Source organism: Panthera tigris, chromosome C1 (genome assembly GCF_018350195.1).
Source record: "Panthera tigris isolate Pti1 chromosome C1, P.tigris_Pti1_mat1.1, whole genome shotgun sequence".
NCBI lineage: Eukaryota > Metazoa > Chordata > Mammalia > Carnivora > Felidae > Panthera > Panthera tigris.
In genome coordinates, this window is record NC_056667.1 from 75097192 (window position 1) to 75221874 (window position 124683).

At 41.0% G+C, this 124683-nt stretch overlaps 1 protein-coding gene, 1 long non-coding RNA gene and 1 pseudogene across 16 annotated transcripts; 1 reads left to right on the forward strand and 2 right to left on the reverse strand.

Moving 5' to 3' along the window:
* The first annotated feature begins 19140 nt into the window (after positions 1–19140).
* LRRC8B (leucine rich repeat containing 8 VRAC subunit B) lies at positions 19141–110451 on the forward strand. 15 transcript variants are annotated; one of them, XR_006221674.1, is made up of 14 exons: positions 55441–55635; positions 58447–58531; positions 60114–60168; positions 66210–66290; positions 68675–68750; positions 69865–69970; positions 71198–73362; positions 82569–82698; positions 90195–90305; positions 96759–96851; positions 99018–99113; positions 99354–99487; positions 105356–105442; positions 110273–110451. XR_006221674.1 is itself a non-coding variant. In XM_042997804.1 (10 exons), exons 7-9 carry the CDS (start codon positions 71224–71226, stop codon positions 88912–88914), a joined length of 2355 nt encoding a protein of 784 aa, XP_042853738.1. In that variant the 5' UTR covers positions 55441–55635; positions 58447–58531; positions 60114–60168; positions 66210–66290; positions 68675–68750; positions 69865–69970; positions 71198–71223; the 3' UTR covers positions 88915–88954; positions 90195–90267. The 15 variants fall into 15 exon arrangements, 11 of the variants coding, with proteins under 11 accessions (XP_042853737.1, XP_042853738.1, XP_042853741.1 ...); XR_006221676.1 differs by lacking the exon at positions 99354–99487; XR_006221677.1 differs by lacking the exon at positions 90195–90305.
* Positions 62814–83268, reverse strand: LOC122241506. The gene is made up of 3 exons (XR_006221679.1): positions 83179–83268; positions 80092–80199; positions 62814–63185 (listed from the first exon to the last, which is right to left on the reverse strand). It is a non-coding gene; the product is annotated as an uncharacterized LOC122241506 (long non-coding RNA).
* Positions 110452–113355: 2904 nt separating the features above from the next.
* On the reverse strand, positions 113356–114419 carry LOC102949239 (annotated as a pseudogene).
* Positions 114420–124683: the final 10264 nt, after the last annotated feature.

Sequence of the window (124683 nt, forward strand, 5' to 3'; positions counted from 1 at the left end):
CTGGGAATCAGTGTAGATGGTAACTTGTTTACTTTTGCCAAGGATGAGGGCTCGGGTTAAGGCATACAGTTCAGCTCGTTGTGCCGACCATCCTTCCGGCAAAGCCTTGGCTTCTAGAACTTTGGAAGTTGTGGTTAGCATGTATCCTGCTCTTCCACTGTCCTCTTGTAAATAGCTGCTCCCATTGCTGAACAGGGTGATCTCCTGGCTTGTTATAGGCTGGTCTTGGAGGTCCAGGTGGCTGGTGTGGACTTCATCCACTACTTTGGAACAGTCATGGTCGGGTTCTCCCTCCTCCATGGGAAGGAAGGTGGCCGGGTTTAGTGTTCTTACTGTTTCAAGAGTGACCCTTGGGTTTTCATAGATAAGGCCTTAGTATTGTGTCAGCGAAGAATTGGAGAGGAAATGATGTCCTTGGGTGCCCACGAGGGACATGACCGCGTGTGGGACCTTAACATTAAGTGTTTGTCCCGGCGTGAGTTTGTCTGCCTCCTTGATGAGCAGGACTGTGGCTGCCAGCGCTCTGAGGCACAGTGGCCATCCTGAAGCCACAGGATCAAGTTTTTTTTGACAGGTAGGCCACTGGCCATTGCCAAGGCCCCATGCTTTGAGTGAGCATTCCAAGGGCTATTTTGTCCTTTTCATGTACGAAGAGCTTAAAGGGCCTTTCTATGTCAGGCAAACCCAGGGCTGGGGCTCGTCCCAGAGCCAACTTTATTTCTGTGAAAGCGGCCCTTGCCTCCTTAGTCCATGCAAGGGCTCCCGGTCTGGCCCTCCCAACAGGTCATAGAGGGGCATCACTATGGCTGAGAATCTGGGAACCCAAATGCGACAGAACCCTGTGGCCCCTAAAACTTCACACAAGCCTTGTTTTGTTTGGGGCTGTGGCAGTGTGGTGATAACTTTCTTCCTTTCCGGTCCTAGTTCTCTTTTTCCTTTTGTGAGGAGGAAGCCTAAGTATCAGACCTGCTGCTAACAAATCTGTGCCTTTTTCCAAGAGGCCCGGTACCCCGAGTAGGACAGGAGCTGCAGAAGGGCCTTGGTACTTTTCATACAGTCTTCTTGGGTGTCGCTGGCAAGGAGAAGGTCATCTACATATTGGAGGAGGACACACCCTGTGGTTTCCCTCAGAAAGTCGGTGAGGTCTGTAGCTAGTGCTTCCCCAAAAAGAGTGGGCGAGTTCTTGAAACCTTGGGGAAGTCATGTCCAGGTCAGCTGCATCTGGTGCCCTGTAATGGGCTCAGTCCATTCAAAGGCAAACAATGGTTGACTTTGAGGAGCCAGGCGGAGGCAGAAGAAAGCAGCCTTTAGGTCGAGGCATGTAAACCATCTGGCTGACCCCAGAATTTGGCTGAGGAGAGTATATGGGTTTGGAACCACCGGGTGTAAGGAAACAATCACTTTGTTAATGGGCCTCAAATCCTATACTGGTCGGTATCCTCCTCCTGGCTTCTTGACTGGCAAGAGTGGGGTATTCCAAGCCCATTGGCATTCAATTAGAATACCTGCTTCTCTGAGCTTGGTCAGATGCTCTTGTATACCCATTCTAGCCTCGAGTGGAAGGGGTTACTGCCTTGTCTCTGAGGTTGGGCTCCAGGGATCAGGTCAACAATGATGGGGGCCCGACTCCAAGCTAGTCCAGGTGGGTTATCTTCAGCCCATATGGAGGGGAATGTAAGACTGAATGCTGACGGGCTACAGGGTAAGGCCTGGGCACAGAACAGTCTCCATTCTTCTTCCCTTGGCAGGGTAATCACCAAGACCAGGGTTTCCTTCTGCCTTGGGTTTAATTGGAGGCTAGTATGTCCAGTGGGTTCAAAGGTTATCTGGGCCCCAAGTTTGGAGAGCAGATCCAGGCCCAAGAGAGGAATCAGGCAGTCATGTAAGTAGAGGAACTCATGCCAGACCCCCAAGTTCATATTGTGGCCCCTAAGTTCATATTGTCGAGCTTGACAGAAGGGCTGCTGCATTGCCCATGTCCCAGTAGTCCCAAGTATGGTTGCCGTCTTTTGGCTTAAGGGTGCCCACCAGGAAGTAACATGGAGTATTCAGCCCCAATGTCAACCATTAAAGTTATTGTTCAGCTCCCTACCTTCATTTCGACTGTGGGCTCATGGGGGCAAAGAGAGAAAGAGCCCGGTCCCCCTCAGTCCAATTCTACCCCAGCCAGACCAACAAGGTTCTCACCTCGAGGTTCCTCCTGATATCGGCTGGGTTTTGAGGGCCCCTTCCAATTTGGACATTCATTCTTCCAGTGTCCCTTCTCTTTGCAGTATGCACATTGCTCCCTTGCTAAGGGGACTCTGGGCTTTCCCCCCTTTGGGTAGTTGGGGTCTTCCCGTCTTTGCAGCGTCTGTTTCTTTTAGTGCTGCTGCGAGAAGGGTGGCCTTCTTTTTTAGTCTGTGACTTCTCTGTTCATGAAACTATTGGCGACCTCAATCAGCTGAGTGATATTCATCCCAGCAAAGCCCTCCAACTTCTGGAGTTTTCTTCTGATAACTGGGGCAGCCTGTGCCACAAAAGAGGTATTTACCATCTGTTGACTTTCTGGTGCTTCAGGCTCAAACTGGGTATATACATGGTATGCTTCACATAATCTTTCATAGTAATCTCCAAGAGACTCCCCAGGGTGCTGCGTGACTGACGATATTTTAGTCATGTTCATGGGCTTTTTGGCTCCAGCTCAGACTCCCTGAAGGAGGGCTTCCTGGTGTCATCAGATGTGGGCCTGTCCTTCTTCTGTGGTGAAATCCCATGTTGGGCGTTCTTCAGGCATGGCAGCTTGAGCCTAGACAGCAGGGTCATTAATCCCTGGAGGTGAGTGATCTTCTAGGTACTGTCGTGTTTCTCTCATTCTTCTTCTTTTTCTTCTGTATTAAACAGAGTACGGAGTAACTGTTGACAATCTTCCCAAGTCAGTCAGTGGGTCTGGAAGAGGGACTCCATCAGGTTGACCATTGCTTGTGGCTTTTCAGAGTATGATGGAGTGTTGTGTTTCCAACTGAGGAGGTCAGTTGTAGAGAAAGGTTGATAATACATCATGGAATGGCTGGGCTGGACTATTCCATCCTCATTCTGTCTTTCAGGCTCTCTCGTCTCCTTTACAGGCATTTGGAGAGTGTTATGTCTGAGTCTGGGGCTCAGTCTGGCTGCTGGCCCCTGTGGGGAGGGTTCTCCAGTCCGAGAGGGCTGGGGAGATGGGCGGCACCAATTACAGCACCTACTTTGGCCACGCCAGAGACAGATGGGGGAGGAGTTTCAGGAGCAGCGGGGAGGAGTTTCAGGGGCAGTGGGGAGGGAGCTTGGCAAGTCATAAAGAGGTGGAAAGACAATATCTTCCTCCACATCTCCTTTAAATCTTAGAGGAGCAGTGGGTTGCTTCTTTGGCTCCCTGGATGAGCCTCTGGATAAAGTGGCTGAAACCTTTGCCTGGCTCTGTTTGCTAATGATGAATTGCACCCGAGGCAGGGGATTTCGGGCAATTTCAAGCCAGGAGTCGATGTATGGAAATTGATCAGGGTGGCCTGGGTTCCCAGTGACTATTAGCCAAACCTGCTGCACCATTTGACCATCTAATGTCCCTTCTGGGGGCCATCTTACATAGAATATGGGCCATTCTAGTTCCCAAAAGGTCCTTAACTTCCTGGGTGTCATTTTCATCCTGTAATCGCCTGAAAATCCCTTTTTAAAATTTTGAGCATGACTTCTAAAATCGTAAGCTTACTCTGTTTTGATCCCATTATTAATTTCTTTGTCATGTTCAGTGTGGCAAAGACAGACAAAGGGAGGGTATCCTCTCGGATGAAAGGACCAATCAGATACTCCTCTGGTCGCATTCCCGAGGGAAATTTTAGGTGAGGTTTGGCCGTAGTGGACTCAGCTTTGTGACTTGAGATCAGAATCTGATCGGATACCGGCCTAGACCTTATACTCTCATTATGACAGAGGAGAGCCCATTCAGACTCTGTAGACTTTTGGTGACCTTAAAGGTGCCCGTCCATGGAGCCACAAACTCAACTTCGACTGGCAAGCCTGGCTGAGCCACACATTCACACACACACACACACACACACACACACACACACACCAGAGTCTATTACATTCCCTCCTACAAAATTTTCTACCTGTGAGACCTATTAAGGCCTCCAGGGATTGATCAGGTCCCCCTTCCACCCTTTTGGGTGGGCCTGACTTCTTTGGGGCCCCAGCCTTACCGGCTCCAATGTCGGGTCCAGGTCTTCACCTACCAGGTCTCTTTTAGTCCAGTGGGAACACGGAGCAGGGCCAGCCTGAGGCAACCGAGAAGGAGACTGCCAAAATTCAGGCAGGGCGTGCCTTCTCCCTTGCGATCCCTCGCTCAGTCACTGCTTCGCTGTTCTCCCAAACAGGTGGCAACAATGGGCCAGAGTGGTTGGGTTTCCCGGTCAGGGAACCAAGTATGTTATGGAACCAGGCTGGAATGCTGGCGGAAAAACCAAGCAGCACTCACAGATCTTGGTGGATTGGAGATTTATTTTACACCGGAGAGCTCAGAGGAGACTGTTTCTCCAAAGGTCTGAGCCCAGAATGCAAGTGGGGAGGGTAATTTATAGTCATCAGCTTCCATATCTGTGGGGGTTTTTGCGTGCACAGCAAACAAAGGAAGAAGAACCCGGAGGAAGGGTCTCTAAGCTAGAGACCAGAGTCTGTTTTAGCCCCATTGGCCATCTTTGGCATACTTTATTCACTTCTCCAACAATTTCTATTTTGTCCACTTCTTGAACTCTTCTTTACCACTGTTGAACTGCACTCTGAATCTCTTTACTAGGACATCCCTAGATGCAATGCATATTGGCTGGTATAGGGTTACAGCATCTCCCTCAAGAGATGCTTGGGGACTTATGTACCCCCATGTCACCACTTCTTTAAATGTTTTCTTCTAAGAGGACTCCCTCAACAAACCACCTACAGGAATGCCCATCTTAGGCCTTGCTTCTGAAATACTAGCCTAAGCAATTATTATTATTATTATCATTAATGCAAATAGATCTTAGGCCTTTCACTAGCAACCAAAGATATTTCAAGCACTCAGCTAAAGACAATGCTAATCTATACTGGATCAAAGAGGCCCTTTCTTGGTTCCACTTCTGGCATGACAGCATGCAGCTCAGGGTCACTCCTCAGCATAACTAATGAAATTATTTTTAAAATAACAATTTAAAAAATGCTTAACTCCATGGGCATATAAAAATGGAAATGGTCCTATGGGCATACAGCAAATGAGGAAACATTTACTCAAGACTATTTACTGAAACTCCATAAAGCTTCAAGAGCCTGTGGTATTTGAACCAAACTCCATACCCTCCCTCCTTATTTCCAGTTCCTGAGACGAGAACTCCACTCTGGACTAGTACGGACAAGAACACAAGGCTCTGAATTCCCCCAGCTTCTAATTGGAAGGCCATTTCCCTGGGAGGGATAAGACACCAGTATTAACTACTAACTACTGGTTGCTACTTCTAACTAGTTGCTGAGGCAAAGTTCTGGGCAAATGCAGCCAAGAGGAGGAGACTCCATCCTTCCACCCAGCTCCCACTCATGGGATAAAGTCTCTATCTTGGATACAGTAGAACACTGAGGTCCCAGGTGCCCTTGCCTCAACTCATAGGGCAGGGGGTACCATGCCACAGGAGACAAGCCAGGGACACTGGGGTTGTTGCCCCTACATCCACTGAGTTCTCAATTCTTTAAGCTGGGGTTTCCCTTAGGGAGAAGTGAGATATTGTTTCTTCTCTCAGCATCAGAGGTGTGGTTCAAAAATTTTGCTGGGGAGGAAAAGCAGGCCATAGAACCAAAAGCTCAAGATCTCTCCCTAAAGAAACCAATTTCATTTGCAACAGGATATGAAGTTCAAGCCTAAGGGTGCTTTCAAAAACAGTAGAGGTTTTGGTGAAAGACAATTGGGGGGAGATTGAGAGATTCGTGAAAGATACAGGCTACACAGTGAACCAAAGAGTTGCTGGAGAAAAATAAACAAATAGTTGGAAGAGATTTCCTCAAGTCTGAATAAACCTCAAACACTGATGTCAGGAACTATCCCTTCAAAGGAGCCCACATTTGATTACATTAGTGTGTGAGGCAATGTATTCCCCTGAGCATTATTACAAACAATGCAGCAATCAACCAGCAATTAGTGGAGCTACATGGGCAGGTAACCAGACAGAGAGCCTCCCAATACTACTGTCCTCCCAGAGTGACTGTGAGCATATCCAAGGATGGACCCATGTCAAACATCAGAGGCTTCATTGTGTGTGTGTGTGTGTGTGTGTGTGCTCGTGCGTGCGTGCGTGCATGGATGTGTGTGTGTGTGTGTGTGTGTGTAACAGGGTGGAGGGGAGAGGTGGGGAAGAGACTTCATTAAAGTAATCTAACCAGTCTCTAATCAAGTCAACCAGCCAACAACAACAAATCCCAGAGGAGGGGAGAGGTGAAGCCAGTATGCAAAGTTGCTATAATACATGATCTAAAATATTCTGTTTCCAAAAAGTATGAGACATACAAAATAAACAGGAAAACATAGATGAAAAGATGCTCAACATCACCCATCAGCAGGGAAATGCAAATCAAAACCACAAGGAGATACTACCTCACACTTGTCAGAATGGCTAAAGTTAACAACACAAGAAACAACAGGTGTTTGTGAGGATGTAAAGAAAGGAGAATACGTTCTTCTTAATGTTTATTTGCTTTTGAGAGAGAGAGTACAAGCAGAGGAGGGTCAGAAAGAGGTGGGGGGGACAGAGGATCTGAAGCAGGCTCTGTGCTGACAGCAAAGAGCCCAATGTGGGGCTCGAACTCACAAACCATGAGATCATGACCTGAACCAAAGTCCTCAACCAACTAAGGACTGAGGTGCCCCAAAAGGAGAATACTTTTGCACTGCTGGTGGAAATGCAAACTGGTGCAGCCACTCTGGAAAACAGAATGGAATTTCCTCAAAAAGTTAAGAATAGAACTACCCTATGACCCAGCAATTACACTACTAAGTATTTATCCAAAGAATACAAAAATGCTGATTCAAATGGGTACATGCACCCCAATATCTATAGCAGCACTATAAACAATAGCCAAATTATGGAAAGAGTCCAAATTTCCATTGACTGATGAATGAATAAAGAAGATGTGCTATGGGGCACCTGGGTGGCTCAGTTGGTTAAGCGTCCGACTTCGGCTCAGGGCATGGTCTCGCGGTTCATGAGTTCAAGCCCCGCGTCGGGCTCTGTGCTGACAGCTCAGAGCCTGGAGCCTGTTTCAGATTCTGTGTCTCCCTCTCTCTCTCTGACCCTCCCCTGTTCATGCTCTGTCTCTCTCTGTCTCAAAAATAAATAAACGTTAAAAAAAAAAAAAAGAAGAAGATGTGCTACACACACACACACACACACACACACACACTGGAATATTACTCAACAATCACAAAGAATGAAATCTTGCCATTTGCAACAACATGTATGGAACTAGAGTGTATTATGCTAAGTGAAATAAGTCAGTCAGAGAAAGACAAATATATAATTTCACTCATATGTGGAATTTAAGAAACAAAACACACGAATATTGGGGAAGGGAAGAAAAAATAAAATAAAAACAGAGAGAGAGGCAAACCATAAGACATTGTTTATATAGAAACAAACTGAGGGTCACTGGAGGGGAGGTAGGTGAAAGAATGGGCAAAATGGGTGATGGGCATTAGGGAGGGCATGTGGAGATGAGCACTGCATGTCATATGTAAGTGATGAATCACGAAATTCTACTCTTGAAACCAATACTACACTATATGTTAACTAACTTGAATTTTAAATAATAAAAAGAAGAGAGAGACCAGATGTCAGATTTACCACAAAGACCTGAAAGAAGCCATTATAAATATGTTTAAAGAACTAAAGGGAACCATGCTTTTAGAAAGAAAGTATGACGACAATGTAACATCATGTAGAAAACATTAATGAAGAGATAGAAATTATGAAAAGAACCAAATGGAAATTCTGAAGTTGAAAAATGCAATAACTGAAATTTTAAAATTCACTAGACACACTGAATAGAAAATTTGAACTGGCAGAAGAAAGAAGTAGAGAACTCAAAAATAATCAATAGAAATTACACAGTCCAAAGAACAGAGAGAAAAAAAGGATGAATAAAAATGAACAGAGCTTCAGAGAAATGTAGGATAGTATTAAGCACACCAAAATATATGTTATGGCAGTACTGGAAGGAGAACAGAGACAGAATGAAGCAGAAAAAATTGAAAAATTAATGGCTGAAAACTTCCCAAATTTACTGAAAAATACAAATCTACACATCTGGGGAGTACAAAAAGCTGTAAGAAAGATAAACTCAAAGAGATCTATAAATAGATACATCAGAGTAGAAAGGCCAAAGAAAACCTTGAGAACAGCAAGAGAAAAAGGATTACTCACTTATAAGGAAATTCTTAATTAAGAGTCAACTTCTTGTCAGAAACAATGGATGTCTGAAGGCAATGGTATAACATATTCAAAGTCCTCAAATTTAAAAAACTGTCAACCAAGAATCCTATATCTAGCAAAACTGTTATTCAAAAATGAAGGTGAAACGAAAGACATTTGGATGAATGAAAACCAAGAGAACCTATTGCTAGCAGATCTGCCTTACAAGAAGTACTAAAGCAAATTCAACAGGTTGAAAGCAAGTAACACCAGAAAGTAATCTGAATCCACATACAACAGAAGCAAAGAACACTGGTAAAGGTCATTATGCAACTATCAGAGGATAAATGCTTAGTTCTTATCCATTATTCTCTTAACTGATTTAAAGAGCATAAAGCAATATGTCTGTAATTGTATTGTTGGGCCTGTAACTTTCAGAAACGTAATGTATTTGCCCATAACAAGGAGGACAAGGAGGTGGGGGGAACAAAGCTGTATTGGTCTACAAATTGACTCAAAATATTACCTTGAGTACACAGGAACAAATATAGAAAACCTAAAATGATAAATAAGATGGTTAATATAACAGAAGCTATAAATTATATACTTGTTCTTTCTTCTCTCAGCTTCTTTAAAAGCCATAAATGTAATAATTATAACAATTTATTATTGGGTTTATAACATGTATATGTTATATATATGTATATATACATATATATATGTATATATGTATATATACATAAAGTATATTATTATATAATGATACCACAACAACATAGCAAAGAGAACAGAACTATATGGGAATGATGCTTCTACATCTCGCTGGAATTGTTAATATAATTCTGAGCTGTTTTTAATATATTAAGATGTATATGGTAAGCCGTAAAGCAATTACTAAGGAAATAACTATATAGCAATAAAATCGTTAAAGAAATTAAAATGCAACATTAGGAAGCGTTCAGTTAATGCAAAAGTAAGCAGTAAAGGAGAAATAAATAAACAAGACTTGAGGCATATGGAAAACAACATGGCAAGTGTATCCAACTATATTAATAACAAATGTGAATTGACCAAATAATTCCATTGAAGGCAGAGATTGTCAGACTGGGTTTAAATAAAAAACAAAAAACAACAGGACTCAACTACATACTGTCTACAGGAGATACAGTTTGTTGCCAAATTATGAATAGATTGAAAGTAAAAGGATGAAAAAAAGATACATCATGCAAATAACAATAAACCTGGAGGGACATTTTAGAATGGTGAAACTATTAATCCATCAGGAAGATATAACAATTATAAACATATATGCACCTAACAACAATATCAAAGATATGAAATTAAAACTGACAAAAATGAAGGGGCACCTGGATGTCTCAGCTGGTTAAGCGTCCAACTTCAGCTCAAGTCACGATCTCATAGTTTATGAGTTCAAGCCCCGCATCAGGCTCTGTGCTGACAGCTCAGAGCCTGGAGCCTTCTTCAGTTTCTGGGTCTCCCTCTCTCTCTTGTCCCTCCCCCACTTGTGCTCTCTCTCTCTCTCAAAAGTACGCAAATAAACGCTAAAAAAATAATAAAATAAAACTGACAAAAATAAAGAGAGAAATATATATACATAAAACATTCCATATCATTTTTTAAGCCCTATCCAGCATTTATTATAAGTCCAAATGCAAAGTTTGGGGAGTACTTGATACAGAATTCATTCTTTTATACATTTTATTTAAAAAAATGAACACACCGGATAGTTTGCAAACTAGAAGGTAAAAAGTTTAAATTCAATCAAACCAAAATAACTGAATTGCTTTTTTTTTCTTCTTAATCAGTAATTTTGGCATTATACAAACACAACTTCAGTTTATTCTTTAGTTGAAAACAAAACAAAACAAAACAGAAATCACTTGACAGGCTTAGCTCTCTAGGAGATCTTTATATGGCAAAGTACAGGTTTAAAAAAATCCAAGAAAGCCTGAAATTTTATCCTATGGTTATTGCAACTGGATGTATTTAGAGGACATTGATTTTGTTTAATAGCAATTATATTGAGGTTCACCACAAAATTCACCTTTTTAAGGTGTCGTTTAGTATTATGCAGAGTTGTGTAATCATTATCACTATCTAGTATTTGTACATTTCATCACCCCAAAATAAACCCTGTACCCATTAGCAGTTGTTTTCCGACCCTTCTCCCGAACCCCTGACACACTACTTTAGTGTGTATGGATTTGCCTATTCTGGATATTTCATATAAATGGAATCATGTGATATGTGGTCTTTTGTGACTGGCTCCTTTCACTGGGCGTGTTTCTGAGGTTCAACTATGTTGTAGCACATATCAATACTTCATTACTTTTTATGGCTAAGAAATATTCAATTATATGGATACACCATAATTTCTTTATCCATTCATCAGATGATGGATATTTTGGGCTCTTTCTACCTTTTGGTTATTATGAATAATATAGCTATGAACATCCATGTATAGGTTTTTGTGTGGTGATATGTTTTCAATTATCTTGAGGATATTCCTAGGAGTAGAATTGCTAGTTATTCTATGCTCAACATTTTGAGAAGCTTTCAGGCTGTCTTCCAAGGTTTGCATACCATTTTACAATCCCATCAGCAATGTTATAAGGGTTCCAATATCTCCACATCCTCACTGAGACTTGTCACTCTTTTTATTTGAATCATCCTAATGCATTCAAAGTAGTATCTCCTTGTGGTTTTGATTTGCATTTTTCTAATGACTAATGATGTTGAGTATCTTTTCATTTGCTTATTGTCCATTCGTGTATTTTTTTTGAGAAATGTCAGTTCAAATATTTTGCTCATTTTAAAATTGGGTTTCTTGTATTTTTTACAAGTCCCTTATCAGATATATGATTTATAAATATTTTCTACCATTCTCTGGGTTGTCTTTTTGCTTTCTCAACATTGATATTTTAATTACTGCTGTCCCTCTCTTTTTATTTACAATGAATGAGAAAGAATACAAAATTCGTACAAATGTATAGATACAAATGCTCTGAAGAAAGGTCAGAAACAGAAAGCAAAGAAGTTAGAGTGCTAATCATATCATATCATCCTTAGTGCCATAACACCAAATATGTACTTGAAACAGCAAAATATGTCTATCTGCCATATCCTAAGTCTAAAATCCAGGACTTCTGAACTCAAATCAGTATCTGCTTCAAAAACTTATCAACTGAATCCTTGCACTATGAATATATCCAGTGGAGAGCACTCATGGCATTTGAATACTTTGTGTAAGTAGTGTTAAAAAATGCGAAAAGTCTTAGGAAACAGTTACCACCATTTCTGTTTCCCACACATCTGGGAACATAAGACACAAGGGCATTTCTTCCACATTAATTAGCAGTTTATTGAGTGCCCACTATCCCCAGGTACCATGTTAGGCCTCGGGATACCAAAGAAGAAACAATATATTTCCTCTTTCAAGGAATTTAGAGAACAGTGAAGAAGCTTGGCCCAATCTCCCAGTAACCACTTCTTCCATCAATCAAGGAAAGCATTTACTAACTACTCACTTCATCTCTAACCACACAGATATATGTAGAAAAACACATAGACTAGCTGTCTTATTTGAAAACAATAGATTCAGGGCATTAGGGATAATCTACTCAAGACCTCTCATTTTGTGCACGGAAACTCTTAGCTCAAAACGGGTAAGTGACTTGCCAAAGATCATGATAAGAGGTAAATTAATACGTTTCTGGAACTATTCTACCATATTATTCATTTAAACCTTACCACAACCCATTTTTCAAGTAGAAAACTAAGGAACAGAGAAATTAAGTAATAACAAAACTCAAACAGCTCATAAGGGCAAAGCCAACCAACATTTGAATCCAAGTAGCCTTGCTACAGAATCCATGCTTTTAGTCACTATGTTAAATTTAGGTAGCTATTTGTAAAAGTAGTCATGATTTGCTGACTCATGTTTTTACATGAGTCATATATCTTATATGCTGTCTTTTATGCTAATCATCATAGTTTCTGGCATCTCCAAACCCAATCCTCTGGTCAAAAATTATCAAAGAAATCTCAAGATATTATTAAATTTCAACACCGCAAGACACTCAAGTTAGAAAAAAATGGCCCAATGCCAGTGTGGATGTATATGTTATCAAGAAAGAGGAACTGAAGACATCCACAGCCATGAGAATATAAGTGATCTTGTAATAAGCAATTTTTAGCTAACTTCAACAAATGTTGCTACTTGTACAGTATTCACTTGTCTTGTCAAATCATCCCCATGTATTCCTTTGCACTTCTCAATCCCAGTCTTTAAATTTGTTGATTCTTCAGTCTAGTAAGAACATGTTAAACTGTGGGACATGAAGGAAACAGAGCTAGGGGTTAAATCCTGAGATAACCCTGAAATATACAGGACAGACAATATGTGCATTTCAGAAATCTCAGATTGCATATTATTGCATCTCTTCATTTATCATTTGACAAATATTTATTCTGTGCCTACCACGTGCAAAACACTGTACCAGTTTCTGGGGATACACTAGTACATGTGATGGATGGGGCCCTCATCCTCCTGAGGTCCACAGTGTCACAGTCTTCCTTCAGAGGATGTTAGGGATCTGCCTTTAAGCCATTGTCATCTTTCAACCCACTGGGCCTCTGAATGGTGGCTGGGCTGCAGGAAGTTTAGCAGAGTAACTCAGCAAGGCTAGGAACTGTTAATAGATGATAGCACTATTAGGTATACAGAGTATAGAGGTAAAAAGCATATTGTTTAGAAATGACTATAATACATTGGGTGATTTGCATGAACTCTAAAGTAGTTTACGAATAGAAACTATTTGCATTATGATTGTTATTTACTCAGAATGCACACATCTTTTTGTCCTAGAAGACCCTGAAGAGCAAAAGATTATATCTGTTTATCCAATTGATAAATAAGTCCAGGAATTTTGTTCGACAGTCAAGTTCATTCAAAGATAAAGATAAAATTGTAAAATTTCCACCCACCTATATACCTGTTTTCATCCTTCAGGATGCTCCCCTCTCATTTCTACTTGAATTCAAGCTGTGTGTAACTCTTCCACCTACACAGGCCTTTGTCAGCTGCTAGAAGCTATTCTACTCACTAAAACAACAGGTTTCCTTTGAAGCCCTGAGTGCTTTAAGTCACTCATCAGTCTTAATTTCTCTGAGAAGTTTTTCCTACTTTAACCCGCCTTCCCCTCTATCAGTGTAAGCCCTACTACCTTGGCCCCTTGGTTTTGTAATGAAAAAAGAACATCCGGTTTATTATTTTGCTGTCCTTTTTCATAAGGTAGCCAAGTTATATTCGGCTACTATACGGGATAATTGAGTCATAGGTTCTGAGCCAGGTCAAAATCCTGTGTTAGGAGGGTCTACCGGGCCCTGTGGTTTGCTCACATATCTGGCTACATACTCACCTCTATTTTTTTGTTTGTTTTAAAAACTTTACATTTCTAAAGTGTCCTTTTGCTTTTACATGCTCTGAAAACTATTATAGTTTGGTGGAGAGAGTGAATTGGATGCAAAGAGGTTTGCCAAGATATGTCAGCAGAAGACTAAGTAGGTAATTGGAAAGTGTGTTTGCATTTAGATATGCAGGATTCAGGAGACAAAGCCAAAGAGAAGGGTGTTGTGGGGACAGACTGGAGTTTGGTTAGTTAGTCCTCATTGATTTATTACACTCAGCCTAAGATTCTCTGGAGGAAGGCCTAGAGAATGTGGATCTCAGGAAGAAAAAAGTCACATCCATCATATGGACCAGTGTATCCCCAGAAGCAGGTACACTATTTTGCATAGAATAAATGTTTGTTGGATGATAAATGAGTGAGTGAAATGAAGTATGAGACTTCTTTTCTTATATAGTCCAGGATAGATATATTAAACACCTTGTAAAATAGAAACTCCTCCCTAGACTGTTAGGGGTGTGACCTAGGTCACATGGCCATAAGAGCCACCAATAGAACACGAGACTCCAAGTCCTGTGTTCTTTCTGGCACATATTTCTTTCTTCTCCAGCTCTAAAATGTTCTGAATCCTGTTCTTTTATAAGTAATTTTTTTTTATCATTGATAAACCACAGAACTATATTAGTCCCTACCCTTAAAGTTGCAGTACTCAATGTATATTATAATTAACAGATGACCTAATATTAGGCCAAGAAATGCACATGCCTGCATGCATACACACACACGTACACACAGCTGCTGAGGGGTAAATAAGGGGAGAAATCAGGGTGTGGCTGCTGTTAGACTTGGGTTACTCCCCACCAAATAAATGGAAGGGCTTACTATGGGGAACCTTAGAAACCAGCCACTTTAACACTACCAGGATACCTCTTGTTCAGATTCCAACATGGTTCATGGATCACATATTGAATCGTTGTAGGGATCCTAGCAAGCACTGTCTCAGTCACTAGCAGAATTCATCAGAGCTTTTGAAGACCACTTTGCAGGAGCTGAGGAGTACCAGCTCTGCTTTAATTCTAGGCTTCCAGCCTGGCTTCATTTGCAAATATTTTCTTAGAAGTCACCTCCTTTTTATGGATAAGAAAGGGACAAAGTCAATAACTGGCTGGCTGCTCTATGGTGGATTCCAATATGTGACCCAGATGACAGTATATATTCTTTAAATGGGATGCATGAGAAACTTTCAAAGAAATATTTGGACAACTTCCCAGAAGACAGATCAGCTGGGGATGCCGGGCATCCTGCTGCAGGAATTGGTGTTTTTCCTTCAGAGAAGAAGCTAGGAGGTCACCTTCATGGCACCTTTCTCATAAGGAAGGGGTGGCAGAGGGGGCAATCAGCATGGTGGGTGGAAAACAAAGTAACTGGTCATGAATATTCTAGACTGGGACCGTGATAAGGGATCAACTCACACTGAAGTGCACAGCAGCCTTGCACAATTGCAGTTTGGATTTCTAGATCAAGCTACTTTATTCTAAACACAGGTGCAATGTCCTACTCATCCTGTCCTCAGAATCCCTACCACTGAGCTCATCCTCAGGGGTTATTCTCAGAATTTTCCCCAGGCCCAAGGAAAACTCATGTGAAAGCTCTGAAACCAGTAGATTGAAAAGGTCAGGAAAACATGGTGAAGTGTTGGCCAAAAATAAAAATTCTTGATCAATGACAACGTGCTCAACCATATATAGCTGAGCCAGGGGGATTCTGACAAACTTTCTGAGAATGCAAAACTGTGAATGACTTCTAATTTCTGTTCTTTTCTTCTGAACTGACATCTCGGTAGAACTAAAAAACTTGAACTATGATGCTGAGACAATATTTAAAAGTAATAATCCAGTTTAGAATTTTAAAGCTAGCCGAACTTCCTGAGACCCATGTTCAGTGTGATTCTCCCTCAACCCTACATGGCCCACCAACCCTCCTCTTTAAGATGCTGTATACTATCTGGATATACCTTCCACACTTTAGTACATATCTTTAAGAAAATGACTAATTATATTTATCTTGATATCCCTCCTCACCTCTGTCAAATCCCCAGTGCTTTCTTTTTTACACTCTAGACATTCAATGTTTAATTAATTTAGAGAAAGAGGATTTTTCATTATCATAAATAATTTTTAGAATACAGAATTGGAAAAGAACTGTTAATATTGGATAATATTCTTTCTTCCATTAATCATAAAAATTTTCTCAAGACTCAGAGAAATGAAACTCTTATCAAGGCAGCCACATGGAGCATAGCTTACGCTGATGTTACTCAGAGATTTTTTTTTTTTTTTTTTTTCAGAGAATCAGCCGTGAAGTGACCTGCCAATATTTTAGACCTCGATTAATCTGGCTGTGGAAATAGTGACTGTCTTTTAATTTTTTTTTTATCAAAATAACTTAGAGTGTCCCTTAGAGAATTTCAGATACTCCTATAATCCTGTAAGGACTGAACTATTCTAAGACTCCACAGGTCCTGTTTTCAAAGAGATTACAATGTAGTGGTAAAAGTGGGTATAGGCATAAAAAGCCAAACAGTATTTGTGTTTCTCATTATAAAGCCTACCCTGGGATGCCAATAGTTTCCAGTTACTAAATACTTTCTCTTCTTTATGGTCTCATAGAATGTACATAGCATTAAAGTTCTCTGAAAACAGCATTAGAAGTTATTCATCTTTCTTCTAGCTGTAATGCAAGCAGGAGCTTATATGAAGCATCACAGGAGGAAGAAGAAACAAAAGAAACATTCATTGATTGCTACAGTTTCAGAAAAGGATTTCTAGAAGCAATATCACAAATTCGGAAGCCCATTATTCAGTAATAAATGTTGTCATCATGGACGGTGGCTTTGTTCATGAGAATTAGATTAAAATAAACATATTTATAAGCTACATATAAGAGATTAATCCAGGGTTAATGCAGTCTTAATACACTTGATCACTTTAACTTCTTGCTAATGGTACCTTGGGTTACCAAGCATGAGGTCACTTTTTTATTCATCCTATCATTGGAATTGGAATCTTAACACATCATCTAGTTTACAATCTTTTATTTTATACCTGAAGAGACTGACTCCCAAGGATGTTAAGCAATTACTCCCAGTCCACACAGGTAGTGATATTGCTGTAATAGAAGATGGATTATTTGTCCATGGATTTGCACGGGAAGAGAATATTCCTTTCCAAACATTCAAAGAAACACATGGAAAATTAGACATTTTCAATATTTTATTTTGAGAGTGTGCATGGGTGTGCGAACACAAGAGGTTGTGCGTGAGAGTGGGGGAGGGGCAGAGGGAGGAAGAGAGAATCCCAAGCAGGCTCAGTGGTGTTAGTGCAAGAGCCCAACGTGGGGCTCAATCCCACTAACTGTGAGATCACGGCCTGAGCCAAAATCAAGAGACGGATGCTTAACCACCTGAGCCACCCAGGTGCCACAGACATTTTCAATTTTTATCTCATGGTTTTATCATCAGTATCGCTTACAGCACTCACTTTTTTCCTTGTTTCATATTTAATTCTGTATATTTTTTTAATCTTCTTCTGAAGATAGTAAGCTGTTTGAGCAGCAAACCTAAACCTAATTGGCTTAATTGATCTGTACATACACAGTATCTCACCCATAGACTCAATAAAATGAATGACCAAATGCAGGAATGCTCTTTCAACCTTTCCTCCAAGACCCAAGAAGAAACACGGCTGCCAACCCAGAATGGAATGGACAAGGAAAGAATAGCACAGTGCCCGAAAGACAGCCCTCTTAATCCCTTTCAGAGTAATTCGAATTGTAGTCCTAACCTGAACAGTCTGTGGAACACGACGTGCTCTCCTAGAACTCGGTTGTGCCATTTCTTCATTCTTACTTACCCAAACCCATCAGATATGCCCCCAGATGCTGAGTCTTTTACAGTCTTCATTTTATTCCTTTGGGAGGTCCCTCTACAAACATTTTTTTTTTTTTTTAATGGGAATGTGATTGCCATGGCAACTCAGGGATATAAATGCTGCCTAATGTAATTGAATCATTGTGTTGAAGAGGTTAGTTTGTGCAAATGGACTGAGATGAATCTGGGGTGGGGATGAGAGTGGGGGCTGAGTGAAGATGACAACGTTATCACGTCCCTCGGATTCCTGGGTTTGGATTTTTTGTTTGTCCTGTAAGGCACATTGTCACTTTTCAAACGCGGGGCCCCAATGCAGAGGGACCCGAGTAGGGCAGTAGATGGGGTGGTCCTGCGGTTTATTAGCGGCAAGACGCTGGTGATGAGTAAAGTGCGGCCCCTCCACCCAGTTCCCTCTTCGCCCCCAGGATAAGGACCTATGAGAGAGGGGGATGGTATTGGAGTCCCAGAATCCTAATTTAAGCCGCTTGGTTTGGCACAGGGGCTCGGGCCTGTGGCCTAAGCCCTCAGAGTAAAGAAAAGTAAAGGGACTTGTGTGTGTCAGAGATAGGTTCCACGTGGTCCACCTGAGCCTTCCCTCAGGGCCCGACACATTATGTAAATAACAAGTTACTCAGGGTGCCCACGTGAAAAGGCAGGGCGGCGGGGGGGGGGGGGCGCTACATAAATACTGTACTTCCAAAGTCTTGCACGGCTCGCCCCGCAGACGGCCCTAAGCCCCTGTCCCTCGCGTGTCTGGAAAAGAGTCCCCGCTCTGTCCAGCCCCCCGCGAGTCGTGTAGCTGGGGGAGGGGCGGGGTGCTGCTGCCGGCCGGCCGGAGGCAGTGGCCAGCGGCCCGGGGCGGCCACATGGCGCGCTCCGGGCGACGGCAGCCGCGCTTTGTTTCCACCGGCGAGCGGCGAGCCACCGGCCCCCGCGGTCCCGAAGCCCGGCACACGCTCGGGCCAAGGCTGCTGCACATTTCACGGCAGGGGCAGCTCCCGGAGCGGCCGCTGCCTCTTCCCCCTCGCCACCTCTTCCCCCTCCGCCTCGGCCACCACTGCCGCCGCGCAGCGCCGCGGCCGCCGCCTCCGCCTCCCGCCTCCCGCCTCCGCCCAGTCCCCTCCTCCTCCACACGCGAACTTAGTCAGCGGTTCGCGCCGCCGCGCGCCGATTGGCCGGCGGAACGCGCCGCGTCACAATGGAGCCGCTCGGAGGCGGCGAGCCCGGCAGCGCTGGGGCTTCCCGCTGAGCCCGCAGCAGCCGTCAGCCGAGAAAGTGCCGGCGCGGGGCCGCCGCCGGCGCGCCCGGAGCGGCGCGGGGCGCACGCGGCGCGGAGCGCGGGCGCCGGGGGCCGGGGTCGCGCAGGTAGGTCGGAGCGGGGCGCCCCCCGCTCCCGGAGGAGGAGCCGAGCCCACCCCGCTGGTGGAGGCGGAGGACGGGGGCGAGGGGACGCAGCAGGTGGGGTTGTCGAGCAGGTGCGGTTACCTGCCCGCGCCTCACCTGCGAGCCGGGCCTGCAGGCAGGTGGCGCGGCCACACACCAGTGGCCGCTCCGCTGCTCCCATGTTTCCGGGAAAAAGGGAGCGAACCCCCCGAGACAACCTCTCCCGGGTGCCGGGGTCATTCGGGGCAAGAGGAGTGGGCGGCCACGACGAGGCGGTCCCCTCTCCACCGCGGCGGTGTCGGCGCCGCACCTGAGTGTGAGTCCTCGGGGTGGTGCGGGAACAGGGTTCTGGTTTCCCAGGCTGGAGTGAACAGACCTCTCCCGAGGGCGTCCTGAGTGAGCACCCCGCGTCAGGTCGCTCTCCTTTGCCCCCTTGCCCTGGCGCTGTTTTTTGACAAACTCGTTGGATACTCATTGTTCGCCTACAGTTTGATGCTGGTGTTGGTGTCCGTTTGCTTGAAGGGGGCGGGGGTGGGGGTGGGGGCAACCTCTACCCATGTGGAAAAGCCAAGAGTTTCCTTTTTCTAGGCTACAGTGGAGCAGGTGCTGAGAGGTCAGACGCAGGAGGCTCGGTGTTCGCTCATTACTCTGTGTTCCCAGCTGACTTCCCAAAGTCCATAGGTTGCCTTGAGTCAGATGACATTTGTGGAAGACTTTTCTTTGTGATAGCAAGTCTCTCTCTGCAGCTCCCTTTCCCTTCCCAAGAAAAAGACAAACCTAAATTTAAAACAAAAACCTATGCCCGAACTTTCTTGAATACATTTGCCTTGCCTAAAAACTGTTTGTAAAGCTCTGTGAGAAGATAACAGTATGATGATTTTAAATGGCAAATATGTAGCCAGCTTGAAATAGTCAATTTGTTCCCTGCTTTCTAGGAGAAGATTAAATGGCATGTCTCTTAAACCTAAGTGTAGGGTGGAAGCACACGAGAGAAGTCACACTGCAGTAGAATTATTTAACGATTCCAGTACCCTCCATGTGTTCAGGTGTCACCTCCTGAGAACCCAGAATGCTCCTTTGAGTTGTGGGTGCCAAGGTGACTTTCTTTTTCCCCTGGCTTTCCTAGTCAGCAGCTCCACTCTTGAAGAGAATGTAAAATGACAGCTAATCCCCCAAGTAATTGGGCCTATGTGATCTAAGAATGTAAGCCCTAACATGTCTGATATTACTTTCAGTTCAGGTAATAAACGGGGCAAAGTTTGTCACTGATTGTACAGTTGAGTCATGGCACTTTTCTTATACCTACTCTCCCCTTAAAATGTTTTTATTATAGCAGAAAACAAATTAAAATGTACATGTTAGAATTAAATTTACTAAACTTGTCAAAAAATTTACTAAAATTACCAAAACTTGTTTTGTTTTTCTTCAACTGGAAAGGTGTTCCAACATGTCCAGCCTCACATGTATATTTTCACATTTGGAGTGATTTCATTTGACTACTTGTCAAGATTTGTTTTTCTAAGATGGTTCCCCACTGCTTCTAAGGATTCTTAGAGTGAAAGCACCAATATTAATTAAAATGGAAAGGGCCCTAATCAACGTAACTTGGAACAGATACCAGATCCTCCAAGTTTTTTTTTTTTTTTTAATAGACTTTATTTTTTAGAGCAGTTTTAGGTTCATAGCAAAATTGAGAGTAAAGTGCAGAGGTTTCCCTTAAACTCCCTTCCCCCCACTCATGCATAGCCTGCTACATTGTGGACATCCCCCACCAGAGGTACATTTGTTATAATCAGTGAGGCTACACTGACACATCATTATCACCCAAAGTCCATAGTTTACATTAGTGTTCAGTAACATGTATCCACCACTATAATATCAGACTATGATACTGTGTCACAACAGCACTGCCCTAAAAATCCTCTGTGCCCCACCTATTCATCCCTCCCTCCTCTGCTAACAACCACTGACATTTTTACTGTCTCTGGAGGTTTTTTTTGCCTTTTCCAGAATGTCATAATTGGAATCATACAGTCTGTAGCCATTTCAGATTGGCTTCTTGCACTTAGTATTATGGATTTAAGCATCCTCCAGATCTTTTCATGGCTTGACAGCTCATTTCTTTTTAGCACTAAATAGTAGTACACTATCCCTCTAGGGGTTTTTTATTTATTTATTTATTTTAATGTTTATTTTTTGAGGCAGGGGGAGGGGCAGAGAGAGGGAGAGAGAGGATCCAAAGCAGGCTCTGGGCAATCAGCTGTCAGTAGAGCCTGATGCAGGGCCCGAACTAACAAACCACGAAATCGAGACCTGAGCCAAAGTCCGATGTCTAACTGACTGAGCCACCCAGACACCCCCCTCCAAGTTTTTTTAGACTGGGTGGGTATTTTCTTGCCGTGGCCTGAAACTTGTGATACTATGTTTTATCCTCTCAAAGTTGAAAAGGGCAAATATTTTAATATTTAAAAGGTTCTTGGGGTACCTGCCTGGCTCAATTGGTAGAGCATGCAACTCTTGATCTCAGGGTTGCGAGTTCAAGCCCCACATTGGGTGTGGAGCCTATTTAAAACAAAACAAAACAAAACAAAAACATAAAAATATTAAATATTCTTGCTTTAGCCAAAATCTTTATTTGTAAACAACTTTAAAATTTTTTTCAAATTCTTATTAATGGTATCTGAGTATTTTTATGTGCCTTTCTAATTTTTTTTTACCACCCATATCAAAAATAGCCAGTTTAATCTAATCCTTGATTTTCATTTGGTGTCTCTCAAGTTGAATTTCCAAATTTTACTTTTGTTTCTCCTTTCTACCACCCGTCTAGCATACACTGATATTATCAGAAATGAATGCATGCTGAACCTGTCATGTTACTCCAGACTTGGTGGAATGTTTTGCGTTGCCTTCTGCAAAGCATGTCCCTCCCTGTTTCCCCACTTAGAGAATCCCGAATGCTGCGAAGCAATTCAGACCTGTGACCACTCAAAAGGAATTTGGGAGATCAAGTTATATCATAGAATTTTTTCGAGCAGTTGTAAAATGCATTCTAATTTCTGTTGTGTGCGTTTTCCTATTCTTGCCTTTTTTTTAATTGTTATTGGCTACTTTCATTTTATTTCCCATCTATATTTTCTTTTTTTTTCTTTATTTTTTTTAACGTTTATTTATTTTTGAGACAGAGAGAGACAGAGCATGAACAGGGCAGGAGCAGAGAGAGAGGGAGACACAGAATCTGAAACAGGCTCCAGGCTCTGAGCTGTCAGCACAGAGCCCGACGCGGGGCTCAAACTCACGGACCGTGAGATCATGACCTGAGCCGAAGTCGGACGCTCAACCAACTGAGCCACCCAGGCGCCCCTCTTTTTTTTTTTTTTTTTTTTTTTGTTAATGTTTGTTTATTTTTGAGAGAGACAGAGCACAAATGGGGGAGGGGCAGAGAGACAGGGAGACAAAGAATCTGAAGCAGGCTCCAGGCTCTGAGCTGTCAGCACAGACTTGACTTGGGGCTCAAACTCATGAACTGTGAGATCATGACCTGAGCTGAAGTCGGATGCTTAACCGACTGAGCCATCCAGGTGCCACGTCCCATCTATATTCTCTAAACTTCCTACATATCTTTATAACGAGTTAGGGTTTTTTTTTTTTCTTTCTGATGTTTAATATAATGACTTTGGCCGACATAACCACTTATTTTTCTTTTCTAAATCATGAAGATTGATCTTAAATAAAATGAAGCCTAACTCCAATCATTGAATCTATCTGCTGAGTTCTTACCACTGCTCTTCACTTAGAAACTGAGCAAAGAGTAATAGCAAACTCCCTATTCTATGAGGTCCTCACATTTAGGATTCTACTCAATTGCAACACAAGTTAAATTCATTTCTTCAATGCTGTTGTGAACCTGTGTAAAAGAAATGAATAAAAATGAGTTGTCAGAGTTTCATCCTTGACCTTTCCTTTTGCCTTTTTGGCCTTTCTGCTGTCTTTGATATGGGTCATATGATTCTGCTTATCCCTTTCCAGACTGTGTATCTTCGAGCTTCATCTCCTGCTTCTTCAGTTTCAGAGTTGCTTGTATTCTTTCTTCTTGTCTGTCTCATCCTGTGGCCATGTCCAGGGCTCCATTCTACACTGCTTACTCCTTAGCCGACAGCATCTTTCTCAGAAGCTACCAGCTGCACAGCCTCTATTTCTCTTCTATTTCTAGCTCTGTGCAGGTGACTGAGCACTCCCTCCGCCCGTCTCTAAAGGAGACTAAATTCTATATTATTGAGTAGCATATTCCTTTTGATCATTTCTCAGTTGTGTAGATTTGAGAGCGTATTTGAACCTTATTTCTTTTCTTCTGTCAAATTCCCTCTCAGCATTTTTACACTGCCCCCCCCTTCTCAAATCTATTGCAAATTATAAGTAGGAATTCTTCAACTTCTACCTAAGAGCATGGACTTTGCAGACTGAGGGGCCTGATGAACCAGTTGCTGGATTAGATTAACTACCAGTTACAGAGACTGAAAAGAGCAGTTGTTTAAACAAAATGTTTCTCTTTAAAAACATTTTAAACAAACACAGAACTTTATGAAGAGACAATTCAGGGCTGGTATAATGTTTTTACAGTTGCCTGAGACATAGGCTGGTTCCACCTTGTAGATCTAGCATACATCAGGAGAGGCCCTCAACCTCATGGTCCTAGATGAAACCTCAGCCATCATGTGCAGATTCCAAGTAGCAGAAAGGAGGAAAGAAGGAAGGTAGGAAAACAGGGGAAAGGCAAGAGACGATGGTCTCTTACAGAAATTTCCTGGAAGCTGTCATTCACTTCTTGTTACAGCTTACTGGCCAGAACTCAGTGACATGACCTCACCAATCTGGAACAGAGACTGGAGAATATCATCCTTATTCCTGACAACCTTGTGCCCCACTAAAATGGAGGAGGTTCGAGGTGCCTGGGTAGCTCATTCGGTTAAGCATCCGACTTCAACTCAGGTCATGATCTTGTGGTTCATGGGTTAGAGCCCTGTGTCAGGCTCTCAGAACTTGGAGCCTGCTTCGGATTCCATGTTTCCCTCTCTCTCTCTGCCCCTCCCTTGCTTGTGCTCTGTCTCTGTCTCTCAAAAATAAATAAACGTTAAAATTTTTTTTTTTAATGTGGGAGGTTCACATCCTTAGGAAGAAGGAGGGAAGGAACATTACGGTAGCCAAACATCACAGTTATTCTACATCTCTTTTTTTCTTGGCTATTACCCATTTTGTAGGATTCTTAGAATTAAAGGAAATACTAGTGTTAAAGCATCTAATACAGTATCTGGCATAAAACAAGCATTCAGTAAATGATAGTTCATAATTCTCCTTATTCCTTTGGAGTCATGAACTGTCTAGTTTCCCTGTGACCACATCATTGGCATCCAAATCCTATTTTTTTTAAAATATGTAAGTATTTGCCCCAGTTGGTAGTATCAGACCACACTCTCTTACCTTGTCATGGGAGGGTGCAATGCATTATTATTTAGTGTCAGCATTTACTTCTTAGCTTAGCCCATGGCTTAGATTGAAAACATAGCTCTTGTAATCAAATAGACCTGGATGTGAATCCTGTCTCTGCCACTTACTCTGTATGCAACCTTAGCCTCTTGCACCTTCAATTTCCTCATCCGGGGGTAAGAATCAGATAGGAGGATTAGAGTGCCTATGGGGCACCTGGGTGGCTCAGTTGGTTAAGCGTCCGACTTTGGCTCAGGTCATGATCTCGTGGTCTGTGAGTTTGAGCCACGGGTCGGGCTCTGTGCTGACAGCTCAGAGCCTGGAGCTTATTTCAGATTCTGTGTCTTCCTCTCTCTCTGACCCTTCCCTGTTCATGCTCTGTCTCTCTCTGTCTCAAAAATAAATAAACGTTAAAAAAAAAAAATTAGAGTGCCTAAAAAACTGCCTGATAAAGTAAGTCTAACTTTTTAAAAAATTTGACCTAATCTGGGGAACCTTTCTGAAAATGAACTCTTATTCGTTATTTAAAAACATAAACCAGTTTAAAATTGTTCATCTTCCTACATATCCAAATAAGTGTTGTTAAATTGTTACTCAGACTTTTTGAGAACTGTCTCCAAAATCAGTTTAAATCCAAATAGCAAAGTCTTTCCTGTATTTTTTTTATCAAAAACAGAATAGCTCAGCCTTAAGCTTCTTCAACTTTGATTTGAATGATTTTTGGCTGATCTGCTCTCAGAGGCTGAAACGTATCCACCAATGAGTTCATTTCATAGTATTTTTTTTTTCAGCAACTATTTAACAAACAGCTTCTGTGTGCCAGACACTGTGCCGTGTTCTGGGGACAGAAGGTAAGAAAAATGGACATGGCCTCTGCCCCCATAGAGGGGTTACTGGGGGGGGACAGATGAATCTATTGCTACAATTAAATTTTTAAAAATTGCCACTACAGAAGCCATTAAGGAGAAGTACAGGTGCTATACGGAAGCACATGTTCTATGGTCAGAGGTTGAATGGTGACTTTAGGAAGAAAAAAATTGGCCAGGGATCTGAAGTAAAGAGATGGTGTGGGAGTGTGGTTGGAAATGAGTGCAGACATGAGATGATGATCTGTCACCATCCCCTAGGCGTGGGTCATAATGTGTCACAGGTTTCCAACACCACTCCAAAGAAGGCATTTCATAATGCGTGGAGCCATCTTTCAAATAAGCACGTATAATATATAATTTCTCAATGTGATACCCTGAAAGGGGCTACATAATTCAGAAATAATTTAGTTCTTCTATAATTTATTCATGCTATGTTGGCAAACTTTAAATACAGATACTTTTTTGGATACACCAAGCAGATGCATCTGAGAAAGTTGGCTATAAAGGAGGATCTTTTCAGAGAGGGTCAGAGGGTTGATCTGCATCACCCTTAGCAAGTGGAATTTAAAGCCATTTGGCTGAATGGGGGCGATTAGAAAGACTTGGCAGAGGACTAGTTAGCCCATGAAGCAGCAGTGGAAAATGACCACAGGATGGGAGGCATGGGCAGAGTGTTCCAGAGAGCTGGCTAGACTGCTGTACCTAGGGTGGCCTATCTCTGGACCAGTAGGCAACCCCAACATCCAGTACCTCCAAGGCTTTTAGGTTTATGTACACGACAACCCAGCTCAGCACATTGGCAGTGGGGGCACCACTTTTCCTTGCCCTCCAGCTGAGCTAATTGGGGATTCTTTAGGGGAAATGTTGCCTTTCCAATCCCACTGACAACCTTGGAGGGTGAGCAGGGAGGCTCTGCTTCCGTGTAGTGTGTTATGGCATGACCGAGCCTTGGGGGCAGAGCCACCTGCCGTTGTACTGCACATTGTTTCTCACTCTGAGTGGATAAATATAAGATGAATTCTGCTCATCTAAAGATTTTTAAAGCTCATCTCTCTAGGCAAAACTAAATGAGTTTGTTCCTGGCCCCATTTCAATGCCGAAATAGGCAGTCCTCACTGAGGAATGACTTGTCTTCCAAAAGCATTTGAGTCATGATGCAGTTTCTCAGACGCCAGTGTTGTGCACAGTGGTCAGGTTTGCAGGCTTCCCTGAGAGAGGGTATGCTACGCCAGTGCTGCCCTAAGGGGCCACATGCCTTTCACCTTCACCCTCCCAGGAATACCCTTGGAACTGGGACTTCCTCTCACTCCACACTTGCCCTCGTATTTGGAATTCCTCCCTCAGTGGCCCACCAACCACGCTCCTACCTCAGGGACTTCTCAATTGCTGTTCTCTGTCTGGAAATGTTCTTCCCTTATGATTTGTCTGAATACTTATGATTTGTATGAATACTTCTCCTCAATGAAAGGTCAGCTCCAATGGGACTTCAGAGATACTTTCCCTGGCCCCCTCAGATCGAGTACCCATGCCCCCCACACCTACCCCATAATAGTCTTTCAGATCTTGGTTTATTGTTTGCTTGCTTATTTGTCTTCTACTCCCCTCACCCCCAAAAGAATACAAGTTCTGTTGAAAGTATGGGTCTTGTCTCCCTTGTTTACTGGCTCTTGAGCCTAGTATACAGTAAGCTTTCCAAACTGCTGCATGTGATATGGGGCAAAATATTTTACCCCTTTGAGCATAGATTGGGGATAATAGTGCCTGTGCTGCCTGCCTCATAGAACAAATGAGGGACCTGAGTCAGTGTACTGAAGATACTTTCTTTTCCCCCAAAACTTGTTATCTGTCTTTAGAGTCCATATTTTTGTAAATAGCAATACTATTTACCCAATTACATAACCCGCAGAAACCTAGAGGTCATTCTGGGCTTCTCCTTGCCTCATTCCCTTCAACTGCTCTTTGTACCATTTGTAGTCAGTTTGTCCAAGGGACACGTACGTCTTTCAGGTTTTTCCCATTTGTACCTTCTTCCACGGCCCCCTTATTGCCTTGAGTCTTTTCCAGGACAACTGCTAATTGTCTTCCAACTGGTAGTTCAGTTTCTAGTCTTCTGTATCCTCCACCCCGCAAATTTGTTGTCCACTCTGCAGGAAAGTAATCATTCTGAAAGGCAAATCTCACACCATGACTGCCCAATTTAATAACCCTTTAATGACTTGCTTTGCCACAGGATCAAGTCCAAGTGCCTTGGTGAACCATATAATAAAGTCTTCCTTTGTCTGCTTCCATAGCTTTCCAGCTTCACCTCTGGCTACCCTGTCATTTCTAAATCACCAATGCATGCACCATGGACGGTGTGCACAGTCACACTCCCATACCAGCCATCCCAAACTATTTGCAGTGTAGGGAGGAAGGCATGAGGTAGCCAGATGGCTGTACTCCGTGTCTTTGTTCCTTCCCTTTACCTGGGGTGCTGGTATCCTCTTGTCAAACACTTGCCCATCTTTCAAGGATCAGTTCAAGCATACCTGTTCTGAAAGACCATTCCAGACACTCTCCGTCTGCCTGCCACTCATGAGAGCTCCACATTCCCCTCCTCTCTGCTGCCTCTGAGTCTTGTACACCTGTTATGATACTTAAGCCAGAGAATACTTATGTCACCTTCCAGGTGCTCCTTTATAAGGATTATTTTGCTTATTTCCTGGGCTAGACATCACACTTGGCATGTAAATGGATGTCCGGAAAAGAGTTAGGAATAAAACTCCACGTGCTTATTACTTAGTCCTAGGATTTGTTTGGGTAGCATACTTTTGACTAGTATTTGACCCAAATTTGAAAGATCTCCTTGAAGGTATTGTATATATACCTATTGTATATACATATATATACATATATGTATATACATATATACATATTGTATATATGCTGTTAATAGGTATCAGTTTAATGGCCAGAATATTTTGCCAATGAGCTAGTGTTTATTGAATATTTACTATTCAGAGTTAACGGATTTGGTAATTTGCAGTGGATGCTTGAGACAGATTTTGCACTTTCTGAAATAATCCTGGTTTTGTCTTTCTATTAGAAGTCAAAATTTTAGTCAACACAAGCTCTTGGCTTAGAGGCAGTTTAGAGTAGTGTCTCTGAATGTATTTTTTCTGGTACCCCTAAGAGGATTTTGAAAAACTATGTGCTTTCCTCATACACTTTAAAACTTTAAGTTAATATCTAAAATTTTTTTATCACTTTTAAATTTTTTTAATTAAAGAAAAAATTTTTTAATGTTTTACTTATTTTTGAGAGACAGAGAGAGATAGAGCATGAGCAGGGGAGGGGCAGAGAGAGAAGGAGATAGAAATCTGAAGCAGGCTCCAGGCTCTGAGCTGTCAGCACAGAGCCCAGCATGGAACTTGAACTCACAGACCGCGAGATCGTGACTTGAGGTGAAGTCGGATGCTTAACCGACTGAGCCACCCAGGCACCCTATCATAATTTTAAATAGTTGTGAAAGATGACATTTCTGATATTATAAGTATTGATTTCTTTAAAAAAATATTCTTTGTAATGTACCTAATGGAAGCTAAATTAAATGCCAATGTGATTTCATATCTACTATAACATCCATTTAAAAAACATACCAACAAGCTCTTCCAGGTGTCAGGAATTTTACATAGTTGTTTCCCTCATGGAACTCATTTCATTTCTCTTTTCCTATATAACCTAATCACAATTAAAATTCTTATGTTGGAAATCTTCCACTGATTACTTTTCAAACTCTTGTGACGCACACATACACATACTATATATCTTTTGTTGTTGTTGTTCTTTTTTAAATGTTTCTTTATTTTTGAGAGAAGGTTGGGGGAAGGTTGGAAAGAGAGTATCCTAAGCAGGCTCCACACAGCGTAGAGCCCGATGCAGGGCTCCATCTCACGAACCGTGAGATCATGACCTGAGCTGAAATCAAGAGTTGGAAGCTTGGGGTGCCTGCGTGGCTCAGTCAGTTGAGTGTCTGACTCTTAATTTCAGCTCAGGTTATGATCCCAGAGTTGTGGGATCCATGGGAGCATTGGGCTCCATGCTGAGTGTGGAGCCTGCTTGGGATTCTCTCTCTCCCTTTCTCTGCCCCTCTGCCCTGCTTGTACTCACTCACTGTCTCTTAAAATAAACAAACATTTAAAAACAGGATTCAGACACTCAACTGACTTAGCCACCCAGGTGCCTTTATATATCTTTTTTTTTTTTTTTTTAAGTTCTTGTGGCAATAGGCTCTGTTTAATATAATTTGTTTCGGATTGAATTGTTATATTTTTACTAGTACACAATTGATCAGAACAAGTAGAATGTTGATGACTCAGTTTTAGGTATAGGTAAAATTTGGGGAAAATTATCTCTCAATGAGATGCATGGTTTTAAAAATAGTTTATACATAAATATTACTTATTGTCAGAGTAAGATAACCTGTATAATCAAATCAAGTATTTCTTTTTTTGATGTGGTATTTAAGAAATATTACTACATAAATAAGTATATTGGGGTGAAGGCAGTATAATTCTACTCTATTTTTTAAACTCCTGAGTTACATGCCAAAAGTTATCCAGTGATTGGTCACAAAAAAATGATTTTTGGTTTGTCTATTCTATTGCATTCAGTTTCTACTGTCTATTGATTAGGTCTTGGTCTTGCATTTGAAGCAAAGAAATGGGAACTTTCCCTTAACTCCAAAAGGACTTGTTTTTCAGTCATGAAAGTCCTTCACTTTCATAGTATCTGTAATCTTACAGGTAGTTCCACATCTGCTTGGGTCCTACAGATTTTTACATCCCACAGGAATGGACTGTAAGCAGACTCCTGGAAAGTGAAATATTTGCCTTTCTTTTAGAATGTGGGAAAAGATAAATGTGAAAAGGAAAAAAAGGAGATGGCTGGAAAGAATCAAGAGGACATCTGGTGTTTTGAAGCACATACTTTTAGACAAGGATTAATTGATGATCTAGAAATAGAATCTACCAGAGTACCCCTCTCTCCAAAAATAAGGACTCCCAAACCTCATGCCCTCTTTAAAGATCAACTGGGTGCTACAGGAAACTTTTCATTCAAATTAAAGGGTCCCTAATAGGCCAATCTAAAGATTTCCTTGTGGTGGGCAGGAACATTCAATAGGGAAACAGAATGGTTAGAGCACATTACTGCTTTCTATATATCTGATGGAAGCTAATTTGATACCAAAGTGACTTAATCTCCATCATTCATTCTAAGAATACACAAACTCTCCCAGAACATAATTTTTTAGACCCATTGTTAGACTAAAAAGTAGAAATTACAAAAAATCATGAGACACTTGGCTGGTAGTGAGCTGGGTCAGTGGGTGCCTCAATCCTAAGAATAAGTCTCAATCTCTTTGTGGAGAAAAAGTGGTTTTCAGAGTTTTATCAAGCATGTAAATTTCTTCCCAGGAGGAGGTTGTGAATTATAGCATGCAAAAAATATTGGTCCCAGGCTACATTTGGGACATTTTTTTTTTTTCCTTTACAGGGTATCCCCTGCTCTCTTACCCAAAAGCTTATAGCAGATCTCTGCTGAAGCACTTTACAGGAACCCCCACCACATTACTTATTATATATATGTGTGTACCTCACTTTTCACACACTAAAGCATTTATTCTCCTGCTGACTTGCAGTAGGTGGGGCAGATATCATCTGCATATTATAAATGTAGAAACGGAGTTCGTTAGAGAATAGTCACTTGTCTAAACAAATCCCACAAGTTAGTGGCATATCTCGTACCTGATGAGGCAGCTTTTTCCACAAATATAGCGCCTGGCTCCTTTTCCCAGATGTGTTACTTTATAAAAAGCTCTAAGGATTGGAAGACTTGCCTTAACGATGAAGTAAAATAGATATGCTTGCAACATACTTGGTAGAGTGCATGGCTCTTAGCAGGCCCCCAGACTTAAAAAAGAGAAAAAGAATATATTTGAGGTTTTTTTCTGACATACTTTATTTTATGGATTAAAAAAATAATAATTCATTTGGGTTTTTTTTGTTTTTTTTTTTTTTTTTTTCTGAGCACTTAATAGTTGCTAGGCATTGTGCCAGGCACTGGGAATAAATCCAACAGTGAAAAGAGAAAAAACCCTTTTTCATGGAGCATACATCCTAGAGGAGGGAGTATAGATAATAAGCAGATGCAAGATAAAATGTCATGTGCTAAATGCTATGAGAAAAATAAAGCAATTGTAAAGGGCAAAGGGGTGGTTGGTGTGGGGTTTAGATAGGGTGATCCCTGGGTGGGGACTTGAGAAGACCTGAACATTGTGCTCACCTGAGTCTGAGTTCAAAGCCTTGACTTCATTTGGGTGGGTTGACTCAAGTCATGGTATTCTAGAGTCACGTGGAAAAGACCTTACAGAGTATCTATTGGTTTTTAATTTTATGTTATAGATATCCTTGAGGCTCTTTCCCAGAATAATACACACACACTCATGCATAACATTTTAACATGCCTTGAGATCATCCTTAGATTCCCCTCAAGTTCATATCCCTGGTCTACTTTAGTCCTTTCTTTTTTTACTAATAAGACATTTAGACTAAGAAAAGCAAAGTAAAAATTGTCCACAGTGTCACAGTTAGTGGCTGAGTCAAGGACCTAAGATTCCCACAAAGTTGCATGTTGCTTTTTCCACTAAAATCTGTGTTGCTAGAGTGTTAAATTTTCTAAAACAATCATAGTCTATAAAACATCTCCTGCCCTTTTTTTTTGTATATGCACCATTTTTTTTTACATAGAGTAAAACCTATGTACTAAAAAACCTTTGTAGTAAAACAAGTAATTTATGTAGCTAGTGTGGCTTCTTTTCTTATTTCCTGACCAGTAACAACATAAATAACATCTTAAGTATCTCAAATGTGTCCTAGGAAGGACTCAAACTGGCAGCAGGAAAGGAAAAAGATCTTAGAATAGGAAGTTTTCTTACAGATGAAACTTTGGCTCATCATGGCTTTAAAGAGCATATAGGCACAGATAATGCCTTTGAAGGTCTCTGAACCTGCAGAAAGCAGGAGGGCTGCATATGGGAAAGGCCTTGTGCCAATTTCAACAGGGGCAGTGCGTCCCTAAGATGAAACAACAGTCACCCCTACTCCCCACCCAGTGATTTCCTTTTGGGACATTTTATACAAAAACTTGGAAGATACACTTGTCACTTTCAGGAAAGTATTCATTGTATCAACTTATCTTCTCAGCCACACTTCCTTAACAGATGTCTCAACTTTTAGTATTACAAAATAACCAAAAGATTTTAATAGTAATCATCCGCTCTGTGAAATGAGCACATGATTTCCAAAATTGGAGACTGATAAAAACTTTGATTTGCACATAAGATTTTCTAATAAAATGTATCTGATTTTAAAACCTCAGAAGCCTAGCAAGTCTATCTCCTGTAAATATTGGTACTTATTAAATTGTTAGGCTGTTTTCTACTGTGACTCTCTTAAAGACAAAACCTACTTTTTTTCAGTTAGCTTGCCCATTAATATTGTACTGACAGCCCAGATAGAAGAAACTTGAGCCTTTTCTCTCTTAATCAGTGAAAGGCCCTTTCCCCCTTTTTCCCATCCCCACCCCCATTTTTGGGTATGCCTAGCCTACTTTTCCATCTGTGTGCCTTGTTACTATGGTGATAGGCACCATAGAAATAGAGAACAAAGCAGATGTAATAAGCATCTCCTACATGGTTTACAATGCTAAAAAGGGATCTAGGTTTTTTCAGACATGGCTTGTTCTTTATTGGTGGCAGAACTGGACCAGCTCAATTGGGGCGGGGGGGATATCTGGGGTTACAGCTGATTTAGGCTCCCATATTCCTGTTGTTCTGTACTTCACCAGACCTTCCATGAGTCTTCAATACTTCACCAGACCTTCTTTGAGTCTTCAAAGTGCAGGAAGAGAAATGGAAGCCTGCAGAGAAGATGCAGTACAGAAATTAGTGCAGTATAGAAATTAGTGCCACAGACTCAATCCACTGCAAAAGACAAATATTTCTGCCAAAGCGTATTACATGAGAGGGAATCTTGAGCTGGTTTTAAGGTTAACCAGTCATTAATCCTATTGCTTGATTTTTTATTGTTCAACTGAATATTTCAGTAGAGAAGATCTGCCAGTTTAGATTTTCCTCCCTTCAAAGTACTTAGTTTTTGTTTTTTTTTATTTTAAATTACCATCTAGATTACTACCAACAGCTTGCAGTGTTTGATCCCATCCATTGACTTTCTTTAAAATAAGTGGTTAAACTACTAATGTGTGCTTATTGTGTGCTTGCTTTAGAATTACAATTAAATATGTTCTAGATATTGTATAAATGAATGTTTCCCTTAAGATCTTGGAGAAGATGCCCATAGGTATTTTTTACATTTTTTAAAAGTAACCTATGTGCCTCAAACTCACAACCATGAGGATCAAGAGTCACACACTGTACGACTGAGCCAGCCAGGTGCCTCCCCATAGGTATTTTTTAACCTTCTACATGGAAGTTTATTCTTTTACATATTACATCTTAAGTATCATATTCTTAGATGCCTTAATGAATTACCCAAAGATTAAATAAAATATTCCAGTTACTCAATTCCATCTTCTGGACAATTATTTTTATTTTTTATTCTTTTAATGTTTAAGAGAGAGAGCATGAACAGGGGAGGGGCAGAGAGCGGGAGAGAATGAATTCTAAGTAGGCTCTGCACTGTTAGCATGGAGCCTGATGCAGGGCTTGATCCTACGAGCTGTGAGATCATGACCTGAGCCAAAATCAAGAGTCGGATGCTTAACACAGGCCTCCTGGACAATTATTTTTAAGTTTATTGTTATTTTTTAAGTTTTTCTTTTCTAGCATTTTTATATTTAAGGGACATGTACAGGGTAAAATCATTTAGCACAGTGTTTTACATATAGAGTCCCTGGACATGAACACATTTTTGGAGCTAAGGAAGTTCAGTGTTCACCGTACCTACGGCACTGTGGCCTGAAGTTCCTTCTAGCTGCAACTTCTTATTTCTTTGGCTGTGTGACTCCTTTTTTTTTTTTTTTTCTCCCTTATGGACCTGTATTTTTCCTATTTTGTCACCTGCCATAAGGGCTTTTGTGCTGATGTGAAAATATGCTGAGAGGCACCTCAGGCTCTATGAGTTTCTTAAATACCTACACAGTGTACCCCTCCCCACCAAAGCCAGCTTTCCCCCTTTGTGGAATTGAAGACATCCCTGGAGTGGGAGTTGGGACACTCAGTGCTGACTCTGGCTCAGCCTCTGCCTGGGGTCGGCTTGAAGATGCACTTTTAACCCTGTAAAGAGCACACAGCTTAGTCATGACACAGCTTAATCAGGAGGAGACACAAGGGTTTGAAACCAAAGGTGACATCAGATTTGTTTAGAGAAGTAATGCCAGCAGCTGTATGGAGGATGTGTTAGAGAGATCATCTTGGGAGACCAAGTAGAGCAGTAGAATGGAAGAGAGGAGACTAATAGCAAAGAAATTTGAGAAAGAAGTCATAAGATTAAATGGTCCCATTTCCTTTTGTCACAAGGATCCTTTGGCAATTACTTAAGACAAGTTGTGGTTACTGAAGTTTTACTAGTTTGACTTACTACTCCTAATGTTTCAACCATTTTTCATAGAAGGAATGGATTAAGTTCTCTCCTGATTACTTACTGGGTCCCCCAAATCCTCAAATTTCAGATTACTGGTGAACATACATTATATTAGCAGAACTTTAAAAATCATAACCTCTGCTATAGGATCACTTGTGCCCCCCACACCCAAATTCATATGTTGAAATCTAACCCCCACAAGGGGATGGTGTTAGGAAGTGGGGCCTTTGGGAGGTGATGAGGCCATGAGGGTGGAGCCCTCATAAGAGAATCCAGAGAGCTGCCTTGCCACTCCTATCATGAGGACATGGTGGAGAGGTCATGATAGAGAACATATTTGTCTGTGAACCAAGAGTGAGTTCTTACCATGCACCGAATCTTCTGGCATCTTGATATTGGACTTCTCAGCCTCTAGAAGTGTGAGAAATCAATGTTTGTTGACGAAGCCCCTCCCACCCCCATCTATGGTAGTTTGTGATAGCAGCCCCAATGGACTAAGATAGCTTCCAAACATGGATATCCTGTGACTGGAAATGAGACTTGGGAGAAGGAAGTAACATTTGTTCTGTGGGAAGAATCATGACTCTGGGCACAGGAGAGGTCCTCTGACACCAGGCGATCATTCCGCGCGGGACACCTCCTCGTCTTCCAGAGGGCCAGAAAAACCTGGGCACACTAGGTGTGTTTCATGGCCTGGGGAGAACAGAGCTTGTCTTTGTAAGGAGTTTACTCCTTTGTGGGAGACTGTTCTCTGATACCTCTGAGGCAGAGGGAGTTTCCATTGCTTTTGATGGTATCATCAATGTGAAGGTAGAAAGTAGGCCAGGTAGAGTGATTTCTATTTTGGCAATTAAGAAGCTGGCATTCTGACAGATTGTGTAGCTTGGCTACAGTCCAGGCAGATGGTGGGCAGGATTCGAGTTCACTCTGCTCAGTCGTTTTGCTCAGACTCTTACTACTACACTTAGTACCGAATGAAGGAGTGCATGAACGAATGCACGTTTCATCTTTTGTTCGGGCCACTGGGGTAAGCTGCTTTTCCTTTCACAGGTCTCTTGGAAGATTACTCCCATTCATGCTAGTTTTGCTTCTAAGAGTTTACCAGTTGTGCAGACTTAGGTAAATCACAACTGCCTCAGTTGCCTCATCTGTGCAGTAAAGATCATCTCACGGAGTCGTTGGAAGCATTAAATAATTGACATAAAGGGTTTAGAAGAAGATTTAGCATATGATTGTGTTCTGATGAGCACCAGCTTCCGTGACTCTTATAATAAACTGCACACATTCAACTGCTTCAGCCTCACATCGGTTCCTTAGGGCCAATGTATTCCCACACTGGGCTTGCTTTGTCTTACATGCCTCGGAGGAACTAGCAGGGCGAGTTCTGCCTGATTCTTTGGATAATTTATAATTTGTCATTTCAGTTAACTAGGCCTAAATGGACTTTTTCCTGGTCATTTTTAAAGTGCAGTCATATTGCTTAATGCTGACAAATTAGGCTTGTATAATTATGGATTGAAGAGGCACACTGTAGACAAATTAGGAGAAAGTAGAGCTGTCCCAGGACCAGATCAGAAAAGCCTCTGAGTTTTTGTTATAGCCTGAGACTTCTTCAATCTTAACATTCTCCAAAATTCAATCTTGAATTATTCAGCAAATGGACAAGCCAAAAAACAAAAAAAACAAAAAACTATGGTCTCACATTTTTAATGGCTATTTGGAAATAGGTAGACTTTTTAACCTTGAGAAATCTTTCATGCAAATTGATCATCATAGTAAAACAAGTTACTCGAAGTAACACGAGTCTAGATGTTATAAAAATCTTTGTTAGAGGTCCTAAAATTCCTCTGTAGGGTTGTTTTTTTTTTTTTTCCTCTTGTGCATGAAGGTAACGGAATCAGTGATTGGTAGTTTCCTATATGCGAGAAAGTTTATTCTAATAATCTTGTTTTTGGAAAATAGACCATCATTTGAATAATCTCTTGGAGTGTGTGTGTTTATGGAGAGTGAGATGTAAGGATACACAAGGGTTACCTGATATGTGCAGGGGGAGAAGGAGGAGGAGAAGAAAATTCTTGTGTTCTGGTTTCCCCTTTTGATTCTTGTGTTTTTCCTCTCTAGTGAAGTCCTCAGAGATATTACACATGGTGAAGTCTTATAAAAACTTCTCTTTAAATAAAATGTTTCCTTTCCTAATGCGATTCTGCTTTGGTGCCCTTGTCGTCCATGTGCTAGGAATTTTGAAATGCCCGCTGCGTAATTCTGTGATCTTAACCTAATAATTTCATTTGGATTTACCAGGTTTAGCAGCTGTTGTTTTCACTGACTATTGCTAAATTGCATTAATGTCTCAAATTGAAAAACTCTTTTTTTTTCCTACCTTGGCCCAAATTATTTAGTTTTATAAAATCTAAGCCTTTTCCCCAACCATTGTAATTTTCATGTATTTGCAAGAAAACTTACAATATTAAAATTCCAATGGACGGCTCAGCTAGGCTGCACATCTCTCCCAGGACACTAGTGCAGCTTGTAGTGTGGTGTGTAGAACAGTGTTTTCTTGATAAAGCCATCTATCCTCTTTTCTTCTGGGAGAACACAAGACCTCAGTTCCATTGTAATTTAAGTAGTCTTTGGTGTGATATGATAAATGCTTGCAGTTTGATATTAATGGTTATTCTTTGGCAAAGCAGACTACAAAATTGAGAAGCCAGAGGCTTTGAAAATGTCCTCGGAGAGCATAAGCTTAGAATGACAACAACTTTGTTGGATAATTCTGCAGTTTTGTTTGGAGGGAATCAGATGGTGAATTTTGCCTTTCCATTTAATTATTTCATGTAACAGGATTTTTTTTTAATAGTTGACAATATATCTTGCTTCCTTTGCAATCTGTTTCTAGGGCTCCTTCAGTTTTTGTGGTTTAATTGCAAGGCAGTGGTTTCTGAAGTCTCAGAAAGAAAAGATATGCTCTTATATTCCTCCCAGGGTTAATTTTGTTGGTTCTGAATCCCATCTGATCTCTATGCTATCATATTCTCACTTTCCCTGTTTGGAGTGTAAATTTTCCTCCTGCATTCAGGATGTGAAGCAATAGTTTTCCTTGTTGTTGGGTCATATGGCCAAACATTTCTGTATCTACAGGTAATGATATGTATCAACAACATGCTCTATCAATTACAAAGGTATTTTTTACATGTGTAATAGCATCTGATTCTGACAATCTGGTGAGGGAAAAGGGGAGATTGGCTGCAGTTAATTCCTATTGTATGGATGGGCTCTGAAAACTCACTCAAACCCAAAATAACACACAAACAGAAGGGCAAGGACAAGGACTCGGGCCTTTTAACACCATGTCCAGTGTTATTTCTGCCCTGTCATACTGTGCCAACATACCCTGGTCTGTGCATGACACATTTCTCATGTAAGGAATTTGGTCAATATACTATGTAAAATTGTTGGGCCACATTTTCACACCCTTTATAAAACCAAAATATTATTCTTTAGTTCTTTCCCTACTAAGCATTTATTATTGCTCTATATGTGTAGTGAGAGAAGCTTCCTGCTTCCCAGGCTAAGGACATTGTAAGTGGACCATTTAATAAGGAACAACAGGATAGCAGTAAGAGCGATGTCCCAAGGTGACATGACTAAGTGACAAGTTCAGTGGAAGCAATGTAGGAGGTGAGACCTGAGCTGAGCCTTGCAGAATGACATAGAATTTAGAAAGATGGGTGGGGAGGAAATGTCTGAGCAGAGGTGTGCAGGAAAGAATGCATGTAATTCTGAAATAATTGTGGATGAAAGGGTATGTCCAGGATGCCTCAAGATAATCCTGAGCGTGAGTGTGACATGAATTGAGAATTGTTGAAGCTGGGTGAAGGATACGTGGAGCTTCCATATACTATTATTTATACTTTTGTGTGTGTTTGGAATTGTGCTCCTGGAATAAAAGGGTTTGTTCAAAGGCATAGTGTGAAATGTTGTTGGAAAGGAGGTGGGGATGAGATTTGGTTAAGAGAGGGTGTTGGAGACTGTACCCTGTAGAGCCTGGGTGAGTACTGGTAGACACTGGTTCATTGACTGGACTAGAGTCTTACTTACCGTGAGGCTAAGGCAGAGTTGGAGTGCAGTCTGGCATCCTTATCAAAGATGGAAGGATGGCCACAACCGCACTTACATCCGGGTAGGCCCCACCACATCTGATGTGGCATATTGCGTTCTGGGAAGCACATTTAAAGAGGACTTTTTACAAACCCAAGTTTCCATGGTGGGTCGTCTCAGGCGCAGAAAAGCATCTCACATCTTCTTGGGAATCTTCCTGGCAGAACACTTCATTAACTTAAGGTTGTCTACCTGGTTAGGGACTTACTTTCCCTTCTGCCAAGTCCCTCTCCTCCTTCCCAAACTCTGTCTCTTGTGGGCCTAAGAATGGGCAGTTGAAGGGAAATAAAATCGTTACCATGATTCCCAGGTAATATGAAGGGACTTGTGTGTGACAGAAACTAACTTAATCTCCTGGAAACAGACTTTAACAGCCAAGTGGGTTATACACAGTGGCTCTGAACCATTTGGAAATCCAGACACTTTAGTTAGCTTTCTGAAGCAAAGTTCCTCCTTCCTCCTGTTTAAAATATTACTCTACTGCTGAGGAAAAAGAGGAAGGACATATCATAGAAATTTGGATAGTTGGTAGTATTAAGGAATTGTTAATTATTTGGATGTGATTCACTGGCATGCTAGAGTGGACAAGAGCTGATTGTTGTATTTTCAGGAACTTTCCAAGCCAACTGTTAAACACATCCATTAAATAATTAAATTATACAAACTTAAAGTATTAAAATAAAAGTGATACTCAAAACTGATCACTTCCTAATTATTTTACTATAATTTGCTGTTATCCATGCTCCTAAGGTTACTTATGTGTCAGGTGTCTGCATAGTGGAAGTACTATATAACGGTGGCTACACATTTCTTCTCAGTCCCACGTTCAGCGCCATCATGTTAGTAGGTTGAAATTGGCCATGGTGGAAACAGTTTTGCCATGCAAGTTAGCAAAGACTGTAAATCAGGACCTTTTTTCCCTCCTCAGAGAACTGGTTGTTGAATATCTACCTGCACACCATTGGGTATGGTTATAGTATTTTGGTTCTGTGTTTTAAAGATTTTTAAAGACTTTAAACCTTTTAGAGATATGTTCTAAAATAGGTCAGATAAAATATGATATCTAGAATTTATTTTAGGTAATCCAGTGGGGCTGGGTATTTTGATTGTTGTATCAGAGTGATGGGCACATGGGCTTCCTTACACTCCTCTCTTTCTTTTATGTATGTTTAAAATTTCCCATAACAAAAAGTTAACCATTAAGGAATGCTACAATGAATATAAATAAGTTGCCTATACCCAGTAGATAGTCTGGTACCTGTCGGTACTTCAAACTTTGATGCCAACATCTCTTTAATAAAGTATTATACTCTATAGAGCCCTATTTGTAACCGGTTCACATAGACCATTGACTTTTTTTTGTTTAATGTTTATTTATTTTTGAGAGACAGAGAGAGACAGAGCACAAGCGGGAGAAGAGCAGAGAGAGAGGAAGACCCAGAATCCGAAGCAGGCTCCAGGCTCTGAGCTGTCAGCACAGGGCCCAATACAGGGCTCAAACTCACCAACCGTGAGATTATGACCTGAGTTGAAGTCAGAAGCTTAACCCACTGAGCCACCCAAGCACCCTTACACCATTGACTTTAAATGTCTGTTTCTTGTTAAATAAAATCAAGAGATCACTATGTGCAGTTTGCCATACCCATAAGGATGGAGGAATCCAGAAGAACCCTCCCTAGGACACTGAAAAGCTCTCTCTTCAAAGTGGGAGAAAAATGCATTTGTTGGATTGCAATCCTGTTTGCAGAACCAGTTGTACAAATAGGGAAAAAATGAATCAAGTTATTGCTCAGAGGGCTACTTGAGATTACATGACAGCTGTGTACCCTTTAGATTTATTTTCAGTCTAGCTGATTTGAGTCATTGCTCAAGAAAGGAGTGCTGTCAAGTGAATTGTCTTCTGTGCAGATGACAAGAGCCTTTCTAAACATTGCCTTGCTGATACAAGTGATGTGTTTAGAATTGTTGGCCTATGAATTAAATTAGATCCAATCCAGTGGCTTAAGAAGCAGAGTGTAGGTTATGTACTGACTGCATTTCACGAAGAGTACACAAACACGGTATTTTTTCCTAACACATATCTAGACACCAAATGGAAAATGTATAGCACAAATTACATAGAATAGATCTCTCTTTCCCTATGTTTGAAGTCCCTTTCATTTCATTCTTTTTTCATTTTCATTCTTTGTTTATTTTTGAGAGAGAAAGACAGAATGCAAGCAGGGGAGGGGCAGAGAGAGAGGGAGGCACAGAATCTGAAGCAAGCTCCATGCCGTCAGCACAGAGCCCGATGTGGGACTCACACCCATGAACTGCGAAATCATGATCCGGGCTGAAGTTGGGCACATAACTGACTGAGCCACTGAGGCGCCCCCCCCCCCCCATTTCATTCTTAATAGGAACTTAGATTATGGTGATAGTTTCTTCTTGTCTTTGTGTAATAATTCATCCTAACTAAATCCAGTTGCCCAGAAAAAAAAAAAAAAAATTATGTTGAATAAGGGAATGCAAGTAGTCACTTTGTCCCATCATCAGCATGTTGAGGATATTATTTGGCTTTATAATGGGGACAGGAAAGGACAGTAAGAACCTTGAGAATGTAGTCTATAATATCTATTTTGTAATTTTAACTTATGTGAGTCTCTGGTCTGTGTAGAAATACAAACTTAGACTGTTCTGTAGGTTTAACCACAAAAAAAAAAAGAAAATCAAAGTGTCAAGCAATGAAAACAACAGATGTCAAACTCAGGTAACCTGGGTCAGAATACCAGAAGGAAACCTAGACTGAAACAGGAATCGAGAGCAGGAAACCAGAAGTGAGAGTTGCACGGGTAGAACAAGAATCAGGACTCACCCTCCTAAGACGGAGCTAGACAGAGGAATCCCCGGAGAACCTGGGAGAAACTGAGACCTGGCTGCAATTTTCCCCATGTTAATTCCTTTGCAACCATAACGTTCCGTGCCCTGCGTGGTCCCATCACAGTATAGGTCCTGAAAGAATTTCTTCAGAGTCTATAAATGGAAACCATGGTTCAAGATTAAGTTGAAGCATGCAGATGAGACATGATTACTAAGGAAAAACACATGTTAAATTCTTGAAGTATCACGATCACAGGACTATGACTGATTCACTCAGCTATTATTTATTAAGCTCTACTATCTGTGCTAAGTGCTGGGCATACATCGGTGCACCCTACAGGTAAAAGCCCTGTGTTCTCAGAGCTTACTGCCTAGTGGGTAGATCCAGACAATAGACTAAATAATTATATAGCACATCAAACAGAGATAAATTAGAGAAAAACAAACAGGAAATATTCTCCAGAATTAGATTCCCCAAGGATACATTTTCCAACTCTATCAAAGCTAGCAAAGAGAAGATTGAGAGTTATAAAAATACAAAACACAGCACATCTGAAATTCCTTCATGTTACTATTAATTCTGTTGATAAACCAAATGTATTCACTGTTTTACAACCAGTAAGTTTAAAGCACAAATGAGAGTTGAAGTACCATGGGAGAGGTAGCAGCTTTTTTTTTTTTTTAAACTAAAGTAAAATGAAATAGATACACTTACATATTTTGTGAGAGAGTTAGTAGTTCATCATCAGGAAGACAATGGAACGCCTCCAACAATGAGGCTTTGATGGTGCCCAGCCTCTTTATGTCCTTCATCTCACCTTCATCAGCTTTCCTACTGGGTTCACTCTTGAGAGCAATACTGAGTCAAAACTTAGCTATGCCAAACCCTTTATAAAGGTATGAAACCCTAGGTTAACAAATTACCCTTGATTTAAAGCTAAAGAGCAAAATTCGCGAGATTGCTCACTGGTCTTCCAGTGAATGTTGGCATATTAACTAACACTTTATGATAAAGCCTTTTAGCAGTCGAGCTTTATTCTTCTTTCTTTTCCCCATCTCTCCCAACAGCCAGTACTTACCAGGTTTTCCCTCATAATGCTACTTAAATTGCCTCATCCCTGGTCATTTTCACTGACACTCTCCTATTTGGGTCTTTGCTACTTAATTATTAAATTACTACTGTAGGGGGAGCCTGGGTGGCTCAGTCGGTTGAGTGTCCAACTTCAGCTCAGGTCATGATCTCCCGGTCTGTGAGTTCGACGCCGCCTTGGGCTCTGTGCTAACAGCTCAGAGCCTGGAGCCTGCTTCGGATTCTGTGTCTCCCACTCTCTCTGCCCCTCCCCCGCTCATGCTCTGTCTGTCTCTCTCTCTCTCTCTCTCTCTCTCTCTGTCAAAAATAAATAAACATTAAAAAAAATTTTTTTTAATTACTACTGTAGGATCCTACCTGGTTCTCTTGCCTTCATTCCGTCTCTCTTCTCCTGCCCCATTTATCTCCCATGCCCCACCAGGTTAGTCTTCCTGAAACATGGCTGGCATTCTGTTTTAGAATCTCTCATGGTTCTCTTTTGTGAGTCGAGTGAAGCCATCCTCTTCATTCTGGAATCTTAACACTAAAAGTCTCACTAGGTCACTTATTTGTGAAGTCATCTCCCTCTGACTAGGAATAGTCTCTCCTCAGGGGACCTGCTACCTCATTGCTCTTCTTATCTCAAGACCTTTCTGTTCTTGCTCTACTGTGACTAGAGTGCTTTCTGATCCAGCTCCTGCATATCCCTACAGGCCCAGGCTGCTTTCTTTAGTCCCTGAACTATGACTTTGTTGACCTTTGTACGAGGCAAAGCTTTGTACAAGCTTTGGATGGTGAGAAGAACACGATGTTTGGTATCAGTTATGGGATCAAGCTCTTGTTCACAAAATGTGGCTTAGGCTGCTTGTTTTTTCCTCTCTGGGCTGCTATAAAGCCAAGCAAATGATTTGAATGACTTATGGGGAAAAAATGCTCCCTAAACTTTAAAGCATTATGCAGCTGTATCTCATTTCAATCATACAGTTTCAACTGTATTGTTTAATTCTTGATAATATATTTTCTTGTTGCCTGATCACTTAGTGTATATTTCCCATCTTCCTAACTTTTATGCGTGTTTTAAGGGTAGATATAAGATGAAATACAAAATAAAATGAATTCTCATTGACAGAATTATTATTCCTTTTTGTCTTGTTCGTCTCACACCATAGCAAATGTTTAGTAAAATTTCCCGTGTCGGGAGAATCCGCTGAATAAAAGTGTAAAGTTCCAGGTGCTAAAGGAAAGAATAGTATTTGATACAGGGAATGAGAGAGTAACAGGAAGAAAACAAGGTGACCCGAGAGAAAGAGCCCATCTAGGGAACTGGCCTGCCTCAATACTGACTTCTTTCATGGGCCCACTGACAAACTCAGGATTCAACTCCCAGGCAGTCTCTGCAACCTTTTCATACCACAACAGTAGAATTGCCTCACTTTCTTTTTTTCCCACTTTCTAAAGTTTTTATTTAAATTCCAGTTAACATACAGTGTAATATTAGTTTCAAGTGTACAGTATAGTGAGTCATCAATTCTGTACATCACCCAGTGTTCATCACAACAAGTGCACTCCTTAATTTCCATCACCTATTTAACCAATCCCCCCAACCACCTCCCTTCTTGTAACCATCAATTTGTTCTCTATAGTTAAGAGTGGCTTTCTTGGTTTGCCTTTCTCTTTTTTCCCCCTATGACTGTTAGTTTTATTTCTTCAGTTCCACGTACGAGTGAAATCATATGGTATTTGTCTTTCTCAGACTGGCTTATTTCACTTAGCATATAGTCTCTAGCTCTATTCACGGTTCCAAATGGCAAGATTTAATTCTTTTTCATGAATCTGTAAAAAACCTGTCCATCAGTTGATGGACACTTGGGCTGTTTCCATAATTTTGCTATTGTAGATAATGCCGCTCTAAGTATTGAGGTGCATGGATCCCTTTGAATTAGTATTTCTATATTCTTTGGGTAAATACCTAATAGTTAGAGTTGCCTCACTTTCTTAAGAATAACAGTTCTTGCACAGAGTAGGCTGTCAAATGTTTATTGAGTTCACCGTGCACATAATTTTCCTACTGTTATGCATGTATACACACACAGTATGTTTATATGCCCACATATACATGCCAGTGGATTTGTCTGTTACTGCTTGTAATTATCCACATTTTTCTTTCCTTTTAAATTTCATTCTGACATGTAGCAGGAGTGTGTCTGCTTTGTCTGCAGAGTAGCACTGGTACATTTGAAAGGTGTTTGTGTGGTGATGGGGGTGCCTGATCACTTGATAAAGTCATAGGTATTTCCAGGAACTACCTGATGTATTTAAATCGCTAAAAAGTGTCCATAATAATATTGCATTATAATATTATAATTTACTCAAATCCTACTTAAAATTAATAAGAATAAATAATAATCAGCAAACCAGGATTCATTTTTGCATGGCTATCTTCTAACCCATCTCCCACAGGCAATTTCCTAAGAACAAGAGATACGGTAGTGGTGCGAGGAGTTATGATTCTGCTTAGTGTCCACCACTCGAAGAAAAATACAAACTGTGACAACTCTTGTTGGAAAACACTATCCTTGGACAATAAGAAGAACCATTAGATACTTATAACTCTTACTATGTCTGGGTCACTGAGTCTTAGTACTCATTTAAAAAACAAACTGATCAAGGGGTGCCTGGGTGGCTCAGTCTGTTGAACACCTGACTCTTGATTTTGACAGGTTGTGATCCCAGGGTCGTGAGATTGAGTTCCGTGTCAGGCTCCACGCTGAGAATGGAACTTGCCTGAGATTCTCTCTCTCTCCCTACCTCTCTCCCTTCCTCACATGCTCTCTCTCTTTCTAAATTAAAAAATGTTTTAAACTAAAAAGAAAATGAATCAAACAGTAAAATATAGTCCCTATTTTCAGGGAATTCCTAATTTACAGTAGGATAAAGGGAACGATAGTGACCCCAGCAAAACAATTAGAAGTGCGATTTGCTTGTCACATTAGAACCAAATGGCACATTTCTCCAAAGCAAGTCATTAAGGATTTGTGATTGTTTTGTTTCAGAGTAGATTTAGTGACATGGAAAATGCTAGCTTAACTGTGTTCTCCACTCACCAGGCGGGCTGAGTGAGTGCTCACATTTCAGATGATCTAGCCTGGCTACAGGACAAGACATTTGCATAGCAGTTTGGGAAAATTGCCAAACAACAAAATGAAGACTTATGCTTTTGAAATTCCTCTTATTACTGCTTTAATTAAATTGAAGTTTCCAGAGGGATGGACTTTTAAATGAAATTTTAATAGTGCCTCAGCTAATTCCAGTATATTCTTTCATTTTACTCGGCTTTCACAATGTGATCATACTTGGTTTCACTTCCTGGTTTGTCCACACCAGTCTGTTGTTGCTGGGAAATATTTAAATAAAGCGTTTATGGGAGAAGCATATTGTTTTGCAATGGATGAAAGCATTTGGGTTTGATTTTGATTTAGTTCATGTAGTAGTTTTTTAGAACTAAGATTTCTGACGCCTGAACTGGTAAATTGGTTGCCCAAAGAAAACTGTAGAAAAAAAAAAAAAAAAAGAAAAAAGAAAAACCTTTGGTGCTGAAGTTAATTAAGTTACCTTGTGGTGAAGTCGTCTACAGAACTGTTTGATTAGGCACCAGTTGAGAAACAAATGAAATGTTGGCCCATAATTAGAGTAATTGTAACTTGATTTTAAGCAGAGGCTTGATTGCGTGGTGAGTGACATAATGCCTAAGGATTTTTCCAGAAGAAGAGCCTGGTATATTCTTAAACTGATGGCCTGCTTATGGCATGTTAAACATGGCCACTGGTCCATCTGGCACCATTTTGTGTTGTGTTTTTAAAAAGGCTGTGTGTTACAGCATTGCATCAAGTGGTGGGCTATTAATTCTAAAAGTGATATTTTTACCCCAAAACTTCTGATTTCATCAAAGTATTCAGGTACTGTCTAGTGTAAAACAAAACAAAACAAAAAACTAATCAAATCAATTTCTCTTTTGAAAACACCAATTAAGCAGAAAAGGCTGCTCCCTCAAAATCTAATTGTTCTGTCCAGGTGTACCATTTGACTGGCTAATCTGAAAATTTAATTTTTTTAAGCATAACTATTTTTCTGCTTGAGATTTTAGTTTTGCAGCTCATTTATGTTTAATGAGGTGATCTGATATATACCTTAATATAGAATTAGGGCTCCTGCTCTTGTTGTCAAACCCCCTGCAATGAATTCTCCTGATGCTTTCAGATTAATTTCTCTAATATATACTAACATGCCCTTAAATGTATTTTTTCCATCATTCCCCTATTCAGACACCATCAATGGTTCCCTACTGGTTATATGATCAAATGCAAATTACTTTCTGCTCTCATAAAAATATTTTGTTATTAATTCTAAAAGTAAAATTAAACTAATAAAAGTGACCCTAAAACAATAATTTCTCAGGCCTGAGCTGTGTCTTGAAAAGTTCTTAGCCTGACATTGGAGACTTTCTTTACTATTTGACCCTAATCTACTTATGTCTGTTATTTCTGTCTCAAAAATTCTATTCCATCTGTATATGTCTCTTCACTAACTCCTAAAATTCACCTCAGAATCCTCCTACCTTCTTTATTTGTTCCTTCATTCCTCCATATAAAATATGTGCTCTATTATTCTTACCCCTTCTACCTCTTACCCCGAAGGATAAGATTTATGCATACATAAATCCTATGCATCTTTCGTGATCCACTCATAACTCCTCTGCCGTAAGTATTATTCCTTTGGTGTATATTACCCTAAGATGCCACTAAGATGCCCTAAGATGTAATCCAGTTGAGCTTTCTTGTATTCATGCTTTATTTCACTAAAGCATGAGCTCCTCTCAAAGGTCAGGTCTGTGTTCGACACCCTTCTATTCCCTTCAACATTTGGGCTGATGCTTTGCACCTTTGTCGAAAATAGGTCACGATTGTTGAGGACACCTAGTGTAAGAGTGGATGCAGGATAGGGCATCCTATCACACTCTCTGTTAAGGTCCCATCTCTGGCCATGACACAAGTTGGTGGTATATAGGGTCCTCTTTACTTCTACATCTGTTCAGCTAGCAGCAGCTAAGTTGCTGGCTTCCTTGAATGGGTAAGACTTTCCACAATCAAAACAGATGGTGTTGTCAAATATAAACGGAAAAATATTATTTCTTGTGGGTGGTAAGGGGGGAAAAAAAGGACACGGGAAAAAAAACACACCATTAGCTTTCTTGGCACAGTCTTTCTGCCTTTCAAGTTTGGTTGCTAAGAAATGACCGAAGATTCATTTGCTGTGTACAAAGGAGAAACTTAGGTCACTAACCCGGAGATTATGCTTCTTGTGCAGCTGAATTTGTCACTGAGCCAGACAAAGCCCCACCCTGATTTAGAAGTCATGTGTTAAACTTCCAGATGGGGAATGTGACTTCTGTCTCCTGAGAAGCCATCAAAACTCTAAAATTCCCAGGTTCCTCTCCTTTGCTAACATCAAATGAAGCCTCAGAATCCTGCTGGCCTCTGAAGCCCAAAGCCAAACCTGTGTGCAGAAACTCCGCCTGTCACCTTTGCAATGTGGGGCATTCTCCCTGATTCCTAGTAGTTATTTGTGGGTTCCTTTAGAAGCCTGACCTTGCTTTATCACTTCAGTATGCCCTGAGCTGCCTGAAATTATACTTAATGCCATGGCTGAGCTAAACCTCTCTTCTCTGCCAATAGGTCTTGAATCTGCTAAATGTCTCAGGGGCTTCTGCATGTCAAGTGGAATTTGGAGAATTGAAGATGATGCGGTTGTAGGAAGTTGTTGTGGTCTTTGCTCCAAGCAAGGAGGTCTAATTTTAACTCTTTTCTCCGTTCACTTAATGTTTAATAGCAGCTTCTGCCTGTACGAATACAGGGCCATACAGTGATGAGCATGATACATGTAGGCCAGACCTCATAGACCTTATAGTTTAGTGGGAGAGAAATAAACTTTTTATTTTGAACAATTTTATTTGAACAATTGCATGAAGATGTGTGACCAGCACTATGAAAGCAAGGGAGAGAAAACTAAAAGAGCTCGTTGTGACAGGCCTGGTCAGAGTGGGCAGGGAAGGCTTCCCTTAGGAAGAAAGTCTGTAAGTCATTGACTCAGGAAGTCCGTGGCTTAATGACTGCTATTTGGCCTTGAAGGTGAATTTGACCTTCTAAGTGTGCTGCTTTGCACTCTTCCAAATTGCAACTATTTTGAATAGGAATTAGCCCTCCTGTGACACTGTTCTTAGGCAGTGCTGTGCTACCAGTGGTACCATATGTATTTGGTCTTTGCTCCTGGCACAGAGCTAAAACCCTTGAAATTTCCTGATAGGAGCGCCTTTTGTTACTCATAATGAGCCCTTCTTAGCCATACCTGAGTTTATGCTAATGAGGTGACTCTGGGTCCCTGGAGAATTTCAGGTTGGGGGCTGGTCACCAGGGGAACCAGCCTTGTGATTAGAGGGTTGGAACTTTTTTTTTTAACGTTTTGTTTTTTGTTTTTTGTTTTTTTTTTGAGAGGGAGAGGGAGACAGAGCACGAGCAGGGGAGGGGCAGAGAGAGAGGGAGACACAGAATCTGAAGCAGGCTCCAGGCTCTGAGCTGTCAGCACAGAGCCCGATGTGGGGCTCGAACTCCAGAGCGACAAGGTCATGACCTGAGCCAAAGTCGTACACTGACTGAGCCACCCTGGAGCCCCAAGGATTGGAACTTTAAATCCGACCTTGGGGGAGCAGGGAGGGGAGAGGGGTTGGAGATGTTTCATTGCCAGTGACCAGTGATTTACACAGGTCAACCATGTCTATGTAACGAAACGTCCATAAACACCCCTAAATGACAGGGTTTGGGGAGCTTCCCGATTGGTGCTTGGGAGGGTGGCACTTCAGATTGGACATAGAAGCTCCACACCCACCACCTCCCCTTCCCCCACCGAGACTACCACCAAATACCATGCAGTGTGCATCTCTTCCATTTGATGTTCCTGAGTTGTATCCTTTAGTAATAAACCTACTGCTCTGTGTTTTCCTGATTTCTGTGAGTCTTTCAAATGAATTGCCAAACTTAAGGAGCAGGTTACGGGAACCCTTGGATCTATTACAAAGTCAGACAGAAGTGTGGGTTGTCTGGGTCCTGGGACTTGTGACTGGGTCTGACATGGGGGCAGTCTTGTGGGACTGAACCCTTAAACCTGTACAGTCTCACGCTATCTCGAGGTAGTGTCAGAATAGGACCGCACAGTAGGACACCCATACAATGTCAGAAAAAAGACATCTCGCCATGTTTACTCTAAATGTGAACCAGACATTTTTCTGCTCTGGCAGAGGATCAAGTGGAAACCAGTGATTTTGACTACCAGCAGCCATTATCCAAGTTGCACACATGAAGCATTAATTTAACACCAAGGTGAAAGTGGACTTTTTACCTGAAACATAGACGCCAGGAGGGCTTGTTCTTTCAAAACTGACCTCTCTCTCTGTTAATGCCCTTGCTGGATGCTTCAGTCTTCCACACCTTCTTCCAGGGAAGAGATAAGCAGTGTCAGCTGACTGGAATGTTGTAAAAGGCCTTCTCTGGGTTATACGTAGGTAGGCATGGCTGCACTTCATTGGCATTGTGAGCCAGAGGTTGTGGGTGTTAACGTTGTCTTTTCTTCTTTCTCCAACTGACAGAATATAAATGGTCCATTATCAGTCCATTTTTGCAAGGTTGCCTTGGGAAAGAATTTTCTACTTGTTGTCTTCTCACTGTGCAATTCTGTGTTTGGGCCACAAATTTCTACCTGGACCCCTGGGCCTTTCGGAAATATTCCTTTGACTTTGGTAGTGGGACTTCAATGTTAGGAGGTGTCAGTGACCTTGTAACTCTCACTGTTTTGTTTCCTTGGAACCAAAGTGGTATAAGAAAAGTTCACTTCATGGGTTGTTTTGTTTCGATTTAAGATAATATTCCAAGGCCAAAGGCATCCTCTTTTAAAATTATTTTACCGACAAAAAAAACCACTGGCTTTCTTTGTAAGAGTTCACCTTTACATTTATGTACCACTTTAATGACTCCAAAGTACTTCCACAATACTTATTTTAACACCAGCATTGACCCATGGGGCCTGTATGATTGTCCATACTGTACAAGGGAGGCCTGGAAGGCCAGATTGGGTGCGTTGATTTGCTAAGCCCATGTAGATGGTGGTGGAGGCAGGCCAGGGACTCATAGTGCACACTTTCCACACTACAGCCATGCAAAACAGCCCCTGCCTCTCATTCTTGCTTGTGGTGGGAATGGAGAAGTGAGGTTTCACTTGATCAGCAACAAGGTCCCAGGGTTGGGGCAACAAGAGGTATAAAAATAAACAAAAGTTGGACAGTTTGCACTTACGTAAAGCTGCTCCAGAATACGTACAGGGGGAGCAATCACTCTGTATTCCCAGAATTGACTACCATGGCAATGACTGCTGCTGTCCAGGGAGAAGCAAACTTCTGTAGAAATGCTCAGTATCTGGGAGCATAGACACCGGTAACATGTAGATAGGAACAGAGCTAGAAGCTTTAAAAATCCCTTCTCCTCACAGCGCTAGTCCAAAGTGTATCAGAATCCTCGACACAGGCAGCGTGAGCTGGAGTTAGGAGAGCCATAGCTAACTTGTCAGGTTGAGTGAGTGCCCACAGTGAGCCACAGGGTGAAGCACCCTTTCTTCTGAGTCCAGCTATTCTCAAATGAGTGATGATCACCGAATATGTGACCCAGTCTGCCCAGTCTTTTGGAGTCAAGCCCTGGCATTCCTGGGAAGGAAACAGCAAGAGCCAATAAAACACCAAGAGAAGCTGGATAACACTTGTTCCCATCACATTCCATTGTCAGGCCTCCCAACCCCTCCTTGTGATATTATTTTATCTTTATAATAACAAAAAAAAATCAGGAGGTGATATGTTTTAGAAAGAGCTCTCTGGCTGCAATTTGGAAATGGGACCAAGGAGGTCAAGAGAGGAAGACATTCAGTTGTCTTCACCAAAGATTCGATGGGCTTTACCCAAGACAGTGGTAGCAGGAATGCAGAAGGGGCTAGTTTAAGAAAAGAACTTGTAGATTTGAGGGAATAGAGGGAAAGAAGGTTTTGGGGTAGATTCCTGAGCTCTTGATATTACTACCAACCTTCAGCATCATTCACCTGCCAGGCTGGATGTTGCTACCAATATTCAGGGATCCAAGAAGAGCAGGTTTGGTGTGGGTGTGAGCAGAAATGGTGGATTTAGTTTGGGATGTGTTGAGTGCGAGTTGTTCCCACACATCTCAGTGAATAGCCAGGAAGGTGTTAGGGAGATGATTTTTAGGCTCAGAGCTAGGAAGCAGGGTTCACCATATGGTTTTGGGGATCACATATACAGAGGTGGTAGATGACGCTTTCAAGCAGAGGATGTCACCCGAGGAACACATATATGGCACAAGGACCAAATCACGGTGAACTCCGGTGCTTAAGGGAAGGGGTTGTATTAGGACCCTTGCATGGTTTCCAGTTACCTCTCTACCTTCAATTAAAATCAGTGCTTTTATTAATATGCTTGACCCAATGACTTTCTTTTCTTGCTATGAACCACTTTTACTCTCTTTTTAGCAAGACTGATTTATTAGTTGCCAATTGTAGACCATTCATTGCTCTCTTTCTAAGAAAACCTACACTGTTGGTCTTTGAGTTCATGTTTTCTCTGGTGCTGTCACTGTTTTCTTTTAAAGACCTCAGTTTTCACCACTCCAGAGGCGTCTTTTCAGATTAGGTGTCCCCCAACTCTGACTGCAATTAATTAACTCAGAGGACAGTGGAATACTGGAAGTGGAGGGTCTATCATTTGGGTTTTCCTCCAACGTGACAAGTAAGTAAAGTCAGGTCAAATGAGGTAAAGTAACTTACTTAACTTATACTGTCAGATCAATGGAAAGCAGGAAGTAGAAACTGGGTCTCCTGACACCTAGTCAGGGGTTTTCTGATAAGCCATACTGCCTTGTGGTCTTGATTCTTCCCTATGCCACTGTGATGGTTACTTTCCTTTATTTAAATATCCAGTCTCATTCCTGCATTCCCTCATCCTCCTGCAGTATACCCCATACAGAGAGGCAGAGCAATGATTTCTCTTATTAAATTAGCTCTCATTTGATATGGATCATTACCTCTGTCCTCTTGGGCCTTAGATGGTCATTTCCATCCCACATATCCAGAGCCCAAGGAAGTAACAAGGCAACTGTACAAAAATGAGTTCATAATTATGAGAGTCTCAGGAACTGATTGATTGATGAGTGTAAGTGCCCAGTACGTATGTCTGCTATCACTAAAGCAAATTGTTATGATTACTCTTCTTTAACTACTTCCCAACACAGATACAGTCTCTCCACATTACCACCAACCTCTCCCTCCACCCCAACTCCCACCCTGACCCTCCAAACCCCCATCTGCCTCTCTCCCCAGCCCTCCTTCACATTAGGCTATCCTTGCTGACACCTTCTGCTAGATTGACCTCTTAGTAAAAGAAGATTAATAAGAGGCTCAAGTACTTTTCAAACCCATCTAAAGTTATTGGTGATTTTTGTAAACATATGGGTGCTTCAATGATTAGTTTAGGGGGAAAAAAGATCATAGGCATGCTTACCTAGATAGTCACTGGAAGATTTTTGAATGTGTTAGCTTCATATATGGCTATTTATCTAGGATAAAAGAAAATCTATGCCTTTTCTGGACAAATTAGTAGGATCATATTCTCTCACACAGCCAAATCCTAATTCAAGGTAACAAACAAAATTGATAATTAAATAGTATTTATTATAATCTATGGATTATGGCTAAAGCAAATTTGACACAGTAGACACTTTGTATTGGTGTGCCTTCTAGGACATTGGGGCCCACACTATATTTAATTTGCATAATCCATTTTGTTAATTTAAAGCAGTCAGAACAGTTTTTATGTTTTACATGGTTACAGGTTCTTTGTGGTAAAATATACATGACATAAGATGTACATTGTTAACCATTTTTAAGTGTATAGTTCTGTGACAGTAAGTTCATGCACATTGTTGTGCAACTATGGATTTTAAAACATGGCCTTTGCTTGGGTGACATTGGCTCTATCTGACTTGCCTGCAGCATGAATCTTGACTCGAAAGACAGGCACTGCATCAAAAAGTGGGGGTTCCTTGCCCAGGCTAACTTACTTTTGTATCAGCATGTATTGTTTTGTCTTCCCTCTGGGCCATATATTAAATAATTGAGGTAAGTTACATTTATATTTCACAACACTTTCTAATAACTGGAGTCATGTGATATATTGCAAAATCCAACATGCAAATCACTCATTTAGGTGGAGAACGAAACCCCCTAACATCCAGTCTGGTTTCTCTTTACAGGATAAGACTTTAAAGCCAATCTTTAAAAGATTAATTTTGGATAAAGCTGCTACACTGTTAATAAATTACCACTTTTGAGTGCTTACTTTGTACCTGCTGCTGTGCTAAGCATTTGATTTATGGTTATCTCATTTAATTCTTAAAATAACTCCATTGTCCCTATTTTATAGATGAGAAAATTGATACTTAGCTTATCTAAGATCAAGCAGGTGGTAAATGACCAAGTCAAAGATGGATCTGACCTTAACCATTCTGCTGCAGCTCCCTTCCAGGTCTCTCAAACATTCATGAGAGTTTTATAATAAGAATTAGGCCTAACAAAGGCACTAACATACTAGAAAGTAACAAACATACTGAAGGCATGTGATACTTCTTTATTAAGTAAATCAGAAGGAATGTCATCTGTAGGGGATATGGTATTAATTTCTTGGAACTGCATTTTAATAGGAAAGCCAGGAAGAAAAGCCTCGTAAAATATCATTTAAATACAGATTCAACTTCAGTTAGTTATTCCTCTTGTCATAAAATTGATGGGGGAATGTTTCTTTGTAAGAAGCTGTGCCTGCAGGGTGCACCCTTGCTCTGGCTATCTGGCATGTCAGTCTTAATTGATTACATAATAGAGGCAGGCAGGATGGAGGGAGCGTTTGTTGATTCTGTATGGGGATGGAGTACTGAGTAATGAGCTGGGAAACCTGCAGAGATCGGATTTTTAGATTGTGTCTTTTGGTTCCTCTAAAAGATAGATTGTGATTTTTTTTTTTTTTTTTACAGAGAGATGCCACGTTCTATATAAAACTCCTTTTTATATAGTTCATTGGAGAGGCGGTGTAGCAGATGGCTCATAGCGCTGGTTGGTGTGAATTTGGGGTTCGCTGTGTGAGCTTGAGCAAGTTTCTTCATTTCTCCAGTCCTCAACTTTCTCACCTTTAGAGCTAAGATCATAATACCTCCCTCACTGAATACACGGTAATGGTAGCCTCCCCTTTTCCATCTCCTACCTCTTAATTCAACAGCTAGTTATTACTAAGAATCTCTCATGTGTTAGGTCCTGCCCAGGACACTGCACTCTTCAAAAAGCTCAAAGGGAGAGGCTGAAAGGCATCTAACCAGCTCTTTGTGATGCAGTTTAATGGCAGTGTAATAGAACTATCAGTACTCCCTAAATGCTGAAGAAGCCTGAGGAATGTTTTGAGTACTTTTCTGAGTGGGGGGAGAGTGGATAGCAGCATTCATTTTAAACATCTTTTGTGTTTAACGGTCATTTAGTACTTGGTGAACATTAACCCTTTTAGGATTAATTTTAGGGTCAGAAGTGAATTTGATCTAAATACCAGGGTGATTTGCAGTGCATGGCAATTGATATTTATCATTGGGTTAAGAATATGTGGTAATGGATGTAACATTCTTTACAGTGATCCCTATGAGAAGTTACCAATTTTATGAGACTGAAACCATCCAAAAGACATACAGTATTTTGAGCTTGGTCATAGCTCACAGGAATTGTGGAATTACAATACTTACAGAGCATCTAAGATCTGGCAGACCCTGAGGAGATGAGAAATATTCTTGCCTTCCCAGGGCCTATGGTCTTGGGGATGGGTGGGAAGGGCAGGTAGGCACAAAACAGCATGATACACACCATCCTTGTTGGGGTGAAAACTCGATACTTCCACTGGTCTTGGTATTATTCCTGTTGCATTGTACTTTTCATTTGTATAAAAGAATTGTGAAATCATAATTTGATAAGATATTAAAGCCATTTAGGAATGCTGTGGCATTTATCCAGTGACCCATCACTGATTCAAAATGACTCACCATCATTATAATGCAGCCAGTCATGGTAAATTGACAGCGGTTCTCCGTTCAGGTTTGTGAGATGTCATGTTTGGTGGTGAAATTGGCAGGTGTAAATTTTTTTCCTTTCTTCCTGAAGAGTGAAGGCTTAGCCTCTGCTTCTGAATCTCTGGATGTATCATGGGGTGATGGAAATGCCAGAGGTTCTGTCCCCTCCCTCTGCTTTGCTTTCTCACCCTTTGAGACTCATCGTGTGTGCGGTTGGGTTCACGGACCATTCACAGAGCTGGGCCTCTTCCTCTGTACTTGGTTCCTAACTGGGTGGTAAGACCTGGCCTAGTATTATTTGTTCACTCAGTAATTATATACTAAATATTTATGGTGGGAATAGGGGCAAGACTGAAACATGGGGGAACAAGAGATAAGCTAATAATTTGTTACCCTGGGCAGGCTAATGATTTGATGCCATTTCAGACTGTTATTCTGTATATATTTATTCACAACATTTTTTAAGAGGAAAAGCCAAGCCCTGTGTGAGAGGGAAAGGGTAGCCAAAGAACCCCTCAAGTTCCTAGGATCTCAACTGACCAGAAGTAAAATAGCAGACCCCTTCTTTTTCCTTGCAACCACACTCTGTACAATCCCTGAGAAAAGTTCTGGTGGATACTATTCTTATTTAATCTAGTTAAGTTTCCAGAGATGTTTTCAACACCCTGCTGATGAATCTGTACATGCAGGCTGCCATAACATGCAGGCTTTTAATCTAGCACTGAAAAGAGATACCGAGAGCAGTCCTGGAGATGTAGATAATAAGATGCTGTCCCAGCACTCAAGGAACTTGAGGCAATAGCTTATTGTATATGATAAAACAGTGGGAGAGAACTGTTAGTGTCATAGGAACACAGATGGAGGTCAAGGTGGCTCATGGAAGTGATTCATGGAGGTGATCAGGATAGGACAGATGGTGAAAGGAAATGTCCCTCTTTTAAGTACATCTGGTATTCATAGTTTGAACTTTTCAAACTGATGAAATAGGCTATTATATAACCTAAAGCCTTAAACTTACGGAATGGCCCAAGGCAGGATGAATAAGTGTGATATTGCAGTGACTCTTGCCATATCTGACTTACAAAATGAGATCGGGTTACTAATCAGAGATTTTTGACTTCTTGCTAAACCTTAAAGGGAAAGATTTTATTTAGCCATACCTAAAACACAAATGTGCCCAAATGGAAAGCCAATTTTCAGATCCCAAAGTTTTATAACCGTTCTTTGCTTAACTACAAAGGAGTTCGTTTTGTCAGTCTCCCCTATCTCTAGTGACCAGAAGGAAATCAGAGCATCCAGACTTCTCTGCTTTCAAAGTAAAAGGCTGGGGGCCTCCTGTTTTTCTGTCATAGTTGATTGTCCCCTATTGTTCTTTAATCCCCAGTCCTTGGGGGGGAGGGGCGGGTATTCCCTTATATGTCCCTCACTAGGAACCTCCCAGAGGGAGCTCTTATTTGAGAAAGGCAATTCTTAGTGTTGTGTGTCCTCTCCTAATCTTCCAGAATACGTGTTTTGAGATTATTTTGGAATTGCCTTTGTAAGTGAAAGTGAACACGTCTCGTGTCCTGCCACTGGGGAGAGAAAATGTTTTTGAGGGGGTAGGTGATGCCAGTTTTATAACACCCATTAGCCTCGCAAGCGGGAGGAGCCACTGACCCCACAGCCCATGTCAGCACGGGTCGGTCAGCGTTACTCTGGCAATCAGAGTCCTGCCTGTTTTTAAGCTGCCTAATGTGGACTATTTATTCTGTTAGAACAAGCATTGTCATTTAGTATTTTCACATTTCATTTTTCTAACTGGTGCTTTTGTTTGGGGCTGAGGAGGAAGAAAGGCGATAACTTTTGCTGTAGTTTCTAAAATTAGTTTGAGTGATTTGGTTTTAGCCTGGGTACAGAAACGGAGCTACATTCTGTTGTTTTTTTACTTGGCTGCAGTGACTTCACTCGGAGATGACAAGCTGTCATTGTAAGAGCTGTCGTTACATTTCCGTCTTCTCAGCAAAATACTCCTCTGGTGTAGGTAAATAAATGTTAATGAAATTTGTTAATAAAACATGTTGAAAAGCATTCACCTCCACTCCGTCAAGAAATGCAAAATAAAGAAACAATAAAATAACTTAGAATGGAATTAGCACAGTTTTGTGTTTTTGGTTTTTTTGTTTTTGTTTTTTTAATGATGATGACCACATCTGGTGAGGGTGCTACTCATATATTGTTTATAGAAAAGAAAATCAGTGTATTTCTTGAGAAACAATTTGTTGTTATATATCAGAAGCCTTAAAATGTTTATGCCCTCTGGCCCATTACTCTCACTTTTAGAGATCTATGCAAAGGAAATTATATGAACAGAGTACAGGGATATTTGCAGTATTATTAGTAAAGGGGGAAAAAGGGAAAATCCAAGATTCAGTAAGGAAATATTTTTTTTAACTATGACATACATAGGTACTATTACACTCCTAAGAAAAATGATGTTGGGCTCCTTGGGTGGTTCAGTCAGTTAAGTGTCTGACTCTTGATTTTGGCTCAGGTCATGATCTCAAGGTTCGTGAGATTAAGATTGAGTCTCCCTGTCACCACAGACCTCTCTCTCTCTCTGCTTCTCCCCTGAACGCTGTCTGTCTCTCAAAATAAATAGGGGCCACCTGCGTGGCTCAGTCTGTTGGGTGTCTGACTTCAGCTCAGGTCACGAGTGATCTCACGGTTCATGGTTTAAGCCCTGCATCAGGCTCTGTGCAGCCTGCTTGGGATTCTCTCTTCTCTCTCTCTCTCTCTCTCTCTCTCTCTCTCTGCCCTTCCTCCACTCACACTTTCTCAAAATAAATGAATAAGCTTAAAAATTTATAAATAAATAAACTTTATTATAAAAGCAAAAACAAAAATGATGTTCAGGGACATGCCTGGCTGGCTCATTCGGTAAGAGCATGTGACTCTTGATCTTGGGGTTGTGAGATCAAGCCCCACATTGAGAATAGAGATGACTTCAAAATAAAATCTTTTTTTAAAATGCTGTTTAGAGAAACTGTGACAACACTGAGAAAGCCTATGATAAATAATAGGAGGCAAAAATGTTGTGCCATTGAATTTTACAATGGCATGGTTTGTGTAAAACTAGCAGGCCAGCAAACAACAACAAAAAAACAAAAACGGTGGCAACAAAAACTGGAGAAACTATCCCAAATATTGGCTCCCCCCACCCCACCATGTTTCCTCTTTTTTCTATAAGAAACATGGATATTTTCAATGGGTTTTTTCAATGGGATTTTTCTATTATTTATAAAGTGAGTGGTACCTGAGATATAATGCTTATCTCATTCTCAAGTAAACATTTAATGTTCATATTTTATGCCTTGTAAATTGCTGTGGTGATGACATTAAATTGTAACTTGTGCTAGTCCCTGGGTCACTCCCTGGGTATTAGTTGATAACCTTTGCAAGAGATCAGAAGGTGATCTCTTTAACAACGCTCACTTTTTTAGTTACTTTTTGTATGTTTCATAAAGTTATTATAGATGTTGGAAATCTTAGAGCTGCATGAGCGGATAACTTGTCTTGCAGTCTGATGGGTAAAATGTAACAATATGTTTATGATTTCTCTTTAGGAATTTTTCAAATAGAAACTAATTGCAGAGTTTCCAGTTGACCACCATTCATAGGGTAAGACTAACGTTCTGAATTGTGAACACATGGTAAAGATAATTACTCTTAACATTGGTAGCTTGGGGCAAATACTGAATACTTAGTATGTAAAAAGAGATTGTTATTTCGACCGACATTTTGAATAAAATCTTTTTTACGTTTTTCAGCCAGTTAATAAACAATTAAATCTCTGTACATTTTGGTAAAATGTCATCTTGCTATCCTTCATTGGTCTTGTATGTTGCAAAATATATGTGTGTATGTTTGATATTTGTCATTTTTTTAAACCTTAAAGATCTGAGGAATTTAATGTCAATGACAGGCTTAGACTCTGTAACTCCATGTCTATAGTTTTCTGGGTTTTGTTCAAGGTAGTGTTTTTTATGCATGGAATCAATTTGCCATGTTTCCATAAGTAAACGATAGCCATGCTTTCCCAAATTACGTAAGTCAAAAATAAAAAAGTCCTATTCTCTGTTGCTTCCTAGAAACATCACTTATCTTTCATAATTGTGGCAAATTAATCTTAAATTAGTTCTGTGGCAGAGGTTTTGACTTTGACGTAATGACCGATGAATTTGTACACTGTATTAAGTAGCATGACTCTCTAGTATTGTGAATATGACAGATATCTTGAAAAGTGTATCGCCCAGCTCTGAACATATATAATCTAGGTTAAGGAGTGGTGAGGACAGTGCCTCTGTCCTCCAATGTATTGTGAACACCCTTCTTTTTATAGATGAAGGTATAGATCCTTTGATGTCTTCAGTATATCCACATAGCCCTGCTGATCCGCTGAGTTGACTGTGAATTTTTAAAAGCTAACATGAGATCAGCTACTTCTCTACTTAAGGCTCTTCAGTGTCTTTCCCATCACTCCTGGGCTGTTTCTTATCCAAACTCTGTGTATTGTCTGCAGGCCCTCTCACTCTTCTGCTTTCCCCAGGTTCCTGACATTCCAGCCTGGGGCCTACTTTCTGATCACCCATTCATAAGCTTCTTCCTCCTTCTACTTGGAATGATCTTCCCCAATATTATTGCATGGCTGGCTCCATTCAGGTCTAAAGAGGCCTTCCCTGTCTGCCCACTCTAAAGGAGCTCTAGGAGCACCTGGGCAGCTCAGTCAGTTGAGCGTCCAACGTCATGACCCTCAGGTCACAATCTCACGGTTCATGAGTTTGAGCCCCACATCGGGCTCGGGTTCACTGCTGTCAGCGCAGAGCCCCCTTCATATCCTCTGTCTCTCTCTGTCTCTCAAAAATAAACAAACATTTAAAAATGCTTTAAAAATAAATAAAGGAGTTCTATATTCTTCATGGCATTTCTGATTTTATTATGGTTGTCTGTTTGGTTGCCTCTCTTCCCTTTTTCCTCAGTAAGGTCTCTGAGAGCAGGGATCTTTCTGTCTTGCATATCTATATTTCCTGAACCCTCTGAACTCCCCTGGACACATAATAGGCATTCTACAGACTAAAATCCTGACCTCTCTTTGAGAAATGCTGCTGTTAAGATATTTCACCCATTCTCTTTGGGTATTTTCTTTATATAGAATCAGATGTAGTATGTACTAGGTTTAGCCGTCATCCCACCCATTTGATACTGGTGACAGCATGACATGGTGGTGCTGACTTTCAACTATGCGTGTCTTCTGTCCACAATAGGACTGTAAATCCCATGAAAGCAGAAACAAGGTCTCATATTTTCTCGGTATGCTTTTGTAGTCCTAGCCTCCATAATTGAGTGCATATAAATGTTAAATTTAGAGAAAGGGTTAAGACTAGTGGCTTAATCATATTTTTAGCATTTCTAGAGCATACTGGTTTGTCCCAAAGCAAAAAAAAAAAAAAAAAAATCATTTTGATTTATAGTTAAAAATATATATATAACAAAGAAATTCTGGACTCCATTTGCAAATTCATGTTATGAAACCCTGTTTATTTTGTTAGGAAGAGCCTATTATTAATTAGGACAGGTGGCCAGAATCAATGCTCTCAACCTCCCAGCTCTTTTGAAATTAGGAAATGTGACCATAATTCCATGCCCTGGAGAAGCAACTTAAACACCTCTAAACTTTAGGTTTCTTACATGTAAAGAGTTGCACTCTGATCTCCATGGTTTCCTCCTGGATTAAATAGCCCATGTGACTCTGCTCTTGTGAAAGTAAGTAACCAGTAGAGAAGCAATTGTAATGGTGATCTCAGCTATCAGCCAGACATTAGGAAGGAGAGCGTGTAGATTCACAAGAGCCAAATTGCTTGTTTACTGTGGGTGGTGGGAGGGGGAGGCAAGAAGACATTTTTATTAACAATGAAGATGGTGGAGAAAGGTCTGAGGTTGCCTTCTGTTTACACATCCTAAGAATTATGTAGCCACTGGTGGCTTATGTGCTAGTGTTAATATTATAATGTGACTGCAACTTCTTTCATTTTAAATGGATTCTAGAGAATTTGGTAGCTTACTGAACTCATCAAAGAATTGAGATGTCTTTTCCTGAAAGGACAGTCGCCATCTACGTTAAATGAATTGTGTGTTCTGTAACTGTTAGAAACAAGGAAAAGTAAAACCACATTTTACTTTTTTAAGTTCAGAACAACTCAGATTTAATAAGGAGTTCTAGAGTTACTGTTTTTTGTTTATTGTTGTTAGTTATTATTTATTGTTATTGTTACTTGTTTTTTAAGTTCAGAACAACTCAGATTTAATAAGGAGTTCTAGAGTTATTACCATGGTGTTGTCATATTCAGCAAGTGTCTTCTGGGGCTTCAGGTGATAAATTTTCCTAGGATTTAGAATATTATTTACGATTGTTTCAGAGACCCATTGCCACTGTACAGCTTTTGGTAAGAAGCTGCAGAATGCTAGTTACGCAGCACATTTTTCCTTTGGTTTCTCTTTGTTATCAACCATGATGTCAGACTCTTTCCTTGAATTTCTGTGCTCCAGAAACACCGCGTTTCTTTTATCTCACTGACCCAGCTTCTTTCTCCCCCTTTGTTCCTCTTGGTCTGAGAGTTCTTCCTCATGGGATTTATTATCTAGGAAAGAGATTTTGTTCTTCATTCACTCAATTCACTCAAAGAGTTAATTCACTTCTATGGCGTATCTACTACTTAAATATTCTTGAGTCCCTATGGTGAATTAAAGATGTCTGTAAATGCTCCAGTTGGGGTCTGTTACCCTTCCCTTTAAAAATCTGGGCTGGTCCTGTTACCCTTTTTGAGCACTCAAACATAGCAGAGATGGTGTGGAGTTATTTCTAAGGCTGGAATTTAAGGAAGTGTGTAGCTTCTGCTATTGTGTGCTTGCAGTGTTCCTTAGAACTTAGCTGCCTTGCTGTGGGACAGCCTGAACAGCCATATGGAGTAGTGGCCGGGCCTCTGGTCATTAGCCTAAGCTGAGCTGTAGACCAGCAGACAACCCAAATGCCAGTCCTGTGACTGAGGCGTTTTAGAACTTACAGCCCTCCCAGCATTCCAGTCAACACCATGTGAAACAGAACTGCTTCATCATCCCACAGAATCATGAGAAATGATAAATGGTTGTTTTAGCCACGAAGTTTCGGATTTTTTTTTTTTTTTTTGGCATAGCAGTAAAGAACTAAAACAAAAATTTGTACCCAGAAGTGAGGTGCTGCCGTAACAAAACATCTGGCATTGGCTTTGAGACCAGGTGACAGTGAAGGTCTGAAGGGAAGTAAGACAACTATTAATGGTAGCTGGTAGGGCGATGAAGAAATCGCTTTTTGAGGATATAAAACAGTACCCTTGTTTCATACTGACAGGAAAACCGACAAGACTTGTATGTCCAATAACACGGAAGATGGAAAATGAACCCAATGGATTTGTATATCCAGCTTAGGGGATTTTCTAGCAGAATGTTGGAAGCGTCAAATGACTTTTTTAACCACTCATGACCAAAGTATTGCAAAAGAGAGATGAATTAAAGAAGAAACTGTCCAGATTTTAAGTAGACTTTAGAGGATGTGTTTCCAATCCAGAATTTTCTAGGGTTGTAAATAAAACTGTTTCTCATTCCCTGCTTCTCGACTCAATGAAAAGGTACTCAAAGTAAGAAATGGCCTCAGGTGGAAAGAACAGATCCAGAGCAATACTGCCAATAAAACTTAATCTCAAGGTACAAATGAAAGCAAAGGCATAGCAGCAAGACCCTATATTATGACTTCAAAAAGATGTAAGTCTGTGCCTCCTGGGGCTTCTTAACTAGATAACAGGGCTTCCAAGGACCTTAAGAATGTTGTCCCACAGCCTCCTCTACTTAATTTAGACGACAAGATCCTGGACTTCAAGCCTGAACTCGATACCAGAGTTGGACGAAATTTTTAGGGGCTTGGAAGAGGGTGAGTGTGCTTTGCATGTAGGAGGACTTCACAACGTTTGTGGGCAGAGAGACCAGGGAAGGTTAAGCAGAGCTGCCCATCCTTTGCCACCCCTCCCATTGAGAAGTGATGTTTCTCATTCCCTGGAATCTGGGCTGGGTCTATGGCTCCTTTGGCTGATAGAATGGAGTGGATGTGACACCGTAGCTTTGAGAGCCAGGCCATAAAAGAACTGCAATTTTTCACCTTTGTGCTTGGGATGTGCCATCTTGGAACCCAACCACCGTCTATGTGAGGACCCTGAAACAGCCATGAGGAGTCTCACTGGAAGTGCCAGCCAGCAGGCAGCTCCAGCTACCCGCCTGATGAATGAGAACATTCTGGACCTTCCAGCCACTTTGTGCCAGCCAGTACTATGAAGTGAAAGAACCACCCACAGAATCATGAGAAATAAAACACTATTGTTTTTTTAAGCTGTTTGGCTTTAGAATATGCAGAAGAGTTAGCCCAAATCCTTCCTGTCTACATGTGGCTGTGTTCTAGTCTGTCTCAGGAAATGCCCTATTACCTTAGATATACCCTGCCTAACATCTGACCATATTATTTCCTGCCTTCTGATATGTTCAATTTTTTATTGTACAAATATTTGTCGTACACCACATGCTAGAAACTGTGGAGGATACTGTAATACCATAGACTCAAAAAGTGAATCCATTTGACTCCTGCTTCTCCATGGACCCCTCTGTTTGATGTTGCTAAATGGTGTTGAATTTTCATTTACAGTGACTATTTCATTCATTGCTTTCTTTCCAGTGCATTGCAAAATTTTCCCTCATTGCTTCCAGCCTACGCAATTTAAATACCTTTTGGCTGGGTTTTGTTCTTTCTGCTTCCTCTTCAAATCCACCCTGCAAATCTCTATAGCTCAATGACTCTCTGACCTACTGCTTCGCACACCTGGGGTCTCAGGTCTCTGAAGAGTTTGTGGAGTTGCTGGTAGCTGTTACTCGTAGTCTGCAGAGAGGGGGAGGCACTCTAGATACCTAGTGAAACTTCCAGGAAGGGTTAAAAGGACAGTACTTTCCCCAGATATTTCATTGTCAGTCTGTCTTGTGAGCTTTCTCCTCCTGGGGAAATTTGGAGAAAACAAACAAACAAAAAGTACTGGTCTCAGCTAGACCAGTTGAATTGCTTGACCAATCATAGGAGAAGGGCTTGGATTTGAGTTTTTGTTTTTGTTTTACAGAGAGAGTGCACGCAAGTGGGGGAGAAGGGCAGAGGGAGAAAGACAGAGACAGAACCTCAAGCCAGCTTCACACTCAGAATGGACTCCCCCCTACCCCCCCACCTCCCGCCAGGACTCAATCCCACCACCCTGGGATCATGACCTGAGCTGAAATCAGGAGTCAGATGCTCAACCGACTGAGCCACCCAAGTGCCCCTGGATTTGAGGTTTTTTAAACTGCTCCAGGTTGTTCTAATGTGAAGCCCAAACTGAAAACCACTGTCTTAGATTCTCAAAAAATGGTTACTCTACCTACTGGAAGCATCGACATTAACTAGAAATTTGTTAGACACATTCTTGAGGACTACTTCAGACCTAATGAATCAGAATCTCTGAGGGTGTGACCTACCACTCTGCGATTTAATACTCTCTCCAGTGATTTTTATGAGCATTAATGTTGAAGATACACTTTACTATGTAAATCTTAATTCCTTCTAGGAAGTCTCAAAACTACAACTAAATTTGGAAAGGGTGTTTGTCACTTGAAAATTACTCCACTGACAAGATCTGAAGCAACTGGTAAGGGACATAAGCTGGCATATCATGTGTCTTGCTAGTGATCATTTAAGTACTTGAGAAATGCTGAACAATCATCAGATCTCTGAAGAACGGTTCAAGGGGCTATTTAGTCTGAAGAAATGGAACAAATTATCAGGGGTACTGACACACTATTTCCCAGAGAGAGAGCGCCAAGAGGTGAATTTAAACTTCAGTTGGATATACATTAGACCCAAGAAACCTCTTGTTGAGAAGTAGTACTAAACATTTTGAAGGGATATAAGGCAATCTCTAAGTCAATTTGCAGTTAGAGCAGAGAGAAACCCCATTTTGAATTGTTTGGTTATATCCTGCCTGGGGTCAAAGACAGAGATCTTTGAAGTAGTGTCCAGTTCTCTGCATAGAATGACTCTAAATACCATCTGATCATCATTTGTTTATTTTTTCACTGGTTATTTTGGAAAAGCTTTCAAAGTAAAATAAGGACTAGTGGGAAGACAAGATGCCTAACTTGAGTGTTTTTGTTTCAGTCCTAGAGACTTTGGGGTGAGATTGTCAAATGAATTCATGTGCTTTGAAAAGCTTTTATGATTTCTTAATGAGGTTTAAAAGCTAAAGGAATGGGATTAGGACCACAAAATCCTTTACTCTTAACATTGTGTCTTTGAACTGATTTAGTGCATTTGTATATTAGAAATAGAGATCTGATTTAGATTGAATCCTCTTTGTTTGCAAAAATATGGTCTGGAAAAAATTTCCTAGACACACAAACAGTATTAAATTTTGTAATGACAAAGGACAGCTATGCTCTAGCTCTCGAGTTAAAAACTTCCGTTAGAAAAAGTTAACATCATTTAATATATAGGAATGCTTGAGACCTTTCATACATCATTAGATTTGGATGCTATCTATTTATACATTGAATCTTAGTTCAGTGGAAAATGTTTGGTAGAAAAAGTTCAGCTGAGAAAGTAGATTATATATTATGTTATAGGGGACATTGCAGGAAACTGTACATTTATATCTTTTGTTTTTCAAAAGACTAAAATAGAACCAAGTTACAATGCAATTGTTGGGGTAAATTGATGTCTTAGTCTGTTCGGGCTGCTACAACAAATTACCATGGACTGGGTGACCTAAACAGCAGACATATTTATTTCTCAGTTCCTAGAGACTGGGAAGTTCAAGATCAAGGCACTGCTCTGGCAGATGTTTTGGTTTTTTTTTGTTTGTTTGTTTGTTTGTTTTTTTTAATGTTTATTCATTTTTGAGAGAGAGAGAGAGAGAGAGAGAGAGAGACAGAGCATGAGGGAGGGAGGGGCAGAGAGAAAGGGAGACAGAATCCAGAGCAGCTCCAGGCTCTGAGCTGTCAGCACAGAGCCCGATGCAGGGCTTGAACCCACAGACTGTGAGATCATGACCTGAGCTGAAGTTGGCTGTTTAACCAACGGTGCATCCAGGTGCACCTAGGCACTGGCAAATTCTAATGAGATCTTACTTCCTAGTTAATAGGCGCCACCTTCTTGCTGTGTCCTCAAATGGTGGAAGGGGCAAGAGAGCCCTGTGGGGTCCATTTTATAAAGGCACTAATCCCACCCTCATGACCTAAGGCTTCACCTCCTAATACTATCACTTTGGGGGTTAGGATTTCAAAATATGTATTTTAGGGGGACAAAATATTTAGTCTACTGCAATTGGGGAAAAGAGATAAATATTTAGCGATTTCTTTAACCTTTGAGAGAACTGAGTGGCACAGTTAATTGGATTTAATGATAATGTGATCTTGTTTCCAGTGTGGACGAGGCTTGAGATTTGAGTCTGAAGACCTCCATTCTAACTGGAACTATTTCTTGCCAGTTTTGTCGCTTTGGACAGGATAACTCCTCTGGGCCTGCTTTATTTCCATGTTTTAAAATGTGAAGAGTAATAATATATTTAATGGTTTATTATATGAAACAAATTAATGTAAATGAAAGTGCTTTGAAAGTAGAAAGACAGATATTAGATTTTAAACAGTGTATTTTTATTTGCTCTTATTGACAAGGAACCCCTCAGTGAAAATCCAAGTTAGGAGATTAGAGGGAAAATTTATAGTTCTTAAAAAGGCAAACAGGAAAAAATTCTTTACTAATAAATTTAAATTAGTATAAATATAGTAAACCTGTAGTTTGTTGTGGTTCTCTAATGGATTAGTTATAGTAGTTTCTCATATTGATTATTTTAAAATATGTGTTTTAAAATAGTACTATAGTTGGAGGTTTGTGACTCTGTTTCATAGAAATACTGTGTTTAAAGTAGAAAATGTGTTTACAATATTTAAAGGAAACTGTGTTGTATAATAAATATCGGAATGGCTGAGAAGCACTCTGGAATTATGTAATATATTCTTTCCGGATATATTACAGACCCAGTGCAATGGAAGAATATGTAAAATGTTTCACACCTCAAATATTTTATCATGCTTGCTGCACATAAATGCAGGTGTGTATCATATGTTGTAAGCCTTTTAAAAATGAATTGTGAATGAGAGACTCATACTCCATTGGTCGTATCTAAATATGAATTAGTCACAGCTAGATTGTCGTACACACTAACTCTGCTTTCTGGCCTGCAAAATAATTTGATACGGGATGGCAGTTATAAAGTAGGCTTTGCACATGGATTGGTAAATCCAAAGTAAATTTCAGACATGCCCAACTTTTTGATCTTTGAAAATGACGAGATTACAAGAGTATTACTAAAAATATCTTGAATGCAATTTGGGGTTAGTACACTGAGCTGGGTTTCAAGTACTTGATAAACCCAAAAAGGATTATATCTTTGGGGCAACTATATAAACATTCCCAGCAGCTCTTCAGAAGTTCCACAGGCAATTTTCATACCAAATTAAAATTTTTATATGTTTTAGAATATCCTCATATTTCAAACTGATCGATGTATATGTAATTTAAATTATTGCAAGTGATTGTTTGAAGTAGATGCTAAGAATGGCTTTTATTAACCTACAGGTTTAAAAAAAGCTAATATAAAGGGTAGCTACATTTAATAATATCATAACTTCAGAGAATTTCAGCAAATTTCTGAGCCGTGTCTTCAAAAGTTATTAACTTGTGATTATTTCTAATGAAATCAGTAGGCTAAATTTGAAGAGCACCGAGTCTTATTTGGAGAGATGTGTGGTTTTAAATTAGGATGCAGAAACTACATGGTTTGACAGGCCATCTGATAAATGCAAATAAGACCAACTGTGTATGAGGACTGAATGAGAGAAATTAACATATGTAGGCTGCTTGGAAAAGCTAAGTGTTCATCTAAGTGTTGTAAATATGGCATTTTAAAATACATTAACATCTAAGTTTCTGTGGAAACTTCTCTGTAACCTAAAGGAATTCAGGGGCTGAGTATGATCTCATATATGGGTGGGGTCCTGTCTATATATACCTTGCCAAAATGTCCTCTAGTGTGAAAAGTAAACTGATCTATGAAAATCTATTTGCCATATCGTGTCTTATGATGGAGAGTGTCTCTGAAGACAGTGTTTCCAATTTTGTTTGAAATACTGCAGCTATTATAAGATATCTGTGCTTTCTCACAGAATGAAGACAAACACAGAGATGGTGTGTCTAAGAAATTTCAAAAGGTGTCGGCCTCCTGATTGAAGCACAGTCAACTTATTGGATTCATTTTTTTTTTTTCATCCAGTAAGTGTAAATATTTAAAGTACTTTATTTTGATCAATGTTGACTTGTGTTCTTTGTTGAATGAATAACCGCTGTCTGAATACCCTTATCTCTATTTGTGTTTATATTCTTTTGCAATTTCAGTCTCATGTCTTAAATGAATTTAACTTTCAGGACCTTTAAGGGGACAAATTCAGCCATAAACTTTGAGGCTGGCGGTGTCCTTAGAGATGATTTGGTTCATTCTCTTTATCCATTAAAAAACCATGCTGCTGTGATTTTTTTCTTCTTTTTTCTTACTAGATATGTTATTAGACCCAAATGTTTCCTTTTATTTCTCGTACTCTGTGCCATTTTATAGGTTGTCCGGATTTTACTAATTAGCAATTTTTTAAACAATTGATTTATATAAGGTTGAACGTTACATAAATCATTTCTGTAAGGAACACTGCCTGAATACTTTTTAATGTGAAAATGGAAAATCTACCTCTTGTTTTTCTGAGGCAAAAAATAATTTAGTAATAGAGTATACTCTTACTTATTCATCCTATTAGTTATTTGCCATCAAAACTTAACCACGAGTGAGAATCCCCCCATAGTAGCATGTTCTGAGTTTTTCTTCCCTATCCCGTGTTCAGCCACTAGTGTTGCTTCATCAGCTTTTAAATACTCTAAGTTGGACATGAACTTAAGTTACAAAGCAAGAGCTTGGGGTGAAAGGAGATAATGCATTAACTTACAGTTTGTTTTGAATGTAGAACTGGTAGATCCCTCTAATCCTAAGGGATAACTACGTAAAGCAGTGCTTGCTCAAAAGAGCTTCCCCATGGTGGTTGAAACACAACTCTTAGGCTGTAACTGATGCGCCAGGTGTGGGACAGGATGTGGAAAAGAGCTTACTCAGACCATTTGGAAGGCATAAAATATGGCTTCTGGTTTTTAATAGCTTGGGATGGAGTCAAGATCCAGGAGGAAACTAGATAGTTGCTTCACAATCTGCGCTAAATACCTTTATAGATCCAGTCTGGCTATCACTAAATGGTGTCTCATCTGAAGGACTTTATAGTGCACAGTTGGGATGGCCTAAGGTTTCAAATGAAACCAGAAGACATTTATATCCTTTGATCAGCCCTGCCTCCCAGATTTTGTCCCTGAGCTAGATCCTACTTGGGTACCTACAAGCATTAGAGTTAAATGCTTATTTTGGATACTCGCTTCAGTGGTTTTTCTTTTATTTTCCTCTCCCAGTTTCCGTACTCCTACAAGGGAAAGTCATGATTACGCTAACAGAGCTGAAATGTTTAGCAGACGCCCAGTCATCTTATCACATCCTAAAACCATGGTGGGACGTCTTCTGGTATTACATTACTCTGATCATGCTGCTGGTGGCCGTGCTGGCCGGAGCTCTCCAGCTTACACAGAGCAGGGTTCTGTGCTGTCTTCCATGTAAGGTGGAATTTGACAATCACTGTGCCGTGCCTTGGGACCTCCTGAAAGCCAGCGCAAACACATCCTCTGATCCTGGGACGCCGCTCCCGCTTCCCCTGAGAATCCAGAATGACCTCCACCGACAGCAGTACTCCTACATCGATGCTGTCTGTTACGAGAAACAGCTCCATTGGTTCGCCAAGTTTTTCCCTTACCTGGTGCTCTTGCACACACTCATCTTTGCAGCCTGCAGCAACTTTTGGCTTCACTACCCGAGTACCAGTTCCAGGCTCGAGCATTTTGTGGCCATCCTTCACAAGTGCTTCGACTCCCCGTGGACCACGCGTGCCCTGTCCGAAACAGTGGCCGAGCAGTCAGTGAGGCCCCTGACGCTCTCCAAGTCCAAGGTTCTGCTTTCGTCCTCAGGGTGTTCAGCCGACGTCGATTCCAGCAAGCAGTCATTGCCCTACCCACAGCCTGGCTTGGAGTCGGCCAGCATCGAAAGCCCAACTTCTAGCGTCCTGGACAAGAAGGAGGGCGAACAGGCCAAAGCCATCTTTGAAAAAGTGAAAAGGTTCCGCATGCACGTGGAGCAGAAGGACATCATTTATAGAGTGTATCTGAAACAGATCATAGTGAAAGTCATCTTGTTCATCCTCATCATAACTTATGTTCCATATTTCCTAACCTACATCACTCTGGAAATCGACTGTTCCATTGACGTGCAGGCTTTTACAGGATACAAGCGCTACCAGTGTGTCTACTCCTTGGCAGAAATATTTAAGGTCCTGGCTTCATTTTATGTCATTTTGGTTATACTTTACGGTCTCACCTCCTCTTACAGCTTGTGGTGGATGCTGAGGAGTTCTCTGAAGCAATATTCCTTTGAGGCGTTGAGAGAGAAAAGCAACTACAGCGATATCCCTGACGTCAAGAATGACTTCGCCTTCATCCTCCATCTGGCCGATCAATATGATCCTCTTTATTCCAAACGCTTCTCCATATTCCTCTCGGAGGTCAGTGAGAACAAACTAAAACAGATCAACCTCAATAACGAATGGACGGTTGAGAAACTGAAAAGTAAGCTTGTGAAAAATTCCCAGGACAAGGTAGAACTGCACCTTTTTATGCTAAATGGTCTTCCAGACAACGTCTTTGAGCTGACAGAAATCGAAGTGCTCAGCCTGGAGCTTATCCCGGAGGTCAAGCTGCCCTCCACAGTCTCGCAGCTGGTCAACCTCAAGGAGCTTCATGTGTACCATTCGTCCCTGGTGGTAGACCATCCAGCGCTGGGCTTTCTGGAGGAGAATTTAAAAATCCTCCGCCTGAAATTTACTGAAATGGGGAAGATCCCACGCTGGGTATTTCACCTGAAGAATCTCAAAGAACTTTATCTGTCGGGCTGTGTTCTACCTGAGCAGTTGAGTACCATGCAATTGGAGGGCTTTCAGGACTTAAAAAACCTGAGGACCCTCTACTTGAAGAGCAGCCTCTCCCGGATCCCTCAAGTCATTACAGACCTCCTGCCTTCTCTGCAGAAGTTATCCCTTGATAATGAGGGAAGCAAGCTGGTTGTGTTGAACAACTTGAAAAAGATGGTCAATCTGAAAAGCCTAGAGCTTATCAGCTGTGACCTGGAACGCATCCCACACTCCATTTTCAGTCTGAACAATTTGCATGAGTTAGACCTAAAAGAAAACAACCTTAAAACCGTGGAAGAGATCATTAGCTTTCAGCATCTCCAGAACCTTTCCTGCTTAAAGTTGTGGCACAATAACATTGCTTATATTCCTGCCCAGATTGGGGCACTATCTAATCTAGAGCAGCTCTCTTTGAACCATAATAATATTGAGAATCTGCCCCTACAGCTTTTCCTATGCACCAAACTACATTATTTGGATCTAAGCTATAACCATCTGACCTTCATTCCAGAAGAAATCCAGTATCTGAGTAATTTGCAGTACTTTGCTGTGACCAACAACAATGTAAGTATATCTGTTCTTGCCTTCATTTAGCTGGTGTTTTGAGCGTCTGTTGTTGTAGCGTATAATGCGGGTAAAGAAAATGGACTTGTAGTCATACTAAGCATCCTCTGAGCCTGGCCTGTCTGCCACTTACCAGATATGTGACCGTGGGCAAATTACCAAAACACTGAGCATCAGTTTTTAATCTAACTGATAAGTTGTGATGGAAATTTTATAGAAGAAAAAATCATATTTATATTTATATTTATATTTATATTTATATTTATATTTATATTTATATTTATATTTATCTAGTTAAAGCACCAGTTCCTAGCACATAGTAATGCTCAACGAATGTTCTCTTTATTCTCTGTCCCCATTTTTCACATAAACATCACAGCTGAAGTATTTTAAACTAATTGTAACAGAGCTTACTTTTCATTCTGGAAAGATCTTAAGTATTTAGGAAGCTTCATAAAAGTTTTTAGCTTTCCAAATCTGTCACAGGAGAAGAACTTTTTGTTAAAAATACTGGGATCATGAATTATTCATAAATCCTTTTTGTGATGCAGTAAGAAAAACTGGAAATCTACATGCATGTCTAGAAAGACAATTCAAAATGAAAGGCCTGGTTCTATAATGCAACACTAGGGCTTCTTAGAAGCTTTTTCCAGCATCCATACTTTAAAAATGAACCATAATTTGCAACAGTAAAGCCAAGTTAAGGAAAACTTGACTTCACTGAAACAAGAAAAAACAAAATAAATGACTAGTTTCCTAGGTTAAAATGTGAAGGAGGAAGAAAAAGAAAAAAAAAAAAAATCATGCTAGCCAAAAGGGCAAGAGAGTGATGGTAATGCCCCTATGAGAAGAAGAAAAATAATCTTTCAGAAATCAGGTCTGCCAAAAGATGAAAGTGGTCTTCCAGTAGTAGAAAATGGGAACTACTTCCTTCTACCCCACCCAAAATGTACTATCTCTTAGACTTTTTGTAATTCGTATTTCATGCTAAATATAGCTATGAGCATGCTGTTGGCTAATAAACATATTAATCACCAGACATTATTTTCAAAAACCATGGATTGGAAAAACACCAAAAAGTTGAGGAATGAGAGCAAAATTCATGCCAGTTTTTAGAAAATTGATTTGACTCATATATGCAAGAAGCTAGAGCCCATTCTAAAATAAATGAGAAATCTTCAGGTCTTTTTTTTTTTTTTAAGTTTATTTTGAGAGAGAGAGTGAGAAGGAGAGGGGCAGAGAGAGAGGGAGAGAGAGGATTCCAAGCAAGCTCGAACTCACGAACCGTGAGATCATAACCTGAGCTGAAACCAGGAGTCAGACGCTCCATTGACTGAACCACCCAGGCGCCCCTGAGAAATCTTAAGGACTTAAAGGATTAGGAGGCTGTAAAACTCCTTGAGGGTTGATCTAGATTAGCAGTGTTCATCAGAATTACCTGAAGGGCTTGTTAAAACACCGATTACTGGACCCCACTCCCAGAGTTTCTGATTCAGCAGGTTTGGTGTGTAGGGTCCAAGAGTTTGCATTTCTACAAAATCCCAGATGAAGCTGATGCTGCTGGTGTGGTGACCATACTTTGAAAACTACAGGTCTAGAGATTTATCATTAGTGTTGTTTAATTATGCAGTAGATTAATATTAATATTTTGGTTATACTTTTCCATTGTTAAATCAAAAATTAAAAAATTATTAATAATTATTTTGAAAGGCAATGGTTCCACTAGTTGTTGTATAGTTATATCACTACATGAATTTTTGAAAGTTGAAGCTGATTAAATTGTTAGCTGGCCATGAATTACTTAAATGTATAGGCAGGTTAATGTTTTTTCCTAATTTAATGTAATAAAACCTTAAGACCATTGGTACTTTTGACACCAAGTTTATTGACTTCTTGACCATATGTGAAAGAGAAACTAGGTGCGAGTATCAGACACATTTTATTTTGAGTTAGGGAGGATACTTGGTTGACATGTAAAGTCCTATGGTGAAGGCAGTTTATGGCCAAAGTAGAATGATATCTTAGGCTGGGTTGTCTCAGAAGTCTAATAAGCAGGGGCACCTGGGTGGCTCAGTCAGGTAAGCATCCAACTTTAGCTCAGGTCATGATCTCATGAGTTCAAGCCCCGCATCGGGCTCTGTGCTGACAGCTCAGAGCCTGGAGCCTGCTTCAGATTCTGTGTCTCTCTCTCTGACCCTTCCCCACTCACTCACTCTCTCTCTCTCTCTCTTAAAAAAAAATTTTTTTTTTTTAAAGAAGTCTGATAATCAGCAATTGCTAAGCATCCCAGAGCCATAGCAATGACCATGACACCTTTGAATGGTTGAAGGACACTGTCCTCAGAACTCTGAAGAGACTTATTTAATCAGGATATGGAGAAAGTGAAACTCACTCAGAAGACAGCAGCCAGAGAGATGAAAAGTTCTCTGATGGAACAGCCTAATAATAGGAAGTATTGGGGAGGGAAGGGAAAAGAATAGTCCATGCTATTGGTCTTTAAATATTTGGAACACTTAATAGAAAAGAAATCTTCTTGCAAGTAACCATGAGTGTTTGAACCAAGACAAGCAGGAAAAGATTTCTCATGTTTCCCGAAATCTTGTCCAAAAATTGAACCTTTGAGAAGGGAGAAATGATTTTTATTTTCTTCTTTTTTTCTAAGTTTATTTGTTTATTTTAAGAGAGACAGAGAGAGAGAGAGAATGAGCGGGGGAGGAGCAGAAATAGAGAGAGAAGGAATCCCAAGCAGGCTCTGCACTGTCAGCACAGAGTCCAATGGGGGCTCAATCTCATGAACCATAAGGTCATGACCTGACCTGAAACCAAGACTCAGATGCTTAACCAACTGAGCAACCCAGGTGCCCTGGTTTTCTTATGAATAAAACTGTCCAGATATGGGTCGTCAACTATTTGGTAGGAATATTGTTAAAGGGAATCAGGGATTCATGCTTCAGTTTCAAGTTTCCTTCTAACTTTGAAATTCTTAAGATTCTATGAGGTAGACCAAAATATTTATTAAAATTAGAAAATAAAACATCAAATTGGATGCATAAATATTTAGGTATGCATAGTCTCAGAAATGTAGTTGATCTCTCCATTTGGAATAGAAGTTAGTAAAGATTCCTGAAGGAAGAGGTTTTAAAATACTCTTCTAAAAAGTTGGGGAGTATACCAGGTTCATGGATGGAGGCAACAAATACTCTCTGTGGTTTAGTAGAAAAGACATTTATTGAAATGTCATATTATCACTGAAAAGTCTGAATAATTGAGCTTGGAAAGCAATCAAGCATAGAGTCAGATAGCCAAAAGGCCAAAATTATAGCACAAAAGCAAAATGGTGAGGATACCCTGCCGTTGACCATACCAGCACTGGGCACAGCATTGCCCCTGAAAATTAGATGCTGCTGCTAATGCACCCCTTGCCCTCCCACAAAATAGGTTCTTCATGGTTTCTGCTGCTTTGTGACAGTAGCCCCAATTTAAAGTCCAAGTCTGAGAGCTTATGAACGCCCACCCACACTCAAGCTGTAAGGGAGCTGGGAACACTAGAATCTGGTGTTGTCAGTCCCCCCAGTGGGAAGTGGACTCTGCTTCCCACCAAGATAAGGTAGGGAATTCTCCAGACATTGAAGATACTGGGCATCCCCCAAATGACAGACATTCCCAGAGAGGGCACTCTAGAGTTTCTTCCACAAGGTAGTAATCAGTGTTACCACACAGAACACTAAACACTTCTTTTTGTCATATTTTTTGCTGCAGGATTCCTCAGAGCCTTTAGTATTTGAATATGCATTGTGCTTCTCTAAGAGAGACATGACATGCAACGTTTACCAAACGTATTTGAGGAAGATACTCTTAAATATTTTAGGTTTTTTTTTTTATTTTTTAATTTATTTCTTTTGAGAGAGAAGGAGGGAGCACAAGCAGGGGAGAGGCAGAGAGAGAGAGAGAGAGAGAGAGAAAGGAATCCAAAGTAGGCTCCACCCGGCCAGGGCACAGCCTAATGTGCAGCTCAAACCTGTGAACCATGAGATCATGACCTGAGCCGAAATCAGGAGTCAGATACTTAACCATCTGAGACACTCAGGCATCCCAAGATTTTATTTTGAAGTAATCTCTACACCCAGTGTAGGGCTCAAACTTCAACCCCAAGATCAAGAGTGCATGCTCTACTGACTGAATCAGCCAGGCGCCCCAAGATGTTCTTTTTTACAGTAACTCTTGAGAGGAGTGTTCCTGAGGACGAGGGGTTGGGGAAATGTAAAAGGACAGAGGTCATGTGCAGAGGATTACAACAGGCAGGCTCAGATGCAATAAGAGATGAGAGCATTTAGAAGGTGCGTCAGAATGGAGAATGCTTTTAAGTTTGCGAGTCAAGTTCAAGTTTGAGTTCATTGGATAGTAGCTGGGGTCAGACTTGAACTAGTTCCTTCAAAAGAGGCTCTGATTGCAGCATTTAGAAGGGTTGGGAGAGTACAATCAAGAAATAAAACCCCATGAAAAGGCTTAATCAGTTATGATTTAGAAGTAGGAATATAAATTAAACACAAGAAATGAAGATTTATATCTTAGAGGAACACCATGGGCCACCGAGTCGGCAAATTACAGCCTGGGACCAAAACCCACCCACCGCTTGAGCTAAGAATGCTTTTTAATTTTTTTTTAAGTTTATCTATTTATTTTGAGAGAGAAAGAGAGCACAAGCAGGGGGAGAGGCAGAGAGAAGAAGAGACAGAATCCTTAGCAGGCTCCACACTATCAGTGCAAAGGCAGACACAGGGCTCAAACTCACGAACTGTGAGATCATGACCTGAGCCAAGATCAAGAGTCAGACACAGGGTGCCTGGGTGGCTCAGTCAGTTAAGCCGCTGACTTTGGCTCAGGTCATGATCTCATGGTTTGTGGGTTTGAGGCCCGTTTTGGTCTCTGTGCTGACAGCTCAGAGCCTGGAGCCCCTGTTTTGGATTCTGTGTCTCCCTCCTTCTCTGCCCCTCCCCCACTCATGCTCTGTCTCTCTCTCCTTCAAAAATAAACATTAAAAAACAAAAGAGTCAGACGCTTAACCAGCTGTGCCACCCACGCACCCCTGCTTTTTGAATTTTTATATAGCCTTGACCTACGTATGGTTTTTAAAATTTTTGAATGGTTGGGGGAAATTTTTTTTGAATAACATTTTGTCTCACATGAAAATTATATGAAATGCAAATCTCATATAATTTGTCCATATGAATAAGTTCCATTTCTCTCATTCAGGGGCCTATACTACAAAAAATTTATACTCCGTTATTATATTTTGAATTTAATCACTGAAAAATGTATGAAATTTTTTCTGTCTTGTAAAAGTATCTACATTATATTTTCAGTTTTGCCTTTTAACACAAAGCCTAAAATATTTACTGGCCTGCTCATGTAGAGAGAAACTTCTCCAACCTCTGCTCTAGTTACTACCCTCATTTTACCGAAACTGAAACTGACGCTCAGGATGATGTTCCTGAAGTCTGAAGCTCCTAGTGATGGACCTAGGGTGGAAGGCAGGTGTTCCAGCACCCGCTCTGGCGCATCACAGATGCCCGCATCTGGTGCATCAGACCAAATGCTGTTACGTGGGAAGCAGTGCTGTGTGGGCACGGGGGATGGGAGAAGGGGAGGCAGCGTCTACCTCTAACCCAATGCCAAAGTGTGATTGCATTATGATGGTACCGAAGGTGATGGAGAAGCAAGGAAAAGGAGGACTTCATAGTTTCGCTCAAATCTTAAAAAACACTCCAATTTACACCTAGGTCTTCCAATTTCGACATTTGTGAATTTAATGCATGTCTTTTCTTAGTGCAAAGACTTCTGGCTGGCAGTAGAAATTCCTTCAGAAAATCGTTTATGCGGTAGTACTCTTTTTGACATCACTCCTTAGAAATGGAAATATTTCATTTCTGTTTCCTGAAACAATTGGATTTTATGGATTTGGTTAGCATGTTCTGAGATGATGTGTCAATGGCCAGGGAAAAAAACGGGGGGGGGGGGGGGGGGAATCTGACATTGAGATGGATTCTGAAATAAGGTCTCAGCCTCTGGAAACGGGGGAGTACTCATTGTCCGTGTCCACAATAGACACAGGAGGAGGGCCTTCCTTCCCTGGATGTTCTGGGGGCTCTACTACATTGTGTTAAAGATACTTTGTTGCTGGAGAATTCTAGGATGTAGCTATTCATTTCTGTCTTTTTTTCAGTTGATTTCATAGCTGTGTGTGTGTGTGTATTATAGTTCTATAAAAACATTCTGTTTATGAAGTTTATCATCTCCCTGATACCCTAAAAACATTTCTTATGATCTTATAAAAGAAATCAGTAGTCCATTAGGGTAATTTTTTCGTTTTTGGCTTGTGTATATTGTCTAGTAAAGAGCATGTTACATGAATTCAGTATAAAGAAAGGCTATCTAACATTTTATATAAAATGAATTGGCCCAGGAAAAATATTTTTGGTGTTTTTGTAAGTTTCAGGGCAAACTGTTTTTAAAGGTTTGTAAGTAGATTTTTTTTCAGTATAAAATTGCTTAATTGAAAGAAAGTCTTGAGTCTCTAACACAGCTCCCCAGCCTCCTTTAACATAATTCAAGTCAGGCAGGTGAATAAGGGTCTTGTGCCTCAGTTGGACGCTGACTCTGAGAGAAAGTCCCTGAGGTGGACACTTGGCACTCAGGAAGCAGCACCACTAACCACAGCTCTTGACTCACTTTCATGACAGCAGCACAGCTGAGGGGCCTCTGATGAGGGCCCGGCCCAGTAGCTCACTCCCATCGCATTGTGAAATCCTCCTCCAGTCTTTGAGGGCTGAGAAGTCACTAAAAATGACAAATTTAGAGATTTGAATGTGTGTTTCTTTTGAGAGAGAGGGTGAGCGGGGGAGGGACAGAGAGTAAATCCCAAGCAGGCTCCATGCTCAACCCAGAGCCAGCCGCAAGGCTCGATCTCACAACTGTGAGATCACGACAGCAAGATCATGACCTGAGCCAGTCTTGAAGAGTCCAATGCTTAACCGAGCCACCCAGGTGCCCCACAGATTCAGAAATTTGAAAGAAGATTTGGTGAGAACATGGTAGTGTGCTGATAGCCAGGCAGGACAGTGATGGCAATGGCTTCAGGGTATTTATTCAGTGGAAAGGAATCCAACAAAACAAGGTACTTGCTGGGGATCTGGAAGCTGACTGAAGAAGGGAGATGGGGGAGTCCCTGATACAGCGCTGAGCAGGACACTCCTTCCCAGCAGAGACTAATTATTCACAAAGTTGTCTAGTATTTCCTACCTATTAGTCCAGTGCTGCTCAAATGGGGGCACTTTGCCCCACAAGAGACTTTGTCTGAAGACATTTTTTATTATCATGGCTGAGGAGGGGCATAGTCCTGGCATCTAGTAGGCAGAGGCCCGGGATGCTGCTAAACAGTGTATAATACACAGGGCACCCCCCACAAAAGGAATTATCCCACCCAAATTGTCAATGTTGTAGGTTGAAAAACCCTGCATTAGACCAAGGTCCTTAAAGACTCATCTGTCTTCTCAGCACTTTAACCCCAAGACCTAACTGGGAGCCTGGCACAAAAGGAGGATCTCTGCATGCATTTACTGAATACAAATGAGCCAAGCCTACCCTCTATTCAACTGGTTTGCCTAAGTCATTGTTTAGACACCAATGGACACTCTCAACTCTGAGCACATTGCAGAGGACAGATTGTTTCCTCTACTTATCCATCGCTGACCCTACTTCTGAGCTGCAGGTACAAGACCAGAAGAGGTTGCATTAGAAAGGGGCTACATTTCCCCTGTCACTTATCCCTCTGCTACATGTCTACATTGAAATCCACGGATGTGGGGGTTTACATCTGCATTCTTGAAAGGGGAGTGAAATAGGAGGGAAGATATCTTTCCTTTGCTTATACCTAGTATTTTGATATACAATGATGAGTTATATTGAATGCCATTCTTAGCAATGGTGATCATTCGATCTGTTTTCTAGGATATCCAGCATTGAGTGTATGTGTGGGGAATGGAAGAGAGGGTAATTTCCAATATAATGAGCAGGTTTGAATGCAGTTTGACCCTTTTTTAGTTTGTGTAGAGAGTATTTATCCTTCTAAGGAGATAGTTTTGGATGGTCCTGGAAATTCCAGCAGAGGGCTGGCTCGGTGGGGCTATGTTAGCCCAACACAGGAGCAGACTGAGCTCCTGAGTGCCCCTTTCATCCCTTGTCTAACAAAGCCACTTCCTGATCCAAGGAGCCTGCATTACTTCATAGTTGAAAAGATGCCCCATCCACAGGTACATAAATATGTGGAGTATTGTAGATTGCAGCGTGTGCTGTCCAGCGCTGCCTGGTGCAAACTCACATCTCTGTGGCATGCCAAGAATTGAGAATGCTTACTCTCAGCTCTTCTCTGGATGTCTTTTCCAATAAACTATCTTTCACGTATGCAATGGGGCTCCCTTAGAAATTCACGTGCAACCTACCCACCACGAGGGGGAGCAGCTCATTTGAACAGCTGTAGGAGTTGACCTAATTTCGGGCTGTTTATCATATTTTAAATTACTTCTTTGTGTTGCATGATTTAATTGAAACTGCCAGAGAGCAGGAAGAAGGGTAAATATTCACGAGTGTGTATATAGAGGGGAAAGAAATGTGCATGAAATGATATATGATCATATCTTCCTGTTTCTGCTTCTGTTGACTTTTTTCTTTTAACAGAATAAAGTTTTCAGTCTGTAGTCTGAAACCCTGAGAAAGAGCCTTGTGTCTGTACTCACGATGTTTTTGAGGATGTTGCTCATTACATTACACAGTAACTCCGCCCTAAGAATAATTACGATTTTCCTGAAATACTGTTGTTGGGTTTTTTTTCCTTAGGGACAATGAGTATGTGACTAATTAGATTTTATTTGAGACTGCTTGTTAGAATGCTTAGAATCAAGTCTTTTGCCCACCCATGTGTACAGCAAGGGTTTGGAAGTTCATGGTAGGTCTCAGTGCTGACTTCATGGCAGGATGTTCTTACTTTTCCTTTATCTTTTCCATCTACTTCGAATGTATCGTCATTGTTCTATGTATCCCTGTAAATGTCTAGAAGTGTTTTTGGGGAAAGGTAGGGGTATAAATAAATAAATGCATTATCATAGGCCATGGAAAACCAGTTTCACTGGCTTCTTTTTTTCCCTTTCCAGATTGAGATGCTACCAGATGGGCTGTTTCAGTGCAAAAAGCTGCAGTGTTTACTTTTGGGGAAAAATAGCCTGATGAGTTTGTCCCCTCACGTGGGTGAGCTGTCGAACCTTACTCATCTGGAGCTCATTGGTAATTACCTGGAAACACTCCCTCCTGAACTAGAAGGGTGTCAGTCCCTAAAACGGAGCTGTCTGATTGTCGAGGAGAATTTGCTCAACACTCTTCCTCTCCCTGTAACAGAACGCTTGCAGACGTGCTTAGATAAATGTTGACCGAAAAGGGGAAATACCTTTTAAATGTTTGCCCCAGGGCTTTAAACGAGAGCTAAAATTTCCTAAGTTATAACGATGAAAAATGGGTAACAATTATGACTAACTATAACCAGATGTCTTTAAAGCAACTCAGTGTCTAGCCCTACATTAAACAGGTAAAAAGTGTTAACACTGAACTAAAAGTTTTGTGAATCATTGACTTTTAACTTATTAAGATGTGAGAAGTACACTTGGAGGGTGGCATGGGGGACATGAAATTCCTGAGTCTCTCCCTTGCAGTTTTTACCTTGAAGCTTAAGCATTCTTTCATCTCCCTCCCCAATTCCCCATTACTTACTTATTTGCACACTTGTTTTAACTGACTTCCTGTTTTGGTATTTATCACCTCGCCCATAAATTCATCAATATAAATGTCCTTGGTGTACACTCCACACTGTCTTTGATTTATTCTTAAATATTTTTAGGCAGGGTGTGCATTGTGCTTGGCAGAATTCCTTCTTGGCTTGATTTTTACTTCCTGTCCCAGCTTGCTCGAGTCTTACTCCATCCTGTTTTCTCTCAACACCGGTGAGCCCTAAAAAAAACAAAAAACAAAACTGTGGTGAACCCTGAGAAAGTGCTTGCCTTTGGCCCTTGCATAGAAAAGGACAGGGTGCTTAGGGCATGTCCTCCTCAGGGCCTCCTAAAAATTCATGTATTCTCTAAAATTTCTTCTTGTGTATCATCAAAGCCTTTTTTATTTGCTAATAATTTTTATATTAAATGTAAAGCATATAAATATTTTCTATTGTATAATCTTGGATTCAAAATCTGTGAGAATAATTTTTGTAAGGTACAGAGAACACATGCATTTCTTTAAGAATTTACTATTAATGTGCTTGGTTTGGGCTACTTATGCGTCTCCTACTTGTGTGCATTCTGCTCCACAATGTTTTTGTACTCTGCAACTCATTACTTTTGGATAACAAAAGCCTTGTGTTTCATGCCCTAAAATATTTGGGGGTTTCCTTATAAGAGGATGGCCACATCATCTACCTCTCTCTTCCCTAGTTGCTGTGCTATTGTACGGGTACAATTCTTAATTACTTCAAAAACTGTGATGGAGGGGAGAGGTACAGATTTGACTCCTTAAAACTGACTTCAAAACACTTGGAGAAATTAAGACTTAAAGCAAAATACTTTTCTTCTCCAGCTGCATGATCTCTAGATATGATTATAATGTAAAACACTCGGCCTCTATTCAGTATTTAAGAAGAACTCTCAGAGCTCACAAAGTAGATCCATTTAACTGAAATTCATCTCATGCCTTTGTCTGACTTTCCTGGAATACATTTTGCTCTTTTTTTTATAAAGAGCTTTGTGTTTAGCCTTTTATTATCATGCATATTGTAAAATGAATAAAATCAAGTGACTCATTTTTGGGAAAATGTACAGTTTTACTGTGTTTTTCTCCAGCGGGTCTAGGCATGATGATGCCTGTCTCATTTGGGGTGTTAATGATGAAGTAACCTACTAACTGCACCCAGACAAAACTGGAAAACACTATGGATAAAGAGTACTGTAAACATGGAACTGTGATGTATGGTATGTTGTGTCTTGCTTTGCCTGTTCCAGGAAGATGAAGATGAGTCTTGAAATTGTAGCAAAATCTGCAGCCCCCCTCACCCGCCACACAGCCCTGAACTGCAGCTCAGAAAAAAGAATTGTCTGCATCAAATGTAATTTGAATAATATTATATAAATCTATTAACGCCAGAAGCTGCCTAAAAGGTTATTTTTATTCTGAACGAGACAGAGCAGTGTAAAAATGTTAATTCCTACCAAAACTTGCCTTTAGTCAGAACATTCAAGTTCTCAGGGACCCAGGCCTAACTGACGAAACTTTCTTTCATCTAGGACTTTAGAAAACAGATTCTGACTGTATCTAGGGTTTTTTGTTTTCTTTTTTTTAACGTAAGTTAATGGCCATTTTAATGTTTCACACTCAAATTGTCAGGCGTACTAATTCCAAAGTTGGATAGAATTTGTCTTAAGTTTTGGCTGTGAATATGATACACAAAGAGGTATCTAAATGGTTTTGGCCATATAATTAGCCATAATATGAAAAATCCCACCCTCCTCCATAGAGAAGAGTTTTCGAAGCAAATTTCAGATTGGCTATCACTCTCACAAACTACATATAACTTCTCCTGCAAAAGTCATTGACTAAATCTTCCTCATCGCTTCTTTCAATTTCTGGAAGCACATTACTATCAGGGTCAATGATCAATATTGTAAGCTGCTTTCCAAACACTGGGGTACAGTTACTGGTGCACGCTTTGTTGTTTGATGCCATAGTTTTTAGATTTCTGTTTAATCCTACGTACCAGTGTTGAGGTAGCTTTTCAATTCACACAGCACTGATGGAATGAACTGGGAGGCCACCACTTGACACATGAGGACGTGGTGTTTGATGTCACCTTTACTGCACTGTTGGAACAGGTGTTCATTTTGCAAGTGTTCAAATTCATTTCAGAGGCTTTTCAATGAGGAAAATGCAGTTTGTCCCATTATGAGACTTTAGTTGGCATTTGACTTCCAAGAATGCACAGTGCATGTTCCAAAAAGTCAATGTGGATGTTATTCAGAACAAAGTCGATGGCTTATGCTAGCAATGGCATAGGTTCATTTTATTTACAGACCTACCCAGACGCACATAGCTAAGCTTGTGCACACATAGGGACACACACACCAGAGCAGTTTTTAGCACTCCTGGTGAGGTATAGTGTTCTTTTCCTAACCTACATAAGGATATGTTTGTGTGGCACATAGATGGGTGTTTTCATTCTTCATCCTCAGTCTTAATTTTTCTCCCGGGATGTCACCGTATTTCACTGTCCCTTAACAGTGTCCCTGTTTGTGTTAAACAGGGTAAGTAGAGATCCGTAGGCTCTCAGCACTGTGGCGTAGCTCCAGTTTGTGTGGTAAGCTTACCACTGTGCTATGGTAAGCTGCAGTGAGTTATCTGCATAATTTTATTGTTTGAGAGTGACAATAATTTGTTTGTTCTTCATGTGTTTCATGATGTAAATTTTGTATGTTTAAAATATTGCATACTGACGGGTTCAGAAACCATTAAAATAATCAAACAGTTGTTCTGTGGATTTATAGCTTTATTTCCTTGTATTTCCAATAAAACCCTCCTTCCATCTTTACATTTTCTCTTCGTATTGTCCTAACTGCATAAGTATGTTGTTGTCCTTCTCCACTCACTCACCTCCTTAAATTTGGTCAGCACTTGCACATAACAGAATATATTTGTGCTACAGAACTTGGAGTCATACTTGAGCGTGTATTTATTTGGGGGGAAGCCAAGGCCTATAATGATGCCTAATATAGAAGCCCCACTTTACCCATCCCTGCAGTATTTAGAGCTGATTCAATCAATGATCTCTCATGCCTACCAAAAGCATGAGAATATAACTGTAAGTCCACTTGGTTTCCCAGAACTGTATATTGCATCAAAATCTGTGTTTATTTCTTTCTGGAAACAAGAGGAAGGCCAGTGGGAGGGGGAGGAGCTATTTTGTATCCTCACTTGAATTATGAAGACATTATATACATGAAATGGGATAAACTAATGACTGTTGGAAATGCCCTGGATATAATTATATCTTACGTTCAGTCGAATGTGAAAGCAGTGAAAACCTGCGGTCCTATTTAATTGGTTTCCTCTTGTTCCTGATCCATCACTTCTACATCCACTGGGAACTATCTCCTCAGTACCTTTGGTAATGGACTACATTCTCTTCAACGTTATATATATATATATATATATATATATATATATATATATATATATATATATATGAACAATTTCATCAACACTAAAGCATTAATGCAGAATATATGAGTTAACGTACTGAGTTGAGATGGCTTCCAGTTGACCTTCATTCATATTTCAGCTTTGCATTTGACTTGTAGAATACCCCACTGCTGAGAAAAACAATTATGAATGTCTCCTGCATGTTATATATTATCTCTAACAGAGATGGTGCAATTTAAAAAAATACAAAGGGGCATAGAATTCGAATGGATATGTTTGTGCATATGTGTTGTGTATAAGCCTAAATATTTATGTTTGAAATATTTTTAAAGCTCTTCAAATGTTTCACTCTGAGTGAAATAACGGGCCAATCTCGGGTGGAAACATTTGCTTAGGTTAGCTTCACGGTGAAAGCTAGCATTTATTATTTTATCTTTGTCACGTATTTTCTCAAACACGTACATGCTCGGGTTTCGCTTCTGGTAATGAATTATTAGAAAATATAAGATCATGTTGTGAGTTGAATGTTTTTGGCCCTCAGGTTTACCATGTAGTAAATCTGCATTTTGGTGGTGAATCCCTTTGCCTGAGATTCAGTGGTTTTTGGTAAACTTTCCTGTTTTAAAGTAGCTTTTGTGTAAAATAAAGATTCCGTTTTTATAACAAATGGCAAATAAAAACAGATTAAATGTTGGAAGAAGTTCACTGTACTAATTTGTCCCTGTGCAGCTGTACTGTTATATTGTTCACCAGATGATGGATTTTAGATTTATGTGTGAATCTCCTAACAAGAGTAGGAGTTTTCAAAATATGCTACAACGCTCACAAAATAACCAGCCCCTGAAAAGAGCCGGATTGATTCTAGAATATAATATGTTGGGGCAGGAGGCAGGGAGGGGTGAAATCTGTCACAATCCTAAATAGGTCCCTCTTTCCAATGGTGCTCATCCTTGGGGACCCATGCTCACAAAGCAATCCAGGTCTCCCCCTCTCAGCTCTCATCTCTCCATTTACTGTTAGTTTAGTACTAACACTGAACAGTGGACCAGAAAAATAAAAAGTAGAGAACTGCGAGGTGAAATTTTGAGGTTTAGTAAAAGAGGAAAAATGGAATTCTTGGGTAAAATAAGCACATGATAGTTTGACCTTTTGGATACAAGACTTTCTGTCTCTCTTTCTCTCAAACTCCTACCTGCCGCCCCCGGCCCACCCACCCTACGCACACACTTTCAGGAACACATTAGATGCCTGATAAAAGTCTTTCCTCTGCTGGAAGACAGAACTCGACATATACTGAACCAGATTATGAAGGAAAATGACTGCTGAAACCAGATGGCCACATTTTTCCCTGGAAATGAAGTACTTCAAGGGAGGCATTCACCCACCTGGAAGCGCTTGAGGAATGGGAGAGACACGGAGGAGAGGAAGCCAGTGTGTGATGTAAGGCGTCAGCAGGCATTCAGGGACTGCTAGGAGCCCTGGGACGCTGGGGTCCTGTGCTGACAGCCTACTGGGCACTGACCAGGCCCCCCAAGCATGCTTAAGTGTGGCTTCACATTCTCTGGCATTCCCTTCCACACTACAGAGTGGTTTTTCCAGAATGCAGTGAAGGCCTGATGGCACGGGAGAGGCTGCACCCACCCATGCCTTTGTGGGCTCTCTCCCCTTCTCCTGAGAGCTGTAGGCTCAGTCCCTCTCCTCTCTGAGGTCTAGAGAAAAGCGGTTTCTCCAAAGGCACAGCGTTGCACCTTGAATTCAAGCCCCATGTTTACAGAAGAAAACAGATCTGTAAGCCAAAGGAGGATCAGAAAAAAGTCATTTTTAAAAAATACGTAGTCTTTTTTAAATAACAAACCTCTTTTCATCCTGTGTGGTCTCATCATCCTCTAGACTAGAATTATGAGTCTTCCCTCCTAAATACCAATGATTCTAGAGAACTGCCTGTGTGCTACTCAGAAGCTTTTCAAATTCTTTCTCATAATAAATACCTTAAATTTTGTATGCCTTTTTACACATGCCTCTTGTTTGTTTGTGTAGGGCTTGACCCACACCATTTTTTACTCTCTGCCTCCCTCTGCCGCTGAGATGAGAATAAATCAAATAACTTCAAATAGAAGTTGACCAGCATCTACTTCCTCCCCTGTTACTCCATTTCTCCTTGCCTTGCCTTCATCAAATGCAGCTCCCAAGATCTTGAGAATTCCATGGCCCCCATTGAAGCTCAGTAACTCCATTTCAAATGAGATGTTCTCAGAAAGCCTCATGTAGCACCCGGCACCAGGACCAGACATGTGGGTGCCCTGGGCAGGTAAGAATTTGGCACCCGCTTTAAAAATATGCTTTGAGTATTTATTTAATATGCATTTGGTAGAGATAGGGGACTTGGTCTCCTGTTAGTAAAAATCATGAACTTTTGGTTCAACTGTCTAATTATTCGTTTCTCCCAAAACAAAACTCCCAAGAATGAGCTAGAGACAGCTGGGGGCAGGAGCTATCGGGCAAATGAGAGCTCTCTGCTCATAGCATTGCTGCTCTGAGTCTCTTCTCCCGGGACTTGGGAGCAGACCAGCCAGCCACTGGGGCTCACCTCTTTGTTCCCTTGGAAGTACAGAAATATCCCCTCTCCTGGCCCCCGTCCTCTCCCTCCCCACCCCTCTCTGCTTGTGCTATTTAGCATTTTCCTAATTACGTCCTCCCAAGTTCCATATCCTCACCCGTTACTAGATCCCATCTTTGAGAGTATTAAGTCATACTAAGGATGACATTTTAGCTTGTACTCACCAAAATAAATCCCTTTCACTTATCAAGATGCTTCCTTCCTAGAATGGGGTTTCTTGTCACAATTTCAAATTCCAAATAAGAGACTTCTTCAATATACTGAATGGCAGTAGGACCAATTTACATCCCTTAGGCTGGTGAACCTAAAGTATTACAAATAGAAACCTGAGTTGACTGGTCCCCTAATTCTTTCAGTGACATTTGGCGGTCCATGTAAATTAGTGCCCCAGGCAAATATTTAAACCCCAGGAAGACTGAATGCCACCCCTGTGAGGGGAGCCTCCTTCTAGTCTTTGCCTGAACTGGACTGGAATTCCCATCCTTGTCTTAGTGTCTCAGTAGTGCTTCCCAGAGAAACTACTTAGATCATTATGGAGGGAAGAGAACAGTTCTGTAACCCTTGTCATAATAGAGCCAGTATCCAGCAATTGATCTGTGAAAAGGGAAAGGCTGAAGAAGTAGCCAACTGAAGGAGAATTGATTCAGTCTGCTCGAAGAGGCTTGAGGAAAATTTACCGGGTTTGTGATACCTGGGCAGAATGATCCATCAGGAGCCTCATTCATGATTTCAAATTGAGAAAAGATAAAAATCTAATCATTTGTCCCAGATCCTTCAGCTTGGTGCCCATCACTGAAGGGGGAATAGCATAATGGAATGCAACAGTAATGTCACTGAACACCTGCCACACGCCAGGTGCTCTACGAGCTTGTTCATGTGCACCGGCTCAATCCAGCCAACAACCTTTTGGTGTGCTATTCCTATTTTACAGATGAGAAAACCAACTTGAAAAGTGTAACATTTGCCAAGGTCTCATGACTGTTCAGAAGAGGAATCCTATTCAACTCACAGGTCTGCAAAGCCTATTTCTACAGAGGTGGAGGTAAAGAACACTTAACCTCAGCCCTTCCTCCCCTCTCCCCCACCTTGGAGTTTGAAGACTCACAGAGGACTCCGGTTTTCAGAGCTCACTGGTCTCTTCCCATTGCTTTTAGCCCAGTACCTCCTCCTGCTCCATATCTGTCCTAGTTTGTCCTCTCCTGAGCCAGTGAGTCACTTCCTGTCCATTTTATTTGCTCCCTCATTCCCGAATGCAATCCTAGAATTTTAGAACTTTCCAATCGAAGGAACCATGTAGACTTTTCTGTAGAGGAAAGCCTAACTGGCTTTTTCAAGATCACAGACCCACCGTCAGAGGGAGCTGGCACCTATCTGCATGTCCCCCTGTTGAATACTCTCTGCACTCGCGCCGGCTGGCTCTCAGAAGCACAGCTAATCTATATTTAACCCAAGAGTGGAAGTGCCAAGATTAGCATGCAGGCCTCCTCCCTAACCCCAGTCCTGTGCATTCCCTAACGAGCCGCATTCATTTCAGCTGCATCTTACGTCTCAAGAACAATCCCTCCTGTGCACAGTGCATTACTGGACGCAAAGCACTTTAGGCTCCTGTCCCCATTTCACTTATAAGAAAACGAGGCTCTGAAAGAGAGATCCTCAAGCGTTACCATTATTGAGCGTCTGCCGGAGACTTCGTAAACTTTAAGGCTTAAAACATATTAAGGCAGGCATTATCTCCATTTATAGAAAAAGAAATCGGTCCAGGCAAGTCAAACAACTTATTTGTCATACATGAGGCTGTATGGTTGGTGGCAGAGCCAGGTTTTGAACTGGGGACTCTGTGGCACTAAATCTCCACTTCTTGTATCGTGCACACTGTGAAGGTCCTATGGCAAGTAAGTGATGGGGTTGTGAGGACAGCTGAGGAATTCGGCATCTCATACGGTTTTCTGCCCTTTATGATGTGCAGACTCTGAATATTCTGGGAAAAAGATAATCTGCACACAGACACACACATATGCACAAACACAGTTTTAAACACCCTTTGGTGTAAATACAAAATTTCATCCAAAGGGCTAATGTATTTTTAAACTTGATGGGTTTTTTTGAAAATGCAGTTTTTATTTAAATGTCCTAACCTAAACTATGGTACCATTCTGAATTTTGAATCCTGTGGGAGATGTTGGATAAAGACCCTCATCTTGTTAAAAAAAAAAAGAAAAAAAAGAGTTGTTAACATTTTGGTTTTCGTTTTGAGGTACAGATGAGGCTCGAAGCGAGTTTGGGTTTTACTACAGAACTGCAGTTTAGCTCCCTGAGAGTCCTGATTTATGATAGGGAAATGCTGGCAGGCATTTTAGACTTGCAAAAAGACTACAAATCACAGTTCAGGCTAAATTCGTTCTAAATTCATTCTGCTGATTTAGACATTTGGAGGAGCGGGTTCTGCTGCCCTTACTGAATTCGTGCCATGATCCAGATAAAAAGCTGTGTTCCTCACCCCAAGCTGATGGTGTGTCCCTCCCTGGCTTTGCCTTTTGGCTGAATGCGCTGCTAAGCATGGAAAAAGCCTGAACCCAAGCGAAGAACCCACTCCTTGAAGCACAGATTTCCTTGGCACATGCTTCTTCAAAATGCCTGCCTTTTAAGGCAAGTGGCACATCAGGCCCACTGTGAGTCACCCGGATCAGCTGTCTCCATACACACAGTGGGACTGCAGCTCTTGGATGCTGCCTGTGCCCCACCCACCACGGAGCTCTGCTGAGGAAGGGAACATGACTTACCAAATAACTTTGTGCAATCGCATTCGTTGTTTTTCTATTCTTCTAGAAGATGAAAGAAATTGGCCCTCTTCCCTTTTTCTTCTGGTGGTGAGTCTAATTCCTCCAGCTTAGAAAAGAGTGCCCATAGAGAATTTTTTTGCAAGGCTGGAAATGAGCCAGATGGCTTGGGTGCTGCCTTGGATAAGCAGCAAAGGCCCTGACTAAGCCTGTGACTAGAAGGCCTGCAGGAAATTAACATGCATCTCTTGCAGGGGGAGCCGTGACTCAGGGAATTTAGTGGTGCTCAGGATGCTAGAGGCCAGCTCATCAGGGGAGAGAGTATGGGGTCCTTGTGACTTCTGGAATTCAGCATCTACCCTTGCCATGTCATTTCCAGCATGATCTGCATATGTCAGCATGCTCAAGGGCCTGGCCTAACTGAGCCTAATGGGAGGGTGAACTGAGGTGTTCTCTAGGGCGCCTGCAATTCTAATATTCTCATCTACATAAAATGCTCAGTGAGTGGGCTGATGTTAAGTAATTTTCTTAAGAGTTCGAGCACATCATACATTTATTTTTGAGCTTTTGAAACGACTCAGTTTTATGACTTTTTCTCACCAAAGAACCTACAGCATAATAGCAAGTGGAGGAGGATGGGATTATTTTCCAGGGCTGTTCTGCCATGCCTCGACATCAGGAGAGCTGGGTGTATGATGAAGAGGAACTATCTAGGTCAGGGCAGATGGGACATTCCCATGAGGGCCTTCATCGTGCTCAGGTTACAGATCCCAATAATGAGAAATGTCCTGAGGTTGTGCAGGTAAAAAGGTGACCCGTGAGGTTCTTGACCCTCTTGGGCTTTAACACCAAAGCTTGAAATCTGAAGCTGATCCATCACCGCTGACGTTGAGCCCAGAGTTTGACTTGGGGCTGATGGATGCCTCCAAGTTTTCAGTTCTCAGGTTTCTGTTGCTTGGGGCTCTGGGTCTAAGTGTCTGAGCGGCAAACAGGCTTCCAGTGGGAGAGACACACATCCCAGTCTTAGGTGGACTGAGACATGTCCGCTTCTCCCTGCACTTAGGGTACAAATCCAACTGGGTGCCAGCTGCCATGGCAGACTGTATGCCCTTCAGGCTCACCTGACACATGGTGAGCTGCCCTGGAGCTGTGTGCTGTGCACCTCCTCTGTGCCCTGGTGCCCAGCCCTACACTCGGGCTCTCTTGTGTCTAGAAGAAGAGAAAGCAAGATCTTTGCCCTACACAGAGCCAGACTGTGTGCCAGCCGCTGGGAAGGCACTCAGCTCCACCCTTCAGGTGGGATTGGAGTCTCATCTCTACCGTAACACTTGAATAGCCTTATCTCTCTGAGCCTCAGTTTCCTCTTCTATAAAATTTACACTCTATCCTACAGATATTAAGTGTTTGCTTCTAACCAGCTGCTGCCTTAGGTATTGAGGGTACAGTGAGATGACGGGGATGAGACAAACAGGGCCCCACCCTCGTGGCAATACGGTTTTAGGAGGATTCCATGAGGTTGTATAAAATGCTTAGCATCTTGTCTGACCCTGGTGGTGCTCACTACTGGTTAGCTCTAATGACTTTTCCTCCAAATGTGGTAGAAAATCTTTTAAAACTTGCCCTTTCCCACCTCAGTCTTGCATATGTATTTCTCTTTGCCTAGAAGTTTCTTCCTTTCTCCCTTTGCCTAGTTAACTCCTGTTCATCCAGTTCTTGGGGTAAACGGTCACTTCCTCAGTGTAGTACCTCCCTGACCAGGTCCCCGTTCAGGGTCCCCTGTCGTGCGTTCTCATGGCAACTGGCACTCTACTTTGAAGTATCCGTCACTTTGGTAACTATTATTTGTTTAATGTCCGTGTGCCTGACTCGATTGTAAAACTGGTGTGGACAGCATCCACATTCACTGGAAGTCTCAGCTCCCAGCTTTGAGATTTTCCATTAGTATCTTCCCATCCAACTGGCTGCCATGTGAAGGCGATGTTCTCTTCCAAATGAGAAAAGTATGCTGGACCAGAAAAAGGAGAACCAGGCCCACCAGGAGCACTGGGGCCCTTTATTTCCTCCCTCTTTTTTCTGGCCTCATATGAAGAGGAGGGACAGCCAAGAGATGGCTGAAAAAACAGGCCAGGCCCTTGGGCAGCACCTACATCTCCCTGGAGGCAATCAGGTAGCCAAGTCACAGTGCAAAGGATGGCATGCAGGGTCGTCCATTGGTAACAAGACTTACCCATCACCACTCAGGGCGCTGCCGAGAGCAGGGCAGTCTCCTTCGTACCACAGTCACATCCTTACCTGCCCTCCCATAGCCAGGCAGTGTGATTTAAAGGAAAAGGCCTATCTCTTGTAACTAAATAGAAGAATCTTGAAAAAATGAAATCCAATGCCACATGGCCAGAATGTCAGTCACAGAAATGTAACCGTGTTGACTTTTCACTCTCACGCAGCATAGAAGGGTGCTCCCAGCCTCAGTACAGCAAACACTGTCATTTACATGTGACTCAGTGCAAATGTTAATGTTCTTGCCCTTTTGGGCCCTGTGGGACTTAACAAAGCAGTGATGTGACCTGACCCCAATGTTTTTTTGTGGCTTTTTGGCCAGCATCCAAATCCTCTGGGCAGTGCTGGACTTCCCACATGCATTCCAGCAAGCCCACCATATGGAACTGCATGGCAGTCCTCTTTGCCAGGCCTTTCTAAACTTCCATGTCTTTGTCCATGCTGTTCTTTCAATCGGAAGTTCCTTCCTTCCATAGAAATATGGAATATTATGTATCATCTCTCTACCTATCATCTATCTGTGTATTGGTCAAACCTCCATTCATGCTTTAAGACTAAGATGAAGTATCATTTTGTCTCCAACACCTTCCCTGACCACCTTCCTTCTCCAAAGTTGGAGTTAGGTGTTTTTATTCTTAATAACTATGTAGTGAAGCTTATTTATAGATTTCCTCCTCACTGAACTGATGACCAAAACCACATCTTGTTCATTTTTTTATGCCCTTTCAACCAGCAGAGTGCCCGGCATGTTGCAGAGGGAGAATGAGTAAAAGGCAGAAAGCCAGACATTGGCAGACTATGTCATGGGGCCACTGGGTCAGCCAGAATGCCTAACAGCAAGTGTATGTGCCAGAAACTACAAGGGGGAACCTTTGTGGACAGACCATGAAAATGAAGAGGAATCATTCAAGGCTTGAGGGCAAAGAAATAGCAGGAGGGAGTAGAACTGTGGGTACATTACCTGAAGGTATAATAGGTATGGTGAAATTAAAGCATGAACATCTTGTGCCCATTCTACAGATGGGAAAACTAAGGCTCAAGGAAGTTAGATGTCTTACCAAAGCACACAGAGCTAGTAAGCAAAGGAATCGGCTTCAGCACATCTGACTTCACAGAGTTTGTGCTCTTAGATGCTATGCAAAAACACAACCAAATCTGCAACCACTACCTTGAACTTTTGTCCATCAGGACTTTGGGGAATGCTCTCTCAGCTGTGTTAAGTTAGACTCCAGAATGTAACTAACCCTCTCTGGGTCCACTTTGGTTTCCTCCTCAATAAAATGAAAGACATTGAGCTAGGTGATTGTAAGGCCAATTTCAGTCTGCTATGATTCTCCATAGAATCCAACGGACTTTCTCGCCTGGAAATCAGCTTGGCCAAAATGCAAGCGTATTGGTGTATTGGCCCTAAAAACCTTCTTGTGGGCTGCAATCATGATCCCATAATACAACAAGCCTGTGAAATATTATCTTAGTGGTCTAACTATTCTTCCCAAATAGGCCTTTAAAATATACCCAGGTAACAACGTAACTGACAGAGAGTATCTTTATCTGAATAGTCATACCTAAGTCCAAGTTTCCACTCCCTCTCCACGGCCTTAGGGACTTCATTCTACCTGTAATTCTGTATCATACTGAAATCAAGTCCAGCAGCAGTCCCCATACCTGTGACCCTCCCCCCGACACACACACACATCAATCTCAACCAGACATATGTGTAGTGCTCGGACTTCAGGCTGAATCTGAGGGTAGAACACATCTCAAAATGTGTGTGTGGTTCAGAATGACCTCTGACATGAAAAGTTCCCACCCACACCACTGAATAACATCCTGTTATTTTCCTCAAATCTATGCAGTAACTCCTTTGATTGGGCTTTCATTTGGAATAATCTGTCCAATGCCATTTTTTGGAAACATGCAGAACAAGATACAATCTCATTATGGTCAGCTACATAGAGTGGACCTTTCAGAGCATAAAGAAACATCTGTCCTCCATCTGCAGTGCCTAGAAAATAGGGCTTTCAATAGAGTACATTGTAGGATGCTAGTGCTTCTAAAAGGGCAAGAAATCCATTTCTACTAAGATCTCAATAAGTATGTCTGACAGAAGATTTTCATCTTACATACCAAAGAGCATTTTCCAAAGAGCATTTCTCATCTGCAAAATGGGAAAGAGTTTTTCTAGAGAGCATTTCAAAGAGCAGAAGGTTTAAGAACATAATCTCTAGATTCAGCCAGACGCAGTTCAAATACTTGTTCTGCCACATAGTAGCTGTATGATCTGGAAAAGTGGCTTAAACCTGACAATTGTAAGTTTTTTCAGGGATGTAAAATAGAGAAAGTAATAATACCTACCCTAGGAGATAATGTTTTCAAAGAGACTGGCTCGAAATAAACATCAGTTCTTGTTTCTGCTTTGTTACCACTGTTGTTCATACCAGGGGCGGAATGGCCTGGTTCCTGCTGCAGCTGAAAGAACACGGGATTTGAAATGAGAAGCCCTGAATTTGCACTCCACTGCTGCCACTTACTAGGTGTGTGACCTTGGGGAAATCACTGAATCTTTCTCAACTCAGCTTCCTCATCTGTAAAACAGGGAGACTAGGTAACTCACCTGTAACAATCATGAGGTGCAGATGAAGTGATTTATGTGCATGTACTTGGCCAGCTGCTGAACTCTGTGTGTATGGGCTTATTTGTTATTGTTAGTATCATGAACTGAATGTTTGTGCCCCCACCCCCAGTTCAAATGTGGAAACTCTAACCTCCAATGTGATGGTATTAGGAAGTGGGGACCTGCAAGGTCATTAGGTGAGGTCTCGAGGGTGGAGCCCCCATGATGGGATCAGTGTCCTTATAGGAAGAGGAAGAGGGGCGCCTGACTGACTCAGTTGGAGGAGTCTGTGACCCTTGATGTCGGGGTTGTGAGTTCAAGTCCTACGTTGGATGTAGAGATTACTTAAATAAATAAAAACTTGAAACAGAATGAGAGGAAGAGTCCAGAGTGCTCTCTCTGTGTGTCTTGTGATGGCAAGAAGTCGGCTGTCTATAAGCCAGGAAGAGAGCCCTCACCAAGAACCAAATCGGTGATACCTTGATCTTGGGCTGCCAGCCTCTCGAACTGTGAGAAATGTGTATTGTTTAAGCCACTCAGTCTATGGTATTCTGTTAAAGCAGCCCAAACTGATTGTGACAATAACACTACCAGAACCGAAGAACATATCTAGTTTTGTTTTGTTTTGTTTTGTTTTGTTTTGTCTTGTTTTCTCAGGAATTTTGATTTACAAAAATCTTAGTTGTATGCTCAAGTGATTACAACTGACTTCCACTTAGCCACAAAAGTGAGGATTCTGGGGATGGACTAAGGCGTAAAAGTAGAAGGTCTACTTTCCCAACAAAATGTCACCATCTCTGTATGTTTGTCTTAGACCTCACCCCTGTGAACATTTAAAATGTGGCCTGGTAAAGAGCCCACATGTCTGAAGAGGTGCTGAGACAGAGAAGGGTTGTCGTCTGTGGTTTCTGCTATTGGGTTTGGTTTTGAGGTTGTAATTGTTCATTTTTTGTGGGGTTTTGTTTGTTTGTTTGTTTGTTTCAGATTTCACCTCCCACCCTTCCTAGAGCATTTAAAACAACTGGCAGTTCAGCCACTCTCCACCCTCCTGGGTACCCGCTCGCCTTTGTCTTTCCAGTAGGGTGGAAGTCATTGGGCTTGGGACTTTGAAATCAGCCAGACTTGAGTTTGAATCTTGCCTCCAAAACTTTCTAGCTGTTTTACTTTGGACAAGTCACTCAGTTTTCTACATCTCAGTTTTCTCATCTGCAAAATGGGAAAGAATAATAATCATCTCCCCAGGTGGTTGGGAAAATTAAATAAAACAGTACCCTGAAAATTCTTAGAGTCATATCTGACACTGGATAGGTCATCAGTTTCCCCTTCCTTTCTCTGAACTCTCTTCTCACCCACTTCTCATTCCTTAATTGACATTTCCCTGGGACCTTTGGTAAGGCAATTGCTAATAGCGCCAATAGCTATGGTGAGCCTGCAAGAAAGTGTCCTGGGGGAACACTTCTAACTTCTAAATTAAAACTCCTGCCCCAAGTCTTTATAAATGCTATGACTTTGGAGTATCTCAGTTAAAACGATATACTCCTATTGAATATATGTGCTAACTGAGTATTTGAAAGCGTGTGTGTGTGTGTGTGTGTGTGTGTATAAGTCTGGATATTCACAGAAGATCACATGAATCATGTGAACGATGAAATGAAATGGGGTCAGTTATGTCAAGTGGTTTTTAAATTAAGCCAGAAGGTCATTAAGGAGATGGGCCATATGCATGTTTTCACCTGGTAAAACCCTGAATTTTTGAACTGGGCCAAAGTGCAAATATTCCAAAGACTTAGCCTGAACACCTGCAACTTCCTACGTAAGAGACTTTGCTTGGTGATAGCCTTAGTGACTAGGTATATTCAGCCAAGATTGGTTTTATGCCACCAACACCAATCAAAAAAAATTTTTTTTATTTTGTCAATCAAAAATTTTTCTAAACAATATATGCAGGCATTCCTTTTTGTCTTTTAAATCTTTGGCGGAGGTGGGGAGGGGGGTGAGGGAGGCACTATTTGGGTTGCTGCCCAAATCTGTGTTCCCCTGAATTGTAATTCTGAACCCCAAATAAATGCTTTTGTTTTTATTGTAGCTCAGCCTCTTTTCTTGGTTGGCATTTCTGGTGTCTGAAGAAGTGGGATCTGAGGTAATAGCATCTCACCTCCTGTGCTGATCTTGGACCAGCAAGGTACCTGCTTGAACCCTCTGTGCTCTGTTGTCTCCCCACAGCCCGAGTGCCTGTGGTGGTTCCCCCGCCCCGCGCTCCCCCCACCCCCCCGCGCTCCCCACCACCCCCCACCCCCCCCCCCACCCCGCCCCGGCTCTGAATCTCCCTCGTTGGTTGAGGTTCTAGCCTTTCTTTGGGTGTCTTTTTCGTGCTGGCTCTTACAGAGGACTAACACTTCTCTGACCCAATTCTATTGCGTAGAATTTCTCAGAGGGGAGTCACACATCCCTGTCTGATGCTGGCCAGTACTTATAGGGGATTAACACTTTCCTGTGAGGATTCTGTTTGGTAAGGCTTCTACAAGGTATTAACGCTCTCCTATCCAGACTTATCTGGTGAGTACTCTACATTTAACGTTTATTTATTTTTGAGACAGAGAGAGACAGAGCATGAACGGGGGAGGGGCAGAGAGAGAGGGAGACACAGAATCGGAAGCAGTCTCCAGGCTCCGAGCCATCAGCCCAGGGCCCGAGGCGAGGCTCGAACTCACGGACCGCGAGATCCTAACCTGAGCCGAAGTCGGACACTTAACCGACTGAGCCACCCAGGCGTCCCGAGTACTCTACATTTAAAATCACAACGCTCACAGGGTGTCTGGGTGGCTCAGTGAGTTAGGCGTCCTACTCTGGACGTGATCTCAGATCATGATCTCACAGTTGGGTTCCTGAGTGAGAGGCTCCTTGGGCTCTGCTCTGACAGCACAGAGCCTGCTTCAGATTCTCTTTCTTTCTTTCTGCCCCTCCCCTGCTCCTGCTGTCTCTCAAAATAAATATATAAACTTAAAATAAAATAAAATCACAGTGGTCACTTTGGGGATCCTTTGAAATTCTAAAATTAATTTATTTGAGTGTACAACTGGAAAGGGGGTATAAAATCGAGCAAAATAAATGAGAAGCATATTTCAGTTGGTATTTGGAGGGCTCCAAGTAGCCAATCAAATGATTCAAAACTCTCTTCCTTTATGAGAAATGAATCCTGGCTCTCCAAAGACAACTTTGACCTTTCTCAGAGGCTATCCAAACTAGAAAAGCTCTCTGGAGCTCCTGAACCAACCTCTGTCACTACTACTTCTCTGCCTTCTTTCCCCCACCCCCCACCCATATACCCCAATTTAGCTGAGCTTCTCGCCTATAACAACAAGCTTGAAGCCCGCCCCTGAATCCTCCAGTCATTCAAGAACCCTTTGAGATAAAACCTAATGAAGGGGGGTCAGGAACTCCCTCTGTTTCTTATCACCCTTGGACTATAGCTAAATTGTGAGCTATTACTAAAGAATTGCCTAATACCCTTGAAGACCCTCTAGAGTTGGCTAAAAAAATAAATAATAACAATTTGGTCATTCAGATTTATAATCCTGGTTATTCTGATTTCTACCAACGTATTCATATGCTTGTAAGTGAAAGCCATGCTGGGGAAACTTTAACTTAGATAAATTCACCTTAAAGGGACCCTTAGAAGAGAGGAATCCAAACTTCTGAGAGACAATAGAATGTGCTCCTTGATTGACGTACAGAAGCTTCTAAAAGACACAAATGGCTTCAAAAACAGTTCTATAAGGATCCTTATAACATACAAATAATACAAAAGTCTTTAGTAAAAGACTTGGGCCATCTATGCCAATAACTCTAAAGTTTTTTGTCCATCTGCCAAAACCATAATTTGGATCCAACTATTCTTTTTGAGTTTCATACCTGAGACATGGCTAAAATTCAAAACAAAACAAAAAAATAAGAAGCATAAGGTCTTTGCCTCTGTTTGTTTATATGTATATGTTAGAGATGTGTGATATTGTTCTACCTCTGGTTGGTATTGCCAGAATTAGTTTGTAAAAGATCTCTATTTAATTGGCTTGAGAAAAGTCAAGTGCTTATAAATTAAGTATTCTTAAATTTCTCAGAAGTATAAAAAAAACTAATGCAATTTTTTTTCAAGTTCATATAATCTAAAATAACCTTTGATAAACAAAAGCTAATTCAAGTTTCTTGGTTTAATCCTGTCTTCAGAATTATCGGTGTTAAATATAATGAGATAAACAACTTTTTTTTTACCTGGATTTACTAATCAAATAAGCTCATTTATCTCTATCATGCACAATTTGTCAACAGCGAAAAAAACAAATAACTTAAAATGATGATTAGCTGTGTAATAGCTAATCCAAGTATAATGACTAAAGACAAGTAATTTAAATAATTATAAATAAGATCAAAGTTTATATTAAGTTAAACTAAATAATGGATATTCATTGGCTTTCTAAATCATCTTTCCAAATAAGATAAACATCAAATGCTAAACATGAGTTGATCTGCTTTTGGCTTTTTAATTTAAATTTTAAAATATTATGAGAAAGAATAATTTCATAAAATGAAAAAATGCATGCATGGGGTAGACTGAAAATAGAAAATATGTGTCTATTTATTAAACTCTTTTTTTTTTTTTAATTTTTTTTTCAACATTTTTTATTTATTTTTGGGACAGAGAGAGACAGAGCATGAACGGGGGAGGGGCAGAGAGAGAGGGAGACACAGAATCGGAAACAGGCTCCAGGCTCCGAGCCATCAGCCCAGAGCCTGACGCGGGGCTCGAACTCACGGACCGCGAGATCGTGACCTGGCTGAAGTCGGACGCTTAACCGACTGCACCACCCAGGCGCCCCTTAAACTCTTATTTTAGTCACTTTCGTGGTGTTATAAGTGTATGTCCTGGGACCTAATATACACTATATTTCCTACTGTGAAATGATCCAACATGTTTAAAAGCCACTGCTCTTAATATCCCGGTAAATTGAGCAACAGAAGGTCTATGTGGCCAGGTGAAAAGGCCAATATCAAAACAACCACCTTTCTATCCTATAGATATAGTGGTAACTCCTCAAGACCAAGCTGTAATCACTCTTTGATGGGTTTATACTTTGTTGCCTTGTCTTTTCAAATTTTCAGCCAGGCAGCAATCTGTTTAAAAGAACTTCCCCCAGGGTGCCTGGGTGGCTCAGTGGGTTAAGCATCCGACTTCAGCTCAGGTCATGATCTCACAGTCTGAGAGTTTGAGCCCCGTGTCAGGCTATGTGCTTACAGCTTGGAGCCTGGGGCCTGCTTCAGATTCTGTGTCTCCCTCTCTGCCCCTCTCCTGCTCATGCTCTGTCTCTCTCTGTCTCAAAAATAAAAACATTTAAAAAAATTAATAAACTTCCCCCATTTCTTACAACTACTTGCAAGGCTGGGAATTCTGGTGGTGGTTTCCCTTATAAATACAGCTCTGCCATCAGTTTAGGGAGTTGTCCTACCTTCTGCCTAATTCAGAACAACCCTCCTCAGCAATGATATGGGGCTCCTATTGTCCTTGCCTGTTTTATCATTCCCATTCTAGCGGAGCAAAGGCAGGATGAGTCTGCTGACAAATAACTCTCACACTGTAATTTCCCTAGAAGTGTATGGTTTACTGAAACGCCCAGAGTCTAAGAGACCCCCAAAAACGAACCACCAGAGTCCAGAGTCAAAGCTAAGCAGCAAGGGTCATTTATTGCAGGTTTGAACCTGGACCTCTGCGCCCTCGTTGCCGGTGACGCCGAGAGGTCCTGAGAGAGGTTTTTACACCCCTTTTATAGACAGGTACAAACAAGTCATGGGGAAATCAGGAATTTTCCACAGTTACAGAGCTGCGATTGGTTGGTGTTTAAAGTTGGACACTTAACAGTATTCGATTGGTTCCTGCCTTTAGGTCAGACCACAACCAGGGGTACGGGTATCACAATGATTGATCAGGAATACACGGATGTGCCAGGCAACAATGATTGATCAGGAGTACACGGATGTGCCAAGTAACAATGGTTGATCAGGAATATACGGATGTGTCAGACAACAATGATTGATCAGGAATACATGGGCGCGCCAAGCAATTGTACAGAAGCGGAACAAGCTGGTTAAGCTTGGTTAGGTTTCAGTTTCCCGTAACTTAAGCTTTTAAGTTTCAATTTTCTCAGGCCTCTCATTACTTTCATGATACTGTATAGAAGGAATTTATATTCATTTAACGCAATGCATAAGGAATTACACCATCCTCTAAGAGTAAGTCTGCAATTACTCTGTTAACAACTGCCTTATATCATTTCTTTTCTAGATAAACTTTATAAGTTTTGGAAATAAAAAAAAAAAAAAAACCACTTGAGGGGCGCCTGGGTGGCTCAGTCGGTTGACAGTCTGACTTAATTTCAGCTCAGGTCAAGGGATCAAGCCCCACCTCAGGCTCCACCTCAGCATGGAAGATTAGGATTAAGATTAGGATTCTCTCTTTCTCTTTCTCTCCCTCTGTCCCTCTCTCCCATCACACACACTCTAGATCACTCTCTCAAAACAAAACAAAAACAAACAAAAAACCACTTAAACAAAGTTGAAACTGCCAAAAAGATTTTAAAAAAGAAAGTAACTGTGTCCTAAAGTAAAATGATTGTTTCAAAATAAAAAAGGAAAACAATAAGACAAAACCTAAATACATCTAAAAAGTTGTAGAAGGCTTATAGAAAGGAATATTCAAAAGGAAATTTTATAGTCAAGCTAAGATTTGAATGGATTTATTTAAATTTTAAAAAGGGAAAATGTTAATATCAAAAATACACTGCTACATTAGAATTCAATTTTTCTCTGTAAAAAGGATAACATTTCCTTAAATTATGGGAATAATAACTGCCCTTAATAAAAAATTATGAACAAAGACCTTTCTTTACCTTTCGTGTAATATATCTACAAAACAAAGATTCTATGTTTTGTCTTCACCAGATCTTTGATTATTCAAGTAAACCAAGTTTTCTGGTATTAAGAGAGTCAAGTTTTGCTTCCAACTATGCAATCCTTTGTATTTGCCTTTGAAATCTTTTATTGTCACTTTGGTCAAAAAAATACTTAAAGATTGCTTTACAATAGGGGTGCCCCGGTGGCTCAGTTGGTTAAGCATCCGACTTTGGCTCAGGTCATGATCTCACAGTTTGTAAGTTTGAGCCCTGTGTTGGGTTCTGTGCTGACATGACAGCTCAGGGCCTGGAGCCTGCTTCGGATTCTGTGTCTCCCTCTCTCTCTGCCTCTCCCCTGCTCATGCTCTGTTTCTCTCTGTCTCAAAAATAAATAAAACATTAAAAAATTAAAAAATATATATTGCTTTACAATAATCTTATGATCCTATTTGGTCAAATGTTCAAAACCTTTCTGACAAACTTCCCCAAATCGCATTCTAAATAAAGTCTTTTTGACCTAAAAGTAACTGACAATTTCTAGAGGGTCTGAAATTTTTCAAAAGATCTGTTCCCTCTCCTTATAAAAAGAAAAATATTACATTAATTAGGATTATTTGATATGCCCAATTACATGTCAAATAAAAAGAAATACAAAGCCTTCTTTATGTTGTATTTGTATAAATAGATATTATAAATGTTGTAGAAAGTATATAAAATTCCTAAAACTCTAATAAAAACTGATTTCTTGATGTTTTGTTTTCCAGGTTTAAAGGACCCCCCTTTCCCCTCTCCTTTCAGCTATCTGTAACTTACCACAATTTGGTACATTGTCTTTACAACAAAGGTTAAAACATTTATCTTTTTCTCCCAGAGAAAAAGAGTTCAAAAACTCTTGTTAAATATTCTTATTTGTCATGACAAGGTATGTATTTGCATAAGCTCAATAGGAATCTGTTCTTGTAACAGGACACCCAATACTCATAGCCTCTGTTTCTTTGATCCACAGTTGACAAAAGACAATATACTTCACCGTGGTAAGGGCCTAATTGCTTCTATTAAAAATAACAACACTTTAGTTGAGCAACCTTTTCACAGTGTGCTCTTGGGGAATGAAAACATTAAACATCACGAACCTTACAACCTGTAGATTTCGTCTATTAGAAAAGACATCTCCAAAAAGACTCCATTCGGTCTCATTGGCAAGACTCCCAACAAGTACAATTTAACCAATCCTTGTGCCAGAAAATTCCAAGAAATAGACTCCTAGATTCACATGTCACATTTAAAAAACAAAACAAAACACCAAATCCTGAACAGACCTATACATACCAACTGATGACCTAAAAATAAAAATTCCAGGAATTGAAGCACATGAAAGCCGAAAGAGACAGCTTTCCCAGGATGAGCCCACCAGGCCTGTATACCATTTTTTCACTGTTGCTTCTACCTTATTTGTTTGTTTCCCCCCTCCTCTTTCTCTTAGAGAAACGATATTCTTATCCACATTTCTCAGTCTACTGTAAAAAGAAGAAACCTCTCTGACTGTTAGACCTGTCACCAAAAAACTCTGGTATGTTCACCGTGTCAGAGACCCCTGGGTCTTGCCTATAACTAATTTCTCTTTCATCCCAAATGCTACTATTGATTATACCCACAAGCCTATAAATGTTACCTATTGGGTTATTACAACCAGGTGTTCCCATACCTGCTTCAACCTTTCCCCAGTCATATCTGTACTAGCTCAACTGAACACGTTATAAAAAGAGTTGCCTACAATGACTCCATTTTTGTACTTCGTAATCAATCTTGTTAAAAAATGAAACTGTACTGTCGCTTCTGTTTTGCCAAAATTAATGTAAGGTTTTACTTCCTTAGATCTGCTCTATCACTTTGAAAATTACTGAACCTTTAGTTAATGAATATTCCATCATTCTTCACAATTTCTTAGATTAATGCCTTATGTCCATGATGTTTACAAAATATTACTTTTCCTAATTGCTCTTTTTATGCTTATCATCTTGCTAAGGTCACTCTAAAACCTCTACAAGCATCTAATTATGCACTCCACAAATTGATTCATCTGAAACTCCAGGTGGCTTCATAAAGCCCCAGATGAATAAACTGCCTGAGAACCATTTCCTGACTACCCGCTTGTTGCTCAAATGTGGCCAGATCCTAATGACAGTGACACCTTAAAACAACCATCAATGATTAAAAATTCTCCCCAACATCAGACATGACTTCCTGGGACAGGTCCATCCCAGCAATGAGGGACTAAGTTATCTATGGTTGAAAAAGTTAACGTCCCATTTATTCTGTGACTAAGAGCTCCACGTTTGTCAAGACAGTTTTTCCTTTGGTTTTATTTCCTGTGAGTGCCTTTTCTCTGTGTATCTTTTTGCATTTTCTTTTAAGTTTGCATCATGTCCATATGTCAGCTATTCAAAAATCACTTTAAAAATTGTTAGTGATGTTGGGGAGCACCTGGCTGGCCCAGTCGGTGGAACATGCAACTCTTGATCTAGGGGTTGTGAGTTCAAACCCCACATGAGGTAATAGAGAAATTACTTAGAAATAAAACCTTTTAAAAAATATTTGTGATGTTGGAATACATTCTTGATTTATATACCCTACAAACAATTTTGGAGTATACCCTCCAAAACTTTCTAGTATATGAACAAGGGAAATTGTGGCTCTTAAAACTGAAAGCCACTGTTAATAGCCTTAATAGCCAGAAGAAGAGATTCTAACCCTGTGGACTCCTTGCCATAGAATATTTGCAAGTTCCTTAAGTTCCTTAAGATTTGTAAAGTAACCATTTGTCACCAATAACGGTAACAATGTTTATGGAGATCTTACCAAGTGTCAAGCACCGTGCTATGTACATTTCACACATTTCGAGTTAATTTTCACGAAAACCTAATTACATAATAGAAAACTAAATCTCAGAAAGTTTCCTAGCTAGCAAGTGACAGAGCTGAGATTCAAATCTGTTACAGGTTTATTATAAGGGGCATATGACTTAGAAGGATTGAGCACATCAGTGCATTTAAAGTGCTTAGAACAGTATTGCTTGCAGTAACTCTCTCCACTCAGTACGAACACTAAGATTCTGGCATCAGGGAGGAATTTTGTAAGTTAGAGATACGACTGAGTCTGCAAAACTACACGAAGTTATTTAGATGAACTGAAATGTGTCCCAGTTATTCTGTGACTAAGAGTTCTACGTTTAGCAAGACAGTTTTCCCTTTGTTTTTATTTCCTATGAGTGTCGTTTCTCAGAAGATCTCCTGCCACCAGTTCGAAGTGATTTGTGACCCCCTCTACCACCACCATTTTTATGCTTTTTCTATCATAAAGATTCTTAGCATAAAATCAGAGGAAGGTAACATTTTAAAGTGCAGCCATCAGGATGACCACCCACACAAGCACAAGTTTTGCTATTGGATCTTTCCTTTGTGGGTTTTCTTCTGTTTTGTTTCTACCTAAGGGAGATAAGAACAGGTGAAGTGGAGATGCCATTTTCCATTCCTAGTGCATAAAGACAGTCTGAGATCCTCTGTTTCCATTGTGTATAAAAATAGCGACCACATAACTGCCTGCTATATAAAACAAAGGAACAAGTAATATCTGAGCCTGACTGACTGAAAACACACCATGTTTCTGTAGTTGAATGTCAGGCACATAAAAACATAAAGCAAGAGAAAAAAGTACCTCCCTTTTGCCGCCAGAACCACACTGTCCAGTATGATAGTCACTAGCCATGTGTGGCTATTAAGCTCTTGGATTGCAGCTAGTTTTAATTGAGATGTTAATTGAGTTATTTAGTTGAGGTATAAGATGCACACTGGATTTCTAAGAATTAGTTAAAAACAGAATAAAATACGTCAATATTTTTATGTGGATTACTTGTGGAAAGGATAATACTTTGGGTTAAATAATACCATTAAAATCCATTTTATTGCTTTTCATTTTTTAAAATGTATACTAGAAAACATAAAATTAACTATGTAGCTTGCATTATATTTGTACTTGGGAGCACTGCTCTCGATTGAAGTCTTAACTTTGCCTTAAGTCTCTAGTACCTTAGAAATATTAATATACATTATTAGTAATATATAACATAAACATATTAATATCGAAGGTGGCTACATTCGAATCTAGAAATAAGTACATTTATTATGTACCTGCTAAGAGTACAAAGATTCATAGTACAGAATTCTCGTCCTTAAAAGCAAGTGAACTAAGATTCATTGAGTCCTACTATGAGCCAGGCCCTGGGCAACCTTGCAAGCTAGATATTATCATTTCCACTATACAGCTCAACTCCAGCTTCACAGCCTTCTCTATCTGGGAGCCAGAAAGCTTCTTGCCACCAAAATGAGCATAGGCACTGAGTTCTTCTCTGCACCCTTAGTCATAAATACCCTTCTTCTAACTCTGGCCTGTATGTCTCAGTCTTTTGGGGCTACTGTAACCAAACACCATAGACGCGGTGGTTTCTACGCACCAAACAATTTTTTCTTACAGTTGTGGGGACTGGAAAACCCAAGATCTGGTGCCAGCATGATTAGGTTCTAGTGAGGGCCCTCTTCTGGGTTGCAGATTCCTGACTTCTTGCTATGTTCCCACCTGGTGGAAGGAGCAGGAAGCTCTTGGGATCTCTTTTACAAGGGCATTAATCCCATGTGAGAGGGCTCCACCCTCATGACCTAATCACCTTCCAAAGGCCCCACCTCCTAATACCATCACATTGATGATTAAGATTTCAACCTATCAATTTGGGGAGGGGTGTGGATACAAACATTCAGACTATAGCGCTATGTAACTTTCCCCCAAATGGGTGGGTGGATGTGTGCTTTCTGTATTGTATGTTCCAGTGACCAGACCTTTCTTTACCTTTAAATTTGTGAAATTTGCAATCCCGCATTAGGTAATTAACTGCAAGGAGATAATAATGATAATAGTGTCCAGGCTAGGAAAGCACAGAACCTTTACTTCTCAAAATGATTTACTTCTCAGTCATCTTGGTTTCTCACCACATGGCATCACCAGAGGTTACTCTGATTTTTCTTGAAGACAAAAGCTATCATTCTTTTAGATCGAGTTCATCTGATAAGTTCTACTGTTTGCTGAGTCACATGTTTTCATTGTGTCTGTTTGGATTTCCAACTAGTGTCTCAAACTTCACGTGCCCCAAACTGAGTTCCCGAGGTGCCATCCCTCCCCACCTGTTTCCCCTTACGCTATTCTCAGTCTCAGAAGATCAATACTCCACTCTTTCCGGCAGCCAGGCTAAAAAACTGGGGAGTTGGCCTTCGCTCTCTTATTTCACACCCACATGTAATCTGCCAGCCTTGGCAGCTCTCCCTTCAAAGTAACGTATAGCTACGCTTCAAGCACTTCTCACCACCAAATGCCAATTGCCCTGGTCCAATCCATCATGGGGCCTCCCTTCAGTTACAGCAACGGCGGCCCGACTTTGTCCCCGCTCAGTGTGCTCTCCACATAGCAGCCAGAGTTACCATAACACATCTTAGATCGTTTCTCCTCTGCTCAAAACCCTCTGAGAGCACCCGCTGGCGAATCCTCTTTGGTGGCTTTCAAAGCCCCCACACGCACATTTGAGCCATTTTGGACTTCTTGCTATTTCTCAAAAACAGAGGCAGTCTCCAGTTTCAGGGCCCCCCCACAAAATACTCTTCCTCTGCCATCCACCCAGAACACCTTCATAACGTCCTTCAGACCTCTCCTCCACTGCCTCCTCTCTACTGAGGACTTCCTTGACCAGCGTGTTTCACACCTGCAATTGTTCTGCACAAATACTCCCTTCCCTGTTCTGTTTTTTCCCATGACCCTACTGCCGACTACCATACTGTGTCCTCTACTCATTTATCTCCCCCCACAAAGAATTTAAACTCCACAAAAGTGGGGATCCTATTTTATTTATCACTATCTTCCCAGTTCTTTGAACAGTGCCTGCCACAAAATAGATGCTCAACAAGTACTTGCCAGGTGACTGAATGACATTTTCAGATGAGGAAAACGAGGCCCAGAGAAGCTCAGTTGTAGCCCAAGGTCACAGGATTAGTGAGGGCAAGGTCAGGCCTGGGATTTTCCACCTGCGCTCAGTCTACTCTCTCCGTCTGGGTCAGGAGGTAAGAGGGGCAGCCGTGCCTTGGAAGAAGCACACACTGAGGTTCAAATGTGGATTTTGCTGGAAGCGCTGAGCTGAAACAGAAACAACTATTTTGGCAGCATTTTTGACAATCTGTGAGATTAAGGAAAGTAATGTGAAGGTATATGCTGAAGCTTTCCAGCTTTAAGACTGGCTTTAACTATTTTTCTTTCAGCTGTAGCTTTCTGGGGTAATGAATGTACCATATGTCTGTATCTCCAGGTTCTCATACAAATGAGGAAACTAAAAATGCCAGATGATTAAAACAGATTTCTGCTTGTTTCCATGGGAAATCAACTGCTGTGAAACCTTCAGAGATGAGAGAGAGAGTGTGTGTTCAGCTCAAGGCGTTCCCTGGTGAGTGGCTGCACTCTGTCTTCAGCCCAGGCCCCAGCCCACAGGTGAGACACTGTCCCAGGCTGCCCGCTGTGCCGGTGGCTGCGTGAGACTGCCAAGGTCAGCACGTCTTGTCCAAGTGTCCTTTGAGCGTCCACCACCACGGCCTGGCACTGTATTTCCAGGCCCTGCAGTGTCAGGGCCTGGCCAACCGTGCAAGAAAAGGCACCTACTAATGACAAACAGATGCTTAATAATGCAGGTCCCCCAGCCTCAACCTCCCAGTGTGGTCTCAGCGCATGGTAAACCCTCTAGGGAATCTTCTCGTGGTCAGAAGGACGCACCATCAAGGATTCTTGCTGGAAGAGTCACTGTTTCCTACTTGCAACTAGATGGAGCTAATTCAGGGGAGTGGAAGGGGCTCTCTGTAAACACAGCCACGTATGCCCTGGGTGGCGGCACCAAAGAAGTCTCCAGGAGGCCGTGATGGTTACTTGTTCCCGTCTGCCCCAGAATTAGCACCAATTTGCCTAAATGAGACACTGCTGAGAAAAAAAGGCTGCAAAAGAGTCCCATGTTGTCTTGCCACTGGCAATCTCTGGCTTGTCTGGGGAAAATTGGTTCAGGAGCTTACTCTATACTAAGTTGAGAGGGAAAAGATAACCTTTCTCGGCTTTCCTAACCCAGAGTGTAACTCGGGCATGCCAGGGTGAGGCCCAAAGCTGGCTCGTCAGCAGTGATGGAGAATGTAGAGTTTAAATTTGGATTCAGACAGCCCTGAATGCTCACGCCTCTTCTCCAACTTACTAGCTGTGAGAGCTCACAGCACTTGTAGCCAGTTTGAGTCTCTGTAAAGTGGGATGATAATACCTCCACCCCCTCCACGGGGGAGGACAAAATCAGCTAAGTCAAGTAAAAGCACTCACACGGGGTCTGATAGGCAGGGGCTGTGCAGCGCCTGGAGACTTCTCTTTTCTTACCCTCTGTTGCTGGGTTTTACTGCCAACATTGGAAACAGACAGCTTGGTGAGCAACAAGCAGACGGTGACCTCTCTCTTGCCATAACCACCGTCACCAGCACCAGCAGCTTGATTCTTCTCAGAAGTGCTACCAAGGATGTCGACAGTGCAGGGGTCTCCAACTCTTCACATACTCATTTACTTATAACTGCTCAGCCAGGCTTGGCTGTCTTGCTTAGGTAGAATGTTTCTCGGAGAGGCTACGTGGAGGACACTTAGGTTGTCTTCTGCCCAAATAAACCACCAGTAGGACCCCATGGAATTAAGACCACAGGTCATAATGCATTTCAAATGTCTTGCCCTAAGCTCATCAAAATATTTTGACTCCTCTGTCTTCAAATGACTCACAGGCATGATTTCTTAGCACGGGGCCAACCTAACAGGTTCTGTGTAAGCCAGACCATAGGAAGCAGTAGTACCATTTTGTGATCCTGGGGAAGCTTTTAAATCAATCTTTCCATTACAGCCACGATATCCCAAATCATACTCTGGTAACATGCTCTATTTCTGTAGATTCCAGTAATAGCTACTGAATGCCGTCTCTATTCTGTTTCCACCCAACACAGTCCTGATACTGATACTATCTAGACTTGGCACAGGCTCCACAAGTTGAGTGCAAAGTTCTCCACAGGACCGCCCTCCCTTCAGATGCTAGTCACAAGCCCCCCAGGGATTCCCAAGGCCAACCACTCATCGGTCCAGCTGGCTACAAATCTGGAGGTTCCATGACTCCCTCAGGTTTGATAATTCACAAGAATGACTCACAGAACTCAAGAAAGTGCAAAATTATGATTACAGTTGTTTTTGAAGAGAGCTTAGGACAGAACTCAGCTTCTGTGCCCTCTCTCCATGGGGCGAGACTGTGTCTACCCTCTGGGCACTTCTATGAGTTCACCAACTGGGAAGCTCCAATGAGCCTTGATGTCACTGTTTTTACTGGAGTTTCATTATGAAGACAAGATTGATCTTAATTTCTCTCCTCCCCAGTTCCTAGTTCCCCCAACCTGCCCTCCCCTCCAGGTCAATTTGGGCCAAAATCCAACACTCTAATAGCAGGGCTGGCCTTTCTGATGTCCAGCCCGCATTCTGAAGCTTTCTAAAGGCCCACATGAGTCATCTCATTAGCTTAACAAAGACACTTCTATCACTTGGGAAATTCCAAGGGCTCTGTGTACCAGGAACCAGGGACAAAGACCAAATATATTCTTTATTATATAATAATCTCTCATGATTATTTACAAAACATAAGGGCTTCGAGTTGAAGTTTTTTCCTTTGGGCAGTGGGAAATCAAGTGATTTCTTGAGCAGCTACTATGGGCCATAAATAATATACATGCTAAGAGCTGTACTTTTGGAAGATAATTTAGACAATTGCATGGAAGGTGGTCTGGCTGAAGTGAAGACAGGAAATGGGAGACTAGGAAGGAGGCAGTCACCCTTGTGTAGCCATAAAGCGATGAGAGCTAACGTGGGGGAGAACAAGTGGAAATGGAAAATCTGGGGGACATTTGAGAGAGGTTTTGAAGGAAGATTTCAACTTGTCACGTAACTTTTTTTGTTTTCATTTTTATAGAACATCTATTAATCTTTATGTGATTTGACAAAATCTGCATTATTAAAAGATGGGTAATAAAATTTAGGCTTATATCAAATCTGACATATTAAGTTCTATAGTATCTAGAATATTATGTAAGAAATGAGGGGAAAACTGAGGTGGAAACAGGATAAAAGCATCACTATATCTGCAGGTGTGGTCCATAGTGTGCAGCACATAAAAATAATCCTAGAGAAAACGTAATTGACTTACTTGGATGAAGTGTTTTTCCTTTTGGGGAAAGGAAGAGGGGGCAAAGAGGGGCAGGAATTCAAAGGCATAAGCAGAATGGTTTCTCCATTTCAAAATGGTAATTTAGATCATTGCTCTAGGGCACCTTTGAGAAAAAGAACACCTTGACCAGAGCAGGTTCATTGCATAATTCTTTAGTAATATGTACAATTTTCAAGTATTGGAGAGGACCTAAAGAATAATTTTACTTTAACTGTGGCTATCTATTTCTCTTCTCGTCCTCTGGGGGTTGATCTGTTTCAGCATCACATGGACTCTTCTCTACACAGTTTCTAGAAAACCAGATTCTTACTCTTGGAACACCTTCGATAAAGGAATCATCAAGAATTTTATCTCCATACAATCAGGGCTAAAATGAACTCCCCTTTCTGTAGCCTTATTTAAGGCTCTTCAGTGCAGGTGGCTCATGAAGGTTTCAATTCCTTTATTCAGAAGACAGCAGGTACCACTATAATCTTCTATTGCTTTACACTGAACCCTTCTGATTCCTTTATTTGCTTTTTGTTTTAATTGTTCTATTGTACTGGTGACAGCCTCCTCTTATTGGCCACTCTAGCCCATCTCCTTCAGGGACCCCTGACCATGTAAATACCTGTTTAAAGTTCTTCCATCTACTTCCTATTTCATATGGTAAAACAGAGACCTCATCTAGTCAGTAATATTGAATTCGATGTTTAGCCTTTTCTTCAGTCCGTGATTCAATAGAAGTTTTGTTTCTGAGAATTATTTTCATCTGGCTACAAAACGACATCCCAACAGCTATGGTTGTTCCCAAAGCTAATCCCAAGGCAAACAAGCTGCCTACAAGTGCCACTAATTCAAAGGGAATAATTGGAAGGGGGTCTCTCCGGGCTGCCTTCCTCAGTCTTTACCGTGTTCCACCCAAAGGAGAGCCAATTGTAAAGCCATGTAAACACAGTCATAACAAAAATGAAGGCAGCATGAATGCAACCCAGCGGTGTTAAAAGGAGATGCAGGGTGAACAAGGCATGACTTTGGTAACCAAACAGTTGTTGACCCAAGGACAGTGATGGTCCAATTTCATCACACATCTGTTACACCTTCTGTGGCGATGCAACTGTGGTGACTTGTGTGCGTGGCAACACTTTACTATCTTGAGCATTTTCAAGTTTCCACCCCAAAGGGGCAAAGCCAGGACCAATAAACTAGCATGGAGGTCATTATAAAGAATTTTATAATTTATAATTTATCAACATGATAAAATGAAGTCATGCTTCCTCCCATTGTGTGTGAAGACCAAAACCGTGACAGAGTCAATCCTGGCCATGATAGAACGTGCTGCTATGTCACCAGGGCTATGATGGAAACTCAGTGACATAGTCTCTTTCATTCTTGGAGATTTTCAACCTCGATAACTGCTTAGAATGTACCTGGTTTGGTGAGAAAGAATGAATGCGTTCCTACTTTTAGAAAATCACACATCTCCTTGTTCTGTGCCACTTTTCCATGTGCCACAAATTCATGTGTGTTCTGAATTGTCATGCCTTCAAGTCATGGGACGTTAATGCAGTGTATGCCATTTTCACTGTTACACATGCAGAGTTCTGTATCTTAACCAGGAGAATCCAGTATCTTGGTTTGAAACCCAATCTCGGTCTGGTCCCTGGTGCCCACCCCTCGGCCATGTAATTCCAGGGCAACGTGGGCTCACCCAGAACAGGTCTTCTCCTCAGATAACTCTGTCATGGGTACCTCCGTCCAGCGCAAGCAGAAAGCAAATCCTGGTTGTGAGAGGCTAGAAGGCAGGCCAAGCTGCGAGCAGTCTGTCTTTTCACCAGTGCTCTCCATTTTGTCTTCATTACAAAATACAACATGATGACCAGAGAAAACTATGGGAAGAGTTAAACTACTTGCTAAAGAAATCCAAGTAATCTTGATAAACAAACTGGCTTCTTTGCGATGAACAGAGCTTTGTGTTCTGAACATTAAAAACTGACAGAAAGATCTTAATATTTTACCTCCTGAGCAAGCTTCAGCACCTCTGTCCTGATTTTTAATGCCATATTTCTATTATTCTTCTGAACAAAAATGTTGCCTTCTCTTGTCTTCGAATGGCTGACCTATTTCTGCTTTAAAATGAACATTGTCAGTTTTTACTCTTCAAACAGACTTTTGAAATGTGTTCTCTTTTGAGTACAAGGCCCTCCCTCCCCTTGTAGATCACAAATTCATGAAGCAGCTGGGGGACTGTTGGGATGATCCCCTGTATAAATCATGGGGCAGAGAGAACCTGTAACACTGATGTGTTAAAACTGGTTATTTCTTCAGTCATGCAGATTTCGGTAAACAATAAAAGCACTATTTCATAATCTGTGTGTACTCTTTTTTCCATAATGTTAATTAAGACACTGAATCAGTCACATCAGCAGAAGTTCTGCAACAGGCTGGATATTTTACATAAGATTCTCAAGAAAATAATTTCATGGGTTTCAATTGGGGGAAGAAATGATTATTTCATGTATCATGGGTGATATGTTAAATTGAAATAGAAAGGAAAGAGTAAAAAAAAAACATATATACCTTATTCCTGCAAGAAGCACTTAGTAGGCTTACTTTTTAAAAGAAATTATATATCAAGCTGCAAGATGTTGACTTTTAAGAAAACTGGCAACTGGCACTTCCTCATGTTTATCTATTTTTTTTAATTTGAAGGAAACACTCCTCCTTTAACTTAATATTAAAATAATTAAGTTAAAAAATAATTTTTGAACCTCAACCATGTGGGAAACAAAAAAATTCCAAGTGTCAAAAAAAGAGAAGATGTCATTATCTGTTTAATATTAATAAAAATTGACACAATGCACATTTATGATATGTCAGGCAGTTCTAAGACATGTATTAAATCACCTAATCCTCGGAAAGAGGAACCGTTTTGCACTGCTGGTGGAAATGCAAACTGGTGCAGCCCCTCTGGAAAACAGTCTGGAGGTTCCTCAAAAAATTAAAAAAAGAACTACCCTATGACCCAGCAATTGCACTACTAAGTATTTATCCGAAGGATACAGGAGTGCTGTTTTGAAGGGGAACGTGCACCCCAGTGTTGATAGCAGTGCTATGGACAATCACCAAACTATGGAGAGCACCCAAATGTCCATCGAAAGATGAATGGATAAAGAAGATGTGTCATATATATATATGTATATATATATATATATATGAGTATTACTTGGTGATCAAAAAAATGAAATATTGCCATTTGCAACAACGTGGATGGAACTAGAGTGTATAATGCTAAGTGAAATTAGTCAGGGAAAGACAAATAATATAAGTTCACTCACATGTGGAATTTAAGATACAAAATGGATGAGCATAATGGAAGGGAAGCAAAAATAATATAAAAACGGAGCTGGACAAACCATCAGAGACTCTTAAATAAAGAAAAACTGAGGGTTGCTGGAAGGTTTTTAGCGGGGGGATAGGATAATTAGACAAGAGGCATTAAGAAGGACCCTTGTTGGGATGAGCACTGGGTGTTATATGTAAGGGGTGAATCACTGGATTCTACTCCTGAAATAATTGCACTACATGCTAACTAACTTGGATGTAAATTTAAAACAATTAATGAAAAAAAAAAAAAAAAAAAAAAGAGGCGCAGGCTGCTTCCTGTAGGCTCCTCACCAGGCAGCAGCATGCAGTGGTATCTCCTCCAGATCTAGGCTGGGGGACTGAGGTAGGCTCCCCTCCCTGCCTCAGGTAAGGCCTGTAAATCCAGCCTGGAACTGGAGGGACAGAGGAGGAAATTAGGCTGGGAGTAGAAGTGAGGGAAGGAAATGCATGGTTTTCAGATCCTGTGTCCCCTCGTGTGAGAAAAGGCAGCCTCTGGGAAGGAGGTGCTGTTCTGTTTTGGGTGACAGATGAAGGCCTTGGGGTTGGGGTGCCTGACTGGCCGACCCAAGAAAGGAAACGGGGAGAGAAAGGAAACAAGGAGGAGGAATGATCAGTTTGCTGTAGAAGTTCACTCCTGCTCCATCGTTCTTTCTTCTGTCCTTGAGGAAACTTCTAGAAAGACATTGTATGTTTTCTGTGGATCAAAAATGTCTTCTTCACAGATTCCAGAGAGTCTGCCATTATAGACTGAATTTACATTAGATCTGTTCCCTTCTATATTAAAAATCATAGACAAATGTTTCTAAGGGGGAGGCACAGATATTTAGAAACTATAGTATAATTTAATTTCTATGTTGTTTTTTTTAGCCATTTGAGGATGGAGCTGTACCCAAAGTGGTTGGGGGTGGTCAGTGCTGAGGAGGGTGAAACAAGTTTCTCTCCAGTCTTCCTTAACTTTGGGTTTTGTGGCTTTCCTGAAGGTTCTTCTAGGTACCCCAAACAGCAGTCAAACAAACAGAAAGATTTTATTTCAAGGACTAATGTGCCCAGCGCAGAACTGGCTACTGGAAGATTAAAAAAAAAAAAAAAAAAAGAAAGAAAAAAAAATGCCTAATCCTCACAACACATATCAAGTACTATAGTTATGCTCACTTATTTATGAAGCAATTGAAGCTCAGAGAGGCTAAGCAACTTATCCAAGTTTTCACAGCTATGGCAGGAAAAACATGGTTAATTACTATAAGAGTTTTCAGAAAAGAAAGTGTTAGAGAAGCTTAAGGAAAAAGGGTTCGGACAGGACATTTAAAGACTGATGTAATTTGGAGGGAAGTGAGAGAGAAATGAGAAGGTGCTGGAAAGATATGTACAAAACAGAGGAGGTGGTAAAGAGCTGTAAAGCCACTGAAGGCATGTGCAAATTTGCGGGTCCCCTCAGCGTCAACAAGTGCAACATTTAGGAAAGTGATTTTGCCTGAAAAGTTGGGTCTGTAAGAATTCCACCATATACGTTTTTAAAGAGCAGTGCCAGTTAAAATGAAGGTAAATCCAAATCCTTTTAGTTAAGGAGTTAAAACAATTCCGTGCAGCCATGTGGGATCCCAGAAAGATCAGAAGATGGATTTGTGTTGACTTCTCTGGAACCTCTAGATTCACTCTAGATGTGAGGAGCAGACAGGCAGGAATCTCCACTCACCTCTTGGCTCTTCAAGGCCTTAACAGGACGAGAGAAAAGTACTCACCAATCTGCACAAAAGTTGTTCGGCCAAGACCATGCTGACTCCCTCATTTGCCTGTGGAAATGGTGACGGGGCACGAAGAGGTGTGTTTTGCTCTTGCGTCTGAAATTTGTACCATATCACTCGTCTTCAGAACACTGAACAGATGTAACCTTGCAGAGACTTTTATGTGAACTTTGCTGTCGCTGGTTTTCAGAAATCTTTTGGGGTGTCAGAGCCTGGGCAGCGATCAACAAATGCTCTATAGTAAATTATTTCCTCACCATTCTGAGAAAGATAGTCCTTTCCCCTTCAAGCATTCAGAAATTCCCTTGTCTTCCTACCTCCCATGCTCCCTGGGAGACTGGAGAGGATGAGGGACCAGTCTGAAAAGCATTGTGATGTGACTGTTGGTCTAGACAGGGTCACAATGTGCCCCTCTGGGGACTGTGGCAACTGTGGGTGACTTGAGGGCTGATCATGAAAGATCATGAAAGACTCCCGATCATGAAAGACTTAAGTTTGTCCCAGCAAAGAACTGATAACATCACTTCAAAATATTGTTGCTTTTACCTCCTTCTCTGGATACAAACATAAAGAGAAACACTCGACATCTATTGTGGATTTGTTTTAGATTATTAGAAGATTTTTCAAATGCATCTTATGTTAGGAGTTCAAGACAAATCAAAACCTTACACAGAAGATCTTATGGTGGCTTAACTGCAACATCTCCCTTCTCAAAACGGGCTACATTGTATCTCCCTTCTCTGTCGACATGGGCTGATGATGGACGTAATTCACCCTTAATGGTCCTGAGATATATTCTTCACAGAAAAATGATGAAGAGCATTATATGTAGGAAGATAACAATCTAGAGATAAAAATCCAAAGAAGTAAGAAAAGTGATGTTGATTTCTTTTAAGCATTCTAGAAAAAAATCACATTTTCTAGCAGTTAAAAAAAAAACAAAACTGCTATTATAAAGCAGAAAGGGAGCATAGGTTTTAGAGTCAGGTTCCCTGAATTCTGTTCTTGGCTCTACTTATTGCTGCTTACCAGCAGCATGACCTTAGGCAAGTGACATTACCTATCTGTGGCTCAGCCTCCCCATCTGTGAAATGGGGACATTGAGAGTACCTACTTCATAGTGTCGTCACATGGATTAGTGAAATAATACATGTGATATTCTTAAACCATGCCTGGCATGGAGTGCTCAGCAAAGCTTAATTTACTGCCCTATTTGTGGCTTTCAAATCACTGTAGCAAGTTATCAGGTTACCACGTAGGATTTCCAGATTGGGTTCCCAAAGTCCCTAAAAACACTTTCAGTCAGAAATTATGTGTTTCAAAGCAGTTTATCAGAAGCATTGTTACAGAAAGCATAATTTTGAGTCATGGTTTAGCCAGTGAAATCAACAGTTCATGTGGCATGACATCAGATCAGACTGTTGTCAGAAGCATTTTAGAAGCTGAAGAATATTGGGGACGTTCAAGAAATCTGGATGTTTTCGGTCTCCTACATAAGGCCACAGTGGTTTTCATGTTGTGGTTAAAACGATCCTCCCCTTGGTCACATGAAGAAATTTATCTTATCTGAACTCAAGCCTCTTTCCACATTGCTTTTGGGAGCAATCAGTGCGATTACCTCAGAAGTTTCCCCGACCTCACCTCACCCCCAGATACATGTCCATTGTTTACTATAAGATGGCATTTCCTTTTCATAGAGGATTAACTTTTAAATTTCTTTTAAAAAACAAGCTAGACTGCAAAATATCTTCTAATCATTTTAATGAAATGTTCTCATGCTGGACAGAATTCATGGTGCCTTTCTTTGAAATTCCATAATCACAGCGCATCACTTCTAATAGCCCTCTGCCGAACGTTCCTCAGAAACAAGGATGGATAACTGTAAATGCTACAACAGGCTTAGAGAAGCATTCAGAGGAGAGAATAGTCACAAGACCAGGGATGATTCAGGGAGGGAGAACACCTAAGGATATAAAGTTATTCTGCCAATGTCCAATTCACAGGGAGGAAAAAGCCAGTTATTGTCAGAATTGTGAAGGATCTGAGACTTGATCCCTTGTAAGCTCAAAGAAATTAGCCTGCCATGGTTTCTTGGAGGGCGGTAGAAGACAGGAAACCCCTGGATCAGATAAAAGTTTATTACTCAGCAAAAGCAGCAGCCAGAGTATTCACATTTTTGTGTCAGTTCCTGGAGTTCCTAACATAGTAATGACAGGTTGTGTTATAGGAGAGGAACCATGAGCTTAGGGGATGTGCACGTTTTCTAATGAGTGTAAGCATGCCTGCCTCTTGCTCTGAAGAGAAAGTGTCTTTATTATACTGGACAATAGGTATGCTTGCCTTTTGCTCCAGATGGTGACATTTCCTCTATCTTCAAAGGCTGTTCACTCTACAAGTACCCTTGAACTTGAGTCTGGAAGAAAAAGCAGTCAGTGCCTTGCTTACAAGATGTGCAGAATTACTAGAGACCCATAGAGAATTGTCTTGCAACAGTTCTTAATAAACAAATTATTTTATGCTAGCACTTTGAGTACTCAGAATGTATGTTTGTCTTACACCAGTTTCACATTTCTGAAAGGTTGCCAAAGAACCCAGAAGCTAATAGGAATATGTAAAGGTAGAGCATCTGACTCAGTTTTGGCTCAGGTCATGATCCCAGGGTCGTGGGATTGAACCCCACATAGAGATCCAAGTTGAGCATCAAGCCAGCTTAAGATTCTCTCTCTCTCTCTCTCTCTCTCTCTGTCTCTCTGTCCTCATCTTCCTCCTTTGCCCCTCTCCCCTGATCACACTCTCTGAAAGAAAGAAAGAAAGAAAGAAAGAAAGAAAGAAAGAAAGAAAAGCAAGGAAATATTCCTCAGTGTAAAGGAGTAAGGCTACACTATTACCAGTGAGAATGGGTGCTCTTTGTTCTATTAAAGATGACAGATACTCTATTCCAGCTGATGTTTGCAAGGGAAATAGCTACAGAAAATGTCTACCAAGAGGGTTTATCTTGGTAGGCATTAAGTGAATTAATAGGGCTGATGATTTCCTGCTCTTTCCAAAGAAAAAAGGGCATATGAAGGCTCTGCAGTCTTTAACTCTAAAATAGCAATTCAAATATTCTGTTATGAGAGGTTACAGTCTTCCTGGAATGTTGGTAGTTGTGACAAAGGAAAACAGTTCCATTGTCAAATAAAGTTAGAGAAATGCTAGGCTCAGCAAAGTTCAACAAGTCTTTTTAACTTGGGACTTCTCAGATTTCTAAACATGTTAACATGTGTTGTGAATCTCCAAAAGAGATATAGTATTCTTCAAGGGATTTGATCACAGACCCCTATTTCTCAGGATACTCCAAGGGGAGAGTTCCAAGGAAAGCTGCTTGCAAATGCCTCTGTGGAGGAATGACCCTAGCTCACTGGCCACGGACACTGAAAGACAAAGGTGCTTTGGGAAGATGTTCCCTGATGGGTCAGACATGCTCTAGGCAGATTTCCTATGGATAGCAGCAATGGGTACCTTCCTGCTTCTTTTATTAGATGTTGGCGATTATATTCATCACTGACTAAAATCTAGGGAGGATAAATATGTATCGTTTTAAGATCAATGTGAAAAGTTTTAGCACTGAGTAAGTCCTAAGAAATCATCTATTCCAATCCCTTCTTGCAGATGAGACAGATGATGCAAAGATATTAAGAGACTTGTCCCAAATCACAAAGTTAGTCAGTGGCAGAACCACACCTGGAATCCAGGTGTCATTAATCCCAGTTTATGCTCTTTTCACTAATAGCAATAAAATTGTCCATTGATGACTGCTATCATTGATACTGAGAAGGATACCAGGATTTCTTGGTGTTTTGTTTTGTTTTGTTTTGTTTTGTTTTGTTTTGTTTTGTTAAACAACAAATAAACAACATGAGTAAAATCAGAGAATTAATAAATGAATTCAAGAAAATGCATCATGCATCAATATGGGTGGTAGCTTTAAGAAGAGATCATCTGGGCGTGGTTATAGCATTTTCTGAGTAAACAAAGCATCTTCCATGACAGTTTTCCAAAGAGAGTCATGTTCATGTCAGTAACAAGAGAATCTTCAATTTCACCTCCCTGGTAGGGTTTCTTGAGCCATCAGATATCCATGCCTCAGAGAGACAGCGGCTTCAGCTTCATAGTCAAAGGGAAGAAGCAATTCCTTAGGCTTGAAATTAAGGGCTTTGTCAAGGCTGATGTCACCGAAATTGGAAACAAATCAATGTTTAAACTGTGATCTGAAACGTTTTATGGTACATTCCATATGCATAATAAGATACAATGTTAACAAACTGGAAATTTTGAGTCCTGGGAAAATTGAGTTACCTTCCTTAGGAGGTATATCTTAATGTTTTGTTTTGTTTTAATAAATTTAATAAATAAATAAATAATAATAAATAAATAAATAAAGCCCCTTAAGAATGTTTCATTATCTTTAGAATAATTCACTTCATAGCTACAGCTAGTCATTTCCAGATTTAATTAATGACTTAACACATATAAAGTTCTTAGAGCAGTGGCTGTACGTGCTTAATAGTGACAGGAAAATATTACTTAGTAATATTATTATAACAGTGATATTTAGGTACAAAAAATAAAAGCCACTCTTGAGAATGTCAAAGTCATTTTTTGCTTTAAGTTATATATGTAGCATGTGAAAGTTACTTATCATTGGCCCATATGAACAATAATTCTTTTTTTTAAATTTTTTGACATTTATTTATTTCTGAGAGACAGAGAGAGACAGAGCATGAGTGGGGGAGGGGCAGAGAGAGAGGGAGACACAGAATCCAAAGCAGGCTCCAGGCTCTGAGCTGTCAGCACAGAGCCCGACGCAGGACTTGAACTCACAAACCGTAAGACCATGACCTGAGCCAAAGTCGGACACTCAACCAACTGAGCTACCCGGGCACCCTGAACAATAATTCTAAGAATGAGTTTGTCTGGTATATTTCATATTGTGTAAACTCAGAGCTACAGACACTTTATGAGCTTTCATTAAGAAGTTTGCTTTCAGTCATAAAATGCTTTTCAATTAAAGAGGAAGCTATAAAATCGCCTCATGAAGACACATTTGGGATGTGAGCATGTTATTGGGAAAAGCACAAACTAATGCAATTGCAAAAACTACTGAAAAAGGACCTTACTGAATATACTTGATGGATTCAACTTAAAAATAAATATTCATTTTCCATATGACTGAGTAGTGCTTAAGCAAGAGAACTCTGAAATTAGACTTGCCTGGGTCTAAATCCTAATTCTTCCACTCAATGGTCATATGACCTTTGATTAGTTACTTGTTTAAAATGTGCCTCAGGGGGCGCCTGGGTGGCTCAGTCGGTTGAGCGGCCCACTTCGGCTCAGGTCACGATCTCGCGGTCCGTGAGTTCGAGCCCCGCGTCGGGCTCTGTGCTGACAGCTCAGAGCCTGGAGCCTGTTTCAGATTCTGTGTCTCCCTCTCTCTGACCCTCCCCCGTTCATGCTCTGTCTCTCTCTGTCTCAAAAATAAATAAACGTTAAAAAAATAAATAAATAAAATAAAATAAAATAAAATGTGCCTCAGTTGTCTTCTCTTCACAGGAGAAAATAATACTGCCTGGATAGCGAGGGTAAAAAAAATCAGACAATGAATAGAAAGCTAGTACTTAACACACCATATGTACCTAGTAAGTGCTTATTTATTATTACCATTTCCAAAGTATATCACAGATTAGTGGGGCTAACCGCTTCAATCTTATGCGTCTGTGTGTGTTGGGGAGGGCTGCAGGGGGGTAAATAAACAAGACTGATTTTATAAAAATTCTGCCCAAAGTTGTGTAGTATCCTATTTTTAGGTCTTCAGCACCACCACACTCTCCCCTGGCACAATTTCAACTGCCATTTTAGGGTTAAGACCACATTTGACCACATTACCTCTTGGGCAACTTCCTGCTCACACGACATTTTCTAGGGGAGGTTTTATTCTCCTGTCTTAGCATTTTTAATGGCATAGAGACAAGGATTTCAAAACTGTTGCTAAAGGTGATTTTATCTGGCAGCTATTAATTCAGAAAGTGCTAATGGTTGCAACAGTGTTGAGAGCTGAAACTTAAAGTATTCTGTTAGCTCAGGACCTTCCCACAACAGCTCAGAAAGGATCTGGGGAGCAGATGTGTATAGGGTGGGTAGAGAATGCTGGGTAAAACGCTGCTGGTGGTTTTGGTTTAGAATTTAGATTTTACTTTCACTATTACTAGGCAGAATCAACTAACATCAAATATAAAATAAAGTAAGCATAGCAGGTTGGTTTTCAAGAACAAACCCAGCATTGAAAAATCAAGGTTTAAGCAG

Bases quoted from the DNA above. Each gene is read 5' to 3' on its own strand.
- LRRC8B (XM_042997803.1), top strand. From the start codon at position 71,224: ATGATTACGCTAACAGAGCTGAAATGTTTAGCAGACGCCCAGTCATCT. The intron at 73,363-82,568 runs GTAAGTATATCT...TTCCCTTTCCAG, and splicing joins TTGCTGTGACCAACAACAAT to ATTGAGATGCTACCAGATGG.